The 144,179-nt window shown below is 41.5% G+C and overlaps 6 protein-coding genes across 9 annotated transcripts in view; 3 read left to right on the plus strand and 3 right to left on the minus strand.

Annotated features, from left to right (window-relative positions):
* The first annotated feature begins 11,027 nt into the window (after window positions 1-11,027).
* On the plus strand, window positions 11,028-63,831 carry LOC124151978 (hemicentin-1-like). Of its 3 annotated transcripts, XR_007219296.1 has the most exons (26): window positions 11,028-11,248; window positions 19,148-19,226; window positions 22,214-22,237; window positions 25,721-26,011; window positions 26,679-26,975; window positions 29,257-29,550; window positions 30,121-30,411; window positions 30,983-31,282; window positions 34,525-34,800; window positions 35,370-35,660; window positions 37,535-37,813; window positions 38,230-38,293; window positions 40,904-41,020; window positions 42,021-42,193; window positions 43,980-44,051; window positions 44,747-44,842; window positions 45,815-45,892; window positions 48,817-48,877; window positions 51,289-51,302; window positions 51,951-51,981; window positions 52,896-52,966; window positions 54,513-54,548; window positions 54,732-54,767; window positions 55,096-55,120; window positions 56,469-57,494; window positions 63,444-63,831. XR_007219296.1 is itself a non-coding variant. In XM_048388957.1 (25 exons), the coding sequence occupies exons 1-25, from the start codon at window positions 11,225-11,227 to the stop codon at window positions 56,953-56,955; spliced, it is 3,807 nt and encodes a 1,268-aa protein (XP_048244914.1). In that variant the 5' UTR covers window positions 11,028-11,224; the 3' UTR covers window positions 56,956-57,870. The 3 variants fall into 3 exon arrangements, 2 of the variants coding, with proteins under 2 accessions (XP_048244914.1, XP_048244926.1); XM_048388957.1 differs by lacking the exon at window positions 63,444-63,831 and having other exon boundaries at window positions 56,469-57,870; XM_048388969.1 differs by lacking the exons at window positions 54,513-54,548; window positions 54,732-54,767; window positions 55,096-55,120; window positions 56,469-57,494; window positions 63,444-63,831 and adding an exon at window positions 53,609-53,998 and having other exon boundaries at window positions 11,029-11,248.
* A 2,119-nt stretch (window positions 63,832-65,950) lies between these two features.
* LOC124151975 (pyridoxine-5'-phosphate oxidase-like) lies at window positions 65,951-85,010 on the minus strand. Its single transcript, XM_046524690.2, has 7 exons — window positions 84,855-85,010; window positions 80,001-80,154; window positions 76,965-77,064; window positions 76,308-76,361; window positions 71,205-71,333; window positions 68,920-68,996; window positions 65,951-66,969 (listed from the first exon to the last, which is right to left on the minus strand). The coding sequence occupies exons 1-7, from the start codon at window positions 84,949-84,951 to the stop codon at window positions 66,804-66,806; spliced, it is 777 nt and encodes a 258-aa protein (XP_046380646.2). The 5' UTR covers window positions 84,952-85,010; the 3' UTR covers window positions 65,951-66,803.
* A 3,555-nt stretch (window positions 85,011-88,565) lies between these two features.
* Window positions 88,566-104,926, plus strand: LOC124151974 (cell division cycle-associated 7-like protein). The gene is made up of 10 exons (XM_048388975.1): window positions 88,566-88,687; window positions 92,357-92,422; window positions 92,747-92,803; window positions 94,310-94,483; window positions 97,309-97,392; window positions 98,839-98,967; window positions 101,232-101,318; window positions 103,193-103,255; window positions 104,008-104,144; window positions 104,767-104,926. The coding sequence occupies exons 1-10, from the start codon at window positions 88,676-88,678 to the stop codon at window positions 104,777-104,779; spliced, it is 822 nt and encodes a 273-aa protein (XP_048244932.1). The 5' UTR covers window positions 88,566-88,675; the 3' UTR covers window positions 104,780-104,926.
* Window positions 104,927-112,088: 7,162 nt separating this feature from the next.
* Window positions 112,089-120,537, minus strand: LOC124151972. Its single transcript, XM_046524686.2, has 4 exons — window positions 120,383-120,537; window positions 114,225-114,281; window positions 113,611-113,689; window positions 112,089-112,450 (listed from the first exon to the last, which is right to left on the minus strand). Exons 1-4 carry the CDS (start codon window positions 120,446-120,448, stop codon window positions 112,248-112,250), a joined length of 405 nt encoding a protein of 134 aa, XP_046380642.1. The 5' UTR covers window positions 120,449-120,537; the 3' UTR covers window positions 112,089-112,247.
* A 5,448-nt stretch (window positions 120,538-125,985) lies between these two features.
* LOC124151971 lies at window positions 125,986-140,943 on the plus strand. Of its 2 annotated transcripts, none has more exons than XM_046524685.2 (5): window positions 125,986-126,045; window positions 128,178-128,860; window positions 129,877-129,962; window positions 138,045-138,213; window positions 139,076-140,943. In XM_046524685.2, exons 2-5 carry the CDS (start codon window positions 128,179-128,181, stop codon window positions 139,459-139,461), a joined length of 1,323 nt encoding a protein of 440 aa, XP_046380641.2. In that variant the 5' UTR covers window positions 125,986-126,045; window position 128,178; the 3' UTR covers window positions 139,462-140,943. The 2 variants fall into 2 exon arrangements, with proteins under 2 accessions (XP_046380641.2, XP_046380640.2); XM_046524684.2 differs by lacking the exon at window positions 125,986-126,045 and adding an exon at window positions 126,517-126,668.
* A 2,262-nt stretch (window positions 140,944-143,205) lies between these two features.
* LOC124151964 (homeobox protein Meis1-like) overlaps window positions 143,206-144,179 on the minus strand; it is a 2,743-nt gene continuing 1,769 nt past the window's right edge. The window contains exon 2 of the mRNA XM_046524674.2: window positions 143,206-144,179. This exon is cut by the window's right edge and continues 1,066 nt beyond it. Within this exon, the coding sequence (XP_046380630.1) occupies window positions 143,671-144,179 (509 nt within the window). The 3' untranslated portion in view covers window positions 143,206-143,670.

Raw genomic sequence — 144,179 nt, forward strand, 5'->3', positions numbered from 1 at the left:
TAATGAGACACGTGTTTTGTGGATGTCTCTTTCATCTCCTCAAAGCTTCTTGTGTTACTGATCCAGCGAAAATACTCAATCAAACAGAGCAAAGGGACACAGATTTAAAGAAACTGATTTACACGCGCACATATCACCTGGCCAATCACAGAAATCGAACATTTCTTCAACAATTTACCACAAGTCTCATACAAAATGACAATTTCGTCATAATAAGCTCATTCTTTACTTTGAGTTTTATTCCTATGCCCAAAACTCAATATATATATAGTTATATTTTTTCGTCTCGCTGAACAGCTCGCTTGGATGTAAAGCGCCAAAGTTTTAGTCTGCTGGTTCCAATCCTTTCATGATCAAAAGAGTTATATGATATCAGTTTGCGTGGGTAGAATTCTCCAACTAATATGGCCCAACATATCTTTAAGTGAAGGGCGAGGTAGCCTCGTGGTTAAAGCGTTAACTCGTCACGCCGAAGGCCCGAGTTTGATTGCCCTCTTGGGTACAATGTGTGAAGTTCGAGGTAAATTTCGAGGTATCTTCAATAAATTACCCTTTCAGTTGGAAATCAGGTAGAATGAAAATGTACCTAAAATATATAAGCTGTGTATTTGTCCAGAGCATTAAACACATGAAGGTGTTCTCTTTATGGAACACTCTCGGCTTTGGAAATACACAATTTACAAGACTAGAGACCCGTAAAGATCCGGTGTAGAATAGGTCTTCAGCAACACATGCTTGCCGTAAAAGGCGACTATGCTTGTCGTAAAAGGCGACTAACGGGATCGGGTGGTCAGGCTCGCTGACTTGGTTAATACATGTTTACGTATCCCAATTGCGTGGTTCGATGTTCATGATGTCAATCACTGGCTTGTCTAGTCCAGACTCGATTATTTACAGACCGCCGACTTATAGGTGGAATATTGCTGAGTGAGGCGTTAAACAACAATCAAACAAACAAACAAAACAACTATAACTTGGACAAGGATATCTGGAGATAATAACGCTTTCATAAAATGGTATTAACAATAATTTCTCGTCCTCATGATAATTTATTAAAATTCGAAACAATATGGAGGGTACAACCGGGTACAATTACCATTGGGCATTAAGTAATGTAGTTATATTTGATTGGCTGTTGGAGAATTTAAGTGTTGTGATTGGGCCAACAAGCCGAACGGGAAGCAGATAATCGTTATTGTGACCTTACAACGTTCCTTGTGTTTACTGCAGGAGTAAGAGTGAGTTTAACGAAATAGGCAATATTTCAGTTACATCACTGCGTGTCAGCTTGATGTGCACGTGGTAGGAGCGATGCAGGTCTCAGACGTTTCCAACTTTGGTGCTGACAAACCTAGAAACGTATTTAGAGCGATACGAAACCGCAGGTCACAGGTTTCTGGCACGCATAAGGGAGGGACATACTTCATGATTTGTAGAGACTGTCTTTCCTTGACAATTCATGGTCCTCTTACTCTTACTTATACTCTTGATAATACCATAGATAATGCCTTGATATAGTCTTGCTAAATAAACTGACGTAACGTTAAACGTCAGTCGCCGTCAATGAAGAGTTTCGCGTTATTGTGAGTGAATGAATTGGATTTTCCGCTTCTTTAAACAAATGTCCAGCAATATCTCGACAAGGGCGACCAGAAATAGGCTACGTACATTTTATTCATTTGGCAGTCGAACCGTGGCATCCGGCGTGACGAGCGAACGCTTTAACCGCTTGGCCACCCACCACCTTTTCACGTTATAGATAAGCATCATCGTTATAAGAACAAATCATTTAGGTTCACAATCGACTTCGTTATCTGAGTGTTTTACTTTATTGATGGTTCAATTAATACTAAACACGATATCAGGTATCGGTTAAGAAATTGTGTTAACGAATTCTGTATGTTTCGTATACTCGTATGTCATTGCCAGAGGCAAGGAGACAGTTCGGTCATTTGGAAACATAAACCCAAGCCGATCATTCTTCGGACACACCGGCGAAACCATCCATCAGGACCAACCCAGGGATACTTCTAATCAGACACGTGTTTTGTGGATGTCTCTTTCATTTCCTCAAAGCTTCTTGTGTTACAGATCCAGCGAAAATACTCAATCAAACAGAGCTAAGTGACACAGATTTGTAGAAACTGATTTACACGCGCATATATCACCTGGCCAATCACAGAAATCGAACATATCTTCAACAATTTAACCACAAGTCTCATACAAAATGACAATTTCGTCATAATAAGCTCATTCTTTACTTTGAGTTTTATTCCCATGCCCAAAATTCAATAGTTATATTTTTTCGTCTCGCTGAACAACTCGCAAGGATGTAAAGCGCCAAAGTTTTGGTCTGCTGGTTCCAATCCTTTCACAAGAGTTATATAATATCCGTTTGCGTGGGTAGAATTCTCCAACTTCTATGTCCCATCATATCTTTAAGTGAAGGGCGAGGTAGCCTCGTGGTTGAAGCGTTAACTCGTCACGCCGAAGGCCCGGTTTCGTTGCCCGACATGAGTACAATGTGTGAAGCCCATTTCTGGTGTCCCCCGCCGTGATATTGCTGGAATATTGCTAAAAGCGGCGTAAAACCAAACTCACTCACTCATTTCTGGTGTTTACAGCCGTGAAATTGCTGGAATACTGTTAAAATGGCGTTAAACGATACTCACTCATTCGTTTGTAGTAAATCGGGTAGTGTGGTGACGTATGTCAACAAGCCCCTATTTTCTCTACCATTACCTGTAACATCAAGTAGCGGTTACCTGTAATATCCAGTAGCGGTTACCTGTAACATCAAGTAGCGGTTACCTGTAACATCCAGTAGCAGTGGGTCCGGAGTTTAGTCAGTATGGTTTTACCCCGCTTTTAGGCAATATTCCAGCAATGTGACGGCGGGGTACACCCAAAATGGGCGTCACACATTGTGACCACGTGGAGAATCGAACCCGGGTCTTTTCGGCGTGACGAGCAACGCTTTAACCAGTAGGCTACCCCACCGCCCCTGAGTTGAGTAGTAGTTCAGGAGTACATCTTCAAAATCTAAATCCACCATGATCATCATTCGTATCATTAGTTCACCGTTCACCGTTAATACCGTAAATACCCTTTTAAATATAGTAAGTGAGTGAGTATGGTTTTACGCCGCTTTTAGCAATATTCCAGCAATATTACGGCGGGGGACACCAGAAATTGGTTTCACATTGTACCCATGTGGGGAATCGACCGCTTTTAGCAATATTCCAGCAATATTACGGCGGGGGACACCAGAAATTGGTTTCACATTGTACCCATGTGGGGAATCGAATTCGGGTCTTCGGCGTGACGAGCGAACGCTTTAACCACTAGGCTACCCGACCGCCCCCTTTTAAATATAGAGTACACTAAGCACTTACATAGAATGAACTCTGAGGTTGAGCTTTCTTTAATCGAATGGGCCACCCATTGAATGAGTTGGGGTTAACGCCGCTGTTAACAGTATTCTAGTTATATCGCGGCGTGTCAGCTTAATGCGGGAGGAAAGCCCGAAGTGATGCAGGTCTCAGACGTTTACCACTTCGGTGAAACCCACGAGCACGGGTATGGTGCTGACAAACCTAGAAACGTATACGGGACGAACCGGGATTCGAACCAACAATCATAGGTTTCTGGCATGCCCAAGGGACGCAGCTCTGCACAGCGAATTGCGGCGCTTTAGACGCCTGGGCTAGTAATTGTGATATTGAGAACGATGCCATTGTTGTTGAACATGATGTTGTTGTTGATGAAGATGGCGATGATAATGATACTGATGATGATGATTCTGAAAATATGGGGTTTTGAAAATTTAGAAATAATAGAGAAAATTCAAATGAATTTTTTCAATATTGTGACTGGTCTGAGGAATTCAACACCCAATTTTATGGTTAATGGGGAACTTGGCAGGGAACCCCTCAACATTTAAGTATTTAAACGGATGATCTCCTTCTGGCATAAATTAACGAATTTTAACGGTCCCACAAAGTTATCTAACATTTTATATAATTATTTGATACAAGATTATGATGTAAATGCAAAATGGTTAATATCGATAGCAACAGTAAAGAAATTACTAAATGATGTCGGACTGTCAGAAGTATTCATAAACCCGTCTATTCGCTCAACTTCATGGCTGGTTTCAAAGGTCGAGAGAATTCTTAAAGACCAATTTATTCAACAGTGGAGAGAATGTATCTTATCAAGTTCAAAAGGTTTATGATACCAACACTTACCAAAATTTGAACATTGTCTATTACTTCCCAAAACTATCTACTTGCCGATTTTACAACTTCGTACATGGAATCATCATTGAAACCGGCCGATGGAGAGAAGACCGTGTCTGTACACGATGCAATTCATCTGCTGTTGGAGACGAGTTTCACTATCTTTTTAGGTATGAAGCTCTTCTCCAACAACGACTCTTTTTTGTCCCAAAAAATTGTTATATCTGGAAAAAATGTGTAAACTGAGTTTCTGCACAAGACTACCCTCAAATATACTACCGCAGATTAAAAAACCGTATCATCACAAGGATTTTACGCACGCTTGGAAGGTATAAAATGCACTGCCAGTAAGGGACAGATCATTTGTTGATAATCCTGGGGGATGCTTGAAAATAATTATTATTCTTCAGACTGTTGGGAAAACAACCACAAAAATACACAGCCGTGAGACGGATTTTCTTGTTTAGCAACTGCTGCTAAAACTATATCTTGTCTGAATACAAAATCCAAGCCCTAGGGATTCTCACCAACGACCTCACCCTTCTATCACGCCTGTGAGTGACAACTGTGTCTCCACGAATGGGCCACCCCGTTCCATGTTCCTCTTCATTGAGTGAGTGAGTCTGGTCTTACGCCGCTTTTGGCAATATTCCAGCAATATCACGGCGGGGGACACCAAAAATGGCCTTCACATTGTACCCATGTCGGGAATCGAACCCGGGTCTTCAGCGTGACGAGCGAACGCTTTAACCACTAGGCTACCCGTCCGCCCTTGTTCCTGTTCAAGACTAATGTACTTCTTTAATGTTTTAAAAGGTTGAGAATGGACATCAAATCAATTTGGCAAATAATAACACAAACTAATAGAAAACAACAGTTAAAGCTACCGACACCATGTACAATATCAAACTGATTCTCACGTACAGTCCGTTTGACTCTAAATGAGAACGATGAATTGCAAAATAACTCGAAATCCAGAAAAGTGTATGAAACACCAATACGGTACTTGACCATGAATACCCTGTACCCAACAAAATCTGAATTTTGTTTATTTTAAGACCCATGACGGATGAAGTTCTTTAAGAAACTATCATGTAATTTTGTATAGAAATGTGTACATGACACGTAGGGGGACAAACCGCGGAAGGAACAGCGCAAGCACGGTCTGCACGTGCTACACAGTGACCGTGTTCATTCAGTGACAAGATGCGCTACTCAGCAGATGTTAAACAGTTGATGTTGAATGTGTATGATTTCTTTAGAAGTGAAGCAGAATGAGCAAAGCCTTTTTATGCAATTAATAAATTCTTGAAACGAGCTTCAAAAGCTCTTGGTATGTCCCCTCAGAAACTTAAAAATGTTGTTAGTCGACGAGATACAAATAGTCAGGCCAGGGAGGTAGAGAACATGTCAAAACCACGCAAGGTTGATATATTAGACAGTTTTCAGAGGGATCAAGTCAGACGTGCAATTGTTAAACTGCACTCAGAAAATAAGCACCTGTCCCTAAGAATTTTGAAGAAACGCCTTGAAACTGGCCATGATTTACGTGTTACAAAGTACAAACTATGGCAGCTGTTGCATACATTTGGTTACAAGTACAAAAAGATAACTGGAGAAAATAGGGCTCTGTTGTGTGAACGGTCTGACATTGTTCGTCTCCGAAATCATTACCTTCGTACCATCAAGCAGAAACGTGAAGACGGATATGAGCCAGTCTTCTTAGATGAGACATGTTTGAAATGCGTCACACACAGCCAGCAGTCAGTGGATTGTAAGGAGTCTGGTAGAAAGTTACCAATGGGAAAGGGTGAAAGACTCATAGTTCTCCATGCTGGTTCTGCTTGTCAGGGTTTTCTCCCAGACTGTGACCTCGTCTTTAGAGCCAAGGCCAAAGACAACAGGGACTACCACACAGAAATGAACGGCAATGTATTTCTGGAGTGGGTGAAAGATAAATTAGTCCCTGCTTTGCCTACCAAGTCTCTCATTGTCATGGACAATGCACCGTATCATAGTGTGCAGGATCAAGAAAGCAAGACTCCAACCTCTAATAACCGTAAAGGAGACATGGTTACTTGGCTGCAACGGAGGAACATTACCTTTCCTTCTCGAGCGACGAGACCACAGCTCTATGATATCATCAAAACTATGAAACCTGACCCCGTGTATAAAGTTGACAGTTACATCAAGGGTCAGGGTCACGCTGTCTTACGACTGCCACCTTATCACTGCGACCTGAATCCAATCGCGGTGGTATGGGGCATCGTCAAGGGTGACGTTGAGCGATCGAACACAACGTTCAAATTACGAGACGTTAAACAACTCGTAAAGGAATCCCTTGGTCGGGTAACGGTAGAAACATGGGGGCGTCGTGTGGCCACAGTCGTTGACGAGATAGAGCCACGTTATTGGTCACGAGATGGACTACGGCCAGCAACAGTCCAACCTATAATAGTGGCAGTCAGTTCAGGCACCAGCAGTTCCGACGACGAGATCTATGGCATGAGCGAGTCAGATTGCGACTGAAATGATCATGAGACGGCCCCTCTAACGCTCTGTCATTTCCCCTACCACAGAACGTGCAGTGCATGCGTGCTTGCGCTGTGCCTTCCACGGTTTGTCCCCCCTACGTGTCATGTACACATTTCTATACAAAATTACATGATAGTTTCTTAAAGAACTTCATCCGTCATGGGTCTTAAAATAAATGAAATCCAGATTTTGTTGGGTGCAGGGTATTCATTGTCAATTACCGTATTGATGTTTCATACACGGTGGCCTACACCACTTAAAGCTGATTTTATCGACCAATTTCAGCTCTACACCACTTAAAGCTGATTTTATCGACCTATTTCAGCTTGAATAACATGGGTCGATAACATTAATAATAGGTTTGATCCGCTGGGATATATTAAGCACTTATTCCAGGCATGTCCATGACCTCTGTGCCGGGACACCATCATCCCATCAGATCATATCACAGTGTCTACTGAAATGCAATACCCTATCGGGGGGCACGGGGGGCACGGGTGGCCCAGTCGTCTAAGGCGCCGCGATTCGCTGTGCAGAGTTGCGTCCCTTGGGCACGCCAGAAACCTATGGTTGTGGGTTGGAATCCCGGTTCGCCCCGATTATGTTTCTAGGTTTGTCAGCACCATACCCGTGCTCGTGGGTTTCACCGAAGTGGTAAACGCCTGAGACCTGCATCACTTCCGGCTTTCCTCCCACATTAAGCTGACACGCCGTGATATAACTGGAATAGTGTTAAAAGCGGCGTTAAACCAAACTCACTTACTCATACACTATCGGCATCAACTGCCGACATTAAGCTGCCCTTGGGAAATAACAGCGCCTCAAATATCCTGTCTAGACCACTGCAATCAAATGTTCTTCCTCAAGCCCGACCAGAAGACGTTATCTGAGAACAGGATCCAGTCCAGAAAAATGGCTGTTTTGTTGAATGGGAAGCAGAGTCGAAGAGCCATGAACCTCGTAAATAGCCATTGGCTAAGGCCATGGAAGCATTGGACTATAACACTGCCTTTTTATCGCTCTGATCCAATCACTTGCGTGGGTAACATGTCAGTTATATAACTAATTGAACAAGAACTGTGCATTACTCTTCTCCATTTAAACTTTGATGGTATCTTCAAACCTGAATTTGATCTCTTTTAAATACTAATGAGCGTCATATTCCTAGACTGTCTGTTTGGATGATGTCATTTCTTACAGACACTCGAGTCCTCCACATTGATCCGTGCTAACTACGTTTGGATGAGTGAATGAACTGTAGAATTTGTCGTTTGAATAGAAACGTAAAGCCTTCACGTCATTTGTCAGCTGAGATGAAAGCGAAGATGCAAGTTCTCGGAATAAATATCCAGATTTATCAACCTTTAGTACGCGTGTGTGCGTGCGTGTGTTTGTGTTTGTGTGTGTGTGTGCGTGCTTGTGCGTGTGTGTGCATGCACGTGTGTGTTTGTGTGTGTGCATGCACGTGTGTGTGTGTGTGCGCGTGTGTGCATGCACGTGTGTGTGCGTGTGCGTGTGAGTGCATGCACGTGTGTGTGTGTGTGTGCATGTGCGCGTGCGTGTGTGTGCATGCGTGTGTGTGTGCGTGTATGTGTGTGCGTGGGGGTGCATGCATGCGTGTGCGCGCGTGGGCGTGCGTGTGTGTGCCCGTGCGTGTGTGTGTATGCGTGCGTGCGTGCGTTTGTGTTTGTGTGTGCGTGTGCGTGCGTGTGTGTGCATGCACGTGTGTGTGTGTGTGTGTGCATGTGCGCGTGCGTGTGTGTGCATGCGTGTGTGCGTGTATGTGTGTGCGTGTGTGTGCATGCGTGCGTGTGCGTGCGTGTGTGTGCCCGTGCGTGTGTGTGTATGCGTGCGTGCGTGCGTGCGTGCGTGTGTGTGTTCACAAAAGGTTGGGAATACTTGGAAATAACTGCATATTTCCAAACTTGTAAGAGATTCGTTTCTAGTAATAGTTGATTTGATCATCTCGGACGAATGTACAACCTAAAGTGAAAGATGTTATGACTGCCAACGATCTTGAAGGTGAGGTGATTGGAAATGGGGTTTAATGTCGCGTTCGAGATTATTGCAATTATATAGCGACGTACATGCATGTGTGTGTGTGTGTGTGTGTGTGTGTGTGTGTGTGTGTGTGTGTGTGTGTGTGTGTGTGTGTGGCTGCTTGTACTAGTCCGGGCTAATGCGAATTATATTGCGCTAGTCAATTGATATTTCATGCCACATGAATAACCCACTCAGACACAGTATACCGACTCCGAGCCGCACAGTCCTTGTTTTAGCTCTTGATGCCGTACCAGGCAGGGTAACAATAAGTAGCATTTTAGCGTTTTTGGTTGGGGATCGAAACCCCGAACTTTCACTCTCGCACGCTCTCCCATTAGATAAGGAAGGCGGCGCCGATGTTGAAGGACGATAGGTAAAGATGGTAAATTTCAAAGTTAACGTTTTTGGATCAGTTGTGCCTAATACCGCCACAATTTGTGAAACAAACATATACCCGACGAGGCAAACAGCGTATGAGTCTCCCAAAGACGATTTCAGGGAGTCTTACCAACTCCTCTCCCAGATCCTGTCCAAGTTACAATTCATCATTAATTAACTTTTACATGTTCCCATCAATTCTAAATAACACAACCCGTAACCCTTTTAGTGAATCGGAGTTGGAATAAAAAGCGGATGTATTCGATCAGTCAAAGTTACAGAAAGTTACAAGTTACAGATTTACCAGGGGGTACGGGTGGCCAAGTCGTCCAAAGCTCCGCGATTCGCTGTGCAGAGTTGCCTCCCTTGGGCACGCCAGAAACCTATGATTGTTTCTAGGTTTGTCAGCACCATACCCCTGCTCGTGGGTTTCACCGAAGGGATAAACGTCTGAGACCTGCATCACTCCGGGCTTTCCTCCCACATTAAGCTGACACGCCGCGATATAACTGGAACACTGTTAAAAGCGGCGTTAAACCGAACTCACTCACTCACTACAGATTTACCAGGTCTGACATTATAGATTTTTTCTTCATTGTGCGTGTTCAACAAATAGGATATTCAGTGATGAAACTTGTGGTTTGAATTGGTTTCATTTTAATTTCTCAAAATCGTTACTGAAGACAATGATTGAGGCATTTTTTATCGTTAATGTATGGGTTGCAATATTTCTGTAAAATCCAGTCTTCAAGGGTGGCACAGTCGTCTAAGGCGCCGCGATTCGCTATGCAGAGTTGCCTCCCTTGGGCACGCCAGAAACCTATGATAGTGGGTTCGAATCCCGGCTCGCCCCGATTATGTTTCTAGGTTGTCGGCACCATGTCCGTGCTCGTGGGTTTCACCGAAGTGGTAAACGTCTGAGACCTGCATCACTTCGGTCTTTCCTCCCACATTAAGCTGACACGCCGCGATATAACTAGAATACTGTTAAAAGCGGCGTTAAACCGAACTCACTCACTTTGTGGCTTTATTTAAACACTAAGGGAGGTCAATCTTTTTGGTGAGCTGTCTTGGGCGTGCCACTAAATAAAGTCCTTGCCACATTCTATGCGTGTTTCATTTGATGCAATAGCAATTAATAGTTAAAAATAAATAGTTCTTAGTTTCTAGTTAAATGTAAATACATTCGAATTCCTCGAGAGAAGGAAAATGTGAATTATCAGTCCTAAATTCAAATGTGATGTGTCTAGGACAAAAAGGGTTGTCAAGTCACCGGGTACATCTCGCCTAGATCAGTTCAAACCTGGAGACCGCCTCCGTGGTGTAGTGGTAGAGCGTCCGCCCGGAGAGCGGAAGGTCCGGGGTTCGATCCCGGGCCGCGTCATACCAAAAGACGTTAAAAGATGGGACTTGTTGTTACCCTGTCTGGCGCTCGGCATTAAATGGCTAAAACAAGGACTGGTCGGCTCGGAGTCAGTATACTGTGTCTGAGTGGGGTATTCATGTTAAACTGCGGCATGGTATCTCAGTGAGCTAGCACTATAAATCGGCATCAGTCCGGACTAGTACAAGCAGCCACGCAAACACACACACGTACATGCACGTCGCTATATAAGTGCAATAGTATTGGACGCGACGTTAAACCCCATATTACCTTAACTCACCATCTAACCTGGAAAGAAATCATTATGTAAAGGATATTAATATATCATATTTTTAAAAAAAGGTCCGATCACTTGTAGAACAAGTTTGCTTTGTGAATGATCATTCGGAGCATTACACAATGAACGTTCAGCCGCACCCTTCCCCCGATACATGCATTCCTCGGGAATCGCAAAGTAAACAGAAAGAAGAAATCAATCAGGACAACAAACACGCCTTTCGTGTTTCGACTGTGGTTTGGCTATTTATTTGAGTCGGTCAACCTCGTCAAGCAGTGAGGGCTGTTCACTGCAGAACAGGATTGAAGTCAGTTGACATTTGTGCTGATATCATGAAAACAAGACGTTATTGGAGTGCATAGGATAATGCACAAACACCCCTCTTATCACGCAAGTATATTTCTCCTCTTCGTAGAAAACGATGTGCGTTGAATGCTCCAAAGACTTCAATCTACATTTTCACATTCTAATTGTGCATTCTGATACTTGTATAATTGCGTTTGATGTCGTTTAACAGAAATATCAATATTTCTTACCAGACAACAAGGACAAAATAAACATAAATTCTTTATTATGGTGATTCAATTCATGGAGTAACAGATCAGTTTTCTTTTCGGGCCTTCAAATCGTATTACCATGAACATCACCATGATAATAATACATATACTACTCATATTCAGTCGTGCACAAAACTGACCAATTCTAAAATGGCATGATTAATAAATGACACAATGAAAGGTCTAACACATTTTTCCCCGAAACCTTAATAGATTGCCACCGAAAGCTGCCGTTTGCATTTTACCTGTATAATCGATCCTTCACGAGAAAGGTAGTTGGAATATTGCCGCGGTCGGATTGTATTCGGGGAATCATCATTATATGAAAACGGGTTAATAATGTTAACGCATTTTTCCCTTTTATGAACATCCAATAGAATACAATGGGAAGAGTAAACCCATTGGGGGTGCGCACATCACGGTTTATTCTCTCTTCGGCGTTTTATTGTACGATAAACAATTCCCACTCGTCGTTTGTTACTAAATTAAAACATGCTTCACGTGTCCAGACTTGCCACGAATGTTATTTGCTTTGACAACTGGAAGAATATGATCACTTGTTGAAATGCGGTGCAGTTAAAGTCTCGTCAGCAATTCAAATGAATAGACCCAGTAGATATGTTATATCATACCTTAACAATACACAATCTTTAGCATTCGATTTGACTCATTGTTTATTTAAGTTGTTATGGTGACACTGTTCCTTTTAATAAATTTATTTCGGTAAGCATGTCAAATTAGTTACAGGAGAGAACGGAGATTGACAGATTGATATATATTGCTAAGTTAGTAAACAATCAACAAATGTATTACAAAAAATAACTAGGTTTACATATCAATACAAATTACTGCACAGTAATTACAATGGCGGTACACACTAGAGTGGTAGTACAATATCCAATGGCAATGAATAATATGATCGCAGTGGTACCAAGTACTAAACTACAGTGGTGATAGCAAAGGTCCGTGATAATAATATATATTCATCTAGCGGCGATAGTGGTCAAGCTCCCGAGATTGGCGAGGCAGGGAAACAGGGACGATGATCGATCCTCACATGAAAACTGGTATACCGAACCGGAAGTTTACGAACCACACTAACATCTAAATATCGTAACTTCCTGACGACTGATCACTGTCCAAACACAATGCAATGAGTGTTTTCCGAATCCCAACAAAAACAATGTAACAGATGTTACTGAGTGAGTGAGTTGGGTTTAACGCCGCTATTAACAGTATTCCAGTTATATCACGGCGTGTCAGCTTAATGTGGGAGGAAAGCCCGAAGTGATGCAGGTCTCAGACGTTTACCACTTCGGCGAAACCCACGAGCACGGGTATGGTGCTGACAAACCTGGAAACATAATCGGGGCGAACCGGGATTTGAACCCACAATCATAGGTTTCTGGCGTGCCCAAGGGACGCAACTCTGCACAGCGAATCGCGGCGCCTTAGACGACTGGGCCACCGTGCCCCCTAACAGATGTTACTGTCATTGTTCAACAATCCACTGCAATAAAGGGTGGTCACATAGTCGGCATGCGCTCTGAGCTCGTCTGGCATCATGTCCAGAACTGCTACCCTCTGATCCTCAACCTGGAATGTAATATCAGTGTATGTGTTTGTTTGATTGTTGTTTAACGCTGCATTCAGCAATATTCCAGCTATATCATGTATATGACAGCTGTCTGACCACCCGATCCCGTTAGTGGCCTCTTACGACAAGCATAGTCGCCTTTTACGACAAGCATGGTTTGCTGAAGACCTATTCTACACCGGATCGTCACGGGTCTAACATCAGTGTAATGTCTGTTTGTTTGTTGTTTACCGCCGCACTCAGCAATATCCCAGCTATATGACGGCGGTCTGTAAATAATCGAGTCTGGACAAGACAATTCAGTGATTGATATCATGAGCATCGATCCACACAATTGGGATAGGATGACATGCATCAACCAAGTCAGCGAGCCTGACCACCCGATCCCAATAGTCACCTCTTACGACATGCATCGTCGCCTTTTACAAGCATGGGTTACTGAAGACCTATTCTACCCCGGATCTGCACGGGTCAGTGTAATGATAAAGGATTTTAAAACGATATATGATAGAATATATTAACGGGGGGTGTGGTGTAAGATGGAATATCGTGCTGTCAACTTTATTTGCTTCTACAAGTATATCAAAGGTAATTAATCTCTAGAATGTAAACAATCACCTTTCCGGTGGGCAAAAGGACAAGAACGTTGATACCCACAACCAAGTCATAACGTGAATTCATATATTATTGATTATTGATTGATTTGCTATTGTTATCATGACTCACGTGTCATATCGTGAACACTTCTCTATGCTTATTACATGAGGGGCGGTCGGGTAGCCTGGTGGTTAAAGCGTTCGCTCGTCACGCCTAAGACCCGGGTTCGATTCCCGACATGGGTACAATGTGTGAAGCCCATTTCTGGTGTCCCCCGCCGTGATATTGCTGGAATATTGCTAAAAGCGGCGTAAAACCATACTCACTCACTCACTCACTTATTACCTGAACACTTCACGTGTCATCAACGGAAGAGGGGGCACGGGTGGCCCAGTCGTCTAAGGCGCCGCGATTCGCTGTGCAGAGTTGCGTCCCTTGGGCACGCCATAAACCTATGATTGTGGGTTCGAATCCCGGTTCTCCCCGATTATGTTTCTAGGTTTGTTAGCACCATACCCGTGCTCGTGGGTGGTAATCGTCTGAGACCTGCATCACTTCGGGCTTTCCTCCCACATTAAGCTGACACGCCGCGCTATAACTGGAATACTGTTAAAAGCGGCGTAAAACCCAACTCACTCACTCACTCACTCAACGGAAGACTTCTCGTGCTATGCATCCCCTGTTCATGTCAGCCCGGTGAGGCGCTCCCGATTTTCTGTTTGCTTGCATTGTTCAGGTATTGCGTGCTGTACATTTAATCCGTGCAAAACATGAGGGGTTATTGATATCGACCGAACCATTTGCAGTGTAATTGAGAAGACATAACTGTCAGTTATAAGTCGTAAAAAACGCTTCCTATTGAAACGCAGGAAGTATTCCGAGCTGATTTGGCTTTCAGCCAAGACGCGACTCATACCCGTCCATGACAACACCATTGTTTGTGTTGACAAAGGAGAACATTGTTGGAATTGTCTCCCTTTGAAATGTTGCCTGTGCACAACCTCACACATGCATTCAGCAATATTCCAGCTATATGACAGCTGTCTGTAAATAATCGAGTCTGGACCAGACAATCCGATGACCAACATCATGAGCATCGATCCCCGCAATTGAGATACGATGTCATGCATCAACCAAGTCAGCGAGTCTGACCACCCGATCCCGTTAGTCGCCTCTTACGACAAGCGCAGTCTCCCTTTACGTTTTGTTTGTTTGTTGTTTAACGCCGCGATCCGCAATATTCCAGCAAAATGACGTTCGTCTGTAAATAATCGAGTCTGGGCCAGACAATCCAGTGGTAGATGTCATGAGCATCGATCCACGCAATTGAGATACAATGACATGCATCAACCAAGTCAGCGAGTCTGACCACCCGACCCCGTTAGTCGCCTCTTACGACAAGCGCAGTCGCCCTTTACGGCAAGCATGATTGCTGAAGACCTAACGACAAGCACGTTATTAGCACAAAGGCGATGCGCTTCGCGCGACGAACGGAAGGTCGCTCCGAACTCGCCCGGCCTTGGCGAATTGCACGAGCTAGTGTTGTTGCCGAGAAGAACAACCCGCCGAGACAAACAGACAGGGCGCACCTAAATGGTATTATATCAATGGGTGTTGTATCGCATGGCATGTGAATGTGTATTATGATTTCAGTGCCCCATTATCACTCAGTAAAACATAAAACGCCCCTATACTGGGTGGGTGGGTAGGTAGGTAGGTAGGTAGGTGGAGTTACAATTCAGTTTACTTATCACGCCGTTGAATGTGTCCACTACTGTTTTCCTCCATGACATTTTTGAACAAGTGTGAAAACAATGCTGTTTAAGACATTGCAAATCGACAGTGGCTGCGTTTTGACGCACCGTTTGCCGAATATCAGGCCACCAACATTTTCCAATAACAATTTATATACCGGATGTTTTGTGTAGTCAGTCTGTGCGTTTATTTTTTTTTAAGAATGTATGTTTGTCTTTCCATATTTCTTCATATCATATTACTGTCCGTCTACATGCTCATATCTGCTTACATGACTTTTGTGTGTAAGGTATACTTGTGAGAATTTTCCACATGCTCCCAACTCGCCCGAGCTGGTTTTATTGCGGAGAAGAACAACCCGCCGAGACAAACAGACAGGGCGCACCTAAATGGTATAATATCAATGGGTGTTGTATCGCATGGCATGTGAATGTGTATTATGATTTCAGTGCCCCATTATCACTCAGTAAAACATACAACGCCCCTATGCTGGGTGGGTGGGTGGATAGGTAGGTAGGTAGGTGGAGTTGCAATTCAGTTTACTTATCACGCCGTTGAATGTGTCCACACGATCGATGGTAGGTATGCCTTTAGCTTGCCTGCGAGTTCACTATTCACAAAAACAAAACGCAGGTAGATTTTAAGTAAATTTATTGTACCTAATAAAGTCGATATATTTAATTAAATATCATAGATACATATATGAAATTTGGTGCGCATTAGTCACAAGTTTTCGTTGTACAAAGGGCATTGACAACTGTTCATTGCCATGTCACATAAGGCCACAAGGTTGCGCTGAACACAGTATCTCGTGTGACCGCCCCAGGCAGGAATCACGGCTCTGCATCTCCTTGGCACTGACCGGATAAGTGTACGAATTCTGTCCTGCGGAATTCTGCGCCATTCTGCTTGTAACGCATTGGCCAGTTGTGGAAGTGTCTGCGGCGTGTTCTGACGTTGACGTACACGTTGATCGAGTTCATCCCAGAGGTGTTCGATTGGGTTGAGATCTGGAGATCTCGACGGCCAGGACAAGCCGTTGATGTTGGCATTATGAAGGTAGTCTACCGTGACACAAGCTGTGTGAGGTGGAGCGTTGTTCTGTTGAAACAGCTCCCTCTTGTGCGGTCAATGGTTGGAAGAAGGTGAGGTTGAAGAATTTGATTCATGTAGCGATTTGTTGTCAAATTTCCCTGAACCACAACCAAGTCAGATCTCGTGGTGTAGGATATGGCCCCCTACACCATGACACTACCACCACCGACATTGTCGAATTCACATACACAATGTGGGGCAAAACGCTTCGACGACGATAAACACGTTGTCTTCCATCTCGCCGGTGAAGAAGAAATTGTGATTCATCGCTAAACCACTCACGTCTCCTGTTCTCAAATTCAAAGGCTGTAAGGTATGGCACCAAAGCAAGCGTCGATATCGATAGATCTGTTGCAAAACAGGAACGATAACTGGTCTTCTGGGTCGGATTCCAGCCTCGCGAAGATGGTTCCTGACAGTCTGGTCCGATATCCTTCTCAAACCAGGGATGCGTCCTGCAGTCTCCTTAGCTGTGGCATTGCGATGACGTAGGTGGAACAGTCGAATGTAGCGATCCTGTGCAAGGGTGGTAACTCTTGGTCGGCCGGTTGCCGGACAGTCTGCAGTGGAATAGAACTGTGTGTATCGGTCCCAAAGGCGGCAAATGGTGCTGTGGTGGACGTTGAAGTGGCGTGCAACAGAAGACTGCGATTCCCCTTTGAATACGTCCTATGGCGATGTTCCGATCGGTGGCGCTGAGTCTCGACTTTAAAAATGTTGACAATTGAATGACAAATTATTGGCTTATGCTTGCCTTTTTATAGCCACTACCACGCGTTGCGAATGCCATAACTTGCACGTGCATTTTGCTTTACTGTTTTCCTCCATGACATTTTAGAACAAGTGTGAAAACAATGCTGTTTAAGACATTGCAAATCGACAATGGCTGCGTTTTGACGCACCGTTTGCCGAATATCAGGCCACCAACATTTTCCAATAACAATTTATATACCGGATTTTTTGTGTAGTCAGTCTGTGCGTTTCTTTTTTTGAAGAGTGTATGTTTGTCTTTCATATTTCTTCATATCATATTACTGTTCGTCTACATGCTCATATTTGCTTACATGACTTTTGTGTGTAAGGTATACTTGTGAGAATTTTCTACCTGTGTATATACCGCAAATCCCCGTTCACATGCACCAGTATACATTTCTACGTTTGCATACCTGTTTAAATATACATACCTGAGTATACTCCTGATGCGAACCCGTTTACTCATGGATGTATATTTACACCTGGAGCAAATTTGCACCTTGTTTCCAGTAGGTGCAATTGTAACTTTACACGAGTGCAGATTCCACCTCTCATATCACTTTCAATAGCCTCAAACAAGATGGCGTCGCCCAGTCAAGACGATCTGATCGATAATCAACATCTATATTGTGATAAAACGGGTCTTACTTCGCGAAGTGCATCAAATCACGTGAGCACCTGGATTAAAAACATGAAAAGGTTGGAACAATGTCTGTTGACGCCGAGTTGGCTTTCCAAAATGTGCAATCGACCGAAATCTACACGGCAGTTTACGAACCGGATGTCGATTTCGTAACGCGATTTTTTATTGGACTACGCATAGACTCGTTAGTCCAGCCAAAATATAACTCCATAATTGCAGCCTAGTTCGGCAAGGGTGGAAACTGGACTTTATAATCACTTAACGCGCGTGCATTCAATCGCTTTATAAATGAAATAATCGGGAACGCGAAGTTGAACCCCAATTCACCTTACCTCACATTCGTTCAACATATTGGTTCATTTCTTTAAGTTCTAATAGACAGTCCCAATAACAGTGTGCAATTATGCTTTCTCGTGATTTGTCGTGAAAAGTGAACGGTGGATTTTGGTAAACTGTGAATTTTGATACACACGATGTTTTGTTTGTAATTTGGAAAATTCGTATTCCTTGCCTGTAGTTGTCACTTTTCCTAATCTCGGAATGCGGAGTACCTAGCTTTGCAAAGTTTTGTATATCAACTATGATGTACCAAGGTATCGAGCCCTGCGAAGACCCGGGGTAGAATAGGTCTTCAGCAATCATGCTTGCCGTAAAGGGCGACTGTGCTTGGCGTAAGAGGCGACTAACGGGGTCGGGTGGTCAGACTCGCTGACTTGGTTGATGCATGTCATTGTATCTCAATTGCGTGGATCGATGCTCATGACATCTATCACTGGATTGTCTGGTCCAGACTCGATTATTTACAGACGAACGTCATTTTGCTGGAATATTGCGGAGTGCGGCGTTAAACAACAAACAAACAAACAAAACGTAAAGGGAGACTGCGCTTGTCGTAAGAGGCGACTAACGGGATCGGGTGGTCAGGCTTGCTGACTTGGTTGATGCATGTCATTGTATCTCAATTGCGTGGATCGATGCTCATGACATCCATCACTGGACTGTCTGGTCCAGACTCGATTATTTACAGACCAACGTCAGTTTGCTGGAATATTGCTGAGTGCGGCGTTAATCAACAAACAAACAAACAATAAACCAAGGCATCGAGAATCGTTTCTGCAGTGCTATAAATATCATCATCTTTCACATGTCAGTTGCTGTGCTACAAACGTTAATGAACGTATGTATTGTTTAATGTATTTATTTTTTTAATGTTTTTATTGTTTAATGTATTTATTGTTTAATGTATTTATTGTTTAATGTATTTATTGTTTAAAGTATTTATTGTTTTGCAGTTTCTATTAAGTGAAACCAAGGTACGGCACATCCTATCATTCCTGTCTCTACTTGCAAGCATTGTCTGGTTCTTAAGTGGTAGGTGTAAATGCTGTTGTTTACGCACACCATTTATCAGTCAGCATCAAGTACAATTTCCTTTGCTCCAAATTGCAATATGCCAACCTAATTGTTTTCTTGTTTAGCATTGTCTTTCAGTATGATATCAGACCGGAAGATCTGGGTTAGTATAGGTCTTCCTTGTTTTGTCAATGTGAAGTTTAAAGCCAGAAAATCTGTCACAGAAACTGAGAACCGGTAGTACATTATAGAGGCATTGTTCTGAAGGGTTTAAAGAACAACTTGAGTCGTCTGCAAATTGTGAGAATAAATATTCAATATTACCTATCTTAATATATTTTATCTAAGTGTTGTTTATTATCATTATTGATAGTATTTCAGCACTTAGTATAAAGATAGAGGGAGAGAAAGGATCACCTTGTCTCGACCTCTATATGTTTTCTTTTTCTTTTTCTTAAATTGGGATCCAAAGCCACCAACTAGTACACATGATTGAATTTCGTTATAAAAGGTTTTTATTTATCTTCTTATTGAAATTCCGAAACCAAACAAGTTTAGTGTTTTGTCAATAAATTCCAAATCATCTGTATCAAAGCTCTTCTCAAAATGTACCTGGTATCTGATAGGTATTAGCGTAGTCCAGTAGATCATAGATTTGTCTTGTTATTTCACCAATGTATCTTCCAGCCATAAATATTTTTTTATCTTCGCTAATCAGGAAGTTTAAGATTCAAAATAAGCGCCAGTAACGACAGAAAAGTTGTTTAAACAATTTTTCTTATTTAACTCTCCTGAACATGATTTGATAGAAAAGGACGGAGAAGGTGCCTTTGCCAGCGGAACCGATTCAGACATATATAGTGGTTACAAAGACGCATCGATGCTTTAAAAAGTTTTTTTTTATGATAATTGGCATGTGTTAATTTGGATAAGACCAAGGTCATTGTTATCATGAATGGAGGAATTTTATCTAAGCATCAGAAATGGAGGTATGATGGACAACCGCCTGCTTGTGTACCTTCATAATAAATACTTAGGATTAACGTTTAATAAATCTTTATCATGGTCCAGACATTCTTTTTAAATGTGGTGTTTTTAAATGTGGTCAATACTTAAACCAGTACCATTTTATTTATTTTTCAAAATATTTGGCCGAACATAAGTCCAATTTTACTTTATTGGGCAGAAATATGGTTTGCAAATCGTGAATTATGTGAAGAAGTTAAAACTGTACATTTGGTGGCCTTTTAGCGCTTCCTGAATCTAAAAAATCTATAACTGTACATCATGTTGTTAGAGGTGAATGTGGAAGATACACATTTTGTATTTATGCCTGTAAACGCGTTGTCACATATTGGTGAAAAACTTTATATATGCCTGACTCAAGGTTTGTTATATTTGTTCCTAAATGTAAAAAGAAGCTCGACCTCCACAGTTAGACACTATTGTTATGTTCAGGTTTTTGCTATCTATGGGAACAACAGTCAGTTCCAAACGTATCAACATTTTAGTCAGAATTCTTTCAAAGAAACTATCATATACTTCATAAACTTCAATACCGAATACTATATCTCAGCTCTAACATTTTATAAATTTAGAAACGCAATGGCAAATGCAGTTCCCATCGCCTAAGAATTGAATCAGGAAGGTTCACTGAAGTAGAGAGTGACGATAGAATATGTGTTAATTGAAAAGAGAACTTTTTAGAATACGAACATCATTTTATTTTGATGTGTAAAACACATCATGATCTTAAAGCCCAGTTGATAGCACCAACAAATTATACCTATGCTACTAGACATGAGTTTAACGTATTAATGTCGTGCACTAACCTATCGCTGCACAGATACAAAGCAAGGTCTATAACAAACAAACTGTCACTCTGAGTCTCCAACACCCTGTATTACCACTGTGTCAGGGGCCTACAATACTGAATGAATAAAGTTGATCGATTAATCAGGAGGTTAAACACAGATTTTACCCTTTATGATGTGGTTTTATAGAATACTGATAGTAAGATTATTGGCGCCAGTTTTACAAATATTGTTTTAGTTGATTTCCTTTTGGGAAACAGGTTATTAATTCGTGGCTTTGTGATATTGATAATAGTCCGTTATTGTAAGCTTCATTTAAAGATTTCATTAGATATTTCTCAAGGTCATTCGGGGGGAAAATCTATCAGGTTCAGGACTCTGGTTTGTTTTTGCGTCAACAGACATCCTGATATTTACCCTGTTGTGTTACTGTCCTTTGTTTACAGATAATTAATAATGATTAACTTGTTCTCATCGCTGTATGGCTTCATTGTTGCCGATGAGCTATAAAAGTTTAACTCACTAACTCACTAGCCTAGTCTAGCCTAGCCTAGCCTAGCCTAGCCAGATATATGGAGCATATGTATATTTTCTGTCAAATACAATGATCATTGTGATTCATAACTCACTCCCTTTTGTGTGATAGAAAGAGCAAAAGAGATTTTTCACAACCCATGTTTTTCAGTACAGCATGTCCAACGAACAATGCTATGATTTTGTAAAAACCCTGGGCAATGTTTTTTCCCCGTGAGAGTCTCTAGATCTCAGAATGGAATCCTACAAGGGATGTTTTCGAAAATTTCAAATGATGGGTTTAATGTAATATGCATGAAGATCATTTATTGAAAGTTTGGAAGCATTTCAGCCTATAGTTTCACGGAAGTTTTTTGGAAGGACGCCAAGCGACGCGACTTTTCATCTGGAATGGAGAACAAAATTTTTTTTATCATATGAGCTTTTATAAGGTTGTCATATTGTAATATATAAATTTATAACAGGACATGGTACTTGATTATCCATTTACTTCATTTTCAATATGAAAGAAAGAAATACACGCAAGACTTGCTCTGCAAAAGCAACAAATCTTATCTGTTCCTCTCAAAATCTATGATATGTACGAGTATTGCTAAGTAAACAATATCAGCTACACATAATTGATTTGAAATGGTTTAATGCCTTTGTCTTTTTCAGGTGCCAGTGCGCAGGGTTTAGAGCGTAAGTTCGTTTTGATCAATCCTTTTCTTTCAACTTTTAAATTAACTCTACTTTTCAAAATGTCTGTACGTTCTAGAAATGTCAAACCTTGATTTACTTTTTTTCTGGTTTGCCTTCATTTTCATTGTTCAGGATTTTCCCTTGTATTCACATTCCACTATATTTGAAGGGTGAGAAGAAGTCAGTAATACAATCATTTGTCTTCTTTGCCACTGTATTAAATATTCATGATCGCATACAATGAGAGAGTGAGTGAGTGAGTTGGGTTTAACGCCGCTTTGAACAGTATTCCAGTTATATCACGGTGTGTCAGCTTAATCTGGGAGGAAAGCCCGAAGTGATGCAGGTATCAGACGTTTACCACTTCGGTGAAACCCACGAGCACGCGTAAGGTGCTGACAAACCTAGAAACATAATCGGGGCGAACCGGGATTCGAACCCATGATCATAGGTTTCTGGCGTGTCCAAGGGACGCAACTATTCACAGAGAATCGCGGCGCTTTAGACGACTGGGCCACCCGTGCCCCCTGATCGCATACAAAATTAAAGGAGTGCTAGGGTCTGGCGTCTACCCAGCTATCTGACACTGTTCATTGAGGCTTATTACTTCCAGTGAATCAGGGGCGGTCGGGTAGCCTAGTGGTTAAAGCGTTCGCTCGTCACGCCGAAGACCCGGGTTCGATTCCCGACATGGGTACAATGTGTGAAGCCCATTTGTGGTGTCCCCCGCCGTGATATTGCTGGAATATTGCTAAAAGCGGCGTAAAACCATACTCACTCACTCACTCACTCCAGTGAATCACTTTCCTAGCTTATGCACCTGCGTGTGACGAAAGGCTTGGCTACTGCCTGAAGGACAGCAGAAAATGACTTTGATTTTTAGCACTGATTGTTTAGCGCAGATTCTATTAACATTTCCATGTTAAAAAGGGCGCACAATGATTTCTTCAACATAAACGATCAGACAAAACCAACACTCTTCAGATGTCCTTTGTTGAAATAGTAATCAGCTTTCTCTTTGCGTGGATGACTGCAATTAATATCGATTCCATTTCTATTTTTCATTGCTTTATACTTACATCTGTCTATAGACCTATACTATTAGAAATGAACATGCATCTGTCTATAGACCTATAATATTAGAAATGAACATGCGGTAAAACAGTTTCCAGTCCCTAACTTGAGCCCATTTTCCTATCTGTTATTTCTTTTGGAAATATGTTCTGTTCATCTTGTTGGAATCGGCTGTGTAGGCTTGTGAACAGACTTCAGAAATGCCAAGCATTTGGAAAGGGTGGCTGTTCAGTGTCACAATACCAGGTTAGATATGAGCCTCAGATACTCAACAACAAAAGTTCCTGTGACACCAATATTTTAGTGTATTTTTCAAACAAGTAAAGTTCGGTTTTCAATATTGTAGTACATGTATGGAATCAAGTCACAAAAACGCAACTGCTACAGAAAAGCAGGCATTCCATGCAAAAGTTGACTTTTATGAAAGCCCCATGCATTTCACTACCCAAGAATGGGTATAAAAACATGTGCGTTAACGGGATTCCATATGCGTTGTTTAGCATCGTGCTGACAACAACCACTCAGAAAAAACAACAAAATTACGCAATTATTCAACGAAATGCCACGCCTGTCCGAAAATGAGCGTCTGCGAGCCATTGGTATGCTTGAAGCAGGATCGAGTCAACGTGATGTTGCAAGACAATTTAACGTCCACATAAACACCATTTGGTGTTTATGGCAACGTTAGCAACAGACGAATGCACTCAGAGACCATCCTCGGAGTGGCAGGCCATGCGTAACCAATAATCGACAACTGGATTCGAACAACAACCTACGAAATCGATTCCAGCCAGCAACAGTGACTGCAAAAAGTATCCCTGGCCTTCGACGAATATCTTCACAAACCGTACGTCGCCGCCTCAGATGTGCAGGGATTGTCGCCAGAAGACCCGCCAGACGTCCCATTTTGACAGGAAACCACCGTCACGCACGTCTACAGTGGTGCAGACAGCGTCTACGCTGGACGGCCATGCAGTGAGGACAAGTTCTATTCACTGACGAGTCGAGGTGAACGTTACGTCAATCATTGTGTCATGGAAGAAGATCGGTTCGGGGGCGGCAGCGTTATGGTATAGGGTGGGATTACAGCAAGACAGAGGACCCGTTTGATAGTGGTAGTTAGAAATCTCAATGGACAGCGCTACCGGCACGAGATCATCGGCTCCGTTGTTCTACCGTTTTTGCGTCGACATGGCCCAGGCATTACCTTTCAATATGACAGCGCCCGGCCTCATATTGCTCGACTTGTTCAGGATTCTCTTCAACAACACAACGTGAATGTCATCCCCTGGCCGGCTTGCTCCCCTGATCTCTCGCCAATCGAGTACATGTGGGATGAGATGGATCGGCGCCTTCGACGCCAACCACGTGTTCCACAGACACTCCAGGAACTTCGAAACATGCTCCAGCAGAAATGGATGGGGGGGGGGGGGGGGGGGGGGGGTCGGGTAGCCTAGTGGTTAAAGCGTTCGCTCGTCACGCCGAAGACCCGGGTTCGATTCCCGACATTGGTACAATGCGTGAAGCCAATTTCTGGTGTCCCCCGCCGTGATATTACTGGAATATTGCTAAAAGCGGCGTAAAACCATACTCACTCACTCACTCCAGCAAATATGGACAGATATCCAACAGGTCTTTGTGCGACGCCTGGTCTATTCCATGAGACGAAGATGTGTTGCTTGCAACGCAACCAGAGGTGGACACACACGCTATTGATTTGTAAATTGACATTTTGGCATGTTCAAATATTTTTTTATGAAATCACGCATTTTCTGAAGTCAGTATGGCAAATTAAACCATTTGAACACTTACATGAGTCTTTTATCTGTTGCAAACCGAAATTGTTTCACATTTGGTAAAAAACGTAACTTTGCATTAAATCTTATTCAATGTCACAGGAACTATTATTGTTCAGTATATTTCTGCTCAAACATACCACGGAGCTTGGTGAAACAAGGGTGCAAGAGCCACTGCCAAAAAATGGATTAAAAAAAGTTTCCCTTCGAGGGAAATCTGATATACTGTCTCTCCATTGGGTGCATTGTTACCGGGGAATAGTCATCTTCCGGGAGGGCGGTCGGGTAGCCTAGTGGTTAAAGCGTTCGCTTGTCACGCCGAAGACCCGGGTTCGATTCCCGACATGGGTACAATATGTGAAGCCCATTTCTGGTGTCCCCCGCCGTGATATTGCTGGAATATTGCTAAAAGCGGCGTAAAAACATACTCACTCACCCACTCATCTTCCGGGTCCAGTTTACACAAGGATATCCTCTCCCTGTGATAGGTCCCTAATACTATACAGCTTTCTTCTGGATAAAATATCTTTTCAATTTCTTAATATTTTCCACACGACAATTCTATCAAAATTGACATGTTTATTTCCTGAACCATTTGTTGTTGTTTTTGCAGAGGGCATTGTGATAAACGTCACCAGCGGTAAATCAATCGTCGTAGAAGAATGGGGGAATTTGACAATCACTGCACTCTGCGAATCTATTCCGAATGCATCTCACAAAATGTTGATCAGGAACGATGCTTTCGTGGTGCCATCTTTGGTAAACTGCACGTGTCACATAACGCAGCCGAGCTGCACATTTACGATCAGAAATGTGGATCGCAGCCACTCTGGCAATTATTCAATCTACGTCAACAATACGCAAGGAGAACACAAGAGTATCATTACCCATGTTAATGTACAATGTAAGTACATGTGTGTCGTGTGTGGTAGAAATAATTTGTACATTGTTACATATACATAATTATTATACACAGCGCAACTATTGGGTCAACCCTATACATCCTGGACTGAAAAAAACAAATTCCAAATATAACAAAAGACATGTTGGCTGAAAGTTAATGTAATGTTTCAGTTCCAAATTCATTACAATGAAAACAGATACAGACAAAAGAAAGCCAATGAGTCGAGCATTCAATGGGAACCCTCTGACATCATGTCCACCAAACTGCTACCACTAGACCCGTGAAGATCCGTGGTAGAATAGGTCTTCAGCAACCCACGCTTGCCGTAAAAGGCGACTATGCTTGTCGTAAAAGGCGACCAACGGGATCGGGTGGTCAGGCTCGCTGACTTGGTTGATGCATGTCATCGTATCCCAATTGTGTGGACCGATGCTCATGATGTAAATCACTGGATTGTCTGGTCCAGACTCGATTATTTACAGACCGCCGTCATATAGCTGGAATATTGCTGAGTGCGGCGTTAAACAACAAACCAACAACAACTAACTGTATCTATTGACATCCATGTGACCGTGTAGCCGTGCATATAGTTGCTTTCGTGTTCACGAAACCATCATCTGCAAACAATTATAAAACGTTAACCCAAAACATGTTTGCTCTTTTTCAGACGCCCCGATCTGCATCTGGCTCCAACCCCAGCAGATGTCCGTCATAGAGGACGAGAGAGTGACCTTCGATGTATCCGTACCGGTGCCGAACCCCCCTGTCTCCTCCGTCCAGTGGCTGTATCAGGGCAGCCCCATCAACATCACCAACCCCAGATACAGTGGCGGCACAGTCGCCACACCACCTCTTACTATAGGCCCAGCAGTCAGGAGCGACGCCGGGGTGTACAACTTCACGGCTAGCAACATCATCGGGGGGCTCACACAATCAAACTGCACTACCAATCTCACTGTTTACTGTAAGTACCTTTCATACATGTAAAACGACGGGTGGCCCAGTCTTCTAAGGCGCCGCAATTAGCTGTGCAGAGTTGCGTCCCTTGGGCACGCCAGAAACCTATGATCGTTGTTTCGAATCCCGGTTTATGTTCTTATAGGTTTGTCAGCACCATACCCGAGCTTGTCGGTTTCAGTTAAATGATAAACGACTGAGACCTGCATTACTTCGGGCTTTCCTTCAACATTTAGGTGACACGTCGTGATATAACTGGAGTACTGTTCAAAGTAACGTTAAACCTTACTCACCCACTCCTTGATCCATGGGGCATTTGTCACAAAACGTGATGACAATAGATATCATTACATCTTCAAATCTTCGAGGCAGTTTGTCAAAAATGAAAGCCAATATCATCTGAAAGAGTGAGTGAGTTGGGTTTAACGCCGCTTTTAACAGTATTCCCGTTATATCACGGCGTGTCAGCTTAATGTGGGAGGAAAGCCCGAAGTGATGCAGGTCTCAGACTTTTACCACTTCGGTGAAACCCACGAGCACGAAAACCTAGAAATCCAAGGTTTCTGGCGTGCCAAAGGGATGCAAATCTGCACAGCGAATTGGGGCGCCTTAGACGACTGGGCCACCCGTGTCTAAGAAGTCTAACTAAGTTATGGGGTATGTCAATGAAATAATGTTGGTCAATTAGCCAATTCCCCAAACAGATTTATCCACCTGAACTAGTAATAAAAGAGACCCATAAACCGCCTCATCTTTCATATTCAGATGTATACCTTAAGATTTTGAGTGACAAAATAACTCAAAATAAGACTGTACGATAAGATGGGTGACTTCAATGTTCCAGTTGTCAACCTTCCCCTTAAGTCAAGCAATATTCCTGCAGCTCAAGCCTTTCCAAATTTGACACATCAGTGACCAAAATGATGTCCAATGCAATACCCCTTTTTGACTTCCTCTTCATGTGTGACAGGTGTCGTCGGTTGGACAGGATACGCTCATCTTTTCGCGGCATATGGCATCGTCAATATTGTATAGTGATTTAGAACCTCATACTTCTGAAACAGCCAGACACACACAGTGAGGTCAAAGTTTAGCAGATTATTTATTATTATTATTATTATGGAAATACTTTTGTCGCTTATATTTGTGTCCAGAGTTGCCTAAGGTAAACTAAATGTATTCCAAAATATCCACATCAATGATTTAACACTATAAGTGCTATTACTTGTGTCATGCAGATCGTCACACCACTACAATCTAGAGTGAGTGAATGAGTGAGTGAGTATGATTTTACGCCGCTTTTAGCAATATTCCAGCAATATCACGGCGGGGGACATCAGAAATGGGCTTCACACATTGTACCCATGTCGGGAATCGAATCCGGGTCTTCGGCGTGACGAGCGAACGCTTTAACCACTAGGCTTCCGACCGCCCCCTACAATTTAGAAGCGTCATTACTTCATCACCATTGCATTATATATATAGTATTGTAAGTACTAGAACATGTTAATGATCACAACAATTGTGTCGATACCATCGTCAACACTAAAAGTGTTGCTACCTCCAGCATCGAACGCCATTGTGAGCAGTGCTGTGGTATCAATACATTCGTCATCGCTGAAACACGTTTATGACAAGTGCCATGGTATACATTTTATCGTCAACACTAGAACACTTATGTGTGGCCATTCCTCTAAGACCACATCAGTGTTATCAATATTGTTGTCGGCCCGTGAAGATCCGGGGTAGAATAGGTCTTCAGCATCCCATGCTTGCCGTAAAAGGCGACTAAGCTTGTCGTAAGAGGCGACTGACGGGATCGGGTTGTCAGGCTCGCTGACTTGGTTGATGCGTGTCATCGTATCCCAATTGCGTGGATCAATGCCCATGATGTCAATCACTGGATTGCCTGGTCCAGACTCGATTATTTACAGACCGCCGTCATATAGCTGGAATATTGCTGAGTGCGGCGTTAAACAACAAACAAACAACAACAATAGTGTTGTCATAAGAAAGCGACCTACCTCAAAAATGCAAATACAGGCTGGGTCACACAAGAACTTCATCACACCCACTAGCGGCCAATATATGATTATTATGTGTCCGTACGCAACAAAACATATTCAATTTGACAAAATCATCACAAAGAGGTTTCCGTCACATGACGCCATTATTGCTAGTGAGGATACAGAGGCAGTTTTGGGTAGAGCCTCTGATTTTGTATGTCTTTGATGCTTAGCAAATGATTATGTTTTGAGCTATAACTGCAAATAACGTTTGTTTTACAGATGGTCCTGATCTAGACTGCGTGGGCCCACAAACTGTAACAATCAATGAGACGGACAGTTATACATTTGCAATTGATGTTACGTCTTATCCGATCTTATCACGTGTCGACTGGTTCAAGGGGGGAAACCTTGTAGACAGAAGTGACACACGTTTCGTCCATGGTAACGTCTCCAGTCCGTCCTTAACGCTGAACAACGCTAACCGTAACGACACCGGGCGCTACAGCGTCAACGTCACAAGCGACGTCACTCGACGTTTTGTTTACGGTTGTTTTACCAACCTTACAGTTCAATGTAAGTTCCGAATAGTTTTCAAATGTTCAATGATTTGTTTGTTTGTTTGTTTGTTGTTTAACGCCGCACTCAGCAATATTCCCGCTAAATGAAGGCGGTCTGTAAATAATCGAATCTGGACCAGACAATCCAGTGACTGATATCATGAGCATCGGTCCACGCAGTGTATATACTTCGATTACCACATGCAGAACATTAGTAAACCAACAGCTGTCTATTTTTGCAGGTCTCTGATGCTGCACTTTGTGAACTTGCTATTTGCGATTTGTAGTACCTTATTTTCAATATTCGAAAGTCTTCACGGTTGTAACAAATGTTAGAAAAATCGGAAATAACAGGTGCGAACTTTATTCCAATTAATATGAAATTAGAAATGAAATACATCTCATTTCAAGCAATTCACGTTCATGTGAGAGATTGTCATTAAAATGTCAGGTTTCTCAGGGAAGGGCAGCTAGTCACAGAGTAAAGTCAATTCTAGTTACTTTTCTCTCGTTGAGCTGACAATCTCCTTATGTCCTGAGATTGAATTATATATATCATGTTTATGACATGACATTACATTGTCAGACCGACCAAGCTGTCAGCTCCTACTTCCACCTCAATATGACATCACTGAAGGTAGCAGCATTACAATCAACGTCACAGTGATGTCGTTACCTTCTCCAACGTTTGTGGGCTGGAACCTGAACGGCACCGCCATCGCCAGAAACAACTCTCACTACAGTGGCGGTAACGTTACAGTCCCATCCCTTACCATAAGCGACATACGGCGAAATGACACTGGGTTTTACTCCATACAAATCAACAATGTCGTGGGCGGAGTTGTAGATAACTGCCGGGTCTTCGTCCGAGTCCTCTGTAAGTATTTTTGTATTACCATTGTAGCGAGCTTGATAATGTACACTATATATGTCATACGTTTTTGCTCCTAAGCAATGAACTATGGTATAACGAAACATAGGCCAGCTAGAACGATCGCACGGATATGTCCATATGATCGCCCCAAATGACCTATGTGTGTGTGTGTGTGTGTGTGTGTGTGTGTGTGTGTGTGTGTGTGTGTGTGTGTGTGTCTGGTTCTCCGTGGTCCTGAGGTACCACAACTCGCCCTCTAGAGTTAACCACTAGGCTACCCGACCGCTCCTTGTCATGCAGTGACAGAACCTACTCATTCATGATAAAGGTGAAGGAATAATCACCATTCATACATATACTCACACGCAAAAGAAACGCAAGTCGAGTATGCAGTATACATGACAGTTGTTATTTATTTTCAACAGTAAAGACAAGAAATACTAATAGGGCAAGATTGACAAAAATTTGACTGAAGACAGTTTAATGGATGAAAAGGCAGATGACATAATTGTTTTTTTCAAATGTTAAGGGCTTGAGTATATAATGAAACAAATAATCTTATTTTGTCTTACAGATCGCCCTGAGTGCATTATCCTGTCAAACACCTCCTTATGGGTCAACGAACATTCTTCCCTAACAATCCACGCCGCCATCGACGCCGTCACGCCACCGACCGTGGTCGACTGGAAACTCAACAACACCCCTGTCAGTAGGACCGGGGGTCGGTACACTGGAGGCAACAGCTACCAGAACCCATCGTTGAACATTTCGGGTATCACACGTGGAGAAGCGGGTACATACACCCTGACTGCTTCGAACGCCGTCGGAAACGTTGTGAACGAGTCGAACTGCAACGTCAATGTTGCCGTACAATGTAAGTAGTTTGCCAGATTCCTTTTTTTGACTCAAAACCTATCTTTTCACCAAATCTTTCTTGGAGTATTGAGGCTTTGTGTTTTCCTAGCTGTGTAATGTCTCTTCTTTGTGTAGACCCAAATGAAGCGCTTTTGAGCAGTTCTTCGAACTGGTTACCAGCGCTATATAAATCTGTAGTTATTATTATTATTGATGGTTTGTAAACGCAGGTTTGTGAGGGTGCCACCGGTGGGGCAGGATACGCTCACCTTTTCGAGAACACCTCGTATCATCACCATTTGGTATAATCACATGCTCAAGATATAGTCGGAATCGTACACTCGACTCTGCTTTTGGCAGAGTGAGTGAGTGAGTGAGTCTGGTTATACGCCGCTTTTAGCAATATTCCAGCAATATCACGGCGGGGGACACCAGAAATGGGATTCACACATTGTACCCATGTTGGGAATCGAACCCGGGTCTTCGGCGTGACGAGCGAACGCTTTAACCACTAGGCTACCCGATTGACCCCTTTTGGCAGAGATTTCTTTTGAATATGGAAAGGGTTTTGTCGTTGTTATTGTACATGCGGGAAATACGTCAACAGGATCTTTTGACAAATTTCAGCCTGTGTATAGTCTAAAGTCTTTCGGGTAAACCTACCACATACACTGAAGATATACACGTGTTCCATCTCCATTGTATCACTGAAGTATGAAAAATCACTTTCAATACCTGTAATCTTTTAATGTGACATCTCGTTACAGTCACCTGTACTTCTATCATTTAAAACTGACTTCCACGGGAGATGTCAGTCAATTGGGTGACAGGCAATTGTGACGTCATCGGTTACCGTGACGTCACAATCAAATAACGTCACTTATCACTTTCACTCTCCTCCCCAGATTTCCATGCGGCCAGCGTAGTACCTTAAAGGGGAAGTGTACACACAAAAATCACTTTCTATCTTTTTCTAAACAAAACGCAATTTTAGAATTAGTTAGTATCTGTGTTTGAAAATATACACTCATTTTTTTCACAGTGAAAGTAGGAAGCTCACAATAGTGTGAAAATGATATGCCGTTATGAGGCCTTCGTTTTTCGAGCTAAACAGGCCTGAGTTATCCCCCTTAGATTATGACGTAATTGGTGCCAATTCAACTGGGTCCCTGTCTATTCTGAACGCAAAAGATATCAAGTACCAGCTTGTGGTAAAACAACATGGCCTACGACACACACCGGCGCAGTGGTGACTCAGCATAACACTATGCTGGCTGGCATCTGATACGCTAGAATCACACACCTGTACCTGCACCACGTGAAGCGGCTCTAACAAAGCATGATGACGTCATAATGTTTATCAATTGGCACCAATGACGTCATATTGTAAGGGGCATAAGCCATGGTGTTTTTGTTATGGAAATAGAACACTTGGTAAATGTGAAAAATATAAATCATTTTAATGCAAAAAATATGTCAATTATTAGTGATATTTTTATATTTTTGTCTATGACACTTCTAGGTTAACACTTTTAATGTGGAAAAAGTACAAGAAAAATAGGTTCATTTCCGTGTGAACTTGCCCTTTAAGCTGGTTCCCGGCTCCCTATGCGCGTCGTCAACTTTGATTTGTTCTACACGTGTATATACATCATCATCATCGCCATACACCATCATCATCATCATCCGTATTTTTATCAAATTACAGTTATGAATATGAATGTTTATGGTTGTGATATTAGAGACGGGGCCCAGCTTATGTAGTACCTCTGCCATAGGCCAGCGCCATGTGACGATTTGTCACATGTCACACAGCCCATTCAATATATTGCATATGTTTTTAACCTGTTGTATTTTTGACGAGTCTACACGTTTATAGAAACATATGTCATAGAATGGTTAACTTTCATTGAGGAAATAATCTAAAATATATTAAGATATATTAGTTTGCACCGCACTGTCGCAGTTCTAGTGGCATATCTATAAAATTATGCAAAATATTATGTAAAGCGCTCCGAAAAGCCAGTCGGTTCTGATTTCAGAATAATCGCGTTTGTTTACAAAGAAGAGAAAAGTCCGGTGTTGCATCAAAAAATATACCCAAGACACAGTTAAATGTGTTCAATCATACTGTGTAATTTCGCATGTCCTGATGTGCTTTTAATTACGTCTGAAATATAAATGATATATGGGGAAATATATGTGAACCATTGCGCAACGAGTTGACAATTGTTTTATGTATGCCCGTTTGCGCTAAGACGGAACCCGGTTGCAAAAATGGCCACGAGAGGGGCACGAGTCGCTATTCGGCTTGTCCCGGAATAACACGAGTTGGTCACGAATGCTTGCGATATGATAGACGGGGCCCAGCTTAACTAAGAGTAACCTTGTGTTTTATTGGAGATGGTTTTAAAATCAGATCTGTTATAAGCAGTGCCGTTAACTGATATCCTCGAACAAGACATATAAACTGAGATAAAGTACAGGTTTTAAATACACGCACCTAACCTACTCAGGTGAACTGTTAAAATGGCCCACAACCAAATGAGCGTTTGTAACGACATATAGTCCGTTGTTCTGTTAACGCTTCACAGTTGTTTAACATATCCACCGAAACCACTCTGTCTTGTGCTTAACGTCAAACTTTAAAACATCATCGAACTCATTACATTAAACTTACATGGTTTGTCAAGATGTTTTCATGTTTAACCAAATTTTACTGTGAACGTCGTAGTATGTTACTCGGATATTTGTCAATAAAGCTGCGGTAACGATGTCTGTGTATGGCTCCCTATAATACGATTTTGATATTGATTTGTCGCCACACAGATATCGCATGTCGAAATCAATATCAAAATCGATACTCAATGGGGAGCCATAGGGAGAGGTATGTCAAATATTTTTGTCCATGTTTTGAATGCTGACCTTATTTTCACGCGTGGAATGACTCCCGATATAAGTTTAGAATATTAACATGATCAAATGACTGAACTGACGAGTGAGTGAGTGAGTACGGTTTTACGCCGTTTTTAGCAATATTCCAGCAATATCACGGCGGGGGATACCACAAATGGGCTTCACACATTGTACCCATGTCGGGAATTGAACCCGGGTCTTCGGCGTGACGAGCGAACGCTTTAACCACTAGGCTACCCGACCGCCCCATTGATGGTAGGACTATGACTATGACTATATATATGTTATATGATACTCATCTAACATTGAATATGACACTTGTGCCAACATTTATTTTCTGCACAGATCTGGACAATTGCCCCGACCGCATCTATTCGGCGTGTGAAAATGGATCACAAATCCTTAATTGTTCGGTGAGATTTCTGCCATCTTTGAACACTGTGACGTGGAGAAAGAACGGGGCTGTACTGGATGTGTCCAGTCCCCGCTACGGCGGTGGAACTGTATCTTCACCTGATCTCACAATTTCCTCTGTTCTGCCAAGTGATGATGATGTCTACACCTGCGAAGTAGAGAACGTCGTTGGTGTAGCTGGATGCCAGATTACATTGAACGTCTTCAGTGAGTTTACCTTCATTGTGAAGTCCGTGAATAGGGATAAATCATAATGTGTAGATCTCCAGGATTTTACAGTGTAGGTGGTTATATACAATATAATTGTCTCAATTGTCTATAATTGTCTATAATATAATTGTCCGAAATGGGGATATATCATGACACGTGCCAAAGTTAATCTAATGCGCGCGACAATAAAGTATTATGATTTAGTTGTGTGGTTCCATGACATATTGACGGTTACCCCCAATAGGTGAATGATGTATGTTTTAAGGGACCAGCCATTGGGGGAGGGGGAGGGGGGGGGGGGGGGGGGGGGGGAGGGCGCATTTGATGTACAACATTTCTTACAGTCAAGAGAAATAAATTGTAAAATTTATCCGTAAAGTCTCTCACAAACCTACACCCCACACACACACACACACACAAGGGAGAGAAGGGGTTTTGGGGGGACAGAGGTAGATGGGGATATATTGGTTTAAAGAGGTAGGACGTCGGTATAAGTAACGGTGCCCAGAAACATTTTTTTACTATTCATTACATTCCAAAATGGTGAACGCATGATTGAATTTCAGCTCGACCCACCGTCTTCGTGTCACTCAGGAACATAATGTTGGTGGAGGGACAAACCTCTTCCATAGGCTGCTCCGTGGACATGCGCGTGAAACCAAATCCCGCCGTCGTTCACTGGTTTAAAGATGGCATCAATCTCAACTCTCCCTCTGGTCGGTATGGTGACGGGGATCTAAACAATCCCAGTTTAAGAATCTCCGATATCAAGCGCCAGGATGCAGGGTCGTACACGTGTGGAGCAGTCAACGGTGTCGGCGACAGTCACTCTGACGACATTACTGTCACGGTGGAATGTAAGTGTAGAGATAGATGAAAATGATACAACCTATATTTTTGTGCTGTGTTAGAGGGCCAGGCAGTGAGATAGGGCGCCTAAACATATGTATTATTACACAAACTCTCGTGTGAGTCTGTCTTTGTCCTTTATGTCATCAAAGTCGATCAAGAATAATCCAATTAACAGTGTAAGTCTGGTGTGGAACTTAAATGCATAAACTAGATTACATTTCGAACATTATTCTTTGACTCACGGGTGGCCCAGTCGCCTGAGGCGCCGCGATTCGCTGTGCAGAGTTGCGTCCCTTGGGCACGCCAGAAACCTATGATTGTGGGTTCGAATCCCAGTTCGCCCCGATAATGTTCCTAGGTTTGTCAGCACCATACCCGTGCTCGTGGGTTTCACCGAAGTGGTGAACGTCTGAGACCTGCATCACTTCGGGCTTTCCCCACACATTAAGCTGGAATACTGTTAAAAGCCAAATCACTCACTCAATCATGAATGAATGAATGATGAAATAGACCTAAATCAGACGCAGAAGGATAGTAACTCTATGTACAAGATATTTTACTTGAGATGTGGCGACAACACAGGGGTCACGACTCTGTTTGTTTGTTGTTTAACGCCATGATAAGCAATATTCCAACTATTTGATTGCGGTAAATAAACAAACTAATGATTGATATAATGTGCACCGACCGTCTGACCGTCCGAACCATATGGACCTATTTTAACACGTAAGCGAAATGGAGGATAGCATTCATTAAGCTTATGTGTTTTTCGGGAGGCCAAATTGAGCTTTATCAGTGTTAAAGTGTCATTCAATGGAAAAAAAAGTAAAGAACAAAATCCCACACCCACTTTGCGTCTTATCGATACAGTGGAGGATCAATTCACTCACCCAGTGTCGGACCGACCCCATGGTCTAGAAGGTCCGGGGTTCGATCCCCGGCCGCGTCATACCAAAAGACGTTACAAGATGGTACTTGTTGTTACCCTGTCTGGCGTTCGGCATGAAGGGACTTAAACAAGGACTGGTCGGCTCGGGGTCAGTAGTCTGTGTCTGAGTGGGGTATTCATGTTAAACTGTGGCATGGTATCTCAGTGAGCTAGCACTATAAATCGGCATCAGTCCGGACTAGTACAAGCAGCCACACAAACACACACACGTACATGCACGTCGCTATATAAGTGCAATAATCTAGGACGCGACGTTAAACCCCATTTCACCTGCCCGCACCTCACCAAGTGTCAACTGTTAACCTTTATGAACTGAAGCGTCTCACTGTGTTCATCGGTTTTGCTGTAAAAACCAGAAATTATAACCAATCATGTACACTGTGTGTAATGAAAGCATCTTCCCGAGGCAAGAGAGTTAACTGACTTTAAAAGTCCAGTTTCCACCCTTACCGAACTAGGCTGGAATTCCTGGGCTCGATCGTAGCGCCACCAGTGGTTATTACGAGTTATGTCCCTTCCAAACCTCTCCTATGGACCAATCAGATTCCACCTCTCGTATCACTTGCATTTGATTCAAACAACATGGCGGAGTCCAGTCAAGACGATCTGATCGATAATCAAGATCTATATGGTGATAAAACGGGTCTTACATCACGAAGTGCATCAAATCACGTGAGCACCGTTATTAAAATCATGAAAAGATTTGGAAAATATCTGTTGACAACGAGTTAGCGGTGCACATGCTTTGCAAATCCTGCAATCGACCAAAATCACGACAGTTTACGAACCGAATTTCGACTTCGGTGCCCGATTTTGATTGGACTATGCATAGACTCGTTAGCCTAGCCAAAATGTAACTCCATAATACATCCCGTTGCTCAGTACATTTAAATGTTGATCAGCAATGTATAAATGTAGCTTCATTTTCAGATCCGCCAACGGTCGTGGTAAAATACAATAACTACGGTTTCCACGAGGGATCTGACACAACGTTGTGGTGCTATGTCAACTCATACCCTCTCGTGTCTCCATCAAACATCACGTGGGTGCGTGATGGGCAGTTTGTTATACCCAGCACGTCCTGTAGTGACGTCAGACCCAACTTGCGGATGTGCAAAGTGGACACGAATACGGCTGGAAGATACATCTGTAGAGCCCGCCATCGACTGGCATCTGTTGGTAGCGATATCATTACTGTACACATCAGAGGTAGGAACCCGGCACAAATTTGACAATATAGTGTCAAATTGTAACGTCAGTGTTAACGTCTAATAAATTCTGTACGTGGCATAGTTCCAGTGGAAATAAGGAAAATGGGCATGCGCTACAATTAGCTACATACTCAAATGCGCTACAGCCACTAAATGTTCGAAAGTACAGCTACAGTATAGTAGAATGTCCGAAATCTCGCAATTATTTTCGCACGTTAAGCTTGTTCGAGGAAAACATTTGCATCTACCCAAGTAAGTAAGATAACAGAAATTTATATTTTCTTAGTGACTCATTGATCTGACACATTTCGGTACTGTTGGTCACTAAAAGATTTTAAGAGACCAGATTATTTGATGCAAAAATGATCATTTATGAAATGAGGTGAGATTCGTATACAAATCTTTGTTTTGCAGATGTGTGTCCTACAGTCGTTTACGAAAATGTTACCCTAGATGATTCCACAAGTACAAGCTCGGGGTACGTCGGTATAAAGTATTAGAAAATGTTACCCTAGATGATTCCACAAGAACAAGCTCGGGGTATGTCAGTATAAAGTATCAGAAAATTTTACCCTAGATGTTTCCACAAGAACAAGCTCGGGGTATGTCAGTATAAAGTATCAGAAAATGTTACCCTAGATGATTCCACCGGTACAAGCTCGGGGTACGTTAGTATAAAGTATCAGAAAATGTTACCCTAGATGATTCCACAAGTACAGGCTCGGGGTACGTCAGTATAAAGTATCAGAAAATGTTACCCTAGATGTTTCCACAAGTACAAGCTCGGGGTATGTCAGTATAAAGTGTCAGAAAATGTTACCCTAGATGATTCAACAAGTACAGGCTCGGGGTACGTCAGTATAAAGTATCAGAAAATGTTACCCTAGATGATTCAACAAGTACAGGCTCGGGGTACGTCAGTATAAAGTATCAGAAAATGTTACCCGAGATGTTTCCACAAGTACAAGCTCGGGGTATGTCAGTATAAAGTATCAGAAAATGTTACCCTAGATGATTCCACAGGTACAAGCTCGCGGAAAGTCAGTATAAAGTATCAGAAAATGTTACCCTAGATATTTCCACCGGTACAAGCTCGGGGTATGTCAGTATAAAGTATCAGTAAATGTTACCCTAGATGTTTCAACAAGTACAAGCTCGGGGTATGTCGGTATATAGTATTAGAAAGTGTTACCCTTGATGATTCCACAAGTACAAGCTCGGGGTATGTCAGTATAAAGCAACAGAAAATGTTACCCTAGATGTTTCCACAAGTACAAGCTCGGGGTACGTCGGTATAAAGTATAAGAAAATGTTACCCTAGATGATTCCACAGGTACAAGCTCGGGGTACGTCAGTATAAAGTATTAGAAAATGTTACCCTAGATGATTCCACAAGTACAAGCTCGGGGTATGTCAGTGTTAAGTATTAGAGAATGTTACCCTAGATGTTTCCACAAGTACAAGCTCGGAATACGTCGGTATAAAGTATCAGAAAATGTTACCCTAGATGATTTCACAAGTACAAGCTCGGGGTATGTCAGTATAAAGTATTGGAAAATGTTACCCTAGATGATTCCACCGGTACAAGCTCGGGGTACGTTAGTATAAAGTATCAGAAAATGTTACCCTAGATGATTCCACAGGTACAAGCTCGGGGTACGTCAGTATAAAGTATCAGAAAATGTTACCCTAGATGATTCCTCAAGTACAGACTCGGGGTACGTCGGTATTAAGTATCAGAAAATGTTACCCTAGATGTTTCCACAAGTACAAGCTCGGGGTATGTCAGTATGAAATATAAAAAAATGTTACCCTAGATGTTTCCACAAGTACAAGCTCGAGGTATGTCAGTATAAAGTATCAGAATATGTTACCTTAGATGATTCCTCAAGTACAGACTCGGGGTACGTCGGTATTAAGTATCAGAAAATGTTACCCTAGATGTTTCCACAAGTACAAGCTCGGGGTATGTCAGTATACAGTATCAGAAAATGTTACCCTAGATGATTCCTCAAGTACAAGCTCGGGATATGTCAGTATAAAGTATCAGAAAATGTTACCCTAGATGATTCCACAAGTACAGGCTCGGGGTACGTCGGTATTAAGTATCAGAAAATGTTACCCTAGATGATTCCACAAGTACAGGCTCGGGGTACGTCGGTATTAAGTATCAGAAAATGTTACCCTAGATGACTCCTCAAGTACAAGCTCGGGGTATGTCAGTATAAAGCAACAGAAAATGTTACCCTAGATGATTCCACCGGTACAAGCTCGGGGTACGTCAGTATAAAGTATCAGAAAATGTTACCCTAGATGATTCCACAGGTACAAGCTCGGGGTATGTCAGTATGAAATATCAGAAAATGTTACCCTAGATGATTCCACAAGTACAAGCTCGGGGTTCGTGAGTTTTAAGTATCAGAAAATGTAAAGTAAACAAAATAATGAATACTAAGCCGATCTCAACATTTCTATTAATTCTTTGAATGACATTTAGAAGCCATACACATAAGGAAGAGAACTTATGGATGTCAACCTTTTTATTATGATTATGATTTTGTATGTTTGTTGTTTAAATCCGCACTCAGCAATAGTCCGGCTATATGACAGTAGTCTGTAAATGATCGAGTTTGGACCATAAAATCCAATGATTGACATCATGAGCATCGATCAACGAAATTGGGATCGATGACATGTTCCGTGAAGATCCGGGGTAGAATAGGTCTTCAGCAGCCAATGCTTGCCGTAAAAGGCGACTATGCTTGTCGTAAGAAGCGACTAACGGGATCGGGTGGTCAGGCTCGCTGACTTGGTTGATGCATGTCATCGTATCCCAATTGCGTGGATCGATGCTCATGATGTCAATCACTGGATTGTCTAAAGATTAATATTCTTTAAAGAGAAATAGAACAGAACGATGACGTCATTTGTGACAGCGCATGTGACGTGTGATTTTTTTATTTTTAGTCTTAGATCAGAAAATATTTTGAAAATAAGGATTTTGAAGACGAATATTCCCGAATGTACATACACCATACATAATGAATTATATATATTTCCAATTGCAACACAAATACGCATCGTGCAGGTGTATCAGCGGTCGTCTCAAGGTCCAGCTGAAAGGAACGTCATCTAGCGGCACTGTCTGTGGTAAGACATGGACCTCGGCGGAAACGGGAGTTGTCTGTGGCATGATGGGATACAGGTATGTATCAATATAGGTTGCGTCAGATATTTGGATATTATTACTTGACCCTGTTCATATGTGTGTATGTACAATTACAAACTACCAATCCCTGAATATTTTTCAAATACAAATTTTAATGAACATTTAAAATAATAAAACTTGTGTTTATGTCCCTCCTATAGTTGTGATCTCTCTCTCTCTCTCTCCCGCTCTCTCTCTCTCTGTATTCCTTTCTCTCTCTCTCTCTCTCTCTCTCTCCCGCTCTCTCTCTATATTCCTTTCTCTCTCTCTCTCTCTTTCTCTCTCTGTATTCCTTTCTCTCTCTCTCTGTATTCCTTTCTCTCTCTCTCTCTCTCTCTCTTTCTCTCTCTCTCTCTCTCTGTATTCCTTTTTTATGAGCTCGCTCATTTGTAGCATATATATAGTAAACATGGATATAGTTTCATGGGGTACAGTCCTGCTTACAAATCACAACTGTAATATGATTTTCCAAGTCTATAGAATAATAACCAATCTCATTAAAATCAGATCTTAGTTCTCGCTACCGCTAAACAAAGATCTGAGGACATCCCATTGCGGGTCACGTCAGACCGACCTTGCGCGAACTTTGACCGACCAATGGAATGACCAATCAGAAGGCAGCTTTCTCGTGCTTTACGGTACTAATTTCAAATTGGCGACTACGCTTCGAAACATATTTTAACAAATTCTCGATTACAAATTTGATACCTGAAAAAAGGACATTCGGGAATGGCTAATAGATGTCTTGATTGTATGGATTCAGTCGTGAAACCTGTAACTATCGTTCGGAGTTAAAGTTTTCGAGGCTGCATGATCAGAAATCACATTCCGACTGTCACTTTCATAATCTGGTAAGCGATGCTCTGATTGGTCGGATGAAAGGTCGTTCTGACGTGACCCGTAATGGGATGTCCTCAGGTCTTTGTTTAGCGGTAGCGAGCACTGAGGTCTGATTTTAATGAGATTGAATAATAACATTTGTGTCCACAATATACAGGTATGGCGGTCATTGGATGAGGGGTGGAGGCGGGGGACCAATACATCTCGGTGACGTCACTTGTTTAACAGGGGCGACAACTCTAAATCAATGTCGACTTTCCTCCATTTCAAACTGTACTCACGACAATGACATCTGGCTAATGTGTTGTCATATAAGAGTGACGTCTCCAGGTACGATGTGATAGGATATGAACAGATTATTAAAAAAATACATATAGGCCAAGTTGCATGTACTGTTTGTTCAAGATTCAAATCACAGAGAATAAGACCCGTGAAGATAGGTAGAATAGGTTTTCAGCAACCCAAGCTTGCCGTATAAGGCGACTATGCTTGTCGTAAGAGGCAACTCACGGGATCTGGTCGTCAGGCTCCATGACTTTGTTGATGCATGTCATCGTATCCCGATTGCGTGGATTGATGCTCATGATGTCAATCACTGAATTGTCTGGTCTCGATTATTTTCAGACCGCCGTCATATAGCTAGAATAGTTCTGAGTGTGGCGTTAAACAAAGCATAGAGAATAAAAAGAAATGGATATAAAGGACAGCTAAGAATTAAGATTGGATTGCATTTGGATGAAGATATTGTCAAAGAGACTAGATGCAGGCCAATTATTATTTTCATACAGCTTCATTCAAGTCATTCAAAACACAGTCAAATTTTGTGACGTCATTCAATTTAGCAGTTACTGATTACATTAATTACACAGAGACAGTGTCTACAGTCCGTTTGACTCCAAATGAGAACGATGAATTGCAAAATAACTCGAAATCCAGAAAAGTGTATGAAACATCAATACGGTACTGGACCATGAATACCCTGTACCCTGTACACACCTTCCACGGTTTGTCCCCCCTACGTGTCATGTACACATTTCTATACAAAATTACATGATAGTTTCTTAAAGAACTTCATCCGTCATGGGTCTTAAAATAAACAAAATTCAGATTTTGTTGGGTACAGGGTATTCATTGTCAAGTACCGTATTGATGTTTCATACACTTTTCTGGATTTCGAGTTATTTTGCAATTCATCGTTCTCAATTGGAGTCAAACGGACTGTACGTATTTACACATAACACTAATTACAAAGTATTCACTCTAACTTAAAAGTTGAACGTTTTTCCTCAGTTGTAAATGGTCTCCAAATGCAAAATACAAAGTTACCAACCATTGGCAGCATATACATGCATTGCAGCTGACATAATGACACTGATCAACCCCACAGATTACCTTCCAAATGCTATTTAATGCTTACATCTTTAGATGATGTTGGGCGGGTAACTTGGGCGACTGATGTTAGAAATATTTTATTCCAATTTGGGTTTGGTTTTGTATGGCTCAATCAAGAGGTGGGTGACTCTAAAGCTTTTATTCTCCATTTTAAGCACAGGCTCAAAGATAATTTACAGCAATTCTGGAGTGCTTCTGTCAACTCTTCTTCAAAATGTGATCTTTATAAGCATTTTAAATCCATGTTAAATGTTGAAAGGTACTTGTCATGTCCACTCACTACCCATTTAAGAATTGCTTTTACTAAATTCAGATGTTCAAATTGTAAAATAGCTTTAGAAACTGGCAGATATAGTAAAACAGACCTTTCACTCAGATTCTGTAACTATTGTAGTAGTAAGGTAGTTAATGTCATTGAGGATGAATTCCATGTACTCTTTAATTGTAATTTATATTCTGCCCTAAGACAAAAATACCTTGTTAATCTTCCTATGCCTACTCATTACAGTAATTCTCATGTAATAAATATTCTTAGTAATTATAATAAGTAAACATTATTTCTAGTTTGTAAATTCTTATATTATGCTCACAAAATAATTAATGATAAATTCTGTGCCCTGTAAATGTCATGCTCACATGTCTGTATTTTGGGCCATTGGCCTTTTACTGAATAAACATGTCTGTCTGTCTGTCTGTCTGATATAGTTCTTGGTATTCGTTACAGCTGCGGCGGTGCTAACGACCACAGCAATCCCAACAACCCCATCAACCTCATCAACCCCAACAACCCCAACAGGTAACAGTTTTCATTTTAGTAACATACCGTAACAGGTAACATCAACTTAATCGAGAGTCAGCGATCAAACCCACTCAGCCACCGTGGCTTCCAAATGTTACATAGCCAAATACCACAAAATAGAAGACTCGGTGTCTGATTGGGTTAGATCGACTTTGTGTGCTGACTATTAGGTGCCTCACTCTCAGACTGTGGACCCGTGAAAATCCGGGGTAGAATAGGTCTTCAGCAACCAATGCTTGCCGTAAAAGGCGACAATGCTTGTACTAACGGGATCGGGTGGTCAGGCTCGCTGACTTGGTTGATGCATGTCATCGTATCCCAATTGCGTGGATCGATGCTCACGTCAATCACCGGATTGTCTGGTCCAGATCCGATTATTTACGGACCGCCGTCATATAGCTGGAATATTGCTGAGTGCGGCGTAAAACAGCAAACAAACAAACTCAAACTGGGTTCGAATCCCAGATAGTACTCGCCTCAAAAAGTACTACAATTTGTACTTTACCAAGTAAGTGTTATCCCAAATATAACGTGTTACATCTGACCACGTTCTCAAAGGTATTATGTTTTAATACAAATACTTGTTATTTAAATAAAAACACAGTTGATTTTTCTCCTAAATGACAGTAAAAATTGGTTTGTTACTCCAAATACTCACACACTAAGTGCTGTTTTTCTCTTTTCGTCAACAGCAGGATCGACTTGCCAGTGCTGGGATGAAGTGACCTCTCTCAAAATGATTGTGATTGTCCTCGGTATCGTTATCGGCTGCCTGATTATCGCTATAGGTCAGTACGTCCTTCGCAACCGTAGGGGCGGTCGGGTAGCCCAGTGGTTAAAGCGTTCGCTCGTCACGCCGAAGACCCGGGTTCGATTCCCGACATGGGTACAATGTGTGAAGCCCATTTCTGGTGTCCCCCGTCGTGTTATTGCTGGAATATTGCTAAAAGCGGCGTAAAACCATACTCACTCACTCACTCACCTTCGCAATCGTATTTCCGCGGGACATGCAGTGGATTGATACCACAAAACATTTATGTCCTTGGGAATACTCGTGGACATATATTTACTCGCGGAGTAGATATCTTGGATCCACCTTTGGAATTTTAGGCGGTTAATGTTTAAATTCATGTTTGTTTGGAGAGACCTGTTTCTCATCAATTCTTTCATACCGCACTCAGCAATATTCTAGCTATATGACGACGGTCTGATAATAATCGAGTTTGAACCTGAAAAATCAAGTGATTGACAACATGCGGATCGATTTACGCAAATGGGATCGATGACATGCATCAACCGGTTAGCGAGCCTGAGCCTCCGATCCCGTTAGTCGCCTCTTACGACAAGCTTGGGTTGCTGAAGACCACTTTTAACCCGGAGTGAGTGAGTGACGTTTTACGCCGCTTTTAGCAATATTCCAGCAATATCACGGCGGGGCACACCAGAAATGGGCTCCACACATTGTACCCATGTTGGGAATCGACCCCGGGTCTTCAGCATGACGAGCGACCGCTTTAATCACTAGGCTACCTGAGTGCCCCTTTTAACCTGGATGTTCGTGAATGTAGGGTTAGGTAGAGCCAAGTGATAAACATCCAATACTAACTTTGAGATTTATTCTTACGCTGAGCTTAAATACTGTAATACAACTAAAATGGTGGCGTTGATAACCCGATATGTACCTACTGTTCAACGAACAGAGGTTAAATATTACATGCTGTCAAATGCCATTTTAATTCATATACAATCTCCTGTTTCAGTCGTCATGTGCTGCGGGTGGTGCGGGTGGTGCGGGTGGTGCGGGTGCTGTTCATGCTTCTCGAAGTGGCCCTGTGGAGGTATTTACAAACTTCGTTAGTGCAAAGTTAACACAACCTATACTTCATAACTAACGTCCCTTCATCTCCATTGTGGTGCAAACAGACAGCCTCCGTGGTATTGTGGATAGAGCTTGCCCGGAGAGCGGAGTGAGTGAGTGAGTGAGTGAGTGAGTGAGTGAGTTGGGTTTAACGCCGCTTTTAACAGTATTCCAGTTATATCGCGGCGTGTCAGCTTAATGTGGGAGGAAAGCCCGAAGTGATGCAGGTATCAGACGTTTACCACTTCGGTGAAACCCACGAGCTCGGGTATGGTGTTGACAAACCTAGAAACATCATTGGGGCGAACCGGGATCCGAACCCACAATCATAGGTTTCTGGCGTGCCCAAGGGACGTAACTCTGCATAGCGAATCGCGGCGCCTTAGACGACTGGGCCAAAGACTGGGCCAGCCTTTGGTGTCAACATTTCACACCATTCGACAAAATAAATTAATTGTCCACGAAAATTCTTGAGATAATACTGATGCTTCAGACTGTTGAAGACAGTCTGCCACAAATATTACATCATTGCATTGTTTTCTTTATACAGTCAAGTACGGTTATAACGAACTCAAAAGGACTACTAATTTTAGTTCGTTATAACCGTAGTTCGTTATAAGCATATATACAGCATAACTACAGCAAATAGTCGGGACCAAAACTGTAAGTTCGTTATAAGCGTGTTCGTTATAACCGTAGTTAACTGTAGTTTTAATTGATGAAATATCTGGTTTTGCACCTGCAGCTGAAATCTATCGAATCTCTAGACAAATTCCAAGCCCCCACTCCACTCCACCCCACCCCACTCCACCCCTCTCCACCCCACTCCACTCCACTCCACCCCACCCCACCCAACCCCACCCCACCCCACTCCACACCACTCCACTCCACCCCACTCCACCCCACCCCAGTCTATCAAATGAGCAGTGGTCCCTAACCCCTTCACGTCAACAAACGCCCATTTCATGAGTCAAACTGTAAATATAACACAAGTATTTTGTTCCCTTGATCTCTTCCGAGAGATTATCATACTTTGGTGGAATTTATGCTCATGCGGATTTGTAAACTGTTCTTCGCATAACACCCCATCAAAACTCTTCAAGTGACGATTCGGCAGCTATACTTGTTAACCACTTATGTAGTCATATTTAATGTAATAGATATCGATTTCCTTTTGATGTCATTACATACAAGATGCGGTTTCCTAGCAACTGACATCAGATGAAACTTTCATATCTGATTACGGGCGGTGGGGTAGTCTAGTGGTAAAAGCGTTCACTCGTCCCGCGTTCGATTGCCCACATGAGTATGATGTGTCAAGCCTTTCACTGGTGTCCCCCGTCGTGCTGCTGATGGAATATAGGTAAAAGCGGGGTAAAACCATTCTCACTCACTCACTCACTCGCTCGCTCATATCTAACTACTGTTGAAAAAACAGTACAAATTAACACGATCTAATAACCTCGAAATTATCTCACGTAATTTACCCTTTCGAATACTGTATTGTTACTACGGGGTCGCCTCTCAGTGATGTAACATTTTACTTAAATTGTTCTTAAATTTTACATCTGGTGTTTTAAGTGGAAACAAAATCTTTCATTTTCTGTTATTACTTACTATGTGGGGGCTTTCGCTGATGGTTGACCTCGATCACTTTCTAAACATGTGACAGACATAAAATTGGCACAATTCATACTGAACTGTCTTGTATGTTTAAGTTTTAATGTTTTAATGTGACTGCAGTTAATTCAGCCTTTTTATTATAATCCCAGTTTAACGCGTTCACATTTTCCCGTATCATCCCGCCATTGGGAATGGATAGGATGATTATTTTCATTTTTCACATGGGTGCTGCACAAGTGATTATCAGGTACACGCTGTGCTGTCACATACATGTTTGTTTGTTGAACGCCGCACTCAGCAATATTCCAGCTATATGACGGCGGTCTGTAAATAATTGAGTCTGGACCAGACAATCCAGTGATTAACATCATGAGCATCGATCCGCGCAATTGGGATACGATGACATGCATCAACCAAGTCAGCGAGCCTGACCAGCCGATCCCGTTAGTCGCCTCTTACAACAAGCATAGTCGCCTTTTGCGGCAAGCATGGGTTGCTGAAGACCATGGTACCCTGGATCTTCACCGGTCGTCACATACATGTGATGAATGAGATATCTTTGACGAAAAGCCCGAAAGTGTGCATTCCTGTCTGCTTATAACTGAATTTCCCATCTCTTTCACAATAGACTTCCTCCGTGGTCTAGTGGTGGAACGCCCGCCCGGAGAGCGGAAGGTCCGGGGTTCGATCCCCGACCGTGTCATACCAAAAGACGTTAAAAGATGGTACTTGTTGTTACCCTGTCTGGCGCTAAAAAAGGAGCTTAAACAAGGACTGGTCGGCTTGGTGTCAGTATACTGTGTCTGAGTGGGGTATTCATGTTAAATTGCGGCATGGTATCTCAGTGGGCTAGCACTATAAATCGGCATCAGTCCTGACTAGTACAAGCAGCCACCCACACACACGTGAATGTACGTCGCTTTGTGCAATAGTGCAATAATCTTGGACGCGACGTTAAACCCAATTTAACCTCACCGCCTCTTTCACAATAAAGCGACAAAATCCTTTCTATATTTATCAGAATTCTCTGCCAAAAGCAGAATGGATTGTACGATTCTGACTGCATCATGAACATGCGTTAATGAATCGCTATCAAATAGTGATGATACCAGGTGTTCGGGGTCAGGCGAACCCGTCCCAAACAAAGAACTTAAAGAATCCAATCATACTATGCAAGATGACTAAGCACAATCGGTACACTACCTACATATAACGCGTGCAACCACCTCGTTCCGGGTTCATCCCAAATTGTGGAACTAATGTCTATGCTGTCTGTTTCAGGTGGAACGAAATGGGGTGATTGTCGTCGTAACAACGTTGGCGAGGGTGGTTACGAGAGTGGGTATGTGCATCTTACATTGCTATACAGACATACAAGGGACCGCGATCTGCTCTTTTTTGACTGAAGCATGAAACGTCCTCTGACTCCCTCAATTCTGCAATTGTATCGTTGATGTGGGTAGGACTGGTAGTTAAAGCGTTCCCGCATCACACTGAACACCAGGATCCCTTCCCTTCCCTTCGTGAGTGAGGCTCCTAATCTGATCACTGTACCTTTCCCACACTCCGGCGCCACATAACACCACTGCCACAGGCTAATTTGCATATCATGTGACCGGACCTTTCTCTTGTTTGTAAACAAATGCGCTTTTTCAGAAATCAGTATAGAACAGACTAATGCAAGTATTTGGGGGCGCTTAACATATTGTTTTGCATAATTATATAGATATGCTACTACAACTGCGACAGTGAATTTCATGACATTTTTATATTTATACATCAAAGTGACCGTATCGCTAGCTCCCCGTTGGCACGTGGAGACGTACAACCAGTGTAAACAAAGGATAACTACGCAAAAACAAGTAGATTTTCACGTATTAGGATACTTTCTTAATGAACCGAAACCATTCTTTGACATTTGTTTATGAAAATGTTTAGACTTGTCAAACATGAAACGGATGAAAAGCATATGCAATATCTTGAATGGACTGTGAAAGATGTGATGAATCGTCACATGGCGCTGGCCTGTGGCAGAGGTACTATGCTGGCTGGCTGCCGGCCGCATGGAACTCTGGGTAGGAGAGTGTACCTTTCCCTAAAATGATAGCTGTTTGATTTTAGATATGGTGGTTTTACAGTTGATTATATTGACTGTAATGAATACCTTGGATTATGGTTAAATGTGAACCTAGACATGAAGAAGACTGTCAGAGAATTGTATAAATCTGCGAGTCACACCCTCTCATCTTTAATTACAAACTGCTATGTAACATATCCTGTTTTTAAGAAATTAAATGAAAACCTTGTTGAACCTGTGTTATGGATTGGTGATTTGTGGTATAAATACTTATACAGAAAAAATCTTTTACAAAACAAAACTTGCAATTCTTTTCATGGTGTCACTAAGTGATCAACTATTGTAGCTTCCAATGGATATATAATTTTTACATCACCAGTTCTCAAACCATATATACATGTATTTAGACTCTATATAAAGCTTAGTGATAATGCTGATACTCGTTACGTGTTGAGCAAGAGACTATTTAGTCCAAAATCTATATTAAAAAGTGGAGAAATAGAATTGTAAAAATTGCCTATTATAAACATCTTAATGACATTTTCACCTTGCCCGAGGCAAGAAATATATAATTGAAAATATCAGGTGTTCACGAAAGATGGAGCCGAGAATGGTGGGATGGATGAAATAAAGTAAATGGCATTAAAACTTTAAGACAATGTAAGACAAAGTGTTCTTGAATCATATTTTTAAATGTAAAATATAGTGACCACCAAGTTTTAGCATTGTGGACCTTTACCCCTTGCCATAGACCTGGACGCTTTAACAAACCACCAACCCATCTTCCAGACAACCCATCCTCTTTGTCCACGGTGCTTTAAACAGTGCAATAACAAAATTACTGAAGGTGAATTATTTTTAATATCACGTCCATTTTGTAAAGAATTGTGTAATTAAAATGTCGCTAATTAAAATAAACCTAAATTTTTTTATTTTAAAGCCAGGAAAATTTACAAGTTGCATGGGCAAGCACACTTTACACTGCAAACACGAAAACGTCGGGGTTTTTTTCATATATGGTCATTAGACGGAAAAACGACGTTATTTTGACGCTTTCAAACCATCGTTTTTCCGCCCAAATTATCAAATGATAAAAGAAAACAATTATTTATTTCATGAACATTATATTTACGCACTATGTATGTAACCATGTATTGTTTTAAACAGGATACGAAAAGTATCCTTCTTCTGTTTTTTTTGTATATACATGTATCTATTTATTGTTGTATTGTGTCATAAGCCGAATAGATGGACGTTAAGTGTATATTTGTACATGCCCAGTTTGTGTAAGGTATGAAACCACAGCTTTTGAAATTTAATCCTGTCATTACACTATCTGGTAATAAAAAAGTTTTCATTGTATACCTTGAATTATGTTTATAATCTATTTTATTCATATCTTCAATATTGTTCACATTAATTTCTTTTGACGGGACAGGCATAACAACAAATCGCAATATATTTCATTGATAAAGAGTGTTTTAAGACTCGATGGCAAAAAAACCCTCTTAACTGAGAATGATTATTTTTCTACTTTCTTGATTTCGTTGCCCGAAATCCTGATAACATTTGCTAAGTTTCACACTTTTGAATGGCATTCTCTCTCATTAACGTCACATAGTAATTGTTATAGCATCATATATAGTACTTAAATTGTTTTGTTTTGACTCTTTCAGGCCTGGCTGTCTATGTAAGTATTATAAGACTGGACAGATAAGGATCACACAGACTCTTCACATTATCGTCCTTTGCCTTAACTAGATGTGTCTGCAACCTATGGAGTGAGTGAGTTCGGTTTAACGCCGCTTTTAACAGTATTCCAGTTATATCGCGGCGTGTCAGCTTAATGGGGGAGGAAAGCCCGAAGTGATGCAGGTCTTAGACGTTTACCACTTCGATGAAACCCGAGAGCACGGGTATGGTGCTGACAAACCTAGAAACATAATCAGGGCGAACCGGGATTCGAACCCACAATCATAGGTTTCTGGCGTGCCCAAGGGACGCAACTCTGCACAGCGAATCGCGGCGCCTTAGACGACTGGGCCACCCGTGCCCCCTCAACCTATGGACAATATGATTAATGGTTGACTGGTATGGCACCTGGAATCGAACAGCCTCCTCACTGACATTTAGTGTGGTTTCAGAGGACACAGGGGCACTGTTTACCATCTGGTCTGACTCCCTTGGTATCCAACAATCTGTCTCAACTCAATATTTCTAGTTATCCGTAGTTCGGGACAAACGGAGTGCCGATATTAGACCATAGCTACCATGATCTGTTTCGACATAAAAGGACATCGAATAACAATGTTTCACTGAAGATACTTCTCTATTTCAGGTACTCACAAGCCACACTGTAGCTGTAAAGGGTGAGTACAGGACAATCAACAGTGAGTGAGTGAGTGAGTTGGGTTTAACGCCGCTGTTAACATTATTCCAGTTATATCACGGCGTGTCAGCTTAATGTGGGAGGAAAGCCAGAAGTGATGCAGGTCTCAGACGTTTACCACTTCGGTGAAACCCACGAGCACGGGTATGGTGCTGACAAACCTAGAAACATAATCGAGGCGAACCGGGATTCGAACCCACAATCATAGGTTTCTGGCGTGCCCAAGGGACGCAACTCTGCACAGCGAATCGCGGCGCCTTAGACGACTTGGCCACCCGTACCCCCCGGTGGATGCAACGGTTAGCATGTTTAGGACCGATAGTTTGATATTCGAAGCGTGCGTGTGTGCGTGCGTGCGTGCGTGCGTGCGTGCGTGCGTGCGTGGTGTATGGATACTCGACACTTTTTCTTGTTACAATGAGTCTAACTTATTATTTTTGTGCCTGTCAGAATCATGATTATTTGATATATTTTTGGAGCATTTTCTGAAAATACAAATGTTCGATTTGTCTCTTCAGGTTGGGACAGTGCTTGCGTGTTAATTGGGGACGTGTGTGGTCAAACGTTAGCAGCATCTCATTTGTTTTTTCGTTGATAGATTTAGTTCGCAATAGGATAAACTTTGATAATGCAAAAGTCTGTGCACCCACCTCAGTTATTAGAAGCTCACATGTCATTTTCAGTGAGTGAGTGAGTGAGTATGGTTTTACGCCGCTTTTAGCATTATTCACCAATATCCCGGTAGGGGACACCAGAAATGGGCTTCATACCTTGTACCCATGAGGGAATCGAACCCGGGTCTTCGGCGTGACGAGCGAACGCTTGAACCACTTGGCTACCCGACCGCCCCTCATTTTCAGCTGTACAACAATTCTGTTTCCGTATTTTTTTCAGAAAGAAGACAAAAGGACAAAAAACGCAAACTCCACCAACAAACCAATGGTCAAAACCCACAGACCCAATTTGTAAGTAAGAATTACCAAAACAAGGCTGTTGGAGTGAGTGAGTGAGTGAGTGAGTATGGTTTTGCGCCGCTTTTAGCAATGTTCCAGCAATATTACGGCAGGGCACACCAGAAATGGGCTTCACACATTGTACCCATGTCGGGAATCAAACCCGGGTCTTCGGCGTGACGAGCAAACGCTTTAACCACTGGACTACCCAATCGTCTCTTCCCCCGCCACGAAGTGGTTGGGAGATATAGGAATGGGTGATGTCGGTATGTCAATAGACCGTTTAATGTTTCTTTATAATGTTTGCTCAGCCCAGCACTGACCTCTTGCCTTTGCTGTGTAGGAATTTTGAAATCTTTCATTTTATGGAAAAACATTGGACTCAAAGTCTTTTTTCTGCTTGGGATTTTTTTATTTTTTATATTTGTTCTTTCTGGTTTTCATGACAAAAAATACAAGTCAATGAAGCATTGATAAGGATTTGGTTTTAATCAGTGTAGTGGTCAAATGCTTATTTTCATGATTTGTAATTTTTTCATCTTTTAAAAAAATATGAACAAGTTTAAATAGATAAATAGATAGATAGTGCCTATACTTCAGTTTCATTATTTCGCGTGAGGTGCATTGTATTTTTTACAACTTGTTGACTTACAGTACAGAAACCCAGGCCAGAAACAGAGCTTATTATATAAGTAAAGCTTTGTACACGATTCAAAATCCTCATCTGTGATTACGAATCATACCTAGATAGAAAAACGTTGAAAAAAACACAATACTACCAAACCCATTTCGCCTCACCACCTCCCTCAAGAAGATTATTTTCATTACAGAATTGATTTTTTTATGTATAAAAGAAACGCATCCATGTACTCTGTGACCTCGTGATCAGGTTTAGGCATAGGATGTACGTTGTAAGAAAGATGAAGAATGTCAAATAGCCACAAATATGACATATGTAATATCCGAGAGGTAAATTACATCATGTGACTTTTTATCCCCCCCGACATATAATGACGCGGGGATATAGCCATCAGTTTGTCCGTCTGTCCGTCCGTCTGTCTGTCCGTCCGTCCTTCTGTAATCATTGTTTGTCCGGAGCATATTTCCTAAACCGTACAACCTAGCTTCACAAAACTTGGTACATTTACCAATCAGACTCAGTAGAAGTGCCTTTTGCTATTTAGAGATTTAAAAATATATATATTTTTGTCGTTTCCATGGAAATATGATGAACTTAGGAAATTTGAGGGTACTGCTCTTTTGGAATTTTGAAATCTTTCATTATATGAAAAAACATTGGTCTCAAAGTCTTTTTTCTGCTTTGGATTTTTGGAATTTTTATATTTGTTCTTTCTGGTTTTCATGACAACAAATACAAGTCAATGAAGCAGTTTTAATCAGTGTAGTTGTCAAATGCTTATTTCCATGATTTGTAATTTTTCCATCTTTTTAAAAAAAAGAACGAGTTCAATAGATAAATAAATAGATAGTGCCTATACTTCAGTTTCATTATTTCACGTGAGGTGCATTGTATTTTTAACAACTTGTTGACTTACAGTACAGAAACCCAGGCCAGATACAAAGCGCCGTAAGCGTAAGTAGAGCTTTGTACACGATTCAAAATCCTCATCTGTGATTACGAATCATTCCTCGATTTTTTCATCTTTTAAAAACATATGAACGAGTTTAATAGATAAATAGATAGATAGTGCCTATACTTCAGTTTCATTATTTCACGTGAGATGCATTGTATTTTTTACAACTTGTTGACTTACAGTACAGAAACCCAGGCCAGACCCAGAGCCCCTTAAGTGTAAGTAGAGCTTTGTAAACGATTCAAAATCCTCATCCGTGATTGAGAATCATTCCTAGATAGACAAACATTGAAAAAAACAATACTACCAAATCCATTTCGCCTCACCACCTCCCTCAAGAAGATTATTTTCATTAAAGAATTAATTTTTTTATGTATAAAAGAAACGCATCCGTGTCACATCCATGTACTCTGTGACCTCGTGATCAGGTTTAGGCATAGGATGTACGTTGTAAGAAAGACGAAGAATGTCAAATAGCCACAAATAGGACATATGTAATATCCGAGAGATTAATATTTAATATTTAAAATTGCATTTCTGTTGCAGGTAGCGACTCATCAAGAAGTGGCAGGTGAATGATTTCTTGTAATATATTTAAGTGAATTATTTTTTTGATCGTGTACTTAATTCCCACAGTGAAATAGGGAAAAACACTGTGGCATTAACATCCATGGGAAATGGACGCTACTTAATCTACCTGCTGGAATGCAAAGATAAAACCTGGAAATGCCTTGTTTCATCGAAAAGAACAAAAAACTGTCATGGAATTAGTAGTAGTAGTAATCGTAGGAGTGAAAGAGAGCCTTACTTTCTATAATTGTTGTAATCCCAATTTATTAAACCGACAAGGGAACTTCATTCGTCACCACTCGCCCCTTTCCGTAACCTGCAAGAAGACTCGTCCCCCTATCAATAAATGTTATGTGCGAAAATACGACAAACCAATCAGAATGCGCGTATGATTTCAAGTTCTTCGTCAAAGAATCCCTCAGAATAATTTCTGTTTTTACATATGTCTTGCATCTAAAAATATACCCAAGACACAGTTAAATGTGTTTAATCATACTGTATAATTTCGCATGTCCTGATGTGCTTTTAATTGCATCTGAAATATAAATGATATGTTGGGAAATATATGTGAACCATTGCGCAACGAGTTGACAATTGTTTCATGTATGCCCGTTTGAGCTAAGACGGAACCCCGTTGCAAAAATGGCCACGAGAGGGGCACGAGTCGCTTACTTTTTTTTATTTCACGACTGTCTCGAATCTTCCGAACTGATTTTCTACTGAACTTCAAACGTACCGTCATAAATTTGGGGTCCAAATCATTTCATATCTCAAGATAATAATACTTGTATCAGTAACACCATTCCACCGTGGGGATTCCTGGGCAAAACATGGCTTATTCAATCAACGTTTGTCATAATCGACGACTAATTGGGATAACGTGGTGACCTGGCAGTGTGTCTCATGCTGACCCGCTGGTGTGTCGTGGGTTTGTCTTGTACATGGTAGATTAAGGTAGATTATCGTTAACTACTGTGTAAAAGAGAATACAAACATACACACTTGATAGTAACCACCCATAATGTGTATACCCGTGAAGATTCCGGGGTAGAATAGGTCTTCAGCAACCCATGCTTGCCGTAAAAGGCGACTATGCTTGTCGTAAAAGGCGACTAACGGGATCGGGTGGTCAGGCTCGCTGACTTGGTTGATGCATGTCATCGTAATTGAGTGGATCGATGCTCATGATATTAATCACTGGATTGTCTGGTCCAGACTCGATTATTTACAGACCGCCGCAATATAGCTGGAATATTGCTGAGTGCGGCGTTAAACAACAAACCAAAAACCAAAAACCATAATCTGTAATGTGATTTTGTTGTTTTTTGTGTTTTTTTGGGGGGTAACAGTGAGGATGAATACAACAAGCGTGAACATAAAGAAAGAATGCCGGCGTCACCCAGTTCGAGTTACTCGCACGTTGAAGAGATATCTACACACCCCGTGGACAACACACACACTTCAAAAGATGACAATCGTGATCTGATGTCTCCACCTCTCAAAAAAGATGGTTCTAGCTCAACTGGCGGAGACCGTAAGGCAAAGAAGCCATGGCAACGACCGATAACTGAGAATGGTTTGCCAAGTGTGGAAGAAGATGACCGCCCAACAACAGGTTCTTCTGATTCGAAAGAAAGAACGATGGGTCATAACTTGCCCGCGGATGATGATGTGAATAACGCAATCAACGGTGTTCTGCCGAGAGAGAAGAAAGTCAAAAAGAAGAGGAACAAATTAAAATCGAGGAGACACGAGGCATTGATAGATGCCTCATTCCCAGATGTCATTCTGCGTGATGATCGAAAGTATAGCGCCATGGAGGACTCAAATGCCTGATTCACCTTTATATAAATGTCATCGCATCCCAGCTGTGTGGATCGATGCTCACAATGTCAATCACTGGATTGTCTGGTCGAGACTCGATTATTTATAGACCGCCGTCATGTAGCTGGAGTGCGGCGTTAAACAACAAACAAACAAACAAACAAATTATATAAATGTAGAGGGGTTGCATCGGACATTATTAATATATCCGAAGTTGGAACAAATGATTATTTTGGGGGAATCGACGAAGCTGAAACCTTATATGAAAAGGTAAAAAATGAAAGATATGTAAATATTAAGATAAACATCCTCCCTATAAAACAAAGAAACTGTGAATGATACCAGGTAGTTTTTGTTAAGTGAGTGAGTGAGTGAGTGAGGTTTTACGCCGCTTTTAGCAATATTCCAACAATTTCACGGCGAGGGACACCAGAAATGGGCTTCACACATTGTACCCATGTCGGGAATCGAACCCGGGTCTTCGTCGTGACTAGCGAACGCTTTAACCACTAGGCTACCCGACCGCTTCAGTTTTTGTTAAGACATCTTGGGTTTCGTGATCAACGTATGCTTGTTTCCTATAATTTTATGATGAAACATAACATTGACATATTGTACAACGCAACTATTTCAAAGTCTTTTGCCAAACAGTCAAATAAAACTCTAGCGTAAGTTCATTGCAGTCGCTTTGGTAGCACTGAAGTCAGCTGTACAAAAACAAACCAGATCAAAATTAAAACAAATCATTGTTCAGAAAGTTAATTAAAACCATACTTTAGACAACTAGGAAGCCAATCTAGACCAGCTTACTTGAGATCAGACCCGTGAAGATTCCGGTTAGAATAGGTCTTCAGCAACCCATACTTGCCGTAAAAGGTGACTGTGCTTGTCGTAAAAGGCGACTAACGGGATAAGGTGGTCAGGCTCGCCGACTTGGTTGAAGCATGTCATCTATCTGAATTGCGTGGATCGATGCTCATGTTATTGATCACTGGATTGTCTGGTCCAGACTCGATTATTTACAGACCGCCGTCATAAAGCTGGAATATTGCTGAGTGCGGCGTTAAACAACAAACGAACCAACTTGAGATCAGGGGGTCAAGCTTACAGTGCTTCTGCCTCCTGCAGGCTATGCCATCACTTTGGATTGTTCTACGTCATGCTGGAAAATATAAAAAAAATTCAAAGAACAATCAAGGCTATATAACACTAGTTTATATTAAATACTTCAGTTTTGATGAACTCGCATGCAACTGTCAGGGCAACAATAATTTTACACTTCTTTAACCCTCCATTTGGTAACCCCTTTAATAGTCTCAGTTGCTGATTACAACAATTCCAAAATAATTTAAATAGTCAAAAGTTATCAAATAAATAAATCATATTTCACTTTAGAAACAAGATGTAAACGAGCGCTGACATTACTAAAAAGAATCTTTAACGAAATCTGCTCGGACAAGCAAGAATGAATTTCTCATCAGAAAGAACAGAGAATGGACGATCTTCGCCATCAATACATATTCACGTGTAAAACGTGCATCCTTAAAGCGAGGTGCCTCAATAATGACTTCTTTGTGTCCAGATTGAAAACCCAAGTACATGTATGTATAACCTAGTTTGTGCTTAAATAACCTACCTTTTCAGCATCAAATTATGAACATATTCTTTGAATATTTTTAATAAATGATAGTGTATTTAGTATTTGGAGTTTTCCTTTTCGGTTGATTTCTTTAATGAGTACTGAAGGTGTTCCAGTCAGCCAAGGAAAACTTCCATCTAGTAATGGGCGTGTCCATACAGGGGTGTGTGTGGAGGGGGGGGGGGGGGGGGGGGGGGGTAGATAGTTTGAAGCATGGTCGGGAAATGGTCATCATGTGCTGACCATGAAAGGTCATATAACATACAACATTACCATCAGTCCCAACGTCCATTATTATACTGGTCACTTTATGGCTGAAATAATGCCGATGCGACCTTAAATTATAACTCACTCAACCATTGCTTTACTGCCACTCCCAACACCATTTACGATCTGCTATTTGTTGTGGCCTTACTGCACAGGACTTGGTTTTCTTTGTTTGCATGTTTAACGTCGCAACCTGCACGATTCCAGCTATATTGTCGTAAGAAGCGACTAACGGGATCGGGTGGTCAGACTTGCTGACTTGGTTGATGCATGTCATCGATCTCAACTGCGTGGATCGATGCTCCTGATGTCAATCACTGGGTTGTCTGGTCCAGACTCGATTATTTACAGACCGAAGTCATATAGCTGGAATATTGCTGAGTGCGGCGTTAAACAACAAACAACAATTTAATCCAGCGGCTGACCACCTCATCCATGAAATCAGTTCTAACCAAGAATTTTCACACTGTCAGAAAATAACTGTTGATTGGTGAGGACAGACAGCTCATACAGATCCTTCACAGGCTAGCTTGTCAGCCCAGGGAGTGCACAATCAATCAACAATAACAATATATCTTCCAGGTTTATTGAAGGTATCTTTCATACAATACGAGGTGTACAATTTCAAGATAAAAAGGCGTTCCTTTGTGAGTGAGTGATGTTTTACGCCGCTTTTAGCAATATTCCAGCAATATCACGGCGGGGGACACCAGAAATGGGCTTCACACATTGTACCCATGTCGGGAATCGAACCCGGGGGATGAGCGAACGCTTTAACCACAAGGCTACCCGACCGCCCCTTCTTGGTTTGACGCGTCCGGGGATCGAACCGTGCGGCATGGTAACAACAAGTACCATCTTTTAACGTCATTTGGTATGACGCTGCTGGGATCGAAACCGCGCGGCAGGATAACAAGGACCATCTTTTAACGTATTTTGGTATGATGCTGCCGGAGATCGAACCGCAAGCAGGGTAACAACAAGTACCATCTTTTAACATCTTTTGGTATGACGCTGCCGATCATCGTACCCCTGACCTTCTGCTCTCGGGGAGGAAGCTCTACCACAAGACCACAGAGGCGGTCGAGAGAGTGAGAGGGGGAGTTGTGATATTTGCTTCTTGGCCCAGTATTTCAATAATATCACCACATTCAGCATGAGTGAGTGAGTGAGTGAGTTATGTTTAACGCAGCTTTTAACAGTATTCCAGTTATATCACGGCGTGTCAGCTTAATATATGGAGAAAGCCCACAGTGATGCAGGTCTTAGACGTTTACCACTTCGGTGAAACCAACGAACACAGTATCGGTATGTGTTGACAAACCTAGAAACATAATCGGGGCGAACCGGGATTCGAACCCACAATCATAGGTTTCTGGCGTGCCCAAGGGACGCAACTCTGCACAGCGAACTGCAACATCTACGACGAGTGGGCCAGCTGTGGCCCCCTCACAATCAGTATGAGCTGAGAGAAAGACGGCAGTAATGGTCACCGTCCTGATGGACCAAGAAACATAAACAGGTAAAATCTGGGATTCAAACCCAAACTGACCGCTTTCTTGCATCCTAGGGGACACAACTCTGCACAGTGAATTTGATGCCTCAAATGACAGGGTGCCCTAAACTCCCAGCTGTGACTAGAGTCACACATCACCATGCAGCAATGTTATACAATGAATGTACAGAATATTGTACGGAATGTGTGTCCCTGTCAAAAGAATTCAGGCTATTGGAATGGTGCTTGATAAACTTGCATTACACCTTTCGGCCATATTTGTTTTATGTTTTTTAATGTGCAGCATGCATCACCAAAAAACACCTATTTGAAAATAAGCAGAAAAGATTATCCTCTTCACTGTGTATGGTTTAATGATAAAACTTTGAACCTGAATATAACTGCCATTCATAAACATCGATAATGAAATAAACATCAGAAGATTACACAATAATAGTTCCATAATGGCTGCAACGACCTCATCAGTTACACCACTAGTTATTAATGCATATTAATTGATACAAAATGTATTTGTGTGAAGTGGATGCACATACAGATCAAAAGTGATTCCAGCGTTGTATTTGTTTCAATCTCATTAAAATCAGACCTTAGTTCTCGCTACCGCTAAACAAAGATCTGAGGACATCCCATTACGGGTCGCGTCAGACTGACCTTGCGCTAATTTTGACCGACCAATGGAATGACCAATCAGAAGGCAGCTTTCTCGTGCATTCAGCACGAATTTCAAATTGGCGACTACGCTTGGAAACACTTTTTGACAAATTCTCGATTACAAAAGTGAAACCTGAACAAAAGAACATTCTGGAATGGCTAATAGATGGTCTAGATAGTATGGATTCAGTCGATAAACCCGTAACTATCGTTCGGAGTTAAAGTTTTCGAGGTTGCATGATCAGAAATCACATTCCGACTGTCACTTTCATAATCTGGTAAGCGATGCTCTGATTGGTCGGATTAAAGGTCGTTCTGACGTGACCCATAATGGGATGTCCTCAGATCTTTGTTTAGCGGTAGCGAGAACTGAGGTCTGATTTTAATGAGATTGTATTTGTGTTTTCTTCACATGAACCTATCATAAATAACGTAAGACACCATCTTCCATCTTCCCGCGTCAAGAAAGTTAACTGACCAGTCCAGGTGTTAACTGGACTTTTAAAGACACAAATATTCCTGTATTTATTTCGACAATGATTAATTACAGTGACCTTAAATCTTATATATATGTTGTCAAGGAGGTCAAGTGATACTAGTTAAGTTACTTATGCTATTCTTAATTTTCAAGTTGGTGCTCTCATATGGTTTATTCTCCCTACAGTGTTTTATTGTACGATAAACAGCTACCAGGAATCGTTTATTTCTTATATGAGATACTAACATTTTGTACAAAATGTACAAGCCTTTGAGTGAGTGAGTTTGGGTTTAACGCCGCTTTTAACATTATTCCAGTCATATCGCGGCGTGTCAGCTTAATGTGGGAGGAAAGCCCGAAGTGATGCAGGTTTCAGACGTTTACCACTTCGGTGAAACCCACGAGCACGGGTATGGTGCTGACAAACCTAGAAACATAATCGGGGCGAACCTGGGATTCGAACCCACAATCATAGGTTTCTGGCGTGCCCAAGGGACGCAACTCTGCACAGCGAATCACGGCGCCTTAGACGACAGGGCCACCCGTGCACTCACTCACTCACTACAAGCCTTTAACATATTTACCTGTATTTTTACAATGATGTCTTCCTCAATCGAATCCAACCACAACAATGTCGGACAAGTCCATTTTATGCACAGGTGGGTATTTCATCGCCTTTATCTGCGTTGCCCAGCTGCATCTATGGGATACAACTCACAAGACACTGCCCTCTCCAGGAAAACGTTGTCCAAATCATGATGTCATTAGTTGCGAGCGGATTTTCGAATCTCCAGAAATGACATCATGATAGAGTGAGTGAGTGAGTATGGTTTTAGGACGCTTTTAGCAATATTCCAGCAATATCACGGCGAGGGACACCTGACATCATAGAACAATGGTTTATTGTGAAATAAACAACACTTCGCTCTTCATTGTTCCTTGCGATCGGGAAGCTATCTTATATGAGAGACTAATCGCCTGAACATATATCACAGTTGCCCACAGTAATCATGCAGCAAACAATAGTCACAATCAATATATTACAAACACCCAACTGAACAAACGCATTGAATTTTTCAAAATGAAAAAAAACCCTCCACTGTAAAAAAACCCAAACTCATCAAATATACTCGAAAGTCTGAGTGAGTGAGTGGGGTTAAACGCCGCTTTTAACAGTATTCCAGTTATATCACAGCGTGACATCTTAATGTGGGAGGAAAGCCCGAAGTGATGCAGGTCTCAGACATTTACCACTTCGGCGAAATCCACGAGCACAGGTATGGTGCTGTCAAACCTAGAAACAATTGGGATTCCCACCCACAATCATAGGTTTCTGGCGTGCCCAAGGGACACAACTCTGCACAGCCAATCGTTGCACCTTAGACAACTAGGCCACACGTGACCCGTCGAAAGTTTGAACACAATACAATGTATGTCCCAAATTTTTGTGGAGAAGGTATTGTCACGCAGGCTGTATTTTTTTTTTTAAATGAGAAGCATCAGTTGCCATTTCTGATGGCAATATTCAGCCCCTGCAGCAAAAGTCAATAAAATTCCCACCTTTGAGTTAAGATTTTATTTTGTCTTCTACATGTTGATATATAAGTATAAGGTTTGGACTCAAGAGTAATCTCAAGTGACTAACTTAGGGGCTCTCAGCACACTGTAAGTGGGTAGGGTAGATCCTCATATTCACTTTGTGTTCCAATATGTAGGTGAAACAAAACGACACTTCTGCATTAGACTTAAAGAACACTTTGCCTACATCAAATTTCAAAGGGACAAACCAGTCACCAAACAAATTAATTCTGTAGAACAATTTCACGGCGAGGGACACCAGAAATGGGCTTCACACATTGTACCCATTTTGGGAATCGAACCCGGGTCTTCGTCGTGACTAGCGAACGCTTTAACCACTAGGCTACCCGACCGCTTCAGTTTTTGTTAAGGTTTCGTGATCAACGTATGCTTCTTTCCTATAATTTTATGATGAAACATAACATTGACATATTGTACAACGCAACTATTTCAAAGTCTTTTGCCAAACAGTCAAATAAAACTCTAGCGTAAGTTCACTGCAGTCGCTTTGGTAGCACTGAAGTCGGTTGTACAAAAACAAACCAGATCAAAATTAAAACAAATCATTGTTCAGAAAGTTAATTAAAACCATACTTTAGACAACTAGGAAGCCAATCTAGACCAGCTTACTTGAGATCAGACCCGTGAAGATTCCGGGGTAGAATAGGTCTTCAGCAACCCATGCTTGTCGTAAAAGGTGACTATGCTTGTCGTAAGAGGCGACTAACGGGATCGGGTGGTCAGGCTCGCTGACTTGGTTGATGCATGTCATCGATCCCAATTGCGTGGATGGATGCTCATGATATTAATCACTGGATTGTCTGGTCCAGACTTGATTATTTACAGACCGCCGTCATCTAGCTGGAATATTGCTGAGTGTGGCGTTAAACAACAAACCAACCTACACTATCAAATCATACAGCTTAAAACAGACCATGAGTCAAACCAGAGCACGGCTAGGCCCCGATCCATTGAACTTAATATGGATTTTTTATCTGAAAACTACCCACCCGCAAGGCATGGACGACAAGATCTAAACCTGGAATTCCCCCATCCCCCTTTTTTGTCTCATGTTAATAAAGTTATAACTAGTTAAAGATAGAGGTGACTTATTGATAACAGGACAATATAGAGAATGACGCAATTATTGTATTGCAGAAAGTGTTATAATACCCGTTGATTTAAAAAGAAATAGAGAGAAAGAAATAGAGAGAAAGAAATAGAGAGAAAGGACTAGAGAAATGATAGAGAAGAGTTGTAAAAAAGAGATATTAAGTTTTAGTGCTAATAGATAGAAGGACCAACAGACAAGACATAATATATTGAGCAAAGAAGTTAGGGATCACAAATAATTTGGGGATGCTTTTATTTAATTGTGCTCAGTCTCGCTGCAAAAAAAGAAATCACTAAAAATATTCTTGATCTGTACCTTTTTTTGTTCAGTAAATAATCTCACATTTTGACAAAAAAACGAATATCACATTTTTCAAATCTGGGACTAAATAAATCATATACTGTAAATCGTGAAATTAATGCGTCTCCAAAAGAATGCGACCACTGGACCCTAGCCAAAAATGTGACTCAATATGAATGCAACACCTATCCTCTCAAGCATCAGTGGATTTCCATCTAAAGAAAAATGTTCTCTGTCGGGTTTAGAATCCTCACCTTAATCCAACCTTACATTAATCCAATCACACACAAAATAGCTCCGCTTATTAGCACTTAGTAAAGTACTTCCCAAAAACAATACATGCGCCCTGGCTCGTGTCGGCCTTTGACGCAGTCACAAAGGGTGGCGTCTGTCTGGACTTGCAGGTGTGATCAGTGATGACATAAGCGAGTGGAACTCTTGTCTTGACCCCAGCAGTGACAATTCACAGGATGTAATTAGTGTTTGAAATAACATTGTTTATATACTTTATATACAAGTGCTGCTCAATAAACAGTGGTGTGGAATACATCAGCGTATGTCTAAGTTGGTATTTTTGCTATCCAAAATGTCTTATTGTTGATATCAATGCAATGTTTAAAAATGCGAGCAAAGACCACTCGCATTTTTCGCATTTAATTCACGCTCGCGTTAATTTCAAGATTTACAGTATTTATGAGTATCTGGAAAAGTATCACCAAGGACAATAATCACCAAATTCAACAAATCAACAAAGTTTAAACAATCTGATTAATTTTACAAACACATTCACACAAAAAACAATATTCGAGACAAGTAAACAGTGAACAGGGCTCACAAACACCCCAGGCTTTTACTCCAACATATTTCTATGTTCAAAACAAGAAAAAATCATATTTTTTTCAGGAAATACACATATAAAAATTAAACTTTGCACTGCACCTCTTCTATTAGAATGGAAAATGTTTCCTTAATCTGAAAGAACCCATGCAGTAGTTTTCAATTTATAGGTCGCACAAACGTTTCAGTAAAAAAATGAAAAAAAAAGCTGTATTTTTTCAGAAAATCCAAACATTGAAATCAAAATTCACACTGCAACTCTCCTATAGTGAGTGAGTGAGTGAGTATGGTTTTACGCCGCTTTTAGCAATATTCCAGCAATATCATGGCAGGGGACACCAGAAATGGGCTTCACACATTGTACCCATGTCGGGAATCGAACCCGGGTCTTCGGCGTGACGAGCGAACGCTTTAACCACTAGGCTACCCGACCGCCCAACTCTCCTATAGATATCAAGAGTGTTCACCAGTTGGAAAAGAATCTATGTAGTTGTTTTCAAGTTGTAGGTCACACAAAAAAAGTCCTTGTACCGATGGATGGACAGACAGAATTCCTCAGCATAACTATATACCCCCACCCTTTTTAGGTTGGGGGTATGATAATACATAAAACATGGATGTGCAATACTCTTCTTTCATTCTTGTATTCACTGGCTTTTTCTACAACAAAGTAGCCTAGGCATGCTGTGTTCAAAATAACTTGGCTTACAGATTTCTCCACCACCAGTGTCACAAATGTAGAATCAATTTACTGTTTTTGGCAAAAAAGGTTTTTAGTTGGTTTACGGAATTTTGTTTTGTTCTTACAATGTTGGTGGTCAAAATATAATGGTCTTCAAATGAACATGTCAGAGGATTGTCTGATAGGTATTTCTTAGAAGTTGATGGATGACAAAGTAGAGACAATTTCTTGTTTGCAACGGTAAAGGGTCTATACTAAAATGTTGCTATGAAAGTATCAAGAAGACGTTATCCATAAATTGTGTCTACTCTGTGAACATGTAAATGGTCAATTTTAACAAAACTCCTTATAAACTTTCAGAATCTCCTGAACTAACGCCCCTCCACAGCACTCATGAGAAAAACGAATGCTACCATTTCGCACCTAAACAACTGCACAACCTCCTGTCCTATCAAAGGGCCGTAAGTCCTATCAGTCGACATCACTTCAAACTTTGTGGTAAACACTTCGCTATGCATTTCATATTTCACAATAAATCCTCTTTTCAGCATAAACTAATTTCAGACTTATTTCGATTTAACATTTTAATTTAGTGGTATTAAAAAAACAGAAAAGTTATTAAAATTCTATTTTCATTTTGCTAGTTTTCATTTTGGTGGGTGGATCCGTAAACCAACAAAGATGAAATGTATAATAATTTCCATATATGAGCAGAAAAGCAATCCTTTGTCTTGTTACTGATGCAGAAACACTTGGGCTTGGGAGAAACAAATGTATACAAAGACACCACATGAAAGTCTATGGGGAGAGTCTCTCATACACCCAGCCATTGTCCCCCTGGTGGGTGGTTTCTGTATTGATTGTCTCCCCTGGCTGAAGGTGACGGAAGACAATGCGGTCATGAAGTCGGTTGGACTGCCCCTGCCAGAACTCAACAACTGTGGGACGAACCAGGTAGCCGCCCCTGTGTGAGGAAACACAACAGTCAAGTTACATTGTCAACAGAGTAGTCTCCCTTGATACAGATAAATACATACAATCTAGATCCAGGTTAGAATAGGTCTTCAGCAACCCATGCTTGTCATAAAAGGCGACTTTGCTTGTCGTAAGAGGCGACTTACGGGATCGAGTGGTCTGACTCGCTGACTTGGTTGATTCATGTCATCGCATCCCAATTGCATGGATCGGTGCTCATGATGTCAATCACTGGATTGTCTGGTCAAGACTTGATTATTTACAGACCGCTGTCATATAGCTGGAATATTGCTGAGTGTGGCATTAAACAACAAACCAACCAACTCTAACTTGTTTACATGGAAAGTGAGAAAAAAATCAATAAAAAAATCTGCACATAGCAAAAGGCATCATTTCAGGATCTGTTTGGTATAACTACCAATTTTTGTTGAAAAGTATTGAACGGTTTTCAAGTTGTGCTCCAGGAAACGAAATGAATACATACGGACGGACGGACGGACAGACGTGGCATCGACAATATCCCCCACTCCCCCCCCCACGACCATTTTATGCAACTGGGATAAAGGCAAAAGCCACCAGTTCATCTGATGAGCAATGCATATGGCAAGTTTCGTCGAAAATCATTGACCGTTTTTCTAGTTATAGCTTGGTATGATCAGAAAGAGGTTCAAGCAGGAAAGTGGCAGTACAGTCATTCATGTGGTCATGTGACTGGTCTCTCGTCCAAAGGAAAAGCCATATGTCGTTTAACCTTCAGATTGAATAATAATATGTACTCCTAATCCACCAAATCAAGCATTCAACCTTACTTCATTTTTACCCTGTATTCAGCGTATAAAGTGCCTGCTTCAATAAGCACCTTCCAACCAACTTCAAGACCTATCAGTAAGTAATCTTTACAAGCACCCACCTACTAAGACCAATGGTCTAAATGACAGTCTGTATTGTCTTGTGTGTATTACAGGAAACACCAGAAAATGACAGTCCGTATTGTCTTGTGTGTATTCTGTATTGTCTTGTGTGTATGACAGGAAACACCAGAAAATAACAGTCCGTATTGTCTAGTGTGTATTACAGGAAACACCAGAAAATAACAGTCTGTATTGTCTAGTGTCTATTTCAGGGAACACCAGAAAATAACAGTCTGTATTGTCTAGTGTGTATTACAGGAAACACCAGAAAATGAGTCTGTATTGTCTAGTGTGTATTACAGGAAACACCAGAAAATGACAGTCTGTATTGTCTTGTGTGTATTAAAGGAAACACCAGAAAATAACAGGTGTATAGTTGCCGAGTAACTATTATCAAAAAGTTTACATTTCAATGACGTTTAAACTAAGTTTGTTCACAACCACTCGATCTCTGAAAACAAATTTAACTAGCCTAAGTTTAATATATAAATTCCCTCTTTCAAATTTTCTAAGCGCCAATGGCAATTATTGTGTTAAATACAGTATTTGAGCTCACTTGTTAGAAGACACAGAAATACATATACCCAGAGGTAGAAAGTACCATGTTTAGCCCACTAGTCCTTGTGATGATAACATAAAGCAAAACCCTTAAAAATGGCAAATTTCTACTAGTCCTCATGATACCTTAATTATTGAGCAGTTTGGCAAGGACTACATGACTAGTGCCAATTTCTAAAGCCGATAGGTGGGTGGGGGTGGTCGGGTAGCCCAGTGGTTAAAGCGTTCGCTCGTCACGCCGAAGACCCGGGTTCGATTCCCGTCATGGGTACAATGTGTGAAGCCCATTTCTGGTGTCCCCCGCCTTGATATTGCTGGAATATTGCTAAAAGCGGCGTAAAACCAAACTCACTCACTCACTCACTAATGATGATGGAGCTACTTCCACCTGTCTTCCAAGAAATTATCTGAAAACTCCTGGTCTACCAGGTTCAAAGGAAAGTGGAATTGAAACCAGCCAAATACATTACCAGTAATCAGGCTTAGGGACGTCCTTGCTCTCACTGGAATATTCCTTCTGTAGTTCTCCATTCCTCTTGTCAAGTGCCTGGAAATACAGGGTTACACTGGAGTTCCTGCTCCGCTTGGTCATCATGTGTTAAAAGGACAAGCCAAATGAAAACATTGCTTCTGTCAAGCTCATCAAAGTGTATATAATGGTCTCCGTTATTTGAGGACTGGTTATTTATTATCGGGGAGAGGGGCATGATAAAAAGTTACCCATCCTTGACCTTCTAAGAGTCAGACCATTGGATATTCTGGGGAGGCTGGGCTCTTATGGGAAAGTAAATTGGGCCGAAAATTCTTGGAACAAATAGTTATGCTTCAGACTGTTGAACAAAAAGAAAATTGCCTGCCACAAAAAATACATTTTTTCTTAAATCTAAAAAACGTAATGGAGCTTATAGTTTCAAATAAAAACATCTAATAAGATTATCAAATGGTCGGTCCCTAACCCAACTTTATCCAAGAAGATTAGGCAGTGTCATAAATATAAGGAATACTCCCATTTAAGGTAACCCACAGTAACAGAATTAATAATCAATCATTGTAACATCGCATGTAACACATCAGTGAAACTACGTCAGACGGGGGGTGAGCACTAGAAACAAATTGAACATGGCCTGTCAGCCCTGTATTTGGCCACCAAATTCTATTATTATTCATAAAGATGCCTTGTGTCGACCTCATAAATTCATTATGACACCAATTATTTCAAATACCAACCCCAATTTGTACACTCTGGTTCTTTAGAAATCAGCTTTGATGTTTTGCATTGATAATTATGTTACTTTACTTGTGTGAGTGAAATTATGTTTGCTTCGGCAATTTAACGTTACACGGCCTGTCTATCATCACAGACAAGGCTATGACAGCTACATCAACAGAAAATGAAACCCACAATTAAGATGGCAACAACAAGATTAATATTGATGATGACTTCCATGGTTGTCAATATGTACAAATATCACACCAACTTTGATGAAAGAAAATTAATATCATCACCGTCACTGGATGAGATAAAGTCAGGCGTTGATCAAGGATTCCAAACAAATCGCAGGTAAATTGGGAAACAATCATCATATTTTTCAAAATTGGATTTCTTAATGTTCATGTTTTTGTGAATCCTGAAGAATTGGAAAATTTTGAATTCAAATTGGAAATTTTTACTGTCATTTCCTGCAGCTCTTTTGAGCAGGGGTAAATGAAAATCCTTGATATGGCAAATAGTGAGTGAGTATGGTTTTACACCTTTTAGCAATATTCCAGCAATATCACGGCGGGGGACACCGGAAATGGGCTGATGTTGCAAATAGGGAAACATTTGTTATATTGCTTCTCCATCAGCATGTATTAACAACGTCCAATCGATTGAAAAAATACTACTTTAGGACCCCAGGAAATTATGAAAAGCTGTGTACCATGCATAATCTTCGTGCATCACGTAAGGGCAACACGTATAAATACAGTTTACAACTGGTCTGGTGAATTTTTCAAATATTTCCCACAAGAATATGTTTTGTCAAAGTGGAAAAGTAGAGATGTGTTTTAAGTAGGGGAATATCCTCGTAATGCTGCATTCCTTAAAAATAATGGGTCACGGGTCCATTATTTATAAGGAATGGAAAGTTACCTGGACATTCCCCTCCAGGTTGCCAACTAAAAGACTTGTTGGTCAAACCTTGAAACATATTCCTGAGGCAAGAGAGTTAACTGACTATAAAAGTCCAGTTTCCACCCTTTCCGAACTAGGCTGTAATTCCTGGGCTCGATCCTAGCGCCACCAGTGGTTATTACGAGTCATGTCCCTTCCTATGGACCAATCAGATTCCACCTCTCATATAATTTGCATTTGTATCAAACAAAAGGGCGGCGCCCAGTCAAGACGATCTGATTGATAATCTATAGTTCTATAGTGTGATAAAACGGGTCTTACCTTGCGATCTGCATCAAATTAAGTGAGCATCTTGATTAAAAACATGAAAATATTTGGAAAATATTTGTTGACGAGTTGGTGGTGTACATACTTTGCAAATCCTGCAATCGACCGTAATGTACATGACAGTACTGACTGGATTTCAATTTCGTTGCGCGATTTTGATTAGACTATGCATAGACTCATTAGTCCAGCCAAAATGTAACTCCATAAAACCAGCCTAGTTCGGCAAGGGTGGAAACTGGACTAATAAAGTCAGTTAACTCCCTTGTTTCGGGAAGATGCCCTTGAAATGAATAATGATTATATTTGGCCCACCTCTCTGCTGGTGATCACCTGGCCCTGCTGACTGACAATGGCACCAATTTGACTGTCACGCGGCCGAGACTGGAAGTACGTCAAGGACTCCTCCTCCGACACCTTCTCCACGCTCCCCTCGACTCTCACCTGGTGGAAACATCCCCTCAGGTATAAAGTGAGTGAATGCAATATACACCAGATAAATCAAACAGACCATGTTGTATTCTGCGATTCCGTGGTCACAGATTATTTTGCAGAAATACCAGCTCGGTTCCGAAATGTACTTATCTTGCAGAAAATCATGAAACACTTGTGCAGAGCGTTGATAAGCTATACTATCCATGGTAGGGCTGGCTAAAAAGATCGATAATCAGAATTATCATCGATGAAAGAAAAATTAATGATAGGTAATCAATATGAAAATTAAGTGAGGGTAAGATTTATGGATGAGTGAGTGAGTATGGTTTTACGCCGCTTTTAGCAATATTCCAGCAATATCACGGCGGGGGACACCAGAAATGGGCTTCACACATTGTACCCATGTCAGGTATCGAACCCGGGTCTTCGGCGTGACGAGCAAACGCTTTAACCACTAGGCTACCTGACTGCCCCGATTTATAGAAGAACAACTTCTGTATTACAATTACAAGAGCGACGTTTTGGTGTAGGTTCTGACACCGCTGTCAAGCAAGTGATAATCAAAATTGTGCAATATTACATAAAATATTGTGATGAAATAAAGTTTAAAGTTACCGAAGCAGACTTGTTTTTGTCCACTGCCGACAACGGAAAGTATTTGATTTGGTTATACCTTAAATGTCCACAAAGTAATCCATGTTTAAATGTGTCACCACTCACCAGCGACCTGAAATATGATCTTTTGTCTCTGAGCTTTGCTCTGTATATTTGCAGAAAGTTTCTTCTCCGATATTTATTGATAATAGATTGATATTGAGTAAACGATTATTGATCTCTAAGATCTATATCGATAGCCAGCGCTAATCCATGGATATGTTTATCATGAAAAAGTCAGACAGGTGCCATACTATGACATTCCCGAAATAAAAGCTTAAAAGTTTGAAGAATTAGCTGCAGAATTTACAAACATTGACCAGAGATTTTTTAGTTTTTGGCTCATAGAGGGAATAGCATCATTGAGGGAATGGCATCATAGAGGGAATGGCATCATAGAGGGAATGGCATCATAGAGGAAATGGCATCATAGAGGGAATGGCATCATTGAGGGAATGGCATCATAGAGGAAATGGCATAGAGGAAATGACATCATAGAGGGAATGGCATCATTAATGGAATAGCATCATTGAGGGAATGGCATCATAGAGGGAATGGCATCATTAATGGAATGGCATCATAGAAGCAATGGCATCATAGAGGGAATGACATCATAGAGGGAATGGCATCATTGTTGGAATAACATCAAACTTTCAGTATTTTCTACCCTAACCATTAGGAAATGTGGTTACAACATGAGGATCAGTGCTAGGTTCTAATGCTGATGAGTCTATATCTCGCTGACAGTTAAGATTACCCTTCAGCTGATGCCATATATCTTAGCACAAGCAAAGTAGTTACAGTTATAAATGTCATACACAGAGGTTTGCTTTCAAATGTCATAAAAAACCCTGGTGATGGAAATACATAACCTTTGAAATTTGATTTTGCTCTTTTAAAGAGAAGCCAGTCTCACACACAATCCAATTTGTAGTCTGTCAGGTCGTCAACACTTCTCCAGTCTGCTAACTCAGGTTCATGATCTGTATCAATCTAGCAACAACTGACAACCATTTTTACAGAGAACTTGTCTCACCTACACACAGGAAACTCGACCGCCTCCGTGGTCTAGTGGTAGAGCGTCCGCCCAGAGAGCGGAAGGTCCGGGGTTCGATCCCCGGCCTCATCATACAAAAAGACGTTAAAAGATTGTACTTGTTGTATACTGTGTCTGAGTGGGGTATTCATGTTAAACTGCGGCATGGTATCTCAGTGAGCTAGCACTATAAATCGGTATCAGTCCGGACTAGTACAAGCAGCCACACACACACATACACGTGCATGCACATCGCTATATAAGTGTAATAATCTTGGACGCGACGTTAAACCCAATTTCACCTCACCTCACTACAGGAAACTCATTCCTGGATCTAGACGCAATCTTAATATGATGCCTCGCTGCATGACGATCTGACAGCCTCCCACAACAAGCTGATTCAGGTAAACCTTGAACAAACTTTGACCTCCGCCCAGTCGAAATGACGTGTACGTGGCATTTTGAGTGAGTATTGTTTTATGCCACTTTTCGCAATATTTCTGCAATATCATGGTGGGGAACACCAGACATGTGCTTCACACATAGTACCCATGTGGGAAATGAACCTAAGCTGTCAGAATAATGGGCAAATGAGAATGAGAATGAGAATTAAGAATCTTTGATGCAGATTGGCTGATTAGACAATTCATCTGACAAGGCCTCTGGTGGAGATGTCCTGAGATCTTCACGCACAGAGGTGTTTTGTATTGGAGTTCTGAGTTTAATGAGATGTAGGTGAGTTGAGGTGAAATGGGGTTTAACATCACGTCCAAGATTTTTGCACTTATATGGGTTATTATCAAAATATGTCAGTAATCTTTATCTTTCATAAAGTCTGAGGCTGCCCTTTACTTTCATCAATAACATTTCAGCGGGGAACCAAATTAAAACATTTGCCTTATCAGTGCTTTATTTGCTTGTGGTGGAGTTGTATATAGTCTGAAATTGTTGAAATATCACTGTCAACAGACACCAAATGGTTTTTACAGTGAACATGTCCTTGGTGTTACCTAATATGTCCTTGGTGTTACCCAACATCTCCTTGTGTTACCCAACATGTCCTTGGTGTTACCCAACATGTCCTTGGTGTTACCTAATATGTCCTTTGTGTTACCTAATATGTCCTTGGTGTTACCTAATACGTCCTTGGTGTTACCTAATACGTCCTTGGTGTTACCCAACACGTCCTTGGTGTTACCCAACATGTCCTTGGTGTTACCCAACATATCCTTGGTGTTACCTAATATGTCCTTGGTGTTACCTAATATGTCCTTGGTGTTACCCAACATGTCTTGGTGTTACCCAACATGTCCTTGGTGTTACTAATATGTCCTTGGTGTTACCTAATATGTCCTTGGTGTTACCCAACATATCCTTGGTGTTACCCAACACGTCCTTGGTGTTACCCAACATGTCCTTGGTGTTACCCAACATATCCTTGGTGTTACCTAATATGTCCTTGGTGTTACCAAACATGTCCTTGGTGTTACCCAACATATCCTTGGTGTTACCCAACATGTCCTTGGTGTTTCCCAACATATCCTTGGTGTTACCTAATATGTCCTTGGTGTTACCCAACATGTCCTTGGTGTTACCTAATATATCCTTGGTGTTACCCAACATGTCCTTGGTGTTTCCCAACATATCCTTGGTGTTACCTAATATGTCCTTGGTGTTACCTAATATGTCCTTGGACGGACTTTGAATGGGCAGTGGTTAAACATGTCTTGTGCCATTGAAATTACAACTCTTTAATCAAATCAACATTTAAATTTGTATTAGATTAGATGTAAATTAGATTTGTATCAAAACACTCTAACTTAGGGATAGATGAAGCTAAATGTCTTTGGTGTTACTTAATATGTCCTTTCGTGTTAAACATGTCTTGTGCCATTGAAATTACAACTCTTTAACCATATCAACACACAGGAACTCGATGATAGCGTGTATAGCATAATAAATTTGTATTAAAAAAATCACACCCCTCCATATACATATAGATAAGGAGTGACCCCCGCTGAGGTAAACAAGAAAAAGGAGGCCGGAAATTACGGCGCTACACGGGCTTGAACTCAGCGAATGTTCTCTGTTCTATTTGTTAAGTTAAGAAGTGGGAATTTTCAAGTTTTATTTTTGTTTATTCAACAGGACCAAAAGGGGTACAAATTTTGATAATGTGTGCGTGCGTGAGCTTGTACTAGTCCAGACTGATGCCAATTTACAGTGCTAACCCACTGAGATACCATGCCGCAGTTTAACATGAATACCCCACTCAGACACAGTATACTGACTCCGAGCCAACCAGTCCTTGTTTTAGCCCCTAAACGCTGAGTGCCAGGCAAGGTAACAACAAGTACATTCTTTTAATGTCCGGGGACCGAACCCTGGACCTTCCGCTCTCTGGGCAGACGCTCTACCACTTGACCACAGAGGTGGTCTTCATGAGATGAAGACCAAGACTAGAAATGAGAACAATGGTGAGTGAATTGCAGGTCCACTCAGGAGATTTTACTGGTGCCTCTAACACTGTCCTCAACCATGAGTTGGAGCTGAGCTGTGAATTTTGTTCCAATTAAGCTGCATTCAGTGATATTTAAGGCTTCGTATGTATGTTCAGGGTTTGTTTTGTTGTTTGTGTTTTTACCCTGCACTCAGTGTTGAGTCCAGACTAGACAATCCAGTGATTGACATCATGAGCAATGGGGATAATGATGACATGCATCAATCAAGTCAGCGAGCCTGACAACACAATTCTGTAAAGATGCCTCTTATAACAAGCATGGGTTGCTGAAGACCATTTGTAACCTGGCTCTTCATTGGGAGAGACAAGCATGGGTTGTGTGGACTGGTGAAGACCAATTTTAACACAGATCTTCATGAGGGGGGACAAGCATGGGATGCTGAAGACCATTTGTAATCTGGCTCTTCATTGGGAGAGACAAGCATGGGTTGTGTGGACTGGTTAAGACTAATTTTAAGACAGGTCTTCATGAGGGGAGACAAGCATGGGTTGCGTGGACTGGTGAAGACCAATTTTAACGCAGATCTTCATGAGGCCATTTGTAACCTGGCTCTTCATTGAGGGAGACAAGCATGGGTTGAGTGGACTGGTGAAGACCAATTTTAACACAGATCTTCATGAGGAGAGACAAGCATGGGTTGCTGAAGACTGTTTCAAACATGGATCTTCACTGGGGTGAGACTTTCTGACACACTAGACTTGAACAGATGAACAGGTACAATACATACATGGGTTGAGTGGACTGGTGAAGACCAATTTTTACAATACATACACATCTCTTCAGGGGCTCCCAGTAGAACATGAGACTGCACCTAGGGTTCTCCTCCTGCAATATATATAACACAGACTTAATCTCACGTCACATCAGCACTGTATTCCAAAAAAAAAAAGGTAAACAATACAACATTATTCAAATTGTGATTTGTACATCTTAAAGGGGTACGGGTGGCCCTGTCATCACTGCACTGCAATTTAAAGTACAGAGTTGCTTCCCTTAGGTGGGCCAGAATCCTATGATCATGGTTTAGAATTCCAGAGTCTCTCCCTTAAGTCCAATGGATTAAATAGCTATGCAATTGAATAACTTCTGAGCACGCTGAGTGAGAGAAATGTTGTGCTCCGTTAGAGATAGAAGCGATGGAGGTGGTGACACCAGTCTAGTTGCAAATGGAGTCAGTGTATTCATAAAAATAGAACCAGATGTTCTGATAACATTTCGAGGTTTGTCAGCACCAAATCCACAATCATGGGATTCACAAAAGCGGTAAATGTCTGCATCAAGCTTTCCTTAACACCACAGAAATTTTGTTTAGAGCAGCTTTGAACACAACTCACTGCAACCTTAATTACCCAATGATATAAAAAAAATTCAAATTGTTGTGTCCTAGGTATTCATATTTTATGACAAAGTTCTTAGAATGTGTCCTACCAGTTCTTTTGCCTTCCTGCTCTGGTAGTTTGTGAAGAAGGTGAAGCCCTCTGTGCTGAAACCTTTGAGTAAGACCATTCTGACCGATGGCGCACCATTCCTGAGGAAGTATGGAATTATTTTTTCAAGTTTGGCTGGATATGTAATGCCACAACGGCAGCCTGTAAGTATTGTTTGTTTGTTTGTTGTTTAACGCCACACTCAGCAATATTCTAGCTATATGATGGCAGTTTGTAAATAATGGAGTCTGTAAGTCACAGACAGATCACAGAGCTCAAGATAAGCTTTTGGTGTTGTGGGTATTTTACCCATGCATTTTAAAATCATTGGGTATCAGTAATTCTATCTGCGTATTCAAATTTCTGTTACCCACTAGTTTTTACACATGTGGGTATTTAAGTTAAATATTTAAAAACACTATTCATCTAGTCCCTGCAAACTGGTGTTGTGTGGGTTCGAGAGCTTTATAGGACTCAAAAATACCACGATACTTCCACAAGAAAGTGTGATGGCAAATGATCACGATGATGTCATCGTGGAGTTTGGCAAGGTTGACGGAATGCCCGTTTATAATTTAAAAATAAGTTGCTGATTTGCTAATCGAATACGCAGGGTTACTTCACAATATTTTGATGATACGCACAAGTTTTATTTTTGTAGCGTATCTGTAATGTTCGTTGCCTATTTGATACGCTTGGATTATATTTTACTGTGTATTTCTGCATTTCTGATGCATTTCTGACACGCAGATACGCAGCTTATCTGGAGCTCTGAGATCAGGTAAATACTAGGGCTGGGACGGGTAACTCGAGTACCCGGTTCGGGTGGGTACTGAGTAGGACCCGGGTACCCACAGGACTACCCGGACCCGTGGTTAGTCACGTGATATATTGTTTCATGACAAAAATGCACTATACAACTACATGGTTACACGATAATTTTAAGTCTCTATTGTTCATATTTCTTTATGACTATGAACACATTCCTTCTGACTTATTTAAGGATTGACTGTGTATTTTTTTCGGTTCATTGAGGTATGAATCGAAAAGCCGATATGCAAACTGTATGAATCCGCGTAGCGGATTCTTACAAAAGTTTGCACATCGGCTTTTCGATTCATACCTCAATGAACCGAAAAAAATATACAGTCAATGCTTATAATTAAATTCGACAACGTAAAACATGTTTTATCTACAATAGTTTAACCCAAAACAGTTGCATATAGCAAAACAGACAAAAATGACGACATTGATAAACATTCCAGGTGTAGGAATACATACAGTGGCCTGACATGAATCAGGTGATCGTTTAATTTATGCACATAACTTGACACGCCTACACAGTCAGTAGCCAATCAACGGAGAGTGGGATTAAAACAATGTTCATTTGACCTGTCAATTAAGGCAAGAGGCGAAAAGAACTGCAACAGTCAGACTGTAACGAACCGGAAGAAATATGTCCGAGAGAAGGCGGCAGTTTCAAATAGCATGGTCATTTACTGCGTGATTCAAACATTACTTCCCTGATTACGGTAAATCACAGTTGGAGAAATGCTAGTTATAAATGAAACCCGAAGACATGAAAGTTGAACCGGGGCGAGCGGGAATAAAACAGGCGAGCGAGCCTGCACGTTTGCTGTTTCATTCATTCTCGGCCATCGGTTTCAAAGGGTAGTTTGGACAATGAATATGCATGAAAGTCGCTAAATGTCCTGTGCATGACGATACACGTGATCAGAAAGGGAATTCCCTCGACTGTAATATTGGGATTCCCCGACATTCCGAAGTAATAAAAGTAGTGCGCCGCGGTGGGCGTGGCTTAATTTTTTACGTTCATTGGGAAATGAATGCAATAACACGTGACCAATTCAGCTAATCAGAATGCAGGAATTTCCATGAACACAACGAAAATTTAATTATATATGTTTGAACAAAGCTAAAACTTGAGTCAACTTCAGTGTATGCATGACCACATCGTTTTATACGTGTATCTAGATACATTCTGCCAGGGCTACTGTCAAGCTATTCCCAATCGGACATTTTGTACCTATCTCTCGTCACCAACAGCGGGTACCCGGGTAGGGTTGGGTAATAGGGGTGTGGGTACCCGGGTAGTAAATTTGGACTCGTCCCAGCCCTAAGATCCCAGCCCTAGTAGGTCAACATTAAAATGCAAGAGATAAAAAAAAGTTTAAACCCTTCCATTTCAGAGTTTTCTTTAAAAAGATTACCATGTCCACATTTACATTTACCCACTGGTTGGACACTCAGCCAACAAGATGAAAATGCATGATTTTAAAAAAACCAGTATGCCAGTAATTTCCACATGTACTGTGATACGTTTTCATTACAATTTCATTAAATCAGATCTAAGTTCTCGCTGCAGCTAAACAAAGATCTGAGGACATCCCATTACGGGTCACGTCAGAATGACCTTATGCGAACTTTGACCGACCACTGAAATGACTAACCAGAAGTCGACATCAGTCAATTAGAAAGCAGCTTTCTCAAGCTTTACGGCACCCTGGCGACTTCCATTTCAGACTATGCTTGAAAAATATCTTGTCACGGTACTCGATTAAAAATTTGAAAATTGAACAAACAAACATTCTGGAATGTCTAATATGTGTTGGAGATAGTATGGCAGTGCTTCCCACGTACTGTGCAACTCCTCTTTCATTCAAATGTTTCTCCCATGGAAGCGAGATATAGACGATGATTTCGACGGAATCAGTCGTACGGTCTGTAACTGTCGTTCGGAATACCCCATGTTAAAGTTTGCATGATCAGAAAACACATTCCGACTGTCACTTTCATGATCTGGTAAGCGACGCTTAGATTGGTCGGATGAAAGGTCGTTCTGACATGACCCGTAATGGGGTGTCCTCAAATCTTTGTTTAGCGATAGCGAGAACTAAGATGTGATTTTAATGAGATTGTATTCATTAATATTTCAAATCACTGTATACCGGTAATACCAGGCACCTTGGTATGATCTTTTACTTATTGCCAATTTTTGTTAGCGCTATAGCCTGACCTTGCAGCAGTAGCCAGTGACATGGCATTTGCCTCTATCCCATCTACTGCGCTGGCCTCGTCAAACCAATGGCGAAACTGTTCGAATGGCTCCTTGGCTACCAGATGCTGGACATCAAATAATTCTTTTTGAGTTCGGTATGGCTTTCTCATTCCTGGAATCAAAACAGCAAATTATCGTGTACTATTAAAAGGTAAAGAGTCTGTGTAAGGTCGTTGTATCTCTAAAAGATAAACTTAGTTTGAAAAAGAGACGTAAACAAACTCCAAACATATGCAATTCATGATAAGGCTAAAAAAAATAATAGTCTTGGCTCTCGGGCACCACTCGCATCATCATAAAGTCTGCTGCACGTTTTGTTTTTAATTCCATTTAAAAAATAATTAAAAAATCCTAATACTTAAACACAAAGCACACAAAAAATTGAAAAAATGAAACATGCAATGATCTTTATGATAATGTGGGCAGTGCTGGAAAGTGAGAACCAAGACCATTATGTTTTTTAGCCTATTACTGATGGCTCGATTATGCTGATTTAGACACGATGAGGAGCATTACCTCACTCTAACCAGAGCTCCAGATAAGCTGCGTATCTGCATAAAATATGCATCAGAAATGCAGAAATACGCAGTAAAATAAACTCCAAACGTATCAACATTACAGATAAGCTACAAAAATAAAACTTGTGCGTATCATCAAAATATTGTGCAGTAACCCTGCGTATTCGATTAGCAAATCAGCAACTTATTTTGAAATTATAAACGGGCATTCCGTACATTGCCAAACTCCTCGATGACAGTTACATCACGATCATTTGACATCACACTTTCTTGGGGAAGTACCGTGGTATTTTTGAGTCCTATAAAGCTCTCGAACCCGCACGACACCAATTTGCAGGGACTAGATGAATAGTCTTTTTAAATATTTAACTTAAATACCCAAATGTGTAAAAACTAGTGGGTAACAGAAATTTGAATACCCAGACAGAATTACTGATACCTAATGATTTTAAAATGCATGGGTAAATTACCCACAACACCAAAAGCTTATCTGGAGCTCTGCTATACCCCCTCAACGGGTATACTGTCATATACACTCTACAAGCTAGCAAGCTGTCACTGTCTGTGGAACTTTCAACATTTCCTTCAAGTTCAAATTTCATACCCAAAACTTTGCTCAACCCTACATTCTACATCCTGTCGGTGCATCCATTCATCCGTCACATTTTGTTTCCTGAGCATAACTCAGAAAACTGCTCAATATCTTACTGCATAACTTTGCATATGAATCAAACACATATGCTATACTGGTGCCTTTTGCTGTTTTGGTATAAAAAAATATTTTTTGGTTTGTCCAGTGTCTTTGGTAAGAAACGGGACTTAGATTCAGCATTTGTTCCATAGCCGGAAACCGCATGATATGTCATTATGAAACTTTGCGTATGTTCACAACACATGCTGAACTGGTGCCTTTTGATATTTCTAAACATGCTAAACTGAACATTTTTTGTTTCCTTGGCAACAAACTGGATTTCCACACAGATATACGTAGCATTTGTTTCTGGAGACTGGAAACTGATTAATATTACATTATGAAACTTTGTACATATGTATCAAACACATACTGAACTACTGCCTTTTTGCAGTTTCCTTGGCAACAAGATGGCCTTATCCCAAATACAGGTTACTTTCATTACCATGATTACTAGAGCGTAACTTCGCAAGTCATCAGATGATGCCAAACACCCCCCCAGCCCCCACAATAGCAAAAGGCACCACTTCAGACCCTGGTTTATACATGTATTTACAGGCCCCTGTCACATAGCTGGAATATTGCATCGTGCGACATTAAAAAACAATACTACCATGAATTTGGAATTTACTCGATTCTGATTGGTCAATCAGATGCTATTAAATCAAATGAACCACCTCTGATTGAAACAGATGGTTTGACGGCCGCATCACCCGGAAGCTAATATTCATAGAATAGTACTATTTTCAGTCATTGTTGGTAGGCATATTTAAATAATTATATCTACAATTACAGGTTACAAAATACACAGATGCGGTTACTACAATATATATATGTGTGGCAATACATTTCGTGCAGAAAACACGATAGAAATCTACAAAGGGAATGTATTTACGTTTTGGAGACAACAGAGAGCTTGGAAATTTGGCGCTTTTCTATATACGACTGTGACGTCATATCATCTTTTGCATCACAATGAGAGATATGATGTCATAATGGTGACGTGCGATGTAGAGCGAAAGCCTTGCAAAGCTTGCTTTGTTTTCTTTAGGGATGCCCACCTCATGTTAGCTTACCAAGTTGCCGTGCTTATATGCTTTCAATGCCTGTCATGTGTTCGAGTGAAGTATTACAGTGTAAACAAACTGCTTGAGTATATACAGCACAATATTTTGTTCGGTGATTTCGTAATTCAGATCAGTATATTTGCTAACTCCAAAGAGTTCGTGTTTTATTTAGTCATGGTAGAATGGAGATAAATATACTGTGTTTTCAGTGTAGAGCTAGGTTACCTGTAGATTTAACCGTGCTAAATTGAATTTGGAACCGAACGCACAGCGTGAGGTTTCAAATGTTAAATTTAGCGTGGTTAAATCTACAGGTAACTGTAGTGTTTTAGTAACATATAACCAGTCACTCGCTTTATCCATACAAGGGGCGGTCGGGTAGCCTAGAGGTTAAAGCGTTCCCTCGTCACGCCAAAGACCCGGGTTCGAATCCCGACATGGGTACAATGTGTGAAGCCCATTTCTGGTGTCCCCCGCCGTGATATTGCTGGAATATTGCTAAAAGCGGCGTAAAACCATACTCACTCACTCACTTATCCATACAATGTATCTAGATAAATGAGTGTGCATGTGTAACAGTGCCGGAAGGGTGTGTGTTGTGCACTAGCAGACCACATGGCTGCCGACTGCACTTGACTGAGTGTATTTACATGTAATGAGATAATACACCCTTTCCCCGGAAAGCCGAGTGTTTGTTGTAGCTACCAAAGTTATCACAGTAACCTAGCTCTACATTGAAAACACAGTATGTTTATCTCCTAAACAAACAAACATGTACCAAGCATTCATGAAACCCCTTTCACGGTTTTCAAGTTATGGTCTGGAAAAAAAAATATGGACAGACAGACAGACCAGGTAAATACTAGGGCTGGGACGGGTAACTCGGGTACCCGGTTCGGGTGGGTACTGAGTAGGACCCGGGTACCCATAGGACTTCACGTGATATATTGTTTAATGACAAAAATTATCTAGAACTCTACACTAGTACACTACAAGTCACTAATGGTTGCATTTCTTTCTGACTGTGCACCCACTCCTTCCGATTTTTCATGTGGTTGAAAAAGATATAACTTATTCAACTTCAGTGTATGAATGACCAGATCTCAATACGTATCACAAAATGTTTTGCCAGGGCTATGCTAACAATGTTCCCAATCTGACATTTTGAGACATCTCCTGATACCTACAGTGGGTACCCGGGTATGGTCGGGTAAAAGGGGGTTGGGTATACCGGGGTAGTAAATTTGGACTCGTCCCAGCCCAAGTAAATACTAGGGCTGCAACGAATACACTATGAGGCGAATACGATTCATATCACGAATATAAGGTAACGAATAATATTAATTCACAATTACAATAACAAGTCAGCAGTTTATGTATTATTTATTATATTCAGTGAAAAAATAACATCATAATTTATTTGACATGGTTTGTTAATTATTAATAAAATATACATTTAAATTATATACTGCACTTATCCAGGTACTAGTATCTGCTCAAATGCGACAATGACCAGTGAAAACAATACTATCAAATTTAATATTATTAGAGTGTTGTCATTGAAAGAAATCTATGCATATAATATGTAGTTATTGATATTTTTAGGTACAGGGTATGTAAATATACATGATAGCATATTCATAAATATTCTATTCTAGTGGCCATGAATAACGAATTCAATTCATGAATTGTTACGGTTTGATTCACTGAATACGCGAGTGAATCGTAACAGCCCTAGTAAATACTATATCCCCCACATTATATGCCAGGGGGATAAATATCAGATGGGTTGTAGTGTTCATTTCTGGATCATATATCCATAAATTTCTTCATGTATTATACTTAAAACTTTATACTCATTTTACCCATATTAACAGAGCACTGAAATTGTCATGCTATTTTGGATTTTCTACGAAAAGATCAACGCAGTTGTCAGAGAACCGTTACCATTATATAATTACCCAATTAAGAAGAATAACACTTGACTACCGATGGTATTCGATTGGCGTCGTCTATCTATCAACGGTTCTAGATATAAAAATCTTGTGAACAATTTTATAAATTAAAACATGAGGAACAAACACGTCGATGAATCTGTAACATGTACAGCAGCTGCTGGTAGCGCTAATATGTCACGTACAGCCATTCATATTGTGACAATTTCAAATGTGGGTCACCATCACCATATTTAGTCACGTCGCATTGATAATACTGACTGAGTATGGTTCTACGCCGCTTTTAACAATATTCCAGCAATAACACGGCGGGGGACACCAGAAATGGGCTTCACACATTGTACCCATGTCGGGAATCGAACCCGGGTCTTCGGCGTGACGAGCGAACGGTTTAACCACTAGGCTACTCGACCGCCACCATTGATAATACACGGACACACTGAGAAGCACAATACACAAGCCCCCGCGTCTGACACTCAAAACGCCTTCCTGTTTTCATCAATTGTTAGGCATACGATTTACCTGTCCTAAACCTAGGCATAATTCAGGTGGCATATCAGCTTAGATATATCAGTCATTACCTGAAATATCCCCTGACATGTTTCGTGTTTGGAGGTAGGAGGTCTTGTGCAAATTGGTGAGACCAACTTTAATCAGACGTCGTGCCACTGCACTCATGCAGCTGAATTATGAAACTCCTGTCACGTGCGAGATACCGAAGTTCAAGTTTCCGGATGTTTACAAATTTCAGCGCATGCGTTATATAAGCTTCCGTTATAGTTGTTTGTACGGTTTGACATGCGACTATTTATATTCAATTAAGTTATCCGATTGCGTTTCTTGTGGCAGAGGTGGTTTGTGCATCCTCACTTTCCAAGAAATATGCTATGATATTATCTATAAGAGCACGGATATAAGTGAAATTATTTTCAGTACTTCTTCATGAGCATTATAGCTATATTGCTCCATTGTTTCATTGTTTGCGAAGAAGGGGTCCAAAGCAATGTCACGTCAAATGAAAGCATTGTCGCAAATTATAGTAGATGACGTCATCCATTGTTTATAACGTTTTGAGAATTTCATTTGACGTCGTGCAAATAATTATTGAGCTGATGACAACAAAATACTGAAAAGACAATTTTTCATCTGGATTTAAGAGGGAAACGAAAAAATTATTCGCTGTAGATGCTGGGTGTCCTTCAAAATATTTGTTGTGCTAAAACGTTTTGTTTTTTGGCTCTTCCCAGAGAAGCAGTAACCGAACAAAACATACTGCCTCTACTCTCACCAAATGGACACCCGCCCTTCTACCCCTGTTTTTTAAAGATCGGTCCCTAAACCAATATCAGTTCTCCTATTCAGGAATATTGTAAGATGTCAGTTTGAACGGGCGCTGGAAACACCAGGAAATCTAATTTTTATTTCAACATTTTCTCAGAAAAAGAAACTGCGGGTAACATAATACGACAATCTCATTGAAATCAGGTCTAGGTTCTCTCTGCCGCTAAACAAAGTTTTGTTTAACAGTAGCGAAGACTAAGATCTGTTTAAAATATGACTGCGTAAACAAAAACATTCAAGCGACGACAAATTACAGAGTATCTGTCCCTCGTGAATTTGTGTTGAAAGCACAACATGTATTCGACCCGTGAAGATTCCGGGGTAGAATAGGTCTTCAGCAACCCATGCTTGCCGTAAAAGGTGACTATGCTTGTCGTAAAAGGCGACTAACGGGATCGGGTGGTCAGTCTCGCTGATTTGGTTGAAGCATGTCATCGATCCCAATGGCGTGGATCGATGCTCATGATATTCATCACTGGATTGTCTGGTTGACTCGATTATTTACAGACCGCCGGCATATAGCTGAGTGTGGCGTTAAACAACAAACCAACCAACACAACATGTATTCACTTGAAAGACTCGAAACTTACAAGAGTTGCTTGCAACTAAAGGTTTTTCCCTTTCCTGTTCTATCATTAGGGTTTGGTCATCTTGTGACTCATACTGAAACAGATAGATGGCAAACACGCACAAACACAAAGACACGGGCACAGAGAGAGAGAGAGAGAGAGATAAATACACAGACACACACACATGCACACAGACATGCCACATGCAGAGCCACATACACGCACATATACACACACAGACACACGCACATACACGCACATATACACACACATGCACACAAACATATGCCACATGCAGAGCCACATACACGCACATATACACACACAGACACACGCACATACACGCACATATACACACACATGCACACGCACATACACGCACATATACACACACATGCACACAGACATATGCCACATGCAGAGACACATAAACGCACATATACACACACAGACACACGCACATATACACACACATGCACACAGACATATGCCACATGCAGAGACACATACACGCACATATACACACACAGACACACGCACATACACACACATGCACACAGACATATGCCACATGCAGAGACACATAAACGCACATATACACACACAGACACACGCACATACACGCACATATACACACACATGCACACAGACATATGCCACATGCAGAGACACATACACGCACATATACACACACAGACACACGCACATACACGCACATATACACACACAGACACACGCACATACACGCACATATACACACACAGACACACGCACATACACGTCATCTTCCCGAGGGACGGGAGTTAACTGACTGTAAAAAAGTGGAGACTGGACTTTTATGGTCAGTTAACACTGTTGCTTCGAGAAGATGCACACACATAGACACATACATTCACACATACAAACTAACACATATACATATGCACACAAACACACACATAAATACTGACACTAACATACACACACATGCAGACACACCTACACAGACACACAAACGCACACTAACACACACATGCATGCGCACAAACACATACATGCATACTGACACATACGTGCACACTAAAACACACATGCACACATACGTTTTTATTTGTTTTGTTTTGTGTTTTTGTTTAAAGCCGCACTCAGCAATATTCCAGCTATATAACGACGGTCTGTAAATAATCAAGACTGGACCATACAATCCAGTGATTGAAATCATGAGCATCGATCAACACAATTGGGAACGATGACATGTATCAACCAAGTCAGCGAGCCTGACCACCCGATCCCGTTAGTCGCCGCTTACGACAAGCATAGTCGCCTTTAACGGCAAGCATGGGTTGCTGAAGACCTATATTCTACCCCGGATCTTCACATTTTTTAAATATCTGTACACACACACACACACACACACACACACACACACACACACACCAAGAAACATATACACTCCTGCACACACCTTTCACAAATCCTGGATCCGCCAAAGGTACATCAGGTTTCAGGCAAGTTGGAGCAGGGAGCCCACCGATTTATTATTATATTTCAACAACTTTTACTTTTTCATCTGTTTAACGCCCTCCAACCGCAGGCCAACATCGACATAATTATGACGATATATGGCAGAGTATTTGCTGCGAAAGCAAATATGGGATTATTATAATTTTATATTTCAGATACCAGATTTGACGTAATAAGCGCCCAGGGCGCTCTCAAAATTAGAAATAGGGGGCTCTTATTAAAATATAATTTTGGTGGGAAAAACAGATCTTAATTTTCATGGTTTATGCTAACAGCCTCAAAATGAAACAAAAGAAAAGTCTGTGCGTATTATACACGACAGATACATTTTCCAAAAATTAATTGCCCATAATTAAGGGTGCATATAACACACGAATGCGCATTATACACGAATAAATAAGCCTTGTGTACATTGATCAATCGGAAGGGGTGCTAATTGGGATTGTTCACTTCTAATATATTAGCAAATATCGCCGTGGGCGTTTATTAGAGCGCGGGCGCTAATTACGTCGAATACGGTATATGCTTTTCAGTTTGTTTGTTTTTACACGTCTCTCGAAAAGTTTCCGAATCAGTGCCATTGATGACGTGGGACAATTGGACAGGGCCCTTGCTACACCCCACCCCAAATTCACACCCCCACGATGTAGCCTATGTTCGCTCCTCACCCCACCCCCATCCCCTCTGAGAAATGCTCCCAGTCCACCGGGAAATAAAGGCATGCGAATTTTAACTGCAGTCATTGTCGATTTTATAGAAAATACTTTGAACGTGAAAAACCTGTTAGCCGATATTTTGCCGCCAATATGATATGAGGCCAGAGTTCGTCAAAAACGAGTCATCTGTTGTTGACTTGGCGTATTAGTTGTTCTACAAGTAGCCCATGTATTTTTCACGTACACTGCGCATGCGCTTCAGAAAACCCCGCCAAACTCGTTCCACGTGGGTGATTCAGTCGACGAGTGTAACGTAATAACTGGTGTTCAGTCATGGCACAGCTGGTAAGATATAGCGTTTTTCTGCACAGTATTTGTAAATAGTGCTATTCGGGGGCTTATTATCATGTTTGTAGAGTGTGTTATTATATATTTTTTTCAAATATGGAACCATACAGAGGAGACTTGACCCATATCCATCTGTGTTGTCAATGCATGGTGATTGATTTTGTGGTAATGTCATATCAGAAATTTATTTTTGATGGCTAGTGCTTTAAATATTCAAAGTAGTTTGCAACATAAAGAGAATATATGTAGTTAACATCAATAAATAAGTGAACGCCAAATTGCCAGGTTAGTAAATAGCCTAGTTCCTTTACCTCGACTCGAAACAAAAGCAATCGTCATATGGCGGGAATAAATGTCATTCTCAGGAAGTGAGTGACAGCCGACTCAGAAATGCACGTTTGTTGATTGCATGTTTGTAGTTGGAGAAACACACTTTAACCGATTGAAATATGTGTGATTTGGGGAAATTCTATGGATAATTAGATGGACAACTGTGTCCAGACACAAATTTTGTTAATTTGGCATAATCAGCCACAAATAGTTTTTGAAACATGCTAGAGGATGCGCCTGGCCACACTTTTTTAAAACTACTGTTATCCTTCCAACGAGTATTTTTGGTAAATTGTCTGTATCCTGTCTAAAATGTTGTTAATAGCTAGATCTATTATCATGAGCATGACAAAAATTTGTACTTGAAATAATATATCCTTGTGACAATGGCTGTGACTAGTACAAATTTAATACATGGGTACCAGACCCCAAATTACCCGACCCTACCCGGGTAGACTCGACCCACTGTAGGCCTTACGAATTGGGTATAAAAGTCTGATTTGGAATTGTTTTACGGCACCCCGGCAAAAAATATTTAGATACGAGTATCAGACGATCAGATTATGTGTTCACTGAAGTTGACTAAAGCTTTATCTTTACTCAAACATATACAAGTCAAAATGAATGTGTGTATCATCAGAAAGAAATGAGCTATAGTGAGTTTTTGTCATTAAACAAAATAACACATGACTAACGACGTGTCTGGGTTGTACTATGGGTATCCGGGTCCAACTCAGGACCCACCCAGCCCGAGTTACGCGTCCCAGCCCTACTCGTGTCGTGACATGGAATTTGTAAAGTGGATCACTTTAGAAAAGTCAGTGGATGTTCATGGTAATATTTCTAAATTCAATTTCTTTAATGTCTCATATCTAAACTTATTAATGGCAACATTGCAACAAACCAGGGACAGCTTATTGCGTTAATTGACATAGACTGTGGCTCTCGTCTCACACATCTTGCATGCCTTCTTTTCGCAGACCAGAGCTCAAGATAAGCTCTTGGTGTTGTGGGTATTTTACCCATGCATTTTAAAATCATTGGGTATCAGTAATTCTATCTGGGTATTCAAATTTCTGTTACCCACTAGTTTTTACACATATGGGTTTTTAAGTTAAATATTTAAAAAGACTATTCATCTAGCCCCTGCAAACTGGTGTCGTGTGGGTTCGAGAGCTTTATAGGACTAAAAAATACCACGATACTTCCACAAGAAAGTGTGATGGCAAATGATCATGATGTAACTGTCATCGTGGAGTTTGGCAAGGTTGACGGAATGCCCGTTTATAATTTCAAAATAAGTTGCTGAATTGCTAATCGAATATGCAGGGTTACTTCACAATATTTTGATGATACACACAAGTTTTATTTTTGTAGCGTATCTATAATGTTCGTTGCGTATTTGATACACTTGGATTTGATTTTACCGCGTATTTCTGCATTTCTGATGCGTATTTTATGCAGATACGCAGCTTATCTGGAGCTTTGTCAGACCCTCCTATCTATTTGAATAAAAGGCATTGAATGGGTTTTAAATGAAGGTGTATTGGTATTTATATGCAAACGAAGAAACAAGATCATATTTAACATCGGTCGTAAGGAGAATACGGGTACAGACGCAATGGGAAACGAATAACTTGGGCTGTATCAGTCAAAAGCCGATTGTAGTTGATTGACAACGCCTATTCTGCAAACAATGGTCAGGTAAACAAATAAGCGACAAGCAAAGGAATTTCTTCTGGTCATGCTGACTTAAAACATCTTGACTATAGGTATAAAGCATAAAATCCATGACATTGAGCAATATGCATGACCCGTGAAGATCCGGGGTAGAATAGGTCTTCAGCAACCCATGCTTGCTGTAAAAGGCGACTATGCTTGTTGTAAGAGGCAACTAACAGGATCGGGGGGGTCAGGCTAACTGACTTGGTTGATGCATGTCATCGTTCCCAATTGCGTGGATTGATGCGCATTATGTCAGACATTGGATTGTCTGGTCCAGACTTGATTATTTTCAGACTGCTGTCATATAGCTGGAATATTGATGAGTGCGGCGTTATACAACGAACAAACCGAATTTGTTATCTAATGTGGCAGAAGTGTTTCCTCGTATCAATTAATGCAAATAAATGGGCATTAGTCGGATAGGGTCTTTAAACCGGTTGCCGGCAATCTTGGCAACTGTGTGGTGGCCAACACATGCACATCAGGATCTGGTAACAGTATATATTGATAAAATACATATAAATTATTGTAGTTGTCACATGCCAATCAGCCAGACAAATTCCTTACTGCTGACATTGACTGACATATTTTATTTTTGCCCCTGTTATATCAACAATTATTGGGCAAATACTAGATCTTGCTCAAAGATGTAAACAGTGAAAGAAATTATGAGTGAAGTAATTAATCTAACTCTATGATTCATAAGCTTTCCTGTGCGTGCACATCGTCCCGATTATGTTTCTAGGTTCAGGACCATACCCGTGCTTGTGGCTTTCACCGAAGTGGTAAACGTCTGAGACCTGCATCACTTCGGGCTTTCCTCCCACATAAAGCTGACACGCCGTGATATAACTGGAATACTGTTAAAAGTGGCGCTAATCCCAACTCACGCACTCACTCACTCAAGCTGGTGAGTTAGATACTCTATGTTGTGCTAGTTTGTTAAAATACACATAAGTGTCACATTTAACAGTTTTACATTTGGGAATTAAATATTAAACATCATCATCATCAGATCATATGAAGACTTACAATTCATTTATTAACTTAACTATGTCAAGTGTATTCCTCAACTTTTAAAATTTATTTTTTGTCAAATCTTGTGTGTCAGTTGCCCCAGCAACCTTTGCTAGTTGTAATGTAAGAGGCGACCAAATGGATCAGGCATGGATCACAATATTGATCACTGGATTGTCGGGTTCAGACTTGATTATTTACTCGCTGTCGTCGTACAGCTGGAATATTGCTGAGTGCAGCATTAAACAACAAACAAAACCTTGAGTTTACATGATGGATATTCTTCCTAATCATTTATGTCCCCATATTTCGCATCCTCAACATGCCCAAAAGATGGGTTTAATTATTTAATTTATTTTTAAAGATTGGTGGGATTTTCGTATAGCTGGATTATTGCAGAGTGTGGGGTTTATCAAACACTAAAAATATGTCAGTTGTATTCCTTATCTTCTTTATTTATTTTGATGTCATTACTGCATTCAAGTTAAGCCAGACCGCCGTCATATAGCTGGAATATTGCTGAGTGCGGCGTTAAACAACAAAACAAACAAAATCAAGGTAAGTCACTGATACCAGTTTGCCGTCTCCTTTCAGGCAAAGAAATTGGTATCGGAGTATGAGGCACTCCGCAACAAGAACTTGGCTGACAATCAGGCTGTGGTGAGGATTGTGTTTCCAGAATAATGTTTCCAGAATAATGTTACCATAGTTACTAGTCATGGCATTTGTTGTTTGATATTTTCCAGTCAGTGTTCCATTTTGGGCCAAATATTTGCATTTTCAGGTAACCATGGCAACATGGACCAAACAGGCCTGGGATGGCTGTTTGGGTTGTTTTTTTGTAAAATATTTTGTTTAATAATAATAAACACAGATGTCCGACTCTTGTTTTCGACTGATGTTGCTATAAATCTGTTAATCATTGGCTTCAAAAACATTTTAGTAGCTTTTAATATGTTAATATTGTTATGATTTCTCTTTCAGTTGGCAAAATTGATGGAAGATTTAAAGAAAAGCTTTCCACAAAAACCGCCACCAAGGGTAAGGTGTTATGTGGAGAAGGAGACATTATATATAGGGATCTGATATTTACCAGAGTTAGAAATTGGCACTAGTCCTATTGTCCGTGCCAAAATGCACAGTAGTTAAGGTATCCTAAGGCAAATGTAAGGACCAGTAGAAATTTTTCTTTTAAGGGTTTTACTATATGTTATCATTGTAAGGACGAGTGGACTAAAACTGTTAGTTTCTATCGCTGTTTTTTAGTATCAATGCATGTGCAGTGCTTTTAGTTGTGGGGAAATAAAGGGAGATGTGATCGAGATGGAACACCCAATCTCATTAAAATCAGATCTTAGTTCTCGCTACCGCTAAACAAAGATCTGAGGACATCCCATTAGGGGTCACGTCAGAACGACCTTTCATCCGACCAATGAGAGCGTCGCTTACCAGATCATGAAAGTTTTGTTTAGGTTTCAAATTTGTAATCGAGAATTTGTCAAAATATGTTTCGAAGCATAGTTGCCAATTTGAAATTAGTGCCGTAAAGCATGAAAAAGCTGCCTTCTGATTGGTCATTCCATTGGTCGGTCAAAGTTCGCGCAAGGTCGGTCTGACGTGACCTGTAATGGGATGTCCTCAGATCTTTGTTTAGCGGTGGCGAGAACTAAGGTCTGATTTTAATGAGATTGATGGAACACCTTTCAGGGATTTATCGACATTTTCAGAGACTTATATATACGACCCAAATTTTGCACAAATGTTGGTAACAATTCCCACAGTGGAATTCATGTTTCTGAATTTGTTATGGCTCAGTAGAGCTAAACTGGGCCGAGGGGCGGTTGTATAGCATAGTGGTTAAAGTATTCGCTCGTCACGCTGAAGACCTGGGTTTGATTCCCGACATGGGTACAATGTGTGAAGCCCATTTCTGGTGTCCCCAGTCGTGATATTGCTGGAATATTGCTAAAAGCGGCGTAAAACCATACTCACTCACTCACTATTTCACTGGGCCGATAAAGAGGAAGGGGCTTTGTTGTACATTTTCGCATTGAATAGAATATCAAAATACTTGTGAATTTAAATTAAAAGAATTCAAGAAAACAATTTCTACTAAAAGAAAATCCCAATTTTTGATAGGGCTGGCTATCTATACAGATCATAGAGATCAATAATTAACTATATATTGATCAATATTCAATAAATATCGGTGAAGTAACTTTGAGCAAATATGCAAAAAAGAGTCCAAAAGAAATCAACATATTTTACTCCACCGCTGAGTGGTGACACATTTATGCAGAGATTACTTTGTGGACATTTGAGATATGACAAAAGCAGTTACTTTCACTCTTCAGCAATTGACAACAAGCCTGTTTTTGTTAAATCTAATCTTTTATTTCATCAAAATGGCTTATGTAAGATGTTATTGATGACACAATCCATAATTGTTAATATTCTCATCGACGATAATTCCGATTATTGATCTTTTTTGCCAGCCCTTATTTTTTGTCAACCGACCTGGATAATCATTCCTATTGTATTCTTCAGAAGCCACGTACCTCCAGGAAGAGCATCAGCGAGGGTCCCATCAGGCGGAACCCCTCTCGCCATGCTAGGAGTACCTTCAGCCTTGATCCTCCCCGCACACGGGCCCGCAGGGGATCCGTGTCATCAACAGTATCTTCTGCATCATCTTCAACATCACCGACATCGTCACCAGAGGTGAGAGGAAATTGCTCTCTCAAACTTGCCATTGGTCACTATTGTTGTCTCACTTAATTTGTAAGGGTGAAACGATACACCGATATTCTGATGCATGGCGATACTTGACCCACGATACGATATACGATAAACGTAGGCCCATTTATCGATACGCCACGATACGGAACGCAAATCTCAAGTACAGCGTTTCCTCGCTATTGTGCCTTTCAATAAACCACAAACTTGGTTACAGCGGGCGGTAACGCATGGCTCCCCAAAACGTACTTACATTTTTAATAAGCTAAGGTTTTACACCGACAGATGTTTTTCCCCCATCTCAAAAAACATAATCAGCTGATCCATGCAAGCACATAACAATGGAATTACCTGTCAGCAAATCCGAACTGAAGTACGCAATTGAATACCATTATCATACTATCTTGTTATTAAAACGTGTTCATTGTATATCTGGACTTGTGTTTGTAATATATTTTAATAGTTTTTTTCAAATTTTCATTTTATATTGTTTTCATTAAGTTATGTGAAATCGTGTATGAAGAGATACAGCAACCACGGTCAGATTACAGCTTTTGACGCATTGAAGCGAACTTAAGTTGCTAGAGAATGGATACATATATTAAAAATGCTATACTTTGACTCGTTAAAAGTCATATTTATGGCAATTTGGCTAATATATGTCAACATAACGTTTTCGCAATCCAAATACATGTAGCTCGGGAAGTCCCTAGGGTGACTGGTCAATTTGTTCCATGCGTAAAAATATCCTGCAACAGAAATCACCAGTACCAAATGCTACACTTGTGGTTCTTATAATTATAAATATATATATAGTAAAAGCTGCAACTAAGGGAACACGATATTGGAATATATTATTCCTGAAAAAACAATAATTTCAGATACAATTTCTTCGACCATTGCATCAAAATTCTTAGACATTGTATCACTGGTGGAGCACATTAATTATTTTCTGGTGTTTGAACTTTGAATTGTTTTTAAGGAAAGTTAGAGAAAGTTCCACTTTGAAGCTGAACAACTTCAGCAGTCTTGTTATTATAAAATAATTTTGACTGTTCCGAAATCATGAAAGGTTCAATCTTGACATGCTTTAAGTCTTGTTTTTTATCATTGCGTATCGAGATACGTATCGTATCGTGACCAGAATATCGAGATGCGTAGTGTGACCTTCCTGTATCGTTGCAGCCCTATTAATTTGTTGTCCTCTCAGGAATTCCGGTGCAGAATAAGTTACCAGTACCCACATATTGTTTTAAGAATTGACTGACCCCTGTGGGATTCCTCGTAAAGAATAGGTCCCCAGCAACTTGATGGATTGGGTGGTCAGGTTTAGTGTCTTGGTAGGTAGGTGTCCTCGTAACCCTACAACTCTGCTCACGGTAGGGGCGGGCGAGCGGGTAGCCTAGTGGTTAAAGCATTCGCTTGTCACCTGGGTTTAATTCCAAACATGGGTACAATGTGCGAAGAGCCTTTCTTGTGTCTCCCGCCGTGATATTGCTGGAATATTGCTGAAAGCGGCGTAAAACCAGACTCACTCACTGCTCACAGTATCGATCACTGGGTTGTCTGGTCCAGACTTGTTTATTTACAGGCGATTGTCATACAGCTGGAATGTTGCCAAGTCCTGCGTAAACAACCAACAATTAGATTATTGATGTGACAACGTGAATTGTTGCTTCAGATGCAGGTTAAATGTTTACCACCATATATTTTTATCCCGCGGCATTTAACGGGTCGGGGGTATAGTCGACACCTCGCCTGTCAGTAATAATTTTGTTTCTGGAGAAAAACTCGAAAAACGCTCAAATATCTTTCAACAATACTTGGCAGGGCCCACTTGCACAAAGCAATCTTAAAGTACTCATGGAAATCAAATGAAAAAACCCCTGTTTTGCTGGATTTATTAATCGACACAAAGCATTACGTAGATGTAAATACGAAATAACAAAACAACTGGAAAAGTACTAGTCTAGATTTGCTAGTTTTATCTCAGTGCTCAATACAAAATGTACTTTACAGGAGGTAATTTGTAGGCACTTTCAACATTCAAAAATATAACTAAGTCCAAATTGACATGGCAGAAACAGGCTATAGGTATTATGCAAATTAGCCTGGAAAAACATTGTCAAAACAACAATAAAAATAACAGCTATGTTTATGTACACAATAATAATGACATGTAAGTTGGTGTTTGAGAAGGGAATATGTTACTTTTACTTTCCGATATTTTGATGATGATTCACTATCCCACAATGCCACTCACAAATAACTAACCACTAACAAATCACATGTGCGTGGGTTTCAAGCACCTGTTTTCACCTGTCGTCAAGGTGTCATAGGTCATGGACATTCACCTTGATCTACTTACACCTGGTTATGCTCAGTTTCACAATAGTCTGTTTTGTTCATATTTTTGCACACTTTGACGTGTAAAAAGACATAAAAACCTTTGATACGCCGTATTTGTGCCAAGGCCCAATTAGTACTCATTGAGTTGTTTGCATATTTATATATTTTGTATATTAACTGCGTTTATGTAAAATCTGAGATCGAAAAAACAGTTTTTTATCCATTTCAGTGAGTACTTTAGAGCTAAGACTATTGTAAGCCTATGCTAAAGTATGGGAGTTATGATCATCTTAGCGCTAAGATCGCTTTGTGCAAGTGGGCCCAGATATGTGTTCCCTCGCTATTGTGCTCTTCAATATAGCGCTAACTTGGTTACCATATTCACCACCATCTCAGCATGCTCAGAAGAGACTTACAATTGACGGAGTGTCATGTAAAATGTTCTTCCTGTTTTTTTTCAGAAAATGGTTGTGAGATTTGGCTTTTTCCGCAAAGCTGATCGTCTGGATGGAGACAGTGATGAGTTTGATTCCAATATGGACGAGGTTTGTGAGACTCATGTATTGTTTTGTGTTGTAACAGACCGCCTCCATGGTCTTGTGGTAGAGCATCTGCCTGGAGAGTGGAAGGCCTGGGGTTCGATCCCCGGACAAATGTTACCAAAAGACGTTATAAGATGGTACTTGTTGTTATCCTGTCTGGCGCTTAGCATTAAGAGGCTAAAACAAGGACTGGTTGGCTCGGAGTCGAATACCATGTCTGATTAGGGTATTCATGTTAAACTGCGGCATGGTATCACAGCGAGCTAGCACTATAACTCAGCATCAGTCCGGACTGGTGCACGCACGCACGCACATCGCTATAAAAGTGCAATAATCTTGGACATGTTAAACCCAATTTCACCTTGTGATGTGACAGAATCTGATCTGAAAATAACGGTGTCAGTCTGTCCCAAAGACAGTTGAGTCGGCCGAACCTTAGTTTTCTCTGATTCCTCTCCGATTTTAAAACACTAACAAAAACAACTACCGTATTCGACGTATTAGCGCCCCGCTCTAATAAGCGCCCACGGCGAGATTTGCTGATATATTGGCTAGTAGAAAATCCCAATTAGCACCCCTTCCGACCCCTATTCGCATATAATACGCACCGCTTCATTCCCCTATTCGCGTATAATAAGCACTCGTGTACTTTATGCACCCTTTATTATTGGCAATTAAATTCTGGAAACATATCTGTGGTACATAAACATTTCAGGCTGCCATCATAAACCACGAAATTTATCTTTCAACTCTGTTTTTTTCACCAAAATAATATTCTAATAAGAGCCCCCTATTTCTAATTTTGAGAGCGCCCTGGGCGCTTATTACGTCGAATACGGTATGTCCATGATCCAGTGTACATTCTAAGTTTGTATGATGGCCTACAACCCACTTTAATGAAGATGTATGCTAATTAGTATATTGGGTACACAGGTAAATTTTACGTTATATCTGCCAATGATTGTGATTCTGTTAACAAGCAAGAATGCTGCAATTTTCAACACAATGGCAAAATCTTTATGAATTAGAACCACATTCACACTTTCGATGTGCCCCTTGAAGATCCGGGGTAGAATAGGACTTCAGCAAGCATGCTTGCCGTAAAAGGCTGTTATGCTTGTCGTAAGAGGCGACTAACAGGATCGGGTGGTCAGGCTCGCTGACTTCGTTGATGCATGTCATCGTATCCCAATTGCGTGAATCGATGCTCATGATGTCAATCACTGTATTGTGTGGTCCAGACTCGATTATTTACAGCTTGAATATTGCTGAGTGCGGCATCAAACAACAAACAAACAAACACTAATTGGGGATGGCCGGATCAGTAGACAAACAATCTGTACTGGCCGATTATTTATAGACCTCCGTCATACAGCTTGAATATTGCTGAGTGCGGCGTTAAACAACAAACAAACATTCGATGTTCTCTCATATGACGTAATCTTTCAGGACGAGCTTCCGGCCCCCGTGAGAAGGCCTCGAATTGTTGTCGAGGAGAAAGCAGCAGAAGACATCACCGACGAGGACCTTGACCTTGTGGCCATGTTTGTCAGTGATAAGAAGTATGATAGTTTTTACGTAAGTAAGAGAAAACAAACAGGTGTGTGTGTGTGTGTGATAAATAGTTGGTAAGTCAAACACTTGCCCGAGGAGTAGTCGGCCAGTTATTGTATGGTATGTTGTTGAATGTAGAACACATTCAAATTGCTTCAACAGGGAATGGGTGGCATTGTTGTGTAAAGCGCTGTGTAGAGTTGCGTTCCTTAGTCGGCCAGAAACATACGATCATGGATTCTCATGGTTTTACACGACTAACAAATGTGCGTCAAGTACGCACAAATGTTGATCATGGATGCAGAAAAAGAATATACTGCATCCCATATTACCAACATATTACTTACAGCTTATCAAGAGCAGTTATGGTCGTCTGTCTTTTTATCCATCAATCGCTGTCCACATGATCATTGATTCATTCCAGGCTCAAAAGTAATTATTAAACCAGACACTACACTTCAGCATTTCATTACTTTACAGGACCCTTGTATTGCCTGCAATGAGCCTTTAACTTAATTATTGGGTGTCCCCCATCTTCCCGAGGCAAGAGAGTTAACTGACTTTAAAAGTCCAGTTTCCACCCTTGCCGAACTAGGATGGAATTACTGGGCTCGATCGTAGCGCCACCAGTGGCTATAACCAGTTATGTCCCTTCTAAGCCTCTCCTATGGACCAATCAGATTCCACCTCTTGTATCAGTTGCGTTTGCTTCACACAAAATGGTGGCCCTGAATCAGGATGATCTGATTGATAATCAAGATCTATAGATCTAACATTGCGAAATGCATCAAATCGCGTGAGCACCTTGATTAAAAACATGAAAAGATTTGGAAAATATCAGCTGACAACGAGTTGGCGGTGCACATGCTTTTCAAATCCGGCAATCGACCGAAATCTGCACGACAGTTTACGAAACGGATTTCAATTTTGGTGCGTGATTTTGATTGGACTATGCATGGACTCGTTAGTCCAGCCGAAATGTAACTCCATAATACCAGTCTAGTTCGGCAAGGGTGGAAACTGGACTTTTATAGTCAGTTAACTCCCTTGCCTCGGGGAGATGGGTGTCCACTGGACCAATTTTGTAAGTCAAGGTCAAACCCTGGGTTCAAATCCCAGTTTGTCCCGATTGTGTTTCTGGGTGTGTCAACACCAAGTCTCTCCTTGAACCAGAGTCGTATCTTTCAAATTTAAGATTCAAACACCACTGCAATACCTTCATACGCTTTAGACTTAGTCTGAATTATTTAAAAGTGAATGAAGGAAGGTATTTAAATAGTGAAAAGCCACTAAGAATTTGCCCTGTCTGTAACCTCGGTGTTGAAGATGAATTTCATTTTGTGTTAATTTGCCCTGTATTTAAGAAAATAAGAATGGAATATCTACCGCATGGATATAGATAGATATATCTATATCGCATGGTCATGTTCATGTCTTTCAACTAACTTTGTATGTGTGTTGTCAAACATAAAATATATCGTTCAACTACGGGGGCACGGGTGGCCCAGTTGTCTAAGGCGCCGCGATTCACTGTGCAGAATTGCTACCTTGAACATGCCAGAAACCTATGATTGTGGGTTCGAATCCTGGTTCGCCGTGATTGTTTCTAGGTTTGTCAGCACCATACCCGTGCTCGTTGGTTTCACCATAGTTGGAAACGTCTGAGACCTGCATCACTTCGGGCTTTGCTCCCACATTAAGCTGACACGCCATGATATAACTGGAATACTGTTAAAAGCGGCGTTAAACCCAACTCACTCACTCGTTCAACTACAAGTATCTTTATACATTCATCATGTTTTTATGTTGCGTCAGTTGTTGTCTTTATACTCCATATACTTCAATATTTGTTAATATATCTGTATGTCTGTTATTCACTTGTATTTAGGCCAATGGCCTTTTTTCATTCAATAAACCATTGAATTGAATTCAGACCTGCATTACTTCAGGCTTTCCTCCCACACCAAGCTGACATGTAGACCGCCTCTGTTTAAGGTGGAAATGGTTATGTCTTTTTCACAGAATTTGCTGCAGAACTTTGCAATTTTAGCGCAGAAGTTTGGTAATTTTACCTCAGAATTTTGATAAATTCACAACAGAATTCGTCTGGGACTGTCATATAAACTGTCAGTCACTGGATTGGCTGTTGTCATGTATACGTAGGATATTGCGTAGTGAGGGGTTCAGCAGAAAACAAATCAAAAATGTTTTTATATTACCCTGGTAATGAAGTGTCCTTGAATATATTTGTTTTGTTGAGTCCCTTAAAGTATGCGTTATTCCTTCAGGGGTCGTCGTGTCATCAGTGTAGACAGAAGACGCAGGACATGAAGACGGTGTGCAGGTCTGGCAAGTGTTTCGGAGTCCGCGGACAGGTACTATTCAAGACTGAGTCACTGTTTAATAAACTGCAATGTTTGTGTGCTGTGGTATATACCACATATTGCGTCCCCAAATTTTTCCAGAGCATAACTCAAAAACTGTTAAATTTGATGTTTAGCATTTTCAGAGATTTTTATTGTTTGATTCCATGACAACAAATTGGATTTAAGTTTTAATATAGGGTGGGTTCACTTATGGAGTAAAACAAATAAACTGTTAAATATTTCCTTGCCAAACATTGCATGTCTATATATAAAGCACATACTGAACTGGTGACATTTGATATTAAGGAGTTTTGGAAATGTTTATTTGAGAATTTCCATTGCAGATATTTTGACATGGGCAAAGAGAAATGTTGGGTCAGTTACCTGGTTTGGGACATCGACTCTCTTTCTCGCCTGTAGGGAGAAGACTGAGTCTTGGGACTTGTTAGTTGTTTGTTGTTGTCAACATACTTTGGGACCCATGAAGATTCCCGGGTAGAATAGGTCTTCAGCAGCCCATGCTTGCTGTAAAACACGACTATGCTTGTCGTAACAGGCGACTAACGGGATCGGGTGGTCAAGCTCGCTGACTTGGTTGATGCATGTCATCGTATCCCAATTGCGTGGATCGATGCTCATGTCAATCAGTGGATTGTCTGGTCCAGACTCGATTATTTACAGACCGCCGTCATATAGCTGGAATATTGCTGAGTGCGGCGTTAAACAACAAACCAACCAACATACTTCTGTTTTTGTTCACAATGTGGAATACGGCACATTGGCCCAGTTATGTAAACGTCGCATTTCACTGTACTGAGATTCCCTGGAGCACACCAAAACCAATAATTGTGGGCTTGACTCGCGGTTCATCCTGATTGGTTCAAGGTTTATCAGCACCATATCCGATCCTTGTGGTATTATCAAAGTGATAAAAACCTGACTTGCATCACTTCATGCTTTCCTCCCACATTAAGCTGACACTCCGTGATATAACTGTTAAAAGCAGTGTCACACCAAACACACTCACTTAGTGCTAAGGACCCATGAAAGTCTGGGGTAGAATAGGTCTTCAGCAACCCATTCTTGTCGTAAGAGGCGAATATGCTTGTCGTAAAAGGCGACAAACGGGATCGGGGGGGTCAGGCTAGCTGACTTGGTTGATGCATGTCATGGATCCCAATTGCGTGGATCGATGCTCATGAGGTCAATCACTGTATTATCTGGTCCAGTTTCCACCTTTGCCGAACTAGGCTGGTATTATGGAGTTTGGCTGGACTAACGAGTCTTTGCATAGTCCAATCAAAATCGCGCACCGAAATCGAAATCCGTTTCGTAAACTGTCGTGCAGATTTCGGTCGATTGCAGGATATGCAAAGGATGTGCACCGCCAGCTTGTCAGCAGATATTTTCCAAATCTTTTCATGTTTTTAATCAAGGTGCTCACGTGATTTGATGCATTTCGCGATGTAAGACCCGTTTTATCACAAAATAGACTTTGATTATCGATCAGATCGTCCTGACTGGGCGCCACCATATTGTGTGAAGCAAACGCAAGTCATACGAGAGGTGGAATCTGATTGATCCATAGGAGAGGCTTAGACGGGACATAACTGGTAATAGCCACTGGTGGCGCTACGATCCAGCCCAGTAATTCCAGCCTTGTTCGGCAAGGGTGGAAGCTTGACTTTTAAAGTCAGTTAACACTCTTGCCTCAGGAAGATGTAATATAACTGGAATGCTGTTAAAAGCAGCATCACACCAAACACACTCACTTAGTGCTAAGTGTCTAATCACATACCCTATATTGTCATCAGGGACAATTACAGTGCATCTTGTGTTTGATCAATTGGTGCACCTTATTGATGTCAAGACTTCTGTTTCAGTTCTGTGGACCTTGTCTGAGGAATAGATATGGGGAAGATGCTAAAGAAGCTTTGAAAAACCCTGTAAGTACATGTTACATTTACATGTATGGTTCGGGCACGGGTGGCCCAGTCGTCTAAGGTGCTGTGATTCGCTGTGCAGAGTGCGTCCCTTGGGCATGCCAGAAACCTATGGTTGTGGGTTCGAATCCCGGTTCGCCCCGATTATGTTTCTAGGTTGTCAGCACCATACCCGTGCTCGTGGGTTTCACCGAAGTGGCAAACGTCTGACACCTGCATCACTTCGGGCTTTCCTCCCACATTAAGCTGACACGCCTTGATATAACTGGAATACTGTTAAAAGCGGAGTTAAACCAAACTCTCTCACTCACTTAAATGTATGGTTATAATACCCACCGCGAAGTAGGGCGAGAAATATTGGAACAGATTCTGTCCGTCCGTCCGTCCGTCCGGTTCTCAAAGAGGGCAAATTTTCTCAAAAACTATTTACATTTTACACACTGTTACTGGTCATGATCTCAAATGAGTTCGGAAATCGGTGTCAAAATTAAATTTTAACAGAGTTATTGCCCTTGCTCAGTATACTGTGTCTGAGTGGGGTATTCATGTTAAACTGCTACGTGGTATCTCAGTGAGCTAGCACTATAAATCGGCATCAGTCCGGACTAGTGCACGCACGCACGCACATATATGCACGTCGCTATATAAGTGCAATAATCTTGGACGCAACGTTAAACCCCATTTCACCTCACCTCACCTCACCTCATGTTATTCACTGATCCATTCACTCAGTAAATGTACTCTCCCATCTATAGAGCTGGATGTGTCCTCCATGCCGAGGGATCTGCAACTGTAGTTTTTGTCGAAAGAAGGCCGGCAAGTCCTGCACGGGAATCCTCATTCATCTAGCCAGGGAGAACGGTTACAGTGACGTCAACGCTTATTTACAAAGGTATTTAGATTGTTACATGACCAAAAAGGAAACATGTGCATTTAACCCTTTCACTTTCCAAGGCTATGTTTCTCTGTTATTATCCCCTGCCCCAACAAAGTCAGTGGGGGATATAGAAACGAGCCCTCTCTGTCTGTCTGTCCATCCAGCCATTTCATTCCGTTTTCGTAGCAGAACTTGGATACAATAGGAGATAACTTTACCAAACTGACTGGTTGATGCATGTCATCGTGTTCCTATTGCGTGGGGCGGTCGGGTAGCCTAGTGGTTAAAGCGTTCGCTCGTTAGCCGAAGACCCAGGTTTGATTCCAGACATGGGTACAATGTGCCGCCCATTTCTGTTATTGTTCGAATATTGCAAAAAGCGGGGTAAAACCATACTCCCTCACTCCAATTGTGTGGATTGATGCTGATAATGTCAATCACTGAAATGTCTGGTACAGAGTCGATTATTAACAGACAGTCGTCATATAGCATGAATATTGTTGAGAGCGGCGTTAAATAACAAACAAACACCTTGTGGCCGCCAAATGACAGATGAGGTACAGTATCAGTCATTGTCTTAGTAAGTAGTTTCGGAAAGTGTTGACGTACAGCTTGACATCTGCCTTATCTCTTTCAGTTTCAGGAAATAATACTCACAAGAAAACAAGATGGAGAGGCAGCTATGAGGGTCAATGAATGTGTTAACTTCTGTGTTCCTGATGCGAGACTCATGTTGGAAATATTGTGTATGATGAAAGATGTGACAAGCACTCACTAACTGATATTCTGCACACTACCATGGGCGGATACAGAGCGGGGATGCGCACCCCCCCTTTTTATTTCGAAAAAAATCTTTATTTCTGTATAAATTACCACCAAAGACAATAAATACATCTTAATTGTGCACCCCCCCTTTTCAAAAAAGCTGTATCTGCCCATGACTTCACAAGACATCTTAAATACCACCACATTCAAGAATATATGTAGACATTCGTGTCTCCGTGGTGTTAGTTACAAATAGATAAATTATCAATATTGGTTGTCATAGTAACAACCAAATATGATTTTTCAATCTTGCTATTTTCACTCAAGAATGATGTCAGGATTTTGCTGAGGACAAATGGCATTCTGACAGACATTCTTGAACACATCAGCGATTTTTCATATTTGGCCATGAAGCCCATTTCTGTGTTTTTCCAGCCATATTACTGAAATATTGAAAGTGGTGTAAAACAATACTCACTCATTCGGTTAAATCAATAATGTCATCGAACATGCTCATGTATACCAATTTGAAAGAATTGTATTTGAAAATGTGGGCCTTTTTTCAAATTTAGGGGCTAAAGGCACAAGCACCCTAGCATTATGGATGTTTTTTGTAACGTGAAGATCTGGGTTAGAATAGGTCTTCAGCAACCCATGCTTGCCGTAAAAGGCGACTGCTTGTCGTAAGAGGCGACTAACGGGATTGGCTGGTCAGGCTCACTGACTTGGTTGGAGCATGTCATCGATCCCAACTGCGTGGATCGATGTTCATGTTAATCACTGGATTGTCTGGTCCAGACTCGATTATTCACAGACCGCTGTCATATAGCTGGAATATTGCTGAGTGCGGCGTTAAACAACAAACCAAACCAAAACCTCTTGTAACCATGGTAACAAAGAACCATTTGCTCATTTTCCCCCACACATCCCTGCTTCTTGCAGCACTGTCTCTAGTGAGGGAGCAACTCCATGATAACTTCATCACTCACTGTGGAATGTCACATTTTTGATCATATGCTATATTTTCTTAGAAAGTTTGTTGTTTAAAACTGTTACTCGTTACTTCTATCGCCAAAAGTGTTTTTGTCCACTGCCGCCATTGCTCTCTGCATTGTCCACAAGTGGGAATGTTTCCTAATTGTTTTTATCATGTTGATCTTTTACACATAACAATATGGCATGTGTTTTGTTGAACAAGGTGTTTGGTCTTCTGGCTAAGAAAATGTAAGCGAGTGTTTCATTCTCACTTTCTTGGTTTTAGAATTGTCCTATGGACTATTGGTAGTCGAGATTTTAGTTCTACAGAATTTGCTGAAAGATAAGAATTTGATATGAACCACACAGTGAGTGAGGTGGCACTGTGGGGAGAGTGGTAGCTTGCTCACACACAGTGCTGGTTCTAATCTCAACATTCACATTGACCCAAGCCCCATACTGAGTTCCGTCAGACAATTTCAGATTGGCATGCACACTGACATTTTGAAATAATTCTGTGAATGTAACAGTTTGAAAAAGTTGGGGAAAAAACCCGACAAAATTTTTTATCCATGTGCTGGAATATGTGCTACTCAAAGAAGTTAAACTACACCCGATTCTTTCGTATTGCTACAGTTACTATGTCATGGCATAACTAGACCTATAGTAATATGAAATAATCAAGTGTTGTCAAGGATGGAAACCGTCCAAGTCACACGCATCTAAAGTGGCCATGTCTTGCATTCAGTTTGAGCGTTTTTCACATGCTACATAAAATTATTATCGAGGCTTACTTTGCTTGTTAGTTTGATTGATGAAATTTGGTATGTGTAGTTAGTAGTGGGGCTCAACTTATATGTTTCGTTTTTTGGTGATATGAAATTTGACCTTGATTTGACTTCACGCTATCAGTAAGATGAGTAGCCTCCTGAAGCTTGGACAGGAATGGAGACTGTGTGACTGTAGTCAGGAAGACCAACCCCTATGACCTTACTCCATGGCAATCACTTGTTGTAGGGCACTCTGTTAGCTTTTAGATTCCATTATCTTTTTTTATTGTTGATATATTGTGAATAAATATTTTCTTACATTATTTGTTTTCGTGTTGTCACTTTAAGACCAAGTTTCAAATTATTTTAGGAATATTTTGGCATTTTCATTGCTGCTTTATCATCATCCCAGGCCACGAAGTGGGATTGGGGATATAGGAACGGTTCTCAATGGTGTAAGCGGGTATCAAATTCTCAGTTACTCAGAAATTGGTCTGTATGATCAATTTTGAAACATGTATGTGAATAATTTAGCGCTTGTTTTTAAATTTGGTGTGGTGGTTTTATCAACTGACATAACTGAAGGCTCTGCCCAGGAGGTTAAAGTACGGAAAAATAATTGTCCCCCTGTGTGGCACCTAATTCCTATCATAATCGATGTAACTAACATCAACCAGTGTTTTTAAGCCAACTCATTGTTGAATGTTTTAATATTGTGCACAACCACCAATAGGTAATCAATCTCATTAAATTGATTCAAATCTTAGTTCTCGCTACTGCTAAACAAAGATCTGAGGACATCCCATTAGGGGTCACGACAGACCGACCTTGCGCGAACTTTGACTGACCGATAGAAGGACTGACAAGAAGTCGACATTAGCCAATCAGAAGGCAGCTTTCTAGTGCTTTACGGCACTAATTTCAAATTGGCGACTACGCTTCGAAACATATTTTGACAAATTCTCGATTACAATTTTGAAACCTGAACAAAAGAACATTCTGGAATGGCCTTCATTGTATGGATTCAGTCGTGAAACCCGTAACTATCGTTCGGAATATCCCATGTTAAAGCTTTCGAGGTTGCATTATCAGAATTCACATTCCGAATGTCACTTTCATGATCTGGTAAGCGACGCTCTGATTGGTCCGATGAAAGGTCGTTCAGACGTGGGATGTCCTCAGATCTTTGTTTGGCGGTAGCGAGAACTAAGATCTGATTTTAATGAGATTGATAGGTAATGAGATGGAAGTAGATCCTGTTGGGATGTCGTGCAGGAAGCTGAGGTACTGTATGTCCCCACGGTCCCAAGCGAGGTGGCCTAGCTTTGGTTACTGGTGGCCTATAGCCCGTGTTTTAAACTGTATGATTGATATTGTGCCCAAATGTGTTTGAAATGTTTTTAAATATGACTTCGCATAAATGACACTTGTGAATATATCAACTTGGTCTCGTCGCTATTTGGCTGAAATAATGCTGATGCAACGTTAAATTTTAACTCACTCAAAGAGGTATTTTTCTTTCAAAAACTATTTGAGTTAGAGAATTTAAATTTTGCGCTCTGATATTACTGGTCATAAAATTGGTTTCTTAAATTCATTTCCGTGCTTTCAAATTAGTGCATACTGCATGAAATAGGGATAAGCTTTCTTAGAAACTACTGAAATTATACGAATGAAAGTTTGCATGATAATATAATAAGAGGTTCTTGTCAAGACAGTTCCCAAACTGGTGCTGTAAATTCTTCTTTCTTTTTCCCCCCCAGAGTTACTTCCCTTGCTACATGTCTTAGCAAGCTCCTCACAGCGATAGTACGTTCGTGGAGCTCTCTATATACTATCGCTGCCACCAGTCTAAACTCCCCACTGAACAACCATGCTTGGAGTTGAACTCGCAACCGAATGACCGTTATGTTTACAAACAAGTGACGACTGTCGTGACGCCGAATACACTTATTGCTGCCAAATTACTTTCTGCGTTTGTCAATTTGAATTTGTTTCATTAAAACCATCGTGTTATTTATATAGTAAGAATGTAAGGGAGAAGTTTGTTGATTTTCCGTTAGTCTGCAATCTCGAACCAACCTGATTATCAAAACAACAAAGTAAATTCACCTGGAAAACATGGTCAGTCGTAAACCTTTTCAAAATCAATATGATGGCATTCCCAAAGACATAAACAAAAGTATAAACGTTACTACATATGGGGTTAGAGGGCAAATGTCAAGATTCTTGTAATGGCCGCGATGTTACCGAGAGTGTAAAGGTGTCACGCGCTGGGAAGGAGCTTGATGTCTTAGATTTTGAGCATACACAGTTACGTCCCTCCATTCATGTTATTTTACAAAGTGCATAGTGACTGAATGGAGACAAAGTCAGCTCGTCTAAGATTTTTATCAAGTTCGAGGACTGGTGATGATTCCCACACGGAAAAGGCCCCCAACAAGCTTTGCTGGTCATAAGGGGTGACAAAATGGATCGGCTGGTCAGGCTCGGTGGCTCATGGCTGGCTGACTTGGTTGGTGCATGTGATTGTATCCCAATTGCGTGGATCGATGCTTATGATGTCAATCGCAGGATTGTCTGGTCAAGACTCCATTATTTACAGACCGCCGTCATATAGCTGGAATATTGCTGGGTGCGGCGTTAAACAAGAAACACATTACCAGCAGTCAATACAGCCCGAACAGTGCAATGGGGCGGGTTTCGATTCTGCAATAGACTGCATTCTCACAGCTACAAACGAGATCTGATCTGTGCGACTGATTTGATAATCAGCAGTATTGCTACTTCTGCAGAAGTATTTTCACGTTCTTCGAGACACTGCATCTATATTAAAATGGAATGATAAGTCTACAAAGAGACATTTCACGGGAAAATGACAAAGAATGCCACAATAGTATGCTGGAGACCCGAACATTCTGAAGATACAGAAACTAAAGTTCAGCATCTATTTTTTTTTCAAACTTCGCACTAAATATAAACGTTTTAGCCGTCCCCACTACCGCTGGGTCACCTCATTCAAGAAGTCAAACTGTACACAAAAGGATAGTTTCTTAAACAACTTTTTCCTGTGATGGGAATAAAAATAACAGATCTTGTTGGGTGCGGCCTTTCATAGCCGTGTACCATATTGGTTTGTTTGCTTTACGCCGCACACAGCAATATTCCAGCTTTATGACGGCGGTCTGGACCAGACAATCCAGTGATTAATGTCATGAGCATCGATCCACGCCATTGGGATCAACCAAGTCAGCGAGCCTGACCAACCGATCCAGTTAGTCGCCTTTTCCGGCATGCATGTGTACCATTGACATTTAGGCAATTCCTGATTATTATTTTGCAATTTATAATTCTCATTTGGAGCCAAACGGACTGTAGCTCACATTCACCAGTAAGCCCCCGATAACGGGTTCCGGCGTGCAAAACTGACCATTACCTGTACCCGATGGTACCGTGGGTGGTTTTCGTTTGTCTGAGGTCAGCCACGTGTGGGTGGAACGATTCTTATTCAGCCAGGGTTCAAGGTACAGTACACCACGGTTAAAACGAATTCAAAAGGGACCACTAATTTTTGTTAAGCATATATACAACAAATGGCCTTAACTAAGTACGTCATAGCGGCAAGTCCGTAATATGCGTGTACGTTATAAACAAAGTTTACTGTAAATTGTATTGAAGCCCTGACTGCGATGGTCATGACTGGAGCGGAGATGGTTTTCGATTCACTGCACGTGGTCACATCTCGTGGAGACTAATGTAGTACGGGAAACATGAATTGTGCCTTGTTTCCTACCGAGTTCTAGTCGGGGGTACCTTCTGGTCATGAAGCTTGTACACTGTACGCCTAATCACCCCTATGCCAAAGCTGTTTCGTGTCCTTTTACGTCCCGGTTTTGTTTGAGACGACCCGACCCTTTTTCTTTTTTTTTTATCACAAAGTTGGTGTGAAAGCCCCAGAGTTTGGTCAGTTCGGCAATACACCCTATCTTAAATAAATGGTGTAATGCGTCATGGAAACATATGCAGCGTCCTTGTGTTTCTTTTTATAAGACATCCAAAAATGTCTCCTAGTGACTTGTTCTTTGGGGATTATTAAGGAGGACTACATTATCACAATCAACAACGATGTCGCTTGCGCATATTTCTTTAGTCCGTTCAGACTTCTCGAATTTGACTTAACGAAAACAGATATCTGAACTTGCTAAGAAAAAAATTGTCGATAGGACTCCTTGTGACTGAAATACTTCGTACCACAGTTGTCGTTTAACGCCGCACTCGGCAATATTCCAGCTATATGGCGGCGGTCTGTAAAAAATCGAGTCTGGACCAGACAATCCAGTGACATCACTAGTATGGATCCACACTTTGGGATACGATGACAAACCACAGGTAGGACAATCGATAATTACTTGATATTGCAACAGCCCGATACATTTTATCGGTTTTAACGGACAATTTTGTTTGTTTCTTGCAGTTGTAAATGTTTTAAAATTTATTTTGACAAGAAAATCCCACTCGGAATATCTTTCAAAATAAACCTATCTTTAGAGGATGCGGAATAAGGGGACATAAGATTGGAGGTAGAACACCAATCATGTAAACTCAAGGTTTTGTTTGGTGTTGAACGCTGCACTCGGCGATATTCAAGCTATATGATGGCGGTCTGTATATAATCGAGCCTGGACCAAAAAATCCAGTGATTGACATGAGCATCGATCAACGCTATTGGGATACGATGACATGCATCAACCAAGTCAGCGAGCCTGATCACCCGATCCCGCTAATCGCCTCTAGCGAAAGGCATGGGATGCTGAACTATTCTAATCCGGATCTTCACAGGTGTATTACCATGTATATCTAAGAGTACATTTGGTATACAATTCAGGCAGTACAAGAGAAGCTATCTGGATGTACAAAACAGGATCTTTGAGCAGAAAGCCGACAGCTGTTCAACACGGCCATGTTTGACATTCAATTGCAAATTGCAAATAGTCATTTGTTTTACTATTATTCCTCCATTTGCGAGGATTTACTTGGAAGTAAAACCTCGTTCGCGGTGTACCTCTTCTCGGTAAAATCCCATAAGATGTTTTACTTGTTTTATTTTGGCAACCATTTCAGCAAGTGTACATTGGCAGGAGTCAACCACTACAGGTTTATGGGCGAGGAAATACAAATGTGTTAAGAGTTATGCTATGGAATAGAGTCCTTTAAAGATTGTAATCTTGTCATTGAAAACGGAACAAAACCAGTTTTCCAAAATTTCGAAATGTTCCAGTAAATAGCATAAGGCACCATTTAATGGCGAGACTGATTTCTGCAAGTTTTGTTCATGAAATAAGGTCTTTAAGTTACATCCAGAAACAAATCCTACCCTCAGGATTATTGGAACCCAATTCCAAGGACGGGCAGCACCCGTTCTTACATTCCAATTCCAGTCAAAACTGAATTTAGTTCAACAAATCAATTTTATTGCGAAACTAATGTAAAATATAGAAAGTTGTATAAGAACAATGCAAGACAAATATAACATTTGAACAGGTAACATAACAAATATTACCCGCCATTGCACGCTGGGTTGTGCCAAATGGATAAATCAGTTACGTCACTAGCTTAGGTACATTGATGTCTCGTACTGCCCTCGTATTGTGTTCGCCATCTTTGTCAGGCTCTTCAACATGCCCGCCATCGTCTTCAGCTGTTGCCCTAACAACGAGTCGCCGCTAGAAGATTCACCTGCAAGGTCACATCCTGACAAGAGTTCGCTTCTTGTATTCAGCAGCAGCATGTACACAGCGAAGAGATCCATGGCTGAAACAAGGTTTATTTCGAAGCTTAAACAAAATACCAGTTACGTTACTGCTGGTCGCCGATATTGCGTGTGGTTTGTTTACCGCTACACTAAGCAATATTTCAACTCTTTGATGGCGGCCTGTATTGTTGTTGGTTTGTTGTTTAAGGCCCCAATCAGCAATATTCTGGCTATATGAAGGCGGTCTTTAATCGATTCTGGACCAGACAATCCAGTGATTGATATCATGAGCATCGATCCACGCAATTTGGTTGGATGCCATGCATCAACCAAGTCAGCGAGCCTGACCACCCGATCCCGTTAGTCGCCATTTACGGCAAGCATGGGTTGCTGAAGATCAATTCTACCCCGGATCTTCCCGGGTCGCGGCCTGTATTGGATATCGTGAGCAGGGTAGGGTGACATTGTTATAATGGCCGTGTAATTTATTGTTAAACAATGATTGTAACCTTACTACACTCTTTCTGTTGAGATTCAGTTGAAGTTCATGGCATTGCATTTGGACAATGATTATTTGCCAGGAATGTAGTACTATTTGATGCAAGCAGTGGTGAGGAAGCTATTATATTGAGATGTTTGAATTTTACGTAAACTTCCGGAATAGCAACGGTTATGTCAAGCGTTATAGAAACATGTAGAATATTCCGTGATGTTCAAGTGACACTGGACAGGCATTGTTGATTGTATACAGTTCGTTGGTTGTTTATTGGTTTCACGCTTAATTCTTTTAGGTACAGATTTCTGGATAAACATTGTTTTCAATTTGGGAATCGAAACGTAACACGCTATCAACCAAGATACCGAGCCGGTCCACCAGATCTATTTAGCCGCCTCTTACGACAAAGATGTATGCTGTGGACCTATTATAACAAGGCATCCCATGGGATGTTTCGTGTGGTACCAACAGGAGTGACCGAGAATGTGGTTTACACGCCTGTATGGGTGTAAGACAGTAAGTAGTGGCGACCCCTCAAAAGACCTAAGAAAACCTAGCAAGATTTTACTTCTGCGCCTCGGGTCGCTGTGGACGCTCACTCTGACGCAGATAAAAAAACGAAACATTTAATAGTCCTGGTGTCCTCAAAACTTCAAACACCAAGAAAGTCAAATGTAGCCATTTTAAAAAAAAAAAATTAAAATGGGATTCTGAAGAACCGACCTTCTTTATCGTCATCAGTCGTCTGTTTGATGAGATGAAGCAGCTGGTCATCTGGAGTCAGTTGAGACTGGTCCAAATCCTGTCGACACGAATAGGCCATTATAGAACATAGGTGTTAATGTTGCAAAATGGAGGCATCACGTGAGTGTTTGGGGATGGCATGTTTATCTCAATATGATAATTTCGTTTACGGTTTTACGTCTTAAACCATGTTTTTGACTACCATGCGACTACCCCCAATACATACTAAATTTGGTAAACATTGTCTTTCCGCAGTAAATGAGCGCAGTCGCCTTTCTCGACCGAAAATAGATCAAGCCGCATTCGGCTCCCTCAAAACTTTCAAAATAAGTGTCATTGCGGTAAACTTTCTAACAAATGTTATGCATTTCAGGGTTTAAATGAAAATAAAAATTCAACTGACAATAAGTCAACTTTAGTGCTGGACCAAATGTGAATGATGTAAGCAATTGTTTAAAAGAAGAAATACCTACTTTATATTCAATTACCAATAAGGCAATATTTCATTCACCCACATGTCCCATACTTTTCAGAAAACGCTTACAAATAGACCACGGGATATACTAAGCGTTAAGCATGCAAAAACCACGCACCTGTAACTTCACTGGAAACAGCACAGTTTGGTTCAGGCGGTCCACACTCGCCAGGAACTGGAAGGAGACATGGGATTCGTGTGTAAAGGCTGGATATTTAGCCAAGTTCCTTACACCAGTAACCAAATAGCCTGCCAATTTACTAATTTTAGAATAGGGTTTTGGGGATTACGGCACTGGTCCCACGGGTCCCATAGCAACAGCTTTTAGCCAATAGCCTGGGGCTATGGGGTCACATGACAGGGGCCAGTGCCACCGTGGGACCCCTAAACGTTTTAACAGCCTCTTTCTGCCTGACACCAACATCGCCAGCTAGACCTAGATTTTGTTTTAGGTAAGAGCACCAGTTTCTCTATATGGCAACTATAGGTCTATTGTATGCAATTATGGTATGGTCCAGTACATAGTTATAACATTTTAGGACTAAGAATCATGTGCTGCGTTTAATTTCATTAAGTCAAGCAAATTTCTAAACAAGCGTTTGGCCACTGTCCAAGTCATTATTGCTGTGCCAACTGGCAAACGTTGCTCATCTGACGGTCCAAAAGTGCACTCAATGGCAATAATGAATTTTCTTGTTTGAAAATAGCTTTCGTAAGATACCTCACTAGCTCATTGCTAAATTCAAAACTCTAATTATTCCAAATTCTTTCGTCTGATAAATGCACTTGTTGCTGACAGAAATCTGTTGCAAGTTTATTTTAAATTAACAAGTGGCTATCACTGGTCATTGCTTCCCAAGCCATGCGCTCAGTTAAAACACCCTGGTGCCATCTGGAAGTAATTAGTGGCTGACCCCTCTCTGACAACTCTTGACCTGTGCGCTGGGCAGCACAACATTAAATTGGGCTATCCTCGGCACTCTCCGGCTCTCTTCCGGTTGCATTACAAAATGGCCGCACCGGATGTAAACAAGGCATGGCTCCGTCGTCTGCTTCATGTTTACCTTAACACAGTTTGGCCTACTATACATTAATGTCATCCTATCCTATATGTCTGTAAAGTAAAAGTAACACATACTAGCGAATATATATGGCATAATTTATCAGGCAATTCGATATTAGTGTACATTCCAAACTTTGGCTATTTCCTGCAAATGGTAACTTTCTCATTCTCTTGGCGTCTTGCGTTACGCAATCCTACATGACGACAACATTGATGCTTAGCATCGACCAATATCTAAATATGTAAATAACCCATTTTATTAAATATCAATCCAGTCCTTTTTAAAATATGTATAGTATTTCTACATTGTCGGATTGGTGGTATTAAGTATATTTCACTACGTTTTCCAACTATGATGTGATAGGAAGTCACCTTGTATTCAATAATATAATGTATTATATTAAATGGCCAATAATTTGCCTGCAATTTGAGTGATATATATATTATGTAATATCCATTTATTACATTCCTTTTTAATATGTTTGCTTAAATTGGGCATTCATTCTGGGTAGCCTCAAGTGGCTTACCTACTGGGTGTATTGATCTACTGTTGGAGCTAGCCCAATATGGACCAGTACGATCATCCAACAGGCAGTCATACCCCACTCCTCTTAGCCACCTTTCTAGTACAGGCCAGGTGTCCTGTCGTGGTTATCAGTATTGCGTGTTTAAACCGGTTTTATATACATGCATATCATACTCCAAGTGCGCTGGGATAAATATTCCCTCATTTGGGGTTTAAATGTATGTTTCCAAAATCCCCATTAGCCGCCGTTAAAGTGACTTTCACCTCACGTCAGGTGGGATCTTATATGTATCCTATATGGTAGAAAGGATGTGATGATTATTTTGGGGGATTATTAGTTAATATCATTTCTGTAAACAATCATTGGGGTTGTGTGTTTATTTATGCACATATGCTTTTGCATAGTCTTTAACAACATCGTTTTCTCCTATAAGTATTATCATCACATCCCGAATATCACTTGGATTATTGTTAATTCTTTTAAATATATTTTATAAGCCCTTTCTGCCTGCACTGCCTGGAAACCAACATCGCCCGCTAGATCTGTTCATTTTGTTTAAGGCGTCTTCCAGACTCTGAAGCCAGGATTTGCACCTGTAACTGTTTGATACTTCAATATACTATTACTGTCTCTTTGTGTTGTGTCATCTTTGACTGGAGTACTTCGCACAGTCAACACACTTACCGATCCCTTTTCCGCGAGACGAAATTGTTACGTAACCGTGGTGATTTCACAGGTCTTACACGTGAAATAATTAAGTCAAATATTTGTACTAATTGGAAATCTGGTATTTCTAACGTCTTGTATTGAAATTGTTTTATAACAGCTTAACATTTGTTTGTTCTTTAACGCCGCACTCAGCAATAGTCCACCTATATGACGGCGGTCTGTAAGTAATCGAGTCTGGACAATCCAGTGATTGATAACATGAGCATCCATCCACACAATTGGGATCGATGACATGCATGAACCAAGTCAGCGAGCCTGACCAGCCGACCCGTTAGTTACCTCTTACGACAAGCAGAGTCGCCTTAGTCTGAAAATAATCGAGTCTGGACCAGACAGTCCAAGCATGGGTTGCCGAAGACTTATTCTACCCCGGATCTTCACGGGTCGACTTAACAGATGAAATGGGATATATATGTCTGTGTGAACCGATGCTCATGTACGCATCAGATGTGACGTCATAGATCCATTTCCTGCAAACGGTAACTTTCTTGTTCTCTTTGCGTCTTGCGTTACGCAATCCTACATGATGACAAGAGGCTTAGCATTGAACAATATCTAAATATGTAAATAACCCATTTTATTAAATATCAATCCAGTCCTTTTAAATATGTAGTATTTCTACATTGTCGGATTGGTGGTATAAAGTATATTTCACTGCGTTTTGCCACTTGATGTGATAGTAAAGTCACCTTGTATTCAATAACATTATATTATATGGCCAATAATTTGACTGCAATTTGAGTATATACATTATGTAATATCCATTTATTACATTCCTTTTTAATATGTTTGTTTAAATTGGGCATTTATTCTGGGTAGCCTCAAGTGGCTTACCTACTAGGTGTATTGATCTACTGTTGGAGCTAGCCCCATATGGACCAGTACGATCATCCAACAGGCAGTCATACCCCACTCCTCTTAGCCACCTTTTAGTACAGGCCAGGTGTCCTGTCGTGGTTATCAGTATTGCGGGTTAAAACTGGTTTTATATACATGCATATCATACTCCAAGTGCGCTGGGATAAATATTCCCTCATTTTGGGTTTAAATGTATGTTTCCAAAATCCCCATTAGCCGCCGTTAAAGTGACTTTCACCTCACGTCAGGTGGGATCTTATACGTATCCTATATGGTAGAAAGGATGTGATGATTATTTTGGGGGATTATTAGTTAATATCATTTCTGTAAACAATCATTGGGGTTGTGTGTTTATTTATGCACATATGCTTTTTGGTATCAACAATGCGTTTGCATAGTCTTTAACAACATCGTTTTCTCCTATAAGTATTATCATCACATCCCGAATATATTTTATAAGCCCTTTCCGCCTGCACTGCCTGGACACCAACATCGCCAGCTAGATCTGTTCATTTTGTTTAACGCGTCTTCCAGACTCTGCAGCCAGGATTTGCACCTGTAACTGTTTGATACTTCAATATACTATTACTGTCTTTTTGTGTTGTGTCATCTTTGACTGGAGTACTTCGCACTTCGTACCCACCCTTTTCCGCGAGACGAAATTGTTACGTAACCGTGGTGATTTCACAGGTCTTACACGTTAAATAATTAAGTCAAATATTTGTACTAATTGGAAATTTGTGGTATTTCTGACTTCTTGTATTGAAATTGTTTTATAACAGCTTAACATTTGTTTGTTCTTTAACGCCGCACTCAGCAATATTCCACCTATATGACGGCGGTCTGTAAGTAATCGAGTCTGGACAATCCAGTGATTTATAACATGAGCATCGATCCACACAATTGGGATCGATGACAAGCATCAACCAAGTCAGCGAGCCTGACCACCCGATCCCGTTAGTTACCTCTTACGACAAGCATAGTTGCCTTAGTCTGTAAATAATCGAGTCTGGACCAGACAGTCCAAGCATGGGTTGCCTAAGACCTTTTCTACCCCGGATCTTCACGGGTCAACCTAACAGATGAAATGGGATATATATGTCTGTGTGAACCGATGCTCATGTACACATCAGATGTGACGTCATAGATCCATGACAGATGCACCATTTGTCTCGTGCAGGATTAGCATGTAAAGTTTGGAAATCACGTGCAGCATATCGTGATAAGAATAAAGACACTCTGTGGTAACACTTGACTGTTATTCGTCATACATTGGTACACATTGGAAACATCTCTTCTTGACGTACATTCTTCTTTATCTTTATATGGTACGCGGTTTTTTTTGCGGCGAGTATATTATTACATAAACGTTTAGTGTTTGTCAACTTTTTACTCTTCGCCTATTCAAGAGATAAGCGCCGTCAAAGTTCACTATCGATGACGTATTTGGAAGTAAGGAAGCGACTGGTATATAGATTATTATTATATTTTATTTATAGCCAATCGGAGATGTAGAAGCGTGCTTAAGTCCACAGTGTCAACAACATTCCTTTACAGGTCACGCCAGGGCGACATTTCATCCGACCAATCAGAGCGTCTTACGAGATCGCAAAAGTGAAAGTCCGAATGCATGATTAGAAAACAGTATAGAAAAGGTTAACACGGTGCATTCTGAAAGACAGTTACAAACTGCACAAGAACACTTGAAACGGAAGACAGGTCATAGCATGTTGGAAATACAGCCGTACAATGTAGAACATCAATTAGACAATCCAGAATTGTTTGGTGTTGGGTCCTAACCAGATACAAGGGCGGTCAGGTAGCCTAGTGGTTAAATTCACAATATAACTACATGGTTACACGATAATTCTAAGTCTCTAATGTTCGCATTCCTTCATGACTACGAACACGTTCCTTCTGACTTATATGTTTGAACAAAGTCAGTCAACTTCAGTGTATGCATGACAACATCGTTTTGTACATGTATCTAGTTACATTCTGCCAGGGCTACTGTCACACTATTCCCAATCTGACATTATGTACCTTTCTCTTGACACCAACAGCGGGTACCGGGCAGGGTCAGGTAATATGGGTGTGGGTACCCGGGTAGTAAAATTGGACTCGTCCCAGCCCTAATGGGTACAATGTGTGAAGCCCATTTCCTGTGTCCCCCGCCGTGATATCGCAGGAATATTGATTAAAGCGGCATAAAATCAAACTCACTCACCTAACCAAATATAAAGGGCGTTGGGGATATGAATCAAGACCAAACCTAGTTACGCGAGATACATTTAGCATCGCCATAGACTTGCATTAAGTTATACCCTGGATCCAGTTCCTTGTGGAATTGTGCCCTAGCACGGACCTAAAGAATAAGGTAAGACCTCCGCCCCTATAATCACTCACATATGTATATAAGTAAAGAATAAACTCCGAAGACGCGTCAATAGTTGTGCACGGGGTTCGGTCCGAGGCGCGTCAGCGCCGAAGGCCAAACCTCGTGCACAACTATTGGAAATACAGCCTGGTCTGAGGCGCGTTGGAACACCAATGCCACCCTCCTCCGTATCATCCACAGGTGGTCTGACTGTTTTCGGCCCGCTGGAAATTTGTCTTGAGCGGAACGGATCCAAACTGACATTTAAAATGTAACCCTAGATAAATAAAGTTTGCCCAAGTGAGAAAAAAACCAAACAACAATATGCACACTCCCGACTTTGTTATGTCTTTTCGAATAGCTCGTCAATAGTACAGAACTATTGAAGAGCTATTGAAACTAGTGACGAATTGTTGAAACTATTGACGAGCATTCCAGAAACTAATGACGCGTAATTTAGGTTTAATTAAAAGGATTGAGCCGCAATGCATACATATATAACTTTGGGAGGGAGGATAAGGACGGAAGTCTTTCCAAAATAGGTTATGCCCCATTCATAGACAATAGGCCGAATTTCAGTGGTCTCATGACATACAGACTCAATTCAAACCATGCCTTGACCAGGTTTTCACCTACTCGCATTCCTCACTATTATACCACAAGATCATCGCACGTGTCTGCTTGTACCTTGTTTAACCAAAATGATTTTTTACAATACTCACCTCTCGCATAACTGCGAGGAATCCAGTGCTCGAGGTGAAAATGTTTGGAATGTGCTTTGAAGTCATCGTTAGGACGTAGTTTGTCTTGCTTGGCTGTCAATGAACAGGGACAAGTGCGCCGCTGTTTGGGCGCCGGGGAGTTTTGTAGCAACATAAACATGAAATGCACGCATACCAGACGAGTCTATTATCAGTAGGGGTATTGATGTAAACACGCACATGTAAGCATTCTTGGTCAATTATGAACTGTATATATAATGATATACTTTCTTGAAATGTTTTTTCATCGAGTGTGGTAGTTGTGTTTTTGTTCGGGTTTGGGGTTGTAGAAACGTGGTAACCGGCTTGATAACCCGAGCTGTCACTACAAATACCCAAACATAATGGGCTCGTCTAAAGACAAAAATCAATAAATGTTTTATTTCAACGTACAGCTGCTTAATGTATCGCACAAACATGAAGTGCACGTTTTTATTTAGCTCTTGCAACAAATACACAATTGCAATTATATCATTATTTAAAGTCAAACTATGTATAGGAGAATGTCCGAATTCTCGCGATTAATTTCGCACGTTAAGCTTGTTCGGGGCCGTAAGGCCGAGAACAAGTTTCACGTGCGAAAATAATCGCGAGATTTCGGACTTTCTATGAAGAGAGTCACTGGGCTCCTTTTTATTATAATTTTATTAAGATAACTGAACAACTGTTTTTTTATGTACGATATGTTCAATTCAGAGACTAAATGTTAGTCTATAAACTAATCTTCAAGTGATATTCACTATACTATGCTATATAGGAGGGTGACCGCTCTTGTTTCACAATGGGAGGGAAACCTTTCAAGGAAAACTATGGGACGATTTACTACCAATACTCAAACTATTGGAGTGTCAGCAAAATGATGGCAACTATCCAACTGTCATTGAAGTTCACGTAACTTTGTTTTAACTACAAATCACAGCCAATGTAATTACGTTAACTTGATTTACGGATTTTCACACAAAAAATATTAAGGCAGAAAAAAGATAAATTTCACTTTCGAAATTATAACAAATTGACTAAACTCTTCACACCGTACCGTATGTATCTTACAGTGGTTAATTTGGGGGTAATACTTCCCTTTCACTTGAGGTGAGGGGCGGTGCGGCAGCCAAGTGGTTTAAGTGTTCGCTCGTCGCGCCGAAGATCAGGGTTCAATTCCCCACATGGGTACAATGTGTGAACCTCATTTCTGGTGTCCCGGGCCGTGATATTGCTGGGATATTGATAAAGGCGGCGCAAAACAATTCTCACTCACTCACTCACTTGAGGTGAAATAAGTGCTGAAGCGGGTGGAGAGAACAGTCGAAATATCAATGTACCAGGAAAGTTCAGATAAAAGGTTTCTGAACACGGTTATGTCCCTTGGGATTTATCAACTGTTAAAAATGGGATTTATTAACTGTTAAAAAATATCTGGTGTGTCTACCATGTGAGGCGATACACGTATTAACATGAGGAATATGGACAAAGTTTTACAAAAAAAATTATCACGTTAAATGCCACATATTTAGAATAGGAAATTGTGAAATAAGAGAATATTACAACTAACGGATCAGGTTCCATTATTTTTAACCTGCTAAGGTTTTGGTTTTGGTTTGTTGTTTTACGCCGCACTCAGCAATATTCCAGCTATATGACAGCGGTCTGTAAGTAATCGAGTCTGGACCAGACAATCCAGTGATTGATATCATGAACATCGATCCACGCAGTTGGGATCGATGACATGCTTCAACCAAGTCAGCGAGCCTGACCACCCGATCCCGTTAGTCGCCTCTTACGACAAGCATAGTCTCGTTTTACGGCAAGCATGGGTTGCTGAAGACCTATTCCACCCCGGATCTTCACGGGTCTAATCTGCCAAGGGTCAAACCGATAACGCTCATCGGATAGGGCCAGCATCTCTCAATGTGCTCGTTAGATAACGAGGAAACGAATGTAAGGCGTTAATACCTTTATCTGTATCTAAGGCTGTTTATCATTCACCCTTATCAAATCACTCATACCACGTATACATTCGTGGCAAACTAGCAGCTGGTAACTATTTTTTCTAACTAAACTTCACTGATAAACACCTTTATCATTAATCGGTCAAACTAAATTACATAATTCTGTCTAGATAGCGCTAGTAAAGTTCACAGTAACAACTTTAAGGTCGAAGGGGCCGTTGTCGGCACGGGTACTACAGATATGTACCCCAGGTACGTTTCTGTATGCAGAAATGTACCCTAGCAAAAGTTAGAATACAGAAACGTACCTGGTACCCTAAACGACGGACGAGGCTATATTCCCAAACCCGAAACCGAAACCGGTTCATAATGTAGTTCCGGTTCACCTGATGACGAGTGCATGTGTGCATCGCGGAATATTGCCGGAATATTAGATTAATGTACGAACATCACTGTGCGTGATCATGTCCTATATGATATGCTGGAATGCATCTCATACAACAGTATGGCAATACAGCCATGTTCAATTTAACCGCGGTTTGGCACACCGATAGTGACGAATACCTAAAGAACCGGTTACGCTCATCCTACGGTATGTTTCTGTATTTTGAATTTGGCTTGGGTACATTTCTGTATACAGAAACGTACCTGGCTCGGGTACATTTCTGTATACAGAAACGTACCTGGGGTACATTTCAGTAGTGAATGAGTATGGTTTTACGTCGCTTTTAGAAATATTCCAGCAATATCACGGCGGGGGACACCAGAAATGGGCTTCACACATTTGTACCCATGTCGGGAATCGAACCCGGGTCTTCGGCGTGACGAGCGAACGCTTTAACCACTAGGCTACGCGGCTGCCCCACATTTCAGTAGAACATGACTGTGCCGACAACGACCCCTTCAGTGTAAATGAGGATATCTGTAGTAACCAGAATAGGTATAAATACGGACGACAGACAGTCACAATTCACAAATCATTCTGACTGTTTATTCAATCAGGGCCGCGTCCCACAGAGCGATCTTAGTGCCACGTTGATCGTAAGCCTATGATAAAGTATGGGAGTTACGACCAACGTAGCACTAAGATCGCTTTGTGGAACGGGTTCCTGGTCTTGTGTTTTTGTGTGGGTTGGTCGTGTACAGGGGTATCCCTGCTAAGCGAGTTGATTCCCCTTTAATACATGCATGACACCTTGATGGCACACTGTTGATTAACTTGCGTGTGGTTGCCCTTGGTGGCGTCCGCCATTCCACTTGAAGCGCTACCCCAAGCTTGGCCTTGTTTACGGCGCTGGGTCTCTTGCGTACACTCTCAGCCAGGGCCCCGTTCCACAAAGCGATCTTAGCGCTATGAGTGTCGTAAGTTTATGTTAAAGTATGGGAGTTACGATCATCTGACCGCTACGATCGCTTTGTGGAACAAGGCCCTGAGAACATACCACAAATGCTCTATTGGGGACGTGTTAGGGGACTTAGCGGGCCTGTCCAATGTCCGTATGCTTTTTCGTCGAAGATAATCGGTGACGACCTGGGCACGATGTGGTCAAGCATTGTCAACTTACAGTTCATAACTTCTGCCGATTATTCTAGCAATGGAAAAAACGGGAGTACACATAATTTGGCCAACACATCGCTGGCCAGTCAAATGTCCATTCACAATATTTGTTTGTTTGTTGTTTAACGCCGTACTCAGCAATATTCCAGCTATATGACGGCGGTCTGTAAATAATCAAGTCTGGACCAGACGATCCAGTGATTGACATGAGCATCGATCCACGCAATTGGGATACGATGACATGCATCAACCAAGTCAGCGAGCCTGACCACCCGATCCCGTTAGTACAAGCATAGTCGCCTTTTACGGCAAGCATTGGTTGAGCATCGTCCACGCAGTTGGGATACAATGGCATTAACCAAGTCAGCGAGTCTGACCAATGCAGGTTCAGACGTTTAGCACTTCCGTGAACCCCACGACAGGGGTATGGTGCTGAAAAACCATACAATATTCAAGATATAGTGAGTGAATGAGTGAGTATCGTTTAACCCCGCGCTCAGTAATATTCCAGCTACGTGACGGCGGTCAGTAAATAATCGAGTCTGGGCCAGACAGTCCAGTGATTGACACCATGAGCATTATCCACGCAATTGGGATACAATGGCATTAACCAAGTCAGCGAGTCTGACCATCCGATCCCGTTAGTTGCCGTTTAGGACACACATAGTCGCCTTTTACGACAAGCATGGGTTGCTGAAGACCTATTCTACCCCGGATCTTCACGGGTCATGTATCAACCAAGTCAGCGAGCCTGACCACCCGATCACCCGTTAGAAGCCCTACAGGCGCATACACAATAGCTTCTGTGTGCACGCGTGTATATATATTTAGGCATAAATAGAGGTCATTATATGGTAGTTTTCATATCATACCCATATCAACCCTCGACCCCTACTTCAGACAGGGGGCCGAAATGGGGGTCAAGTGAGTGAGTTGGGTTTAACGCCGCTTTTAACATTATTCCAGTTATATCGCGGCGTGTCAGCTTAATGTGGGAGGAAAGCCTGAAGTGATGCAGGTCTCCGACGTTTACCACTTCGGTTAAACCCACGAGCACGGGTATGGTGCTGACAAACCTAGACACATAATCGGGGCGAACCGGGATTCGAACCCACAATCATAGGTTTCTGGCTTGCCCAAGGGACGCAACTCTGCACAGCGAATCGCGGCGCCTTAGACGACTTGGCCACCCGTGCCCCCAATGGGGGTCGAGGGTTGATATGTGGTATGATAGGAAAACTACCGTATTATAATAACCCATTTACCATATACCGTAACATCAAATTGTAAAAAGTATCCATTCTTAAAACATCTCTAAATTCCGTGTATATCCGTTAAAACATGTTCACCTTGTTTGAAAGACACAGTGACGGGCAGACGACGCACCAAGGGAGGTAACTCTAATTTCTTACCACCCGGGCTGATATCGATCGCCAATTCAAAATACATATATGGATGTATATATGTCGCATATTAAAGAAAATAGACATTTATAGTGAGTAGAGCGATGTGATATTGCGAGACAGTAACATATTCATATAAACAGTTAGAACAATTTTTTTAAAACATCAAACTTGAATTTTATCATAATGAGAAGCATACATTCATCATTTACGATAAAACATTTTAAAACACATTTCCGTGAAGTTTCCTAAATTTTGTAGTAAGTTTAATTTATTGTTGGGTGTAAGCAATTGCTGGTTTATTCAGACATTTTGTAATTCATCATTAGCTCTGTATTTAAGTGACCTCATTCACGACCTTGCTGCACGTGGACATGCTGCACGTGCACCTCGCTGTTCACTCAGTTGCTGTGCTCCCCTCAGAGTACGGACAATTTTAATACAATTATTTATATGAATATGTCTTTAACAACTTTTCATACTGACATTTTTAAGATGTGAGGTGGTGCAGGGTGTTTATTAACTTTTATGTCACTTTTCAAACATCACTTCTCCTTTATGTAAAAACATATGATTTATGCTGCGTCAAACAGGATGTAGCACTCGAAGCGTGTCTGTGCAGCTGAGCAGGTCGCTATTTCGCTGGGATCTTTTGACTGACTGACTGATATAGGAGATTTAACGTGCGCTTTCCGACTGTAGCGTATTTAGCACACGGGCCTGGCCGGACCATTTAGTGTATTGCGAAAAGGGTTCAAGTGGTGTGTGCAACCCAAGAGGGGGCTATTAGGGGTTGCTTATATTGAATTTTTGGAATTTTTAAATTTGGAATAAATGCCGAGGTGGATGGAGGAGGGAACCGGGTGAGGTGGGTGTTTGTATGTTAATTGGATTTTGGATTGGTAGATTAATGAGTTTTTAGATGCGCTTAATTAGATCTGTTTTGATTAGGAATACGCCTAGGGCCTTGAAGTTTTCTAGTTTATATGGGATCTATTCACGTAATCGTGTATTTATACTACCCGCCGTGACCCACAACCAACCCTGCGTGACTGAAGTGCTTTGTTCACACCGTGTAGCCAGCAAGTCACCCTTCTGCAAGGTTTAATGAACTATACAGCGGATAGGTCGACAGCCTGGTTCCCCGGGTATGTTGCGCTGGCGCTAGTGTAGTGCCAGCGCAGCATACCCAGGGAGCCAGGCTGATAGGTCTATACTATGCTTTGTTCTAAACAACTTCCGGTCCTTCTACTTTCGTTTTAGATTGCACCATATCTAGTATCGTTTAAACATACCACTGGATGAATACATGTCGTACATTGTGGCTCACACATAGAAAGGTAAATTTGTATTACACTTAGCCGTATGCCTGCTGTTTGATTATATGGGTCTACGCACGCTTCAATTACCATAAGTACATGTACACTTCCTAGTTTGGGCGCAGCGAAGCTATGGCAACCGCATGGTCGCGTGCTAGACTTTTGCTGGATGCGTTCACTGCAGCCATTAACATTTCTGTGTGACGCTTGAATTGGCACGGTCACATTTCACCAGCGATAGTCTACCCCATGTATTTCCACGTACATATATATTATCCATCTCTTACGTCTGTGTACAACTATATACCATAACAACATGCCTATGGATATATGGTATTGTCTGGCAGTTCGATTGTACGATTCCGTCAATATCGACTCCATTAACAAAAATATAGGTCGTGTTTGTGATGACGACACTGTTCGCCTCAAGTGGATCTATAAATATATACACATGTAAGCGTGGCTGTGGGCCTAGATGTAGGTCTACTGCAGTTAACACAACATAGTGCTGTGGTCCCATTATTTTACACTGACGGGATCGGGTGGTATGCATGTATGTGTGTGTATCTTTTTGTGTGCACGTGAGTGTGTATGTGTGTTTGTGTGTGTGTGAGTTTGTAGAAGGGGGAGGGTGTGTGTGTGCTGAGAGAGACAGGATGTTTTCAGAGATTTGGCATGAAAATATATTCTTTCAAAGGATTTTATCAAAAACAATTTTTTTTTACCATCTTCTCTCATTTCTTCAAACTTGTTCAGGACGGCGCAGCTAGCGGTTGTGTGTTTCGCTCACCGTGCTGAACATCCCGGTTCCTATACAGGGGTCTGAGACCTGCATCACTTCGGGCTTTCCTCCCACATTTAGCTGACACGCCGCGATAACTGGAATACTGTTAAAAGCGGCGTTAAACTCACTCACTCACTCACTCCTATACAGGGAATGAAGTTCATCCTTTCTGTCTCGCGCCGTGAAGCTGATGACATTGCTGGAGGCGCTCGCGTTAACCAGGTCACCGAGTCGCGGGGATAAGTTCATATGATCCCCAAAACATGACGTGGCTTCAGTTTCTGTGCACTTCACTTTCCAATGTTCAACTTTCACAGCCTGTGATAGAAGTACGTTACGACCAATACGACCCGTGAAGATCCGGGGTAGAATAGGTCTTCAGCAACCCATGCTTGCCGTAAAAGGCAACTATGCTTGTCGCAAGAGGCGGCTAACGGGATCGGGTGGTCAGGGTCGCTGACTTGGTTGATGCATGTCATCGTATCCCAATTGCGTGGATCGATGCTCATGTTATCAGTCACTGGATTGTCTGGTCAAGACTCGATTATATACAGATCGCCGTCATATAGCTGGATTATTGCTGAGTGCGGCGTTAACAACAAACAAATAAACAAGCAATACAGTACTATCAAGCCCAAAGTCCATTCATACATTGTGAATTCGTGGCGAAAAGTCATGATGGTAATTGTGTAATGTGTTTTTAAATGTTTGACGTCTGTATCTGAGTTTTATCAATTGTCTTACAGAATGGCCACGTCACCGTCAGTTGAATGGCGCCAGAAAGGCAATGACGTTTATAAAACCGTCACTGATGGACTTAGCCCCGTGATACAGAAAGAGCGCCTCAACAGCGCGCTCAACTACTACCAAAGAGCGTTGAATGCGGCGGCGACCCCGAATGAAAGATCATCGGCTGCCAAGAACCTTGCTAAAGCATGCTGGAAAATGGCCCCTGTCGTAAAGGCAAGAGACGAGAAACCGGAGATCATCCGATTCTACTTCAAGGAGGCACTGAAATATTTCCGTGATGCAAGATCGGCCAGTAAAGATCAGAAGCTATCCTGGCTGGAAGATCTTCTGACGTCCGCCATTATGTGCTGGACAGAGTTCCTGGGGTACATGGATAACGCCGACATAGAAACACGGATCCGCGAGCTGCATGTAGCAGTTGACTACGTCATCGATGACGTCACACGAGCTGAGGCGTACCTGGAGATAGCCGGTCACTATTTCCATGCGGGGATATCGGCACTTCAGGAGCGCGAGTACAAGAAAAGTCTGAGTCTGCTCAAAGATTGCTGTTTCCCCTTGAACGAGGCGAAGCGGCTCGGCACATCGTCGTCTGGCGTGCTGGAGGGGGTGGAGCACCTGGAGAGGGACTTCTTCGTGCAGATGTGCATCACGGAGTCCATCAAAGCACGCGTTACCGGTAAGGTGAAACTGATGATGATTTGGTTGGTTTGTTGGTTGGTTGTTTAACGCCGCACTCAGCAATATTCCAGCTATATGACGGCGGTCTGTAAATAATCGAGTCTTGACCATTAAGTGGTATTTGGCTTCTCAAACACATGTGATTAAACCTATTGAAGTCGTTCCTATTTAAAACAAGATATATTCGTTTGGTCTTACAATTACCCATGAAACAATAGAAAAAAATCTATTGAATGAAAATAGTATCCCGGGTCTGTACTATTGTAGCTTTGGGACTGATCATGTTATAAAATGGGAATAACCTCTGTTGGAGGCAGGATTCTATTTTTGGCACTTCTCCAAGAAATTTGAATTTAGTTTCTGATATCAAATTCCTGTGTCCCGATTTCTGAACATTATTCTTTTTCCTGGCAAGTTTATAGAATGATTTTATACTGCTATTTCCTTTTAATCTCAAACGACACAGGCTAGCGCTTGTTTACATGCTGCCGTCGCAAGGCAGGAGTACTGCTGCTCAATCACAGGAAACAAACACGTGCTTTTTATGCTAATTGTGTGAATGGCAGGTGCTATGGGTTTTGCAGGATATGCGTACCCTTGTTTTAGTGTTATCACTGATTTTCAGTAATCCATTCATATAATTTTCACTAGTCTTCTATTGTACAGTTTACGCCAAAAGGAATCTGTTTCGTCGGATAAGCTATACTGGTTATTCTCCGGCGTTGATGTCTCATATTCGCAATAGATTATGATACCTGCACCTACATAAACATTTCGGATGTTGTTGTTGTTTGTTTGTTGTTTAACGCCGTACTCTGCAATATTCCAGCTATATAACGGCGGTCTGTAAATAATCGAGTGCAGACAAAACAATCCAGTGATTAATATCATGAGCATCGATCCACGCAATAGGGATCGATGACACTTCGTATGTATCACATTAAAGTTAAGTTATGAGAGGATTTATACATATTTCTGACCCACGTGTCGTTTTGTGCCAATGCTTTGTGGCAGGTGACGAACTCTTGTCGTGTGTGATCCGTGACGAAGAGGTGCTGAACATTGACATGGTGTGGGAGATCACAGACTGGTACAGGACGGTGAGCAGTTTCACGTGTAGACAAATCAGCCCTCAATACCTTAGTGAGTGAGTGAGTTGGGATTAACGCCGCCTTAAACAGTATTTCAGTTCTATCACGGCGTATCAGTTTAATGTGGGAGGAAAGCCCGAAGTGATGCAGGTCTCAGACGTTTACCACTTCGGTGAGACCCACGAGTACGGGTATGGTGCTGACAAACCTAGAAACATGATCAGGGCGAACCGAGATTCGGACTCACAATCATAGGTTTCTGGCGTGCCCGAGGGACGCAACTCTGAACACTGAATTGCCGCGCCTTAGAAGACACCTTAGACTTGTTGGTGGATAGTGAGTGAGTATGGTTTTACGCCGCTTTTAGCAATATTCCAGCAACATCACGGCGGGGGACACCACTCCAGAAATGGGCTTCAATCATTGTACCCATGGCTGAAATCGAGCCCGGGTCTTCGGCGTGACGAACGAACGCTTTAACCACTAGGCTGCCGGACCGCCCCCGTTGGTGGATAGACTGATTAGTGATTGGGAATGGTATGAGTGAGTGATTTGGTTAAACGCTGCTGTGAACAGTATTCTGTTATTTTACGGCGTGTCAACTTCATGTGGAAAACGTCGACATATATCCTTTGGTGAAATCCACGGTCATGGTGCTGTCGAACCGATTACCTTGATCTTTGACCTTTGACCTTGGGTTTGAATTTAGAATTAATTGACATGAATTTAGAATTCAAACCCAAGATCATTGACATCTTCGATAATCCAAGGAACAAAGCGTCCCAGAAGCTATTCCAGCGACATCGACGGCAAAAACATTGTTTGTCATCGCGATAGGCGTACACTCTGACCATTAGGCTTTTCCATAAGACTTTAGTATCGACCTTCAAGAAAACTATCTTTCCAGTGTCATCGCAGCCCGATTTTCGGATCGTTGCTCACGAAGTATCACGTACGTCCGTCACAGGACGTCATATTGCTGAGAAAATATTGTAAGAATATTGTAAAAATAAAACGACGAAAATTTCAAAATCGCATTCCTGAACAACAACGCATAGAAAGCCACAACTACTGTTAATGACCAGCATTAATTTGATTATTTCTTTTGTGCGGTAGTCCGTTATAATTAACTTTTAGTTATCTCCCTTGTGTTGATTATTATGGAGAGGATTGCATGTCGCCGTTGATTTCGCATGCCAGTCACGAAGAAAAACAAAGTAATGATGGGTAAAACACAATCACAACTCAATCTCAAAGCCCATTTGTGTATTTCTCGTCGATTGCAGCGGATTAAATTATCTCAAGACACTAATACGTCTTTGTTCTCTCACGAACAAAAGGGTTTTCTTCATGTGCGCGAAAACTGAACCCCTTGCAACATTCAAACACAGTTGATTCCTCTCATTTAGCACAGAAGTGTTGGAACTTTCAGTTATCCTTTAAAGATGGAATCTACAAAAGGTGGGCCACCAAAACTGTCACTTAATGCTGAATTTGATTCTAAACACTTGCGAAGCACTCGTTCTGAGCCTGGTTTGCCAAGACGGTCTAGTAGATCGACAAAGGGAATTCATCCCGATAGATACGAGTTTAACACAGAAAAACAAGACTTGAAGTATGCTAGGAGTGGTTATGCTGCTCGTTTGACGGCAATTATTAATACGGCAAGGTCTCAAATTACGGAAAATAGGTCGAAACGTTCATGTAAATCAGTCTAAGCAAATTGCTGAAATGCAGGCCACACAAGTCAAGCAGGAAGCAACACACAGAAAGGATATGGCAGATTTGGAGGTGAAAATGCGTGAAGACATGCTTGAAATAGGTAGTAATGTGGCTGATAGGAAAACTCATTTTCAGGAACATGGAAAACAGGAATATATTCAGAAGTGGTTGGAAGCATCTGATGGTGCTGTCAAGTGTAGTAACGTGGATCAACAAAACCCTCATTCAGAAGCACTTACCCCAAGTATGAAAGAAACACTCAGATCACAACCAACACAACTCAACATACATGTTCCCAGTTTCGAGGTATCTCGACCTCCTGTCACTGTGCAAAACCGTCAACCATACGAACCGATTGACGCATGGCTAGATCACCTCATTCTTGGACAAGAAACGATATCCGAGGTGAATTCTTCAGATAAAGATCACCTAACTCATGCTCTTATCAAGCTAGAGAGCGAGCGCAATCTGCCTAAGATTGACTTACCGAAGTTTAGTGGTAAAGCTATTGAATGGCCTTGTTTCATCGAGCGGTTTCATGCGCAAGTACATACTCGACCCGGAATATTTGATGTTCGGCGAATGGACTTACTTCAGTCTCGTTTGGAAGGGGATGCAAAACACCTTGTGCAACGGCTAGGATCTTCAGGTCGCAACTATGCTTTAGCACTACAAGAGTTAAAGCGTGCCTTCGGCCATCGTATCAAGGTCGCAAGAGCTTTCTTGGAAAGAGTGACCTCAGGATCGATGATTGCAAGTCACGACCCATCATCTCTTCGAAAGTTCTACGTTACTATTCGGGACTGCATTACAACACTTGAGCAATTTCAGTATTTGTCTGAATTACACAGCCCAGATATGGTGCTCAGAATTGCAAGACGTTTACCAAATGACAAAATCACAAAATGGAATGAGTTTGTGCGACACATCACAAGAACTAGAGAACCCAACCTGTATGATCTCAACAATTGGCTAAGAGACAGGGTAGATGCAGATTTCAACCCATATGCCATTGCATTCGCTGCTCATACATCAACCCAAAGGAAATTGTCTAAACATAACGGATCTTCAGGGTACAAGGGACCTGAAAGACAAAGCACAGTATATGCTACGACGGTTTCCATGACTGACATACAAAACAGTAAGACTCCGCTTGCTCGAAAAGGTTCAGTCAAGCAATATGACAGTCGTTCAAAGTTACCATGCCCAATGTGTAAACAGCCTCATTATCTATATCACTGTCCACTGTTTTCAAACAAGCCTGTTCCTGAACGAAGTACTGTCGTCACTGAGAATAAGCTTTGTTTCAACTGCTTGAAACCCTCTCACACAGCAGATAAGTGTTTCTCTTTGATGGCATGCCGAGAACCAGGATGTGGCAAGAGACATCACACAATGTTGCATCGAAATAATCCAGAAACAGTTGAAGCAATAAACAAGAAGATGCAGTCATTTGGAAACACAGTGTTCTTTCAGATTGTGCCAATTCTTGCGCATGGACAGAGTGGTAGAGTTATGAAAACGTTTGCATTGTTAGATTCTGCCAGCGATGTCACCTTGATTCATGATGAGTTTGTGCAGGATTTTGGAATCAAAGGAGAACGGCAAACTCTTAAGATGAAAACATGTAATAGTATAACTACAGAGCCATCAAGCAGAGTTTCCCTTAACATTACATCAGCAAATATGCTTGATGCCTCCAACATTCATGTAAAAGAAGCATGGACAGTCAAATCCAATGCTTTTGATTGCCGACCTCAGTGCGTGAATCCAGACTGGAAGCATATCAAACACCTAGACATACCCTCAGTTGAACCAGCACAAATCAAGATGTTGATTGGCTTAAACATTCCTGAGGCACACTTGCAAGTTGAAGTCATTGAGGGACAAAAAGATGAACCAGTTGCTGTTCGCACTGCCCTGGGATGGTCACTCATGGGGGTGGCAAGTTGTGAAAGTAGTGCTGCTCAGGAAGTCCAAGCCAGTGTCAATCTCACAATTACACGCGATCTGGAAATACACGAGAGTGTTGAGCGATTCTGGAAAACTGAGTCCTTTGGAGCTGCGTATGACAAGAAGCAATCATCGTCCATTGATGATCGAAAAGCAGAACACATCCTGAAAGAGACTACCTGTTTAGTGGATGGACATTACCAAGTTGGTATGCTCTGGAAAAAGGCGGATTGCATTCTCCCGAACAACTATGCTGCTGCGGAGAAACGATTCAAGCTCTTGGCAAAGAGACTAATGCATGATAAAGATTTCGGGATCATGTACAGCAACACTCTGAATGGCTATATATCAAATGGTCATGCACGAAAACTCATGCAGGAGGAAATAGCCAGTGTTTCACCACGAACGTGGTATATACCGCACCATGGAGTCACAAGCCCAAATAAGTCTGGCAAGGTGAGGGTAGTTTTTGATGCGGCTGCAGCGTATGCCGGAACATCATTAAATGACAATCTGTTGAGTGGCCCAGATTTAGTGAATAACTTGTTTGGAGTGATTCAGAGGTTCAGGTTATATCAAATTGCCCTCATGGCTGATGTGGAAGGCATGTTCCACCAAGTAAGAGTTTTTGAACATGACTCAGACTCACTAAGATTCTTATGGAAAGCCGACAACCAGCAACCTGGTCCACCTGATGTCTACAAAATGATTGTCCACATCTTTGGAGCCACCGATTCATGTTCTTGTGCATGTTATGCACTCCAGCAAACTGCTCGCGACAACGCAAATGAATTTCATCCATCAGTGATCAAGGCTGTTTCGAGAGACTTCTACGTTGACGATCTGGTGAAGTCAGTTGAAACTGTAGCTGAAGCGATCCAGATGACACAGGACCTACCAAATCTGATGCAAAAGGGTGGTTTTCATTTACATAAGTGGGTCTCAAACTCAGAGAAAGTCCTTGCTGTCATTCCTGAAAGTCAAAAAGCAAATCAGCCTAAAGACTTTGATTTAGATGAACAACCCCTGCAACGTGCTCTAGGACTGCGCTGGAATGTTGAACAGGACTGCTTTACATTCAATCCCACACATAGGGATGTGACAAACACTAAAAGAGCTGTAGTCAGTACTGTTTGTTCAATATTCGATCCATGCGGATATCTTGCTCCATTCACCATCCGCGCCAAATTTATGATCCAAGAAATATGGCGACGTGGTCTCGATTGGGATGATACACTTCCAATAGATATCCAAGCAAAATGGGAAGTATGGCACAGCGAGCTGGAACAGTTACACGATTTCAATTTACCCAGGCATCACCTGCTGTTCTCGTCACAGTTTGATCATGTAGAAGTGCATGTATTTGCTGACTCTTCAGAGAAAGGATACGGTGCTGTAGCATATCTTCGGTACTTGCTTAATTCCGGGACAAACACATGCTCATTCCTGGCTGCAAAGACTCATATTGCACCATTAACTCCACAGTTGACGATACCCAGGCTGGAACTTCAAGGGGCAGTTTTAGCAATCCGTTTGTGGGTTGTGCTGAAAAAAGAGCTGGACCTGAAAATAGAAAGAGTTGTGTTCTGGACAGATTCGAATACTGTGCTACAATATCTGAACAATGAAACGAAACGCTTCAAGCCATTCGTAGCCAACAGAGTGTCGGAAATCCTTGACTCAAGCGACTGTAAGCAGTGGCGTCATGTTGCAAGTGTGGACAATCCAGCTGACCACTCATGCATGCAGCCTAACACAATCTCATCCATGGTTTCATGGACCAGAATTCCTCTGGTCATCTGAAGACAACTGGCCTTTACATGAGATTCCAGGACACCTGGGAATGACCCAGAAATCAAAGGCAAATGTGTGATGAAGAGTCTTGTCAAACGAGATCAATCAGCTCCTGACTTACAAGGCCTCAAGCTGTCGGGCATCTTGGATCCAGCTGACTTTTCATCTTGGCAACGACTTGTCGGCCTGTCGGCATGGACTTTAAGAGCAGTTCGAAACTTTCTGTCAACACTGAAACACAGAGAACTGAAACCAAATCGCAACAAAACAATGACAGTGAGGGAGCGAACAGAGGTCGAGTATCACTTGATTGAAGAAACACAGAGGGAAGCGTTCCCTGAGGAATTTGCTAATCTTGAAGCAGGTCAGGGGCTCTCAGCGAAATCAAAACTCTTTCCGTTGTCTCCGACATTTGACGGTAGATTAATCAGAGTTGGAGGAAGACTGCGCAAAGCTCAGATTCCCAATGAAGCCAAGTATCAGATAATCATGCCTGGCAATCACCCAGTGACTCACCTGATCATGGAAGATATGCATATCAAGTCTGCACATTGTGGCCAAGAGCATATGATAGCACTTGTCAGACAACAATATTGGCCAGTCAATGCAAGGAAAATAGCCAAACAAGTTCTACGCAGTTGCCGTGATTGCCACCGAAGACGAGCAAAGCCCACCATTGTCAATATGGCAGATGTGCCTATATGTCGGATTAGTGCTTTTGAAGGCGTGTTTGCTCATACAGGAGTTGATTATTTCGGTCCACTGATGGTGAAGGAACGTAGAAGCACAGTGAAGAGGTGGGGCTGTCTATTTACATGTCTCTCAACAAGAGCCGTCCACATTGAGCTTGCAAATTCACTTGAGACAGATGAATTTTTGTTGGTTCTTCGGAGTTTCATAGGACGTCGTGGACATCCTGGTCATCTTTATAGTGAAAACGGCACTAATTTCCGCAGTGCAGACAATGAACTGTATCAATGTTTGCAGAACATCCAGCAAACCAAAATTGCTGACTACCTCACCCCGATGAAGATTGAATGGCATTTTAATCCCCCTCTCAGTCCTCACTTTGGTGGAGCGTGGGAAAGGTTAGTGCGTTCTGTCAAAGCCGCCTTGAGGTCAGTCCTGAAAAATCTCCGTGTTCGAGAAACTGTTCTTCGAGTTGCCTTGATCGAAGTTGAAGCTGTCTTGAACAGCAGGCCACTGACCTACAACAGTACTTGCACAAAGTGAACACAGAGCTCAGATTTCCTATGAACATTCATCTAGATATATTGATTATCATTTTCTTTACTTGGACATTTAGGTTATTAATGGTAGCAAATGCTTTTGACCCTGTCAGGGGGGTGGCTATGTTAATGACCAGCATTAATTTGATTATTTCTTTTGTGCGGTAGTCCGTTATAATTAACTTTAAGTTATCTCCCTTGTGTTGATTATTATGGAGAGGATTGCATGTCGCCGTTGATTTCGCATGCCAGTCACGAAGAAAAACAAAGTAATGATGGGTAAAACACAATCACAACTCAATCTCAAAGCCCATTTGTGTATTTCTCGTCGATTGCAGCGGATTAAATTATCTCAAGACACTAATACGTCTTTGTTCTCTCACGAACAACTACTAGTTTTGCGCGGTTTTGACAATATTAAGAACCAAGTTGTTCAAAGCATTTTGAATTGCACTTAACTTCATTGTCATAAGCGTTGTTACTTTTAAAATAGAACTCCTATTTTTATTTAACTGACTGCAGATGTTTGTCACCATAATGTGAGGTATTAGATTATTTCTTCATAATTAGTGAGTGAGTATGGTTTTACGCCGCTTTTAGCAATATTCCAGCAACATCACGGCGGGGGACACCAGAAATGGGCTTCACACATTGTACCCATGTCGGGAATCGAACCCGGGTCTTCAGCGTGACGAGCGAACGCTTTAACCACTCGGCTACCCGACCGCCCCTCTTCATAATTAAGTCGAGCCACAGAGTCATGTTGCTATTTAGTTTTTTAGGGTCATGAGAAAACACCAACGTAAGGACCTTCAGAGTGTTGCTGTAAGTTTGTTTGTTTGTTTGTTTGTTTGTTTGTTTGTTGACGCCGCACTCAGCACTATTCCAGCTATATGACGGCGGTCTGTAAAATAATCGAGTATGAACCAGACAATCCAGTGATTGACATCATGAGCATGGATCCACGCAATCAAGTCAGCGAGCCTGACCACCCGATCCCGTTAGTCGCCTCTTACGACAAGCATAGTCGCCTTTTACGACAAGCATGGGTTGCTGACGACCTATTCTACCCCAGATCTTCACGGGTCCCGTTAAATATGTAATAAGAAACACACGTCTTAAGAATGTAATAGGTCTTAGATATTATAATGAATATATTGTCAGCAAGCGTTGCTAACTGTCCATCTATTCGTACACACCGTAACCAATATCATGCATATATTTAAGAATTAAAGGACGCTGGGGAGTGTTATATTGTACGATAAAAAACGCCCACGAGCCGTTTACTTCTGATATGAGGTGTCAACATTATTAATCTTATTATAATCCCAAAATATAAGAAATGTAAGTGAACGACTCACATATAAACTTAAAGCTGGTGTTTTGTTCTCAGGCGATTATGCTGACGCGAGAGAGTGACTTAGAGATGGAGGCAATTGCCCACTCCCGTCTGGGGCGAGTCTATGACCAGGTGTTGATGATGAAAGACAAAGCTAAGGAAAACTTCAACAGATGTCTGCATCTCGCCAACCTCATGGTGCCAAGGACATTCCATAGTGAAGGTGGGTGGAGAACTGTTCACATTTTTTGGTCATTGCTTCCATGGAATATGAATATGCCATTAAGTTCCGATAGCACGAAATATATAATTATACTCACCGCCAAAGGAAACGCGAATACCATACTTGTTGGTTAATAAATGAAGACTTTATGTTGCATGAACCGACGCTCATGAATGCAGCACGCGACGTCATAGCACCATGACTCGAGATGCACCATTTGGCTCGTGCAGGATTAGCGGGCAAAGTTTGGAAATCACGTGCAGCGTATCGTGATTTGAATAAAGAGACTGTGGTAACACTCGACTGATTGCTAGTTTTGTCATTAATTTGTACACATTGGAAACAGCTCTTCTTAAGGTACTTACTTCTATATATGTTTCTGTGGGTCGCGTTTCTTTTCGCGGTAAGTATAAATGGAGAGTATTTCCCAACGGGGATGCACTTACAATTCTGGGCGTGGATTTGGTGGATATTTTGTTGTTGTTTTGTTTGTTGTTTAACTCAGCAATATTCCAGCTATATGACAGCGGTCTGTACATAATCGAGTCTGGGCCAGAAAATGTAGTGAATGGTATCATGAACATCGATCCACGCAATTGGGGATACCAAGTATTAAAAAACAAAAGGCCTGATAGATTGATACATTATAGCCGTCGCCATTCATTTCCTGTTTTTGGGGCGGTCGGGTAGCCTAGTGGTTAAAGTGTTCGCTCGTCATGCCGAAGACCCGGGTTCGATTCCCGACATGGGTACAATGTGTGAAGCCCATCTCTGGTGTCCCCCGCCGTGATATTGCTGGAATATTGCTAAAAGCGGCGTAAAACCATACTCACTCACTCACTCAATTCCTGTTTTACCTCAGATTGGCTCATCTACGCCAAATCAGCCCTACGACGCTACCAACAACAAACTGTCAGGGAGGAGGAGATAGCCAAACAGGAGGAGAGGGCCAAGGTCAACGACGAAATCAAGGACGATCTAACGAAGATCAACTCAACCTTTGAGAAGTCGACTAAGATGGAGTTTTTGGAGTTTCTGTACAAGACCTACCCTCCCACAAACTCCACCTATAAGAAGGAAGCCCTCCCAGACAATCCCGACATAAAGGGGGTAAATAAGGTGTACTGCAAGGCCGTGACGCACTACCACCCCGATAAAGTGGATGTGGAGAAGCATGGGCTCAAGTGGAAAGTGCTGAGCGGAGAGATCACCAAGCTGCTCACAATGAGCTATGAAGATATGAAGTAGAAGGGGCGGTGGGGTAGTCTAGTGGATACAGCGTTCGCTCGTTACGCTGAAGACTCCGGTTGGATTCCCCACATGGGTACTATGTGTGAAGCCAATTTCTCCGCCGTAATTGTGCTTGAATATTGCTAAAAGCGGCGTAAAACCCAACTCACTCACTAACTCTGAAGTAGATGAAGTCGTTACACAAGTTAACATCACTCACAGAATTCCAAGATGTTTCAAATCTAGATTTGTACATGTATACTCATTTGATAATTGTGTTGTGACGAGTCCGTTATACATGTTTGTTTGTTTGTTTGTTTGTTTGTTTGTTTGTTGTTTAACGCCGCACTCAGCAATATTCCAGCTATATGACGGTGGTCTGTAAATAATCGAGTCTGGGCCAGACAATCCAGTGATTTACATCATGAGCATCGATCCACGCAATTGGGATCGATGACATGCATCAACCAAGTCAGTGAGTCTGACCACCCGATCCCGTTAGTCGCCTCTACCGACAAGCATAGTCGCCTTTGACGGCAAGTATGGGTTGCTGAAGACCTATTCTACCCCGGATCTTCACGGGTCCTGTTAAATATGTAATAAGAAACACACGTCTTAAGAATGTAATAGATCTTAGATTATATAATGAATATATTGTCAGCAAGCGTTGCTAACTGTCCATCTATTCGTACACACCGTATCCAATATCATGCATTTATTTAAGAATTAAAGGACGCTGGGGAGTGTTATATTGTACGATAAACAACGAGCCGTTTACTTCTGATATGAGGTGTCAACATTATTAATATTATTATAATATCAAAATATATATAAAAAAAAGATTTTTTCAGGATTTAAACATAATTACCCGTATTTAAGTAATGGTGAAACCATACATACAATCCAATCTCAGCAATGTTGGGATGTCCATTTTATGAAAGGGGGTTAAGTTTGGTATTACCTGAATATTCAAACAATTCTCACGTTGATTATCTTTTCTTCAAATACCGATTTCCCTATCTCGCCAACTTTCGGATGCGACCGTCTGGCCATTGCGTTTATCTGCGTTGCCCAGCTACATCTAGGGGAAACAATTCACTTCTCTCTCAGATTGACCTGATGTATGTGAGTACATGCTGGTCAGTGTTTGTCTTCAGCCATGTTCTGTGTCTTTATCAATTTAAATCAAAACGTGATTAAGATCCGGGTTAGAATAGTTCTTTAGCAACCCATGCTTATCATAAGAGGCGACTGATAGGATCGGGTGGTCAGGCTCGCTGACTTGGTTGTTGTATATCACCGTATGCTCATTAAACCAATCACCGGATTGTCTAGACTCGATTATTTACTGACCGCCGTCATATACTAGTACATGTAGCTGGAGTATTGCTGAGTGGGGCGTTCAACAACAAACAAATAAACAAATCATGATCAGAGACATTTGTTGGTTTGTATTTACAATATATGTGTAATAAATGTGTAATAAATGTTGAGACGTTTCGTGTGGATAGCTTGTTTTGGAGAAACACTTTCGGTTCTGTTCCTCGCAATGTCTGGAAAAACAGCGACATATTTCAACATTAATAAACATATTTCTAATGTCACCCATTTATGAAGCAGCCATCGATACTGTGACATAACCACAGTCGTAATAGGGGGCACGGGTGACCCAGTCGTCTAAGGCGTCGTGATTCGCAGAGTTGCGTCCCTTGGGCACGCCAGAAACCTATGATTGTAGGTTCGAATCCCGGTTCGCCCCGATTATGTTTCTAGGTTTGTCAGCACCATACTCGTGCTCGTGGGTTTCACCAAAGTGGTAAACGTCTAAGACCTGCATCACTTCGGGCTTTCCTCCCACATTTAGCTGACACGCCGCGATAACTGGAATACTGTTAAAAGCCGCGTTTAACCCGACTCACTCACTCACAGTAATATACATGTAGATACGAGTGAGAGTTTTGTAACGCTGCATCAGCATCGAGTTCAGGACTAAGACTCCCCTTGAGTACAGCTTTTTTTAAGTGTTTGTCTTTAATATGCAGGGGTAAAAGGCTACTGCATTTCTCCCATCTTCCCGAGGCAAGAGAGTTAACTGACTTTAAAAGTCCAGTTTCCACCCTTGCCGAACTAGGCTGGTATTAGTGGGCTTGATCGTAGCGCCACCAGTGGCTTTTACCAGTGATGTCCCTTCTAAGCCTCTTCTATGGACCAATCAGATTCCACCTCTCGTATCACTTGCGTTTGCTTCGCACAAAATGGTGGCGCCCAGCCAGGACGATCTGATTGATAATTAAGCTCTAAATGTGATAAAACGAGTCTCACATTGCGAAATTCATCAAATCACGTGAGCACCTTGATTAAAAACATGAAAAGATTTGGAAAATATCTGCTGACAACGATTTGGTGGTGCACATGTTTTGCAAATCCTGCAATCGATCGAAATCTGCACGACAGTTTCCGAACCGGGTTTCGATTTCGGTGCGCGATTTTGATTGGACTACGCATAGACTCGTTAGTCCAGCCAAAAAGTAACTCCATAATACCAGCCTAGTTCGGCAAGGGTGGAAACTGGACTTATATAGTCAGTTACCTCCCTTGCCTCGGGAAGATGAATTTCTCCTTACATACATTATTATTCTTTCAAAGCGTACACATGCGTCTCAACTTAGACCATTCCTTAGTTCTAAACTTCCGTCATTGCGTACACCTAAACATTCCGTCACACCATCATCCGTTGCGTATGTCTAAACTCCCGTCACTTCGTCCATCATTGCGTACGTCTAAATATCCGTCACACCGTCATTGCGTACGTCTAAACTTCCGCCATTCAATACGTCTAAACATTCCGTCACACCATCAGTCCTTGCGTACGTCTAAACTCCTGTCACTTCGCCCATCATTGCGTACGTCTAAATATCCGTCACATCGTCATTGCGTACGTCTAAACTTCCGCCATTAAATACGTCTAAACATTCCGTCACACCATCAGTCATTGTGGACATCTACACTCCCGTCACCTTCGACACACTGTCCATAACTGCGAACATCTAAATTCCGTTTCACTTTCCGTCAATGGGACCGCCTCCGTGGTCTAGTGGTAGAGCGTCCGCCCGGAGAGCGGAAGGTCCGGGGTTCATACCCGACCGCGTCATACCGAAAGACGTTAAAAGATGGTACTTGTTGTTACCCTGTCTGGCGCTCGGCATGAAGGGACTAAAACAAGGACTGGTCGGCTCGGAGTCAGTATACTGTTTCTGAGTGGGGTATTCATGTTAAACTGCGGCATGGTATCTCAGTGAGCTAGCACTATAAATCGGCATCAGTCCGGACTAGTACAAGCAGCCACACACACACACGTGCATGCACGTCGCTATATAAGTGCAATAATCTTGGACGCGACGTTAAACCCCATTTCACCTCACCTCACCTTTCCGTCAATGCGTATATCTAAATTCCATCAGCCCTTCCGTTATAGCGTACGTCTCAACTTCCACCAATGAATACGTCTAAACATTCCGTCAAACCATCAGTCATTGCGTACGTCTAAGCTCCCGTCACGCCGTAGCCGTCATTCCAGCCTAGGTCGGCAAGGGTGGAAACTGGACTTTCATAGTCAGTGAAATCCCTTGCCTCGGGAAGAAGGGCACTGAGTTTTCCGGCGCAACAAACAAAGATGACTATTTATGTTTGCACTATCCATAGTTTATATCACAGAGAACAGCACTATAACATAAAAATTAAAAACTTTATTAACATTCCAACCAAACAGACTACACACTACAAAAACTCTGATAACTCTGAAATGTGATAATTCACACAACATATGGCCACGAAACAACAAAACTGAATGAAATCAAAATAAAATAATACTGGGATCAATGGTAACGATAGAACATCACCACCACTTAATGCTCCACTCGGTGGAGACGCTACTGTTCGGTCAAAAATGACGCTCTTATATTATCTATCTTTCTACTGGTTTATAGTTTTTCCTTTGGCATAGGGGCGGTCGGGTAGCCTAGTGGTTAAAGCGTTCGCTCGTCACGCCGAAGACCCGTGTTCGATTCCCGACATGGGTACAATGTGTGAAGCCCATTTCTGGTGTCCCCCGCCGTGATATTGCTGGAATATTGCTAAAAGCGGCGTAAAACCATACTCACTCACTCCTTTGGCATGACTAGCAGTGAAGTTCAGAGAGACAGTAGCTGTCTCCCCAGTTACAGTGGTCTATTCATTGCCCAGGTTGGGATTGTGGCCATGCATCATATTGTGCCCCTGGCCCGGGAACATGGACATCATGGGCTGTGTCTGTAAACCTGTATTGTATGGGGACAACTGTTGATACGCCCCAGACATCTGGTACATATCAGCCCGGGGCACGCCTTGCATTCCAAACATATCAAACTGCTGACCACCATGAGACATGTGAGAGTAACCTCCCTTCATCGGATCGTATACGTCACTTCCGGGCATCCCTGGCATTCCTGGCAACCTTCCAATCTGCATGTGCTGGCTGTCAAGGTAACTGACTCCGGGGTCGGGGGTGTAGGGAGAGTATGTACTTGAAGGTGGTGTGTATGGTAGCGATTCTGTTGACTTGGGTCGTAATTCGTTCAGCAGTTGTGCATTACCTCCCCTGCTGGACTGGTCAATCATAGGCTGAACGATCCTCCTTCGTGCGTTGATGAACCAGTTGTTGACCTGGAGAATAGTCAGACCCGTTTCCTGTGCCAGCT

Source organism: Haliotis rufescens, unplaced genomic scaffold (assembly GCF_023055435.1).
Source record: "Haliotis rufescens isolate VD_foot unplaced genomic scaffold, xgHalRufe1.0.p SCAF_10, whole genome shotgun sequence".
NCBI lineage: Eukaryota > Metazoa > Mollusca > Gastropoda > Lepetellida > Haliotidae > Haliotis > Haliotis rufescens.

Excerpts from the sequence above, each read along its gene's own strand:
- LOC124151978 (XM_048388957.1), top strand. The coding sequence starts at position 11,225 with ATGCACAAACACCCCTCTTATCAC. Across the intron at positions 44,843-45,814 it reads CTGCCTGATTATCGCTATAG|TCGTCATGTGCTGCGGGTGG; the intron begins GTCAGTACGTCC and ends CTCCTGTTTCAG. Across the intron at positions 52,967-54,512 it reads AAAACCCACAGACCCAATTT|TACAGAAACCCAGGCCAGAT; the intron begins GTAAGTAAGAAT and ends GTTGACTTACAG.
- LOC124151975 (XM_046524690.2), bottom strand. The coding sequence starts at position 84,951 with ATGAGTGCAGTGGCACGACGTCTGATTAAAGTTGGTCTCACCAATTTG. Across the intron at positions 80,155-84,854 it reads CATGTCAGGGGATATTTCAG|GAATGAGAAAGCCATACCGA; the intron begins GTAATGACTGAT and ends TTTTGATTCCAG. Across the intron at positions 66,970-68,919 it reads GTCCCTAAGCCTGATTACTG|GGGCGGCTACCTGGTTCGTC; the intron begins GTAATGTATTTG and ends TTCCTCACACAG.
- LOC124151974 (XM_048388975.1), top strand. Across the intron at positions 94,484-97,308 it reads CACCGACATCGTCACCAGAG|AAAATGGTTGTGAGATTTGG; the intron begins GTGAGAGGAAAT and ends GTTTTTTTTCAG. Across the intron at positions 98,968-101,231 it reads AGAAGTATGATAGTTTTTAC|GGGTCGTCGTGTCATCAGTG; the intron begins GTAAGTAAGAGA and ends TTATTCCTTCAG.
- LOC124151972 (XM_046524686.2), bottom strand. The coding sequence starts at position 120,448 with ATGACTTCAAAGCACATTCCAAACATTTTCACCTCGAGCACTGGATTC. Across the intron at positions 114,282-120,382 it reads TCCTCGCAGTTATGCGAGAG|TTCCTGGCGAGTGTGGACCG; the intron begins GTGAGTATTGTA and ends GTCTCCTTCCAG. Across the intron at positions 113,690-114,224 it reads TGTTTCCAGTGAAGTTACAG|GATTTGGACCAGTCTCAACT; the intron begins GTGCGTGGTTTT and ends TCGTGTCGACAG.
- LOC124151971 (XM_046524685.2), top strand. The coding sequence starts at position 128,179 with ATGGCCACGTCACCGTCAGTTGAATGGCGCCAGAAAGGCAATGACGTT. Across the intron at positions 128,861-129,876 it reads CATCAAAGCACGCGTTACCG|GTGACGAACTCTTGTCGTGT; the intron begins GTAAGGTGAAAC and ends GCTTTGTGGCAG. Across the intron at positions 138,214-139,075 it reads AAGGACATTCCATAGTGAAG|ATTGGCTCATCTACGCCAAA; the intron begins GTGGGTGGAGAA and ends GTTTTACCTCAG.